General features: G+C 43.2%; 3 protein-coding genes across 5 annotated transcripts; 2 read left to right on the top strand and 1 right to left on the bottom strand.

The window, feature by feature from the left end:
- Window positions 1-49,808: 49,808 nt before the first annotated feature.
- Window positions 49,809-109,183, top strand: EGLN1 (egl-9 family hypoxia inducible factor 1). The gene is made up of 5 exons (XM_080823617.1): window positions 49,809-51,142; window positions 101,544-101,663; window positions 104,658-104,794; window positions 107,405-107,472; window positions 108,609-109,183. The coding sequence occupies exons 1-5, from the start codon at window positions 50,246-50,248 to the stop codon at window positions 108,671-108,673; spliced, it is 1,287 nt and encodes a 428-aa protein (XP_080679743.1). The 5' UTR covers window positions 49,809-50,245; the 3' UTR covers window positions 108,674-109,183.
- Window positions 109,184-120,148: 10,965 nt separating this feature from the next.
- On the bottom strand, window positions 120,149-133,073 carry SPRTN (SprT-like N-terminal domain). 3 transcript variants are annotated; one of them, XM_080823476.1, is made up of 5 exons: window positions 132,655-132,917; window positions 131,563-131,662; window positions 126,369-126,497; window positions 123,422-123,686; window positions 120,149-122,473 (listed from the first exon to the last, which is right to left on the bottom strand). In XM_080823476.1, the coding sequence occupies exons 1-5, from the start codon at window positions 132,873-132,875 to the stop codon at window positions 121,725-121,727; spliced, it is 1,464 nt and encodes a 487-aa protein (XP_080679602.1). In that variant the 5' UTR covers window positions 132,876-132,917; the 3' UTR covers window positions 120,149-121,724. The 3 variants fall into 3 exon arrangements, with proteins under 3 accessions (XP_080679602.1, XP_080679604.1, XP_080679603.1); XM_080823478.1 differs by having other exon boundaries at window positions 120,155-122,497; XM_080823477.1 differs by lacking the exon at window positions 120,149-122,473 and having other exon boundaries at window positions 123,120-123,686; window positions 132,655-133,073.
- A 425-nt stretch (window positions 133,074-133,498) lies between these two features.
- On the top strand, window positions 133,499-138,437 carry EXOC8 (exocyst complex component 8; the record flags this gene model as incomplete). Its single annotated transcript, XM_080823031.1, has 1 exon — window positions 133,499-138,437. One exon carries the CDS (start codon window positions 133,499-133,501, stop codon window positions 135,674-135,676), a length of 2,178 nt encoding a protein of 725 aa, XP_080679157.1. The 3' UTR covers window positions 135,677-138,437.
- Window positions 138,438-144,179: the final 5,742 nt, after the last annotated feature.

The following is a 144,179-nucleotide window of genomic DNA, read 5'->3' as shown; positions in this document are numbered from 1 at the left end:
TGAGCACCAGGCATCATATGTGTTGAATCACTAAATTCTACACCGGAAACTAAATCCTCACTGTATGTTAAACTTACTGGAATTTAAATAAAAACTTGGAAAGAAAAAAGTATCTTTGTCTCAATGTACTGATTTTGATCATCCTACTGTTGGTTATGGAAGAGAATGTCCTTGTTTTTAGGAAATATGCAGTTGGGATTTAGGGATTTCTGGAGTAACATGTACAACTCAGAAAAAAACCAATATGGATGGATGGATGGATGGATGGATGGAACAAATGTGGTAAAATGTTAACATTTAGGGAATTTGGGTAAAGGATATATGGGAACTTCTGTCTTATTACTGATACTTTTCTGTCAGTCTGAACGGGGTGAGAGCCATATCACAAGAGGAGTGTGGGGCCCTGATGACCATGGACATGAAAAGCTGCCTACCAGGAACGTAAGACCCTGGAGTGAACGACAAACGAGTCATAACTACAAAGCCTCAAAACTGAGATCTATCGGCAATGACCACTAACATCACTTTAACTAAATCACTGGTACGGGTCCTTGAGGATGCCTTGAGCTACAATCCTGTGCTGTTTCCAACAAAAAACTCCAGGAAAAGTTTGTGAGAAATCTGATTCACTTGGGCAATAAGATTATGGAGTAACAGGTTCCACATTGACCTCTACACTTACTTACCTGTATTCTGCACATGTATACATCATCCACCACTCCGTATATCCTGGGAGTGGGAACTGGAGGCCCCGTAGTTTGTCTAAACAGTGACTTCACCCAAGACCCTCCCACTTACATTTGGTCCTGGGTCACTGGCTCAAGCTTAACCCCTAGACTCTTGTTTCACACTATCTTTGGAACATTCTGGACAAGAACCCACGGAGAAGGTGCTTTGAGACACTCAGCTCCTGCTCTCTTGTCACCCAACCCCTACAAGCAACCACCCAGGTAATAACAGTTTGGCAATTCCAGTATAATGACGTTTCCTGAGACACGTTTATGAACCGTTCTCTACAAATCTGCTTGTTCGGATGCCATGACAGGGACCGTTTGTTAAGAAGATAAGCCTGGTCTCTGCATTTGACTCGAGAAACTATAGTGGAGAGGTTGTCCTGTTGCAGATATCTTAGATCAGTGGTTGGTATGTGAACTTAGGCAGGTTACTGAGCCCTTCTAAACTTAGTTTCCTCTTAAGTCAAATGAGGATTCAGTGTTTACTTCACCAACAAGGGCAAGAGTTGACTGTGAGCAGGACGATCTTGGGTGAAGTCACTTTTTCTCAGGCAGACTGGTGTCTAGAGTCCCACTCCCAGGATGGATACCCAGCCAATCTGTACCTAAAAATCTTCCAGGGACAGTCTATTTAAGTTAAATGTGAAAACTGGTGCTATATATACTTCATGTTTAAGTGATTCACATACATTTTTTCCAAAACCTTTTACTGTTTGTTTTTTTAAGATTTTATTTGTTTGTCAGACAAAGAGAGCACAAGCAGCAGGAGAAGCAGACTCCCCGCTGAGCGGAGCGCCTGATGATCCTAGGACCATGGGATCATGACCCAAGTCAAGGCAGACGCTTAACGGACTGAGCCACCCAGGCATCCCATGTTTTTAATGTTGGGAAGAGTATAGCATATTAGCTTAGAGAATGGACCTTTGAGTCAGTCTCATGCAGCTTCAAGTACCAAAACCAGTGTATTAAAGTAAAGTGGGTTGCCTTTACCTTATCTGAGATCAACCTTAATTTTCAATGGCTTCATGCAGTAAAAGCACCAGCATCTTTGCTAAGCCCTGCGTACACGTTAGTGCAAGAGATACATATGGCCCTTAGTCCCCAGTGGAATAATAACACTAATCTCCCGGGGCTCAGTACAAAAATAAAAATAATAGTAATAATTGTTACCAGTAATTGAGTGCTCTCAATGTTCCGACTTTAATCATTTTATGTAAATAACTCATTTAACCCGACAATAACCTTATGGGTTGGGCATTCTAATTACCTTCCTTTAGCAGATGGAGAAACTGAGGCAGAGAGTGGTTAAAGTCACTTGTACAAGATCATGCATCTAAAAAACAGGAGAGCTGGGATTTGAACACAAGAAAATTAGCTCGAGTCTGTTCTCTTAATTATGTTCAGAGTCACCTCTAGGGGCTTGGGATCTTTTCAGTCACCCTAGCCCCACACTTAGAAGCATCTTCATGGGGCGCCTGGGTGGCTCAGTGGGTTAAAGCCTCTGCCTTCAGCTCAGGTCATGATCCCAGGGTACTGGGATCTGGCTCTCTGCTCAGCAGGGAGCCTGCTTCCTCCTCTCTCTCTGCCTGCCTCTCTGCCTACTTGTCATTTCTGTCTGTCAAATAAATAAAATCTTTAGAAGCATCTTCACTTAGTTACATGTGCTGCTGCTGCCCTCTTAAAATTTTTAATAATTTTGAACAAGGGACCCTGCCTGCATTTCCATTTTGCACCGGGCTTTACGAATCCTGTAGCTGGCTCCTTACTAAGACTATCACAGCCGGAGAAGCCAGCCATTAAAAAAGTTGGAACATACCAGTCAACTCTAAAAACACAATGTAAATTGATATTTTTATTTAGTCAAACTTTTTCTAATCTACCCTGTGCCATGGACAGGAATGGGCACGGCCAGCAAAAGAGATTTACCCTTGTGTAGACCCCAGGTCAAAACGAGACTTAGCAGAGTCTCTAATTCATCTTCCATATAGCATCAGAGAGAACTCATGTAGTCTCCTTTTACAGATGACCACTTGTTTGCCCATTTGTCTATTGATGGACACGTGGGCTATTTCCATAATGTGGCTATTGTAAATAATGCTGCAATAAACATAGGGGTGCACACAGCTTTTTGAATTAATGTTTTCATATTCCTTGGGTAAATACCCAGTACTGAAATTGCTGGGATCATATGGTAATTCTATTTAATTTTTTGAGGAACCTCCATACTGCTTTCCATAGTGGCTACACCAGTGTGCATTCCCACCAACAGTGCACAAGGATTCGGGTTTTTTGCACATCCTTCCCAACACTTGTCGTTCCGTGTGTTTTTTTATTTTAGTCACTCTGACAGGTGTGAGGTGATCTCTCATTGTGGTTTTGATTTGTATTTCCCTGATGATTAATGATGCTGAGCATCTTTTCACGTGTCTATTGGCCATCTGTGTGTCTTCTCTGGAGAAATGTGTGTTCATGTCTCCTACCCACTTTTAATTAGATTATTTGTGTTTTTCAGTGTTAAGTTGTATGAGTTCTTTATTTTAGATACTAACTCCTTATTAGATATATCATTTGCAAATATCTTCTCTCATTTAATAGGTTGTCATTTTGTTTTCTTGACTATTTCTTTTGCTGCACAGTAGCCTTTTATTTTGATGCAGTCCCAGGCATTTATTTTTGCTTTTGTTTCCCTTGTCTCAGGAGACATATCTAGAAAAATGTTGCTACAGTCTATGTCAGAAAAATTGCTACCTCTACTCTCCAGGGTTTTTATGGCTTCAGGTCTCACATTTCGTCTTTAATCCACTCTGAATTTATTTCTGTGGGACACCTGGCTGTCTCAGTTACTAGATCATGTGATGCTTGATCTCAGGGTCTTGAGTTCAAGCCCCATGTTGGGCACAGAGCTTACTTAAGAAATAATAATAATAAAATAAAGTAATTAATTTCTATTTGTGTATGGTGTAAGAAAGTGGTCCAGTTTCATTTTTTTTCATGTAGCTGTCCACTTTTCCTGGCATTTGTTGAAGAGATTTTTCCCATTGCATATTCTTGCCTCCTTTGTCACATACTAATTGGCCATATAATTGTATGTATATTTCTGGGTTTTCTATTTGGCTCCATTGATGTGTGTGTGTGTCAATTTTTGTGCCCATACTATACTGTTTTGATTACTACAGCCTTGTAATATAACCTGAAGTCCGGAGTTGTGAACTTCCAGTTTTGTTCTTCTTTTTCAAGATTCCGTTGGCTACATGGGGTCTTCTGTGGTTCCATACAAATTTTAGGATTATTTGTTCTAGTTCTGTGACAAATGCTGTTGGTATTTTGATTGGGGTAGAACTAAATCTCTAGATTTCTTTGCATAATGTGGACATTTTGACATTTGTTTTCCCAATTTGGGAGCATGGAACATCTTTCATTTGGTTCTATCATTTTCAATTTCTTTTGTCAGTGCTTTAAGAGTTTTTAGAGTATACGTCTTTCACCTCCTTGGTTAAGTTTATTCCTAGGTATCTTACTCTTTTTAGTACAATTGCAGATTGGATTGTTTTCTTAACTTCTCTTTCTGGTACTTCATTATTGGTGTTTAGAAATGCAAGAGACTTCGGGACATTGATTTTGAATCCTGTGAACTTACTGAATCCATTTTATGGGTTCTAGTAGTTTTTTGGTGGAGTCTTTAGGGTTTTCCATATATAATACCATGTGATCTGAAAATAGTGAAAGTTTTACTTCTTCCTTACCAGTTTGGGTGCTTTTTATTTCTTTTTGATGTCTGATTGCTGTGGCTAGGACTTCCAGTACTATGTTGAATAAAAGTGGTGAGACAGGACATTCTTGTCTTCCTTCTGATCTTAGTGGAAAAGCTCTCAGTTTTCACCAGTATGATATGAGCTGTGGTTTTTTGCCAGTATGGTATTAGCTGTGGGTTTTTCATATAAAGCCTTTATTATGTTGAGGCATGTTCTCTCTAAACCTACTTTGTTGAGGATTTTTATCATGAATGGATGTTGTATTTTGTCAGATGGCTTTTCTGCATCTATTGAAATGAAAGGTTTTTATTCTTTCTCTCATTTTTAAAAAGATCTTATTTATTTATTTGACAGAGAGGAAGAGAGAGCACAAGCAGGGGGAGCAGGAGAGGGAGAAGCAGTCTCCCCACTGAGCAGGGAGACTGATGCGGGGTTCATCCCAGGACCCTGGGATCATGACCTGAGCTAAAGGTAGACACTCTAACTGATTGAGCCATCCAGGCACCTCTATCCTTTTATTTACATGGTGTATCATGTTGATTGATTTGCAAATATTGAACCTCCCTTGCATCCTGGGAATAAATCCCACTTGCTCGTGGTGAATGATATTTTTAATGTATTGTTGGATTTGATTTGCTAATATTTTGTTGAGGATTTTTGCGTCCATGTTCATCAGAGATATTGGCCCAAGTCTTTTTTTTTTTTTTTTGTAGTGTCTTTATCTGGTTTTGGTATCAGGGTAATAGCTAGCCTCATTGAATGAATTTGGAAGTTTCCCTTCCATTTCTCTTTTTTGGAATAGTTTTAGCAGAATAGATATTAACTCTTCTTTGAATGTTTGGTAGAATTCATCTATGAAGCCAACTGGTCCTAGACTGTTGTTTGTTGGAAGTTTTTTGATTACTGATTCAATTTAATTGCTGGTAATTGGTCTGTTCAAATTTTCTATTTCTTCCTATTTCAGTTTTGATAGGTTATATGTTTCTGGGAATTTATCCATTTTTTTCCAGGTTGTCCAATTTTTTGGCATATAATTTTTCATAATATTCTCTTATAATCCTTTGTATTTCTGTGACGGTGTATCTCCTCCTTCATTTCTAATTTTATTTGTATCCCCTTTCTCTCTCTCTTTTTTAAATTTTTTTGATGAGTCTGACCTAAGGTTCATCAATTTTGTTAATCTTTTCAAAGAAGCAGCTCCTGGTTTCATTAATCTTCTCTATTGTTTTTTAGTTTCTATTTCATTTATTTCTAATCTTCCTTTTATTTCCTTCCTTCTACTGGCTTTGAGTCGTGATCTTGATCTTTTTTTCCTAGCTCCTTTAGGTATAGAATGTTAATTGGAGATTTTTTTTTTTTTGCTTCTTAAGGTAGGCCTGTATTGCTATCAACTTCCCTCATACAACTGCTTTTGCTGTATCCCAAAGATTTTTGACCATTTTTTTTTCATTTTCATTTGTCTCCATGTATTTTTTTTAAATGTTCTCTTTGATTTCTTGGTTGACTCGTTATTGTTTAGTAGAATGTTATTTAACTTCCATGTATTTGTGCTCTTTCCAGATTTTTTTCTTGTGGTTGATTTCTATTTTCATAACATTGTGGTCAGAAAAGATGCATGCTATGACTTAAGTCTTTTTGATTTGGTTGAGACTTGTTTTGTGATCTATCCTGGAGAATGTTCCATGTGCACTTTAAAAGAATGTATTCTGCTGTTTTAGGTTGGAAGGTCCTGAATACATGTTAGATCCATCTGGTTCAATGTGACATTCAAAGCCACTGTTACCTTGTTGATTTTCTGTTTGGATGATCTATCCATTGTTGTGACTGGGGTGTTAAAATCCTCTACTATTAATGTGCTTACTATAGATTATTTCCTTTATCTTTGTTATCAACTGCTCTGTGTCTTTGGGTCCTCCTGTGTTGGGTACATAAATATTTTAAAATTGTTATATCTCCTTGTTGAATTGTTTTATGATTATGCAGTGTTCTTCTTTGTCTCCTGTTACAGGCTTCGTTTTAAAATCTATTTTGTTCCCCTGGAAAAAAAATAAATAAAATAAAATAAAATAAAATCTATTTTGTTCAATATGAGTATTGCTACCCCAGGTTTCTTTTCACTTCCATTTGAATAATAAATGTTTTGCTATCTCTTCTCTCTCCATCTGCATTTGTCTTTAGGTTTGAAATAAGTTTCTTGTAGAGAGCATGTAGATGGGTCTTGCTTTTTTATACATTCTATCACCCTATGTCTTTTGATTAGAGCATATATTTGTTTATGCTCAAAGTAGTTACAGATAAATACATACATATTACCATTTTCTTACTTTTTTATGGTTGTTTTTGTAGTTCTTCTCTGTTCCTTTCTTCTCTTGTGGTTTGCTGGTCTTCTTTAATGATATACTTGGATTTCTTTTCCTCACTTTTTGCATATCCATTACCAGTGTTTTGATTTGTGGTTGCCATTAGGTTTCTATATAACATCTTATGCATATAACAGTCTATATTAAGTTGACGGTTGCTTAAGTTAGAACCCATCCTAAAAGCACTAGATTTTTACTTTTCTCCTACCCGCCATATTTTAGGTGTATACTGTCATACTTTATATCCTTTTAGTTTGTGAATCCCTTGACTGATTTTTATAGATTTACTTAATTTTATTGCTTTTGTGCTCCATACATTTCTTACTCCTGCTTATGGCCTTTCCTTTCCACTCAAAGGATCTCCTTTAATATTTCTTATAAGACTGGTTTAGTGGTGCTGAATTCCTTTTGTGTGAGAAAATCTTATCTCTCCTTCTATTCAAAATGATACCTTATTGGATGGAGTGTTCTTGGCTGCAGGCTTTTTTCTTACGGCACTTTGAATACATCATGCCACTCCCTTCTGGCCAGCAATGATTCTACTGAAAGATTAGCTGATAGCCTTATGGGGTTTCCTTAGTATGTAACTGTTTTCTTATATCTTGAAGTTTTTAAAATTCTCTCTTTATCACTACTTTTTTGTCATTTTAATTACTGTGTTTCTTGGTGTGGACCTCCTTGGTGTGGATCTGAATTTCTGTTTCTTTCCCCAGACTAGGGGAGTTTTCAGCTATTATTTCTTTAAATAAATTTTCTGCCCCCTTTTCTCTCCCTTTTCCTGGTATCCCTATAGTGCGAATGTTGTTATGCTTGATGGTGTCTCTGAGTTCCCTTAGTCTATTCTCATTGTTTTTTCTTTCCTCTGTTCTACTTGATTGCTGCTGCTGCTGCTGCTGCTTCTTCTTTTCACTCAATGGCTTTTTATTACTCTGTCCTTCATGTCGCTGATCCATTCTTCTGCTTCATTTAGTCTTTCGTATTTATTCCCTCTAGTGTGTGTGTATGTGTGTGTGTGTGTGCGCGCTTGTGTGTGTGTTTAAAGATTTTATTTATTTATTTATTTGACAGAGAGAGAGAGAGGGAACAAGCAGGAGATCAGCAGAGGGAGGGGGGAAGCAGACTCTCTGCTGAGCAGGGAGCTCAATGAGGGGCTTGATCCCAGGACCCTGGGATCATGACTTGAGCCAAAGACAGATGCTTAACCAACTGAGCTATCCAGGCGCCCCCTCTAGTATATTTTTAATATCAGTTATTGAGTTCTTCATCTCTGATTGGTTCTTTTTTAGGCTTCCTGTTTCTTTGTTGGGGTCTTACTGAGATCCTCCACTCTTTTCTCAAGTCCAGTAAGTAACTTATGACCATTACTTTAAACTCTCTATCAGACATGTTACTTAGCTCCATTTCGTGTAGCTCTCTTGCTGTGATTTTGTCCTGTTCTTTTATTTGTGACATATTCCTCTATGTCCTCATTTTGTCTAACTCTCTGTGTCTGTTTCTATGTGTTAGGAAAGCAGCTATGTCTCCTGATCTTGAAAGTAGTGGCCAAGGAAGGAAAGAGAAAGTGAGGAGAGAGGAAGGAAGGGCCTTATGAATAGAGGTCCTGTGGTACCCTGTAATGCAGTGTTGCCTGTTCAACAGAACCTGGCACTTTGCAGATATCTCCTATGTCCATCACATGCACCCTACTGTTGTGGTTGAGCCTCATTTGCCTTCAATCCAGTTATCTGCAATAGCTCTCTTTGCCTTTTGTGGGCAGGGTTTGGTTCCTGTGTTGTTAGTAGGCCAGTCTGCGTTTGCCTTGGGCTTGAGTCAGACTAGGCACTTACCAGAGCTGCTGTAGCATCAAAATTCAGTCTCCCTGTGTCATCCCCTGAGAAGCCTTGTTGGTGGGCAGGGTTTGCAATCAGACCATATGTCTGTCCCCAACCTACTGCTTGGGGCACAGTGGAAGTGGTGTATGTGGTTATCTTCCCTTCTCTACAGGGTAGGAGTCATTTTGGGATGGTGCTGTCCCCTGTCAGGGCTGCTTGCACAATGTCAGCCTTGGGTGGATTCCTGCTAAGGACAGGTTAGAAAGGGTGGGGTGCCTCGTGGTAGCAAGCCGGGTGGAGTGAGTTGGCGCTGGTCTATATCTATCCTGGAGACCAGGGGAAGGAAATGGTGCTCCCCAGCTCTTTTGTTCTTGAAGAAATCTCCTAAAGATCTCTAACCCTCCAGCACATGTTCTGAGATTAGTAGATAAATCTTCCAGTATACCCCAGGCATTTTTCCAACTGCTGTTTCTATGCGATATCTCAGCGGGGCTGCTTGTTGTGCTGTCTCTTTAAGGGTAGGGACTTAGTATCCTACCACCCTCCACCTTTCCTAGAACCAAGCCACCGGTTTTTAAAGTTCCAGATGTTAAGTCCCACTGATTGTAAAAACTTACAGTGTTAAGCCCCTCTGGTTTTCAAAACCAAATGTTATGGGGATTTATCTTCCCAGTGCAGATCTCCTGTGCCTGGGGTGCCCTGTGTGGGGTCCACTCCTCTCTCTTCTCCCTGCTTGCAGTGTCCCTCCCACAGCCATTCTTGTAGGTCAACTTTGTTCCCATCCATGTCTCCACCCTTCCTTCTGTTTTTTTGTTTTTGTTTTTTAAGATTTTATTTATTTATTTGACAGAAAGAAAGAGAGTACAAGCAGAGGGAGCAGAAGGCAGAGGGAAAAGCAGGCTCCTGCTGAGCAGAGAGCCTGTTGTGAGGCTCGATCCCAGGACTTGAGCTAAAGGCAAATGCTTAACCAACTAAGCCACCCAGGCACCCTCTTCCTTCTGTTTTTGATGTGGCTTCCTCTCTATGTTTATCTGTGGAGAGTATGTTCTTCTGTTTTGGGATCATTTTCTGGGTTATTTACACTTATGTGGGTGTTATCTAAGTGTATCTGTGGGATGAGGTGAATTTACAATTCTCCTACTCTGCCATCTTCCCCAGAAATCCTGTGTAGGACTACCTTTAATGGAAAACCTGACATTGGTAGTTATCAGCAAGCCACTAGGTTCTGATGGGGCTTGTGGGTAGGGGAGTAGATGCTGTTAACAGCTTTCCTTACCAAAGCAATGTTGACAATATTGACAGTATTGTCAGTCCATCTTAATATATCCAAAGTCCTTATGACCACCTTCTCTAAGTTTTGAAAATAGATTCAGAATATTAGATTTTTGATGGGGCGCCTGGGTGGCTCAGTGGGTTAAAGCCTCTGCCTTCAGCTCGGGTCATGATCACAGGGTCCTGGGATCGAGCCCCATGTCGGGCTCTCTGCTCAGCGGGGAGCCTGCTTCCTCCTCTCTCTGCCTGCCTCTCTGCCTCCTTGTGATCTCTGTTAAATAAATAAATAAAATCTTTAAAAAAAAAAAAAAGAATATTAGATTTTTGTTAAATGACCACTTTTATAAGTGCAAAAATCAACCTGCTTGGAAAACACAGGGAAAATAAGGTAATAAACCTTATTCTGAAGTATTCATTTCTCTTAAAATATACTGAAAGTGGTGTATATTTATTTTCCAAAGAAACACCATAAATTTTATTGGTGGGAAAAGAATCACAGGTGGTCAACAATATGTTCAGAGCTATTGTCAAATTCATTCTCAGTAAAACATGGAAAGAACCCAGTATTCTTTTTCTGGCTGTTTGATTCATAATCCATAAGCCATGCTGAACTGAGATGGAATAAATCAATATCAAGGATATATGACTTTTCTATATCAAAATTTAAAAACTTCTAAATGATTTCTCAATAATCCTGCGGGCAATGGAGAGTTCCATCTTATATATGGTAAAAAACCCAAAAAACTCCTGTGCATCAAAGGACATAATCACCAGAGTGAAAGGCAACCTGTGGCATAGGGGAATATATTTGCAAATCATATATCTAATAAGGGGTTAATATCCAGAATATATAAAAATCTTCTATAACTCACCAATAAAAAAACAACCAACCAATTAAAAAGTAGGCAAAAAACTTGAATAGACATTTCTTCAAGGAAGATATAAAAATGGTTAATAAACACATGAAAAGATGCTTAATATCAGTAATCATTGGGGATATGCAAATCAAAACCACAGTGAGATGGGGCACCTGGGTGGCTCAGTCGGTTAAGCATCTGCCTTCAGCTTGGGTTGAGATTCCAGGGTCCTGGAATCGAGTCCCACATCAGGCTCCCTGCTCAGTGGGGAGTCTGCTTCACCCTCTGTCCCTTCCCATGCTCATTCTCTCTCTCCCTCTCATGTGCGTGCAAAAAATAAATAAATAAATCTTAAAAAAAAAAAAAACAACCCACAGTGAGATACTACTTCATACCCATTAGGATGGCTATTATCAAAATAATGGAAAACAAGTATTGGCAAGGATGTGGGGAAATTGAAACACTTGTCTACTGTTCATAGAAATGTAAAATTGTGCAGCCACTATAGAAAACAGTATGTCAGTTGCTCAAAAAAATAAAAAATATAATATACGATCCAGCAATCCCCTCCTGGGTATATGCCCAAAAGAATGAAAAGCAAGTTCTCAAAGCAATATTTGTACACCCATATCCATGACACCATTATTCACAAAAGGTGGAAACAACCCAAACATCTGTTGACTGTTGAATGGATAAAGAAAATATGTTTTATACACAAAATGGGTATCTATTCAGTCTTGAAAATGAAGGAAATTCAGACATATGCTGCAACATGGGTGAACCTTGAAGGCATCATGCTCAGTGAAATATGCCAGTCACAAAAGGGCAAATATTATATGGCTCCATTTATAAAAAGGTACCTAGAGTGGGGCTGGAAGTGGGGGTAGGGAATGGGAGAAGTCTCCCATTGGTACAGAGTTCCAGTTTTGCAAAATATAAAGCATTCTGGAGACAGTGGTGGTAATAGTTACACAACAATGGGAACGTACTTAATACCACTGAACTGTACACCGAAAATGGTTAAGATGATAAATTTTATGTCACGAGTGTATTTTACCAAAATTTTTAAAATAAAGGAATATATGACTTATTATAGCAGCTTCTTTATGCTCATTGCAATGATCTCCATATCTAATTAATCTAAACCCTTTTGAAAACAAACCTATCAATGTCTTCCTTCTCTGTATTGTGGCCTTGGGTTGAAAGTCTCAATGCTACTTAATACACTGCACAAGAGAATTAATTAAATCCCAGACATCTCAGCAACTTCAGACACAGATGACCACTCCCATCTGTTAAGACTCTCCACTCTCAACTTCCAAGGTGTGACAGTGTTTTGGTTTTCCTTCTACTTACTGACAACTATTTTTTTTTAAGATTTTATTTATTTATTTGAGAGAGAGACAGTGAGAGAGAGCATGAGCGAGGAGAAGGTCAGAGGGAGAAGCAGGCTCCCCGTGGAGCTGGGAGCCCGATGCGGGACTCGATCCTGAGACTCCAGGATCATGACCTGAGCCAAAGGCAGTTGTCCAACCAACTGAGCCACCCAGGAGTCCCCTGACAACTATTTTTTATCTTTGCTGGTCTTCCTCCCCTACTTGATCGCTAACATTTCTAGTAAATTTAGACTCCACTGTGGGCCTCTGTCCCGCTCTGTATGTACTCCCTCCCTAGGCGATTGCATCCGTTCCACAACTTTCAATTCCACTGAGAAATCCTGAGAGGGAAATGGTATGGATGTGACGTGCAAAGGGAAGAATATTTGTGGATGTTACTGGGACAGCAAGTTGGCCCCCCTCCATAGCTAGGCTCTCAGCGGGTGCTGGAAAATCTCTACTACCCTGTAGGATTCTCTACAACAAAATGCTCAGACCAAGTGTTTTCTAGCTGCCATGTAATCATTTAAAACAAAACAAACAAACAAAAAAAGCAAACAAGATTCACTGTATTTAGACTGTCTACAGCCCTTTTTTTTTTTTTAATCATTTTCCCTTCTTCCCCTCTCTGTTATCAATCCTGTTTTTATCTTTATTCCTTAACACCAATAGTCTAAAGACTGTGTCCCTCACTTGAAGTTTCTTGGAAGCCATCTATCCCCTGCTATTTCTCAAAATTGTCTGGATTGAACCTTTCTTCTGAGCTCCGTACCTATGTGGAGGTCCAAAGGAAGATCTGGTAACTTGATGTCGCGGGATGCTCGAATTATCTCTAAGGAATCTGAACTCCCAAATGCCCTCGAGCTTCTCCCTCTCTTAGTCATCCCCTCTCAATAAATGGTACAAACAGTTGGTCAAACAGAAGCCAAGGGAGTACCCTAAGTTTTTTTCCTTTCTTTCATTTATATTTAAATTCAATTAATTAACATATAATGTACTATTAGTTTCAGAGGTAGAGGTCAGTGATTTATCAGTCTTACATAATAACCAGTACTCATTACATCACATATCCTCCTTAATGTCCTTAATGTCCATCACCCCATCCCCACCCCACCCTCCAGCAACCCTCAGTTTGTTTCCTACAATTAAGAATCTCTTATGGTTTGTCTCCCTCTCTGGTTTCATCTTGTTTTATTTTTTCTTCTCTTCCCCTATGATCCTCTGTTTTGTTTCCTAAACTCCACATGAGTGAGATCATATGATAAGTGTCTTTCTCTGATTATTTCACTTAGCATACTATCCCCTAGTTCCATCCACATTGTTGCAAATGGCAAGATTCCATTTTTGATGGCTGTGTAATATTCCATTATATATATACACACCACATTGTCCTTATCTCTTCAATACCCATGGACATTTGGACATTTGGGCTCTTTCCATAGTTTGTCTATTATGGATGTTGCACAAGTTTTCTTTTCACTCCCTTATTCATTCTCCCATAACAGCAAACATTTGGCTGAACAAATGAAAGGAACTAATGAATGATTTATAGCAAAAGAACACATTTCATAGGTGGGCTTAATGGTGAAATATTTTGATAGTTTATTCATGTAAAAAATTTATTTTAACCACCTACCATGAACATAGAACTGGGAGGAGAGCCAACAGAAGAAATAAGCAATGGTACACACCCTTAAAAACACTCTAGCTAAGTAAAATAAGATGATCCATAAGGTATTAAAAAATGAAGTAGCTTAAACTTTTCACCCAAGACGATGGAATGCAGAAGAAACACTTGAAAGATGGAACAAAGGAAGAGAAGATGAGAGAAGGAGATAGGGGTAGTACAGATGTACATAAAGGGAGCCACTTGATGGATGGCTTTACTCATTAGCTGAGGCTTTTACATCTGTCCCAGAAATAGCAAAGACACATTGCATTTATCGTACATACAAGTGACTTGATATTTTAGAGTAAGTTCATTGACATTCTGATACAATTTCATTAAAAATATTCACAATGATGGTTTTCATTTATTTTTAGATGCTCTTTAGGTTTTTTCTAGCTCCAAATTCAGTAATTCTGTGGTTCTTATATGTTGAAATAATTTGTGACTATTTGTGGAGTGTTCATCCACATTCCCCAGCCTCTGAGCCTAATAATTTTGAAAGGTGCTCCCCAGATGGGCTTTTCCTTTCGGACTGATGGAGGTAGGAAGCATTTTTTGTGCTTAGGCACCTAGGTGGAAACACAAAGCCAAGAGAGGGGAGAGGGTGGTCCCGGTATTTGGGGAGGAGAGAGGTACCAGGGCTGACCCATATTCTCAAGTGCATTGCTGAAATTAACCTCCAAAAGGCAGACGAGTGGAGAGGAACTCCTAGGCTTGCCTCTGAACAGACTCAGAAATGCCTGGGGACTCAGCCTCTAGAGTAGGAGGCTAATGAATCAGCAAATGTGGATCTTAATATCATTATCATCTCAGTTAAATCCACAGGCTGGTGAGAGTGTGATATTTGAGCAAAGACCTAAAGGAGGTGAAGGAGGGAGCCATGTGGCTATCTAGGGAAGACCATTCCAGGCCGATCCTAAAGTGAAAAGGCCCTGGGAACAGAGGGCGGTAGGGTGGGGGATTGGAGTTGGGAGGGCATGCTTAGTGCATTCAAGGACCTCAAGGAGTCTGTGTGGCCCAGTGACACTAGGGAGGGTAAAAGCTTAGGAAATCCGATCCGGAGTAGGGGGTTGAGAGGTAAATCACAGTGAGCCTCAGAGATCACGATAAATTATTTAGATTTTATTTTTTTGAATGACAAGAGTTCTCGGAAGCGTTTCACGCAAAGGAGGAACCAGATCTAACAACATGTTAGAATGGATCTTTTTGGCTGCTCTAGAGAGCGTACACAATAGGGGGCGAGGGTAGAAGCAGGAAGACCAATGAGGATGCTATTGTAATGGTCTCAGCAAGAGGTCAATGCGCCATTCTCTTGGCAGTAGAGAGGAATGTTAGGGTTAAGACAGAACTCCAAAGTAAAGCTGACAGAATATACTTGCAGGTTGAGTGTGCAGTGTGACAGGCAGGTTTATTAGCCTAAGCAACTGGGAAAATGGAGTTGTGTCTTGTTTAATCGTCTATTTATTTTAAGATGGGAAAGAAGGGAGGGGCACAAGTTTGAGGGACACGGAATGAAAAGTTCTACTTTGAACCCATTCGACTTGAAGTGCCTCCTACATGGGTATCTGAGTGGAAGTGTAGAGAGGGGAACTGGATATGCGAAACTGAAGTTCAAGGGGGGAGACCAGGCTAAAGAGATCTTTCCAGAAGGTATCCTTGTATAGAGGGCATTTAAAGCTGTGGGACGAGAATAGTTCATCTGGGCAGTGAGTGCAGATAGAGGAGAGACAGGCAGCTGGCTGCTTGCTGCTGGGCTAGTACACAACTTTCTGTCATGGCCACCAACAGAAAATTGTGAATTTTGTAAATATTGTGAATTTTGTAAATATATTAAGACTTATAAATCACTTAGCCGGATCTGTCCCCAAACCTCCTGTGTCAGTTGATCTGTTTCCATCGTTACAACATTGTTGTAACATCGTTACAACATTCAAGTGAACATTAGAAGAACTAATTAATACTCATCTGAAGTAAGACCTGTTTCTTTGACCATAGGAGACTCTTAATGACAGGGAACAGACTGAGGGTGATGGAGGGAGGTGGATGGGGGATGGGCTAGATGGGGGATGGGCATTAAGGAGGGCATGTGTTGTGATGAGCACTGGGTGTTGGATATCAGTGATGACTCACTGAATTCTACTCTCAAAATCAATATTGCACTGTATGATAACTAACTAGAATTTAAATAAAACTTTGAAAAAAGAAAAGGAAAAAAAAAGACCCGTTTCCTTGTAAGTTTCGGATATACTCAACAATGGCCAATGGCTAAAAAAAAATTATTAATAAAAAAATTTAATTCTGTAGGGTTAAGTATGGGTAGGACAACTTTAAGAGACTAGGAAAAAATGAAAATCTGGATAAATTCTGTATTCAAAATGTCTCTCTTCACAGTGTTTTTTGTGTCTTGCTGCAGTTTCAAGAACTAAAACGGGAAATTAAAAAAAAGTATGCAGTTTGCGCAAGAAAGGTGACATGGAACTCCGATCAGTGGGTCTATGTTCAAAGGAAGGGCCTTGACCTTATATCACCTTAGATGGCAGCATAGCCACTGCTTTCCTGGGTGGAAGAGAAAGCTAAAAGCAAACTATTGGGAACTGTCACCGGCATTCCCCCTTCCTTACATGCCTCATTTGCAAGATAGCGAAGAACCAAATGCAGGAAATGTTATGCTGCTCCAGAAAAGCCAGCATTTTGTTACAGCGGAGGTGACTCAGGAATGTACCACGGGAGGGACAAAGCCAGATGTACAGAACTTTGCCTGGCACCGTCCTGTGCCTGAGCTGCCATCGGGGATTTGTGAGCAGCGGGGAGGGTTAAATTGCCTAAACGTGAGCATCGGGCAAGAGGCGGATCGCAGCAGCTGGGGCACACACCCATGTACGGCTGGATGTCTGTCTTCTGCTCTGGCTCGTCTCTGAGTGGTTCTTCAGTACAGTCTCATCAGAGAAAACGGATACTTCAAATTTTAGTTGATCCTCACCTCAGTTCGTCTACAATGTTTAAAATTCAGAATACTACGTTTAGTCATCACATATAAACAGTGTCTCCTAACAACTTCACTGGAAATCCCCAGGATGTTAATTTATACTCATGACTTTATGATGAAGCCCTACCATTACCTACTAAGAGCTATTTCTGGAACCAGATTTGGCAAAGCCCCAGGATCACTGCCAAACTTCTACAAAATTTCCTCGTAATGTGTTGTTGTTACAATGTTTAAATTGTGGCAAAATGTACATAACATAAAATTTACCATTTTAACCGTTTTTAAGTGCACAGCTCACTGTTAGGCAACCAATCTCCAGGATTTTTTCAGACCCACTAAATGACCACTCCCCATTCTCCCCTCCTTCCAGTCCCTGGCGACCAGTACTTTCTACTTTCTGTCTCTATGAATTTGACTCCTCTAGGCGCCCCAGATAAGTGAGATCATACGGTATTTGTCCTTTTGTGACTGGTTTACTTCATATAACATGATGTCCTTAAGGTTCCTCTGTGTATAGCATAAATCAGAACTTCCTTCCTTCCTTATTAAAGCTGAATAATATTCCTTGTATGTATAGACCACATTTTGCTTATCCATTCATCTGTCCATGGACACTTGGGTTTCCTCCACCTTTTGGTTATTACGAATAATGCTGCTGCGAACACAGGTGGGCAAATAGTTCTTTGTGTGCCTGTTTTCCATTACTTGGGGTATATACTTTATAATTTTGATGTAATTTTTATGTTTCTAATTTTTAACCTCATCTCATTATTATTTTGTACAGTTTGAATTACAGAGTTATAAGGGACTTTACAGATCTGGCCCAACTGTCTCATTTTTTCAGAAGAAGAAACTAACACCCAGCAGACTTTAGTGAATAAGGTCTCACAGAGAGTTGGCAGCAGAATTGAGACTAGAACCCAAGCCTCTGAACTCCTAATCCAGAGAATGGGCTATCATATAGACCTACCCTGGGGCCACCCGATAATAATATCCATCCCCTCTCCTGCTTGAGTTCTCCCACCTACTGTCTTGCTAGATATTTGAAAAACTGGGCAAAGGTGTACTGCCTATACCTAAATGAATAATTTTTATCTCCAGAAGAGAATTAACCAGCAACGAGCAATGTTCATGCGTCCCCCACATAGGCTTTTTAGCGTCAAAAGCAAGACTCCCAAAAGCAGATACGCTACGAGAAACACCTTTGTGACTGGTTATTTGTCATGGCAGATGCTCAAGGAGGAAAAAGGAAATTCTTTTTTCTTTTTTTTAGATTTTTTTGTTTATTTATTTGGCAGACAGAGATCACAAGTAGGCAGAGAGGCAGGCAGAGAGAGAGGAAGGGAAGCAGACTCCCTGCTGAGCAGAGAGCCCGATGCGGGGCTCGATCCCAGGACCGTGGGATCAGGATCTGAGCCGAAGGCAGAGGCTTTAACCCACTGAGCCACCCAGGTGCCCCAGGAAAAAGGAAATTATAAACTCACACTAAATGCTAGGCAAGGATATGCTGGAGCCCACTAGTGTTGTCAGAGACCATGCTCAGAGTTATGGGGAATGAGGGGAGACAGTGTTACATAACCAAGCTTCTAATTATTTTAGAGGGAGTGTGAGCAGGGGGAGGAGCAGAGGGAGAGAGAGAGAATCTCAGGCAGACTCCCTGCTGAGCACTGAGCCCGCAGAGCCAGACACGGGGCTCAACGTCATGACCCTGGAAGAGTCAGACACAGGCCACTCAGCCACCCAGGTGCCCCTCCAACACATTATCTCAAGAATAATTACCTACTGCCTTATGGCATCTATTTTATTGTCGTATTTTAAAATAGAAATTGAGTTCTTCTTATTGGATCCTCTACAGCACCTGGAAAGATGCCTTATATGTCATAAATTCTTAAATAATTATTGACTTCATGTGAAATAGAAATTCTGGTCTTGTTTAACCTTGTCCTTACCCAGTGAATGTCTATAAACCCATTAAAGATGTAATGAAGTGATTTAAACTTCCCAAATGATAGACTATTAGATCATTCTGTCTTGTTTTGACATTTCAAGGAAGATGATTTGTAATGTCTGTGGAAATACCTGATACATGTTCCTTTCTCCAAGTGAACAGCGATACTTCCGGCAGGGTGAAAAGTCTATCCTTGTTCTTACAGTGACCAGTTTGAAGTCATTGTAGCTCAGGATTTTCGCGCCTACCCTAACTTGATCCAATATCACAGACTGCCTCGTGTTTCATGAGCCCTGCACTCTGTAAGTCATGTTAAAAATGAGTTTGAGGGGCGCCTGGGTGGCTCAGTTGGTTGGGCAACTGCCTTCGGCTCAAGTCGTGATCCTGGGGTCCTGGGATCGAGTCCCGCATCGGGCTCCCTGCTCCGTGGGGAGTCAGCTTCTCCCTCTGACCTCTCCCCTCTCATTCTCTCTCTCTCTCTCAAATAAATAAATAAAATCTTTTTAAAAATGAGTTTGATTTATTTTTCAGAGTTCACTTAGTTGCTTAGAAGATGAATATGTTGTAAAACTTTGAAAATATTTCTATATATGTTTTATGAGGGGGCGGTCCATAAATTTCATTCACACTGCAACTTGCATGAACAGAAAAAAAAATGTTTATCTTTATAACTGACTTGGTCTTCCCGACAAGCCCTTATTGTTTGAGGAGTATGAAATAACATTTAATTTTTACCCTAATACGGTAATTTTTGCCTGAGGCAGTACTTTAAAGAGGGCTTTTTATAAATCTTCGTCTGTTTAAGATAAAAATCACCCGTCTCAGATTTCCTCTCTGCCCTTACCTTACTTCTCTACAAGAAAGGAAAATGTGTGGCTTACTGGAAATGTGCTTTTTTCTCTGGCCTCTACAGTGACGACAGCACCCTTCTGGTCATAGTTTGTCTTCCCAGCACCCTGGGGTGAGGTCTGCAGTCAGTGTAATTTATAGTTGGGGCTCCTGGCTTTGGGATGCTGGTGGAACTCCCTGTATAACTGGGCTTCATGGCAATGAAGATCCTTCTGCATTTTTACTTTGCCTTCCTTTATGTTTTGGCCCAGGTAACCACTGCTTAGCTAAGACTGTTTTTCACATATGACTGTTTTTCCCCCGTTGCGCCCCCGTGCAGCTACCTACCTCTCTATTAGGGGCTTATAGGAAAGCCTAGATCCTTCTCATGTTACCCAGGAACTGAGCATAGCTAAGGAAAGTTCAAGAGCTGCCTTTCATCTGCCTTGCCACACTCCTCCACCAGTGTCAATGTGATACGGTCTTGACCTGGTTTGTTGGCACAACGGGACAGCGATCAGGACCCATCCTCCTCCTCCTGGTTCAAGCTGTCTCCTCTTCTCCACAGCACTTCCAGACCTATAGCAAGCTTTCCCTCACTTCCATCTTCCCCTTCCTGTCTTTCCCTCAAGCCTGGATCAAGATATGCTGGGTTGGTGGGGGAAGGGTCACCAGGTTGGTCAGTTGGTAGAGCATGTGACTCTTGATCTGGGGGTCGTGGGTTCAAACTACGTTGGGTGTAGAGTTTACTTAAAAAAAAGAAAAATAGATACGCTAAGGGGGAAATGAAGGAATTTGAAAAATCCTCTATCTCAACAAAGCCTCTCTTGCAATATTACTGCCTTTGTGTGAAATTTCATCTGAAAATGTCACAAGCTGAATATGAACCCAACTTTCCTTTCACATTTTTCTGATGCTGTCCTAATTGACATTCCCTGATTTTCTACAGATTACTATTTTCAGCTAAGGAGAGGGACTTAAATGCAGAAATATAAGAGAAAAAAATTTTTACACGCTATTATTCCTATTAATGATTCTATTAACTTTGAGATTAAGATAGTATAAATACTATAAACAATATTGTAAAACATAAATATTTTATTGTAAAGTAAGATAGAGTTCTAAGTCAGAGAACATTCTACCTGCTAATCTGTGTACTGAGGAGTTCCACATGAAGGAATGCAACCTGGGATAAATACAATTCTAGAGAGTTAAGAGATAAAACTATGAATTCTGACAGCCCCAATGGTGTTATTATAGATTATATTATAATGGTGTTATTATAGATATATTTTTGTTTTGTTTTGTCTTTAAGTAATCTCTATACCCAACATGGGCCTCAAACTCATGACTCCAAGATCAAGAGCTAGTTTGCTCTGTTTGCTCTTCCAACCGAGCCAACCAGGCATCCCTAGATCAGTTCTTTTTAATAGTCCAAAATATGGGCTATCAGTTATTTTAAAAAAATAACTAAGGATAAAAAATGCAAAATAAGAAACTATAGAGTTCTGTAAAAAATACTGACAATGTGCAATTAATTCTCACTTTCTTCCAAGTGGGTTTTCACTTGATGGATGGTCTGAATAAAAACCCAGGGGCACTTTATTTTTTTTCACTTTCTCCCCATCCAGACTGGTCATTGGCCATGCCCTCTCATTTCTAGATTATAGTTTCCAATTTTGGACTATTGCAAGTTACACAAAGTTAAGACTATGGTTTTAGTCCTACACATAGAAAATTTAGTTTGCATGGTGGAGGAATGGGACTGGGCAGGTGTCTCAACATTTCTTTTTTTTTTTTTTTTTTTTTTTTTAGATGTCTCAGCATTTCAAAATTAAATACCAACTTTTTAATATTAGTTCATTAATTTGTCCATTCTTCACTCAAACACATTTAAACATCTGTCCTATAGTCAGCACAGTGTTAGGTCCTGGGTAAACATTCATGAATATAAAACAACTCAGTCTGGTGGGAAAGACTGATTTATAAATTAATACTTTTAGAAGGATTATTCTGGTGATATGCATGATGGACAGGAAGAGACGGGCTAAAGAGGGGAGTATTATCATAATCCAAATTAGAGTAATGTGGACTTAAACGAGATTACTGGGACTAATAAGGAAGTTAAGAATTTATTTGAGGGAACTTCCTGAAGTAGAACCAGAACTGGGTTAAACTACAGACCAGCAGGGAAGCTGTGCAGGTCCCCCATCTACAAAGAGTCGCTAAAACACCATTTCAAAAAATTAGAACTGTTTTGTCACGTCCTCTAGATTTCTACAAACTGTTCTGTACATAATTGACAAAACGTACATGAATATTCTCTTATCAAAGTAGATAATTCCTCAGAGAAAAACTTTGAACTATTTCTTGCCTCTGCCAGCATAAGCCTGGCATTATTTACCACCACTGTAATAGGTACACGCCCAACGTACAATATGACTATGGAGTCGGCTGCTATTTCCAACACCACTAACCTGATGATCACATGAATTTGGCGGTCACGATAACAAGCAGAAATTCTAGATCAACATTAACAAAAGCAACAGTAAACACATTCTTTCCAAGTGTACATGGAACAACTTCCAGAACAGGTCATACGTTAGCTCACACAACACGTCTTAATACATTTAAGAAGATTGAAATACCAAATGTCTTTTCTGACTATGGTGTTATAAAACCAGAAATAAATTACAAAAAGAAAACCAGAAAACTGCAACCATGTGGTGACGAAACAACTTGCTACTGAACAACCAACAGATCAAAGGAGAAATCAAAAACTATCTTAAGGGTGCCTGGCCCACTTGGCAGAGCATACAACTCTTGATCTCGCAGTTGCAAGTCCAAGCCCCACACTGGGTGTAGAGATTACTTTAAAAAAATCTTTTAAAAAAATCTTAAGACAAATGAACATGGGAATATACAAAACTTGTGGGATACAGCAAAAGCAGTCCTAAAAGGAAGTTCACAGCAATAAACACCTACATTAAGAAACAAGAAAGATCTCAAGTAAATGACCTAAATTGATACATCAAGGAACTATAAAAAAAGAACAAAATAAGCCCAAAGTTAGTTGAAGGCAGGAAATAACAAAGATCAGAATGGAAATAGATGAAATAGAGACTAAAAAGACAAAAGAAAATAGTGAAATTAAGAGCTGGCGTTTTGAAAAGATAGCAAAATCAACAAGCCTTTAGCTAGATACAGCAAGAAAAAAAAGAGGACTCAAATAAATAAAATAGGAATGAACCAGGAGACATTGCAACTAATACCACAGAAACACAGAGGACGGTAAGAAACTCTCTCTCTCTCTCTCTCTCTGCCCCTCCCCCAATTTGCATTTCCTCTTACTCTCTCTAAAATAAATAAACCTTAAAAAAAAAAAAAGAAATAGATTGTTCTCTTACACCCTACAGAAAACATCAACTGAAAATGGAGTAAAGACCTGAAACCATAAAATTCCTAGAAGAAACCATAGGCAATAAGCTCCCTGACATTAGTCTTAGCAATGATGTTTTGAATTTAACACCAAAAATAAGGGCAACAAAAGCAAAAATAAACAAGTGGGGCAACATCAAATTAAAAAGCTTCTGCATGACAAAGGAACCTGTCCACAAAATGAAAAGGCAGTCTATGGAATGGGAGAAAATATTTGCAGATCATGTATCTGATTAGGGGTTACTATCTAAAATATATATGAAGAACTCCTACAAGTCAAGAGCAGAAAATTGGTGAAGGTCGTAAAAAGGCACATATATCCGGTTATAAAATAAATAAATCACGGGACTGTAACATACAGCGTGGTGACTATAGTTAACAAACTATAGTTAACATACCATATGGAGGGGCACCTGGGTGGCTCAGTGGGTTGGGCCTCTGCCTTCGGCTCTGGTCGTGGTCTCGGGGTCCTGGGATCGAGCCCCACATCGGGCTCTGCTCGGCAGGGAGCCTGCTTCCCCCTCTCTCTGCCTGCTGCTCTGCTTACTTGTGATCTCTCTCTGTCAAATAAATAAATAAAATCTTTAAAAAATAAAAAAATTTAAAAAAAACAATACCATATGGTATGTTTGAAAGTTACTAAGAGAGTGGATCTTGGAACTTCCCATTATAAGAAGAAAATTTATAAATATGTGCAGCAGTAGACACCTGTGACTTTCAGTTCTAAATGTCAAGGGGAGGAGAAAAGAACTGCTCCGCTCAAGCAATCTAGGTTTGCACAGAGTGGAAAGCAACTATCATCGAAGACTGGTAGCACTACAGAAGCATAGAGATTTCGTGATGTACAGAAAGTTGGAGTTAGTTCTAGAGAACAAAGATCTCTTCAATAATCCCAAGAGCTGGCAACCAAGCTGTAAAGCAGAAAGAGATCACCCATGGTTTAAAGAACCAATAGTCCAGCTATAAAGTACAAAGCAATCTCCAGAAATTTGCCATTACTCAGACCTTATGCCCTGCAAAATGGAAAGTCCTCATTCCACCATCAAAACATTTAGAGACAACGGTGAACTAAATCCAACTAGATGCAACAAAGCCGAGACCCAGGTCAACTACAGAATAAATTGACTCAGCCCCCAACTCTAGTGGCCTGACATAAAAGGGGCATGCACTTTTCTAGAAGAAAATATTGTTTATTTCATTTTTTTAAAAGATTTTTTTAAGTAATCTCCACACCCAACATGGGGCTTGAACTCACAACTCCAAGAGTGTCATGCTCTCCTGACTGAGCCAGCCAGGTGCCCCTTTGTGATTTTTTTATACACATCATCCAATATGCAATCAGAAATTACAAGATGCATAAAGAAGCAAGAAAATGTGACCCATTGAAAAGAAAGAAGTCAATAGAAACAAACCGGAGATGGACCTGAGGTTGGAATGACCAGACAAGAACTTTAAAATAACTGTGTTACTATGTTTAAGGATTTAGTAGAAAAGGTGGACATCTGCATGCAAATGTAGAAAAATTTAGCAGAAACATGTAATCTATTATAAAAAGAGCCCCATGGAAGAGTTAGAAGTAGAGAGCATGATATCAGAAAAGAAAATTTCATTAGATAGGATTAACAGCAAACCAGACAGAACAGAAAAAAGGATCAATGAACTAGAATACAGGATGATAGAAAATGTCCAAGTTGCGAAAAAATAAGGAAAAATAAAAACACTCAGAATGCCCAATATATGTGGAACAATATCAGAGGCTTTAATATATGTGTAATTAGGCTTCAGAAGGAGAGGAGAGAGAAAGAATGCAGAAGCAATATATAATGAGATAAGACAATTTTTAAAATTTGATGGTAAAAGGTATCAACTAATAAATCTAAGAAGTTGAATAAACCCCAAAGGAAAAAAGCTAGGCACATCATAGTCAAAAATTTGAAAAACAAAGAGCAAATATTTTTTTAAAAGAGCAAATATAAAAAGCAGCTAAAGAAAAAAATGTCCCATTAAATACAAGAATGAGGGGCATCTGGGTGGCTCAGTTGGCTTAAATGCCTGACTTGGTTTTGGCGCAAGTCGTGATCTCAGGGTAATGGGATCAAGTCCTTCGTGGGGCTGTGCGCTCAGTGCGAGTCTGCTACAGATTGTCTCCCTCTGCTCTTGGCCCACTTGTGTGCTCTCTCTTTCTCTCTTTAAAATAAATAAGTAAAATACTTTTAAAAAAATCTTTAAACATAGGAAACAATAGCTAATTTTTCATCAGAACAACGTCAAATAGATGACAATAAAAGATAAAATGCTAAAAGAAAGAAACTTAATCTAGAATTCTATATTCGGTGCAATTATCCTTCAAAACCCAGGGGAAAAGAAAGACATTTTCAAATAGACCACAGTGAAGAGAATTTATCTCCAGCAGACCCGTATTATGAGTTTTTCAGGATGAAGTAGAATGATGCCAGATGAAACCCAATATATGCAGGAGAGAATAGTGAGCAGAAAAGGTAAAAATGTGGCTTAAAAAAATATTTTGTTTCAGTCTTCATCGCTTAAATATATTTTGATTTACCTTTTAAAAATTATTGATGTTTTAAAACATTAATAAAACAGTGTAGGGTTTATGATGTATGTAGAAGGAAGATATAAGAGCATAAGAATACATAGGGTGGAAGTGGGTAAATGAATTATACAAGCATAAGGTTCTTATACATAAAGTTAATATTATTTAAAGGTAGACCATGGAAACTAAAAAACACTTATTAAAATTTCTAGAGCAACCTCTAAAAATAATACAAAATGGGATATAATACTAAAAAGTGTATAGATAAGGTAAAACCCTAAAAATAATACGTGACTTATACAAAAGAAGAAAATACAAGAAGAATGGAGAAACAAAGAACACATGGAAAATAAAAACCAAATAACAAGACAGGATACTTAAACCCAACCCTATCAATAATCATATTACATGTAAATGGAAAAAATGCTTTATTCAATGGCAAAAAAGCAAGACTTTATGTTATTTACAAGAAATACACTTCAAATATAAAGTTAGAGAAGTATCAAAAAGATGCACCATACAAAATATAAATACTGCTGAAATCTAAACAAAGTCTGTCATTTAGTTAATAGTATTGTACTAATGTCAGTTTCCTGGGTTTTCATCATTGTCCTTCTTTTTATGTAACATGTTACCATTGGGGAGAGCCTGGTGAAGGGTACAGAGGAACTCTCTGTACTATTTTTGCAAGTTCTAGGTAAGTCATCTTCTCTTCTCTATAAGAAGAAATACAGAGAAGAGAAACATGCTTTACCAACAGGCTCCGTCAGTAAAGCATGCAACCCCTGATCTCACTGTCATGAGTTCAAGCCCCACATTGGACATTGAGCTACCTTGGAAGGAAGGACAGAAGGAAGGAAGGAAGGAACAGAGGGGCTGGCACTTGCAGCTGAATGGGTTTTTTCTGGTTTGGGGTTTTTGGCTTTTCAGTTGCTTCCTGGTCATGGTAGTTCAGAAGTCAAAAGGCCACCTTTTATTTTGTAATGTCTCTGTCCCTCTTAAACAAAGCTAGTATATTTCCACTAATGCAATTCTCTTACAAACTTAGTGGACTTCCTAAGAATCTTATTGGGGTTTATTATACTCAGCAAACGCCACACACAAATATCACAAAGATAAGCTCTTTCTACCTTGTGCTCCGGTTAAGATCGCCGTGGAACTACAACTTTCAGATTCTTAGAAGCCCCACTGTTTAATACAGAGGATCCCTAAGGCAAGTTTTTAAGATTTCAGAGAGACTTTTGTCTGTTTGAAAGGGTCTGTGATGCAGCACTTAAAACTTTCTGAGATCTTTTCATGTTTCTATTTTTATCTGTTTTTAAAAGTAGGCTCCATGCCCAACATAAGGCTCGAACTCACAACCCAGAGATCAAGACTCACATGCTCTACTGACTGAGCCAGCCAGGTGCCCCAAACCTTTCTGAGATCTTAACAAAAAGTTTTATAGTCACACTCTTGGTGTCATCTCTAGACCTTGTTTTCTTGACAGCGCACTTGACTTGATCTCTGCCTGAAAGTAATTTTTCCTAGTTTCAACACATTTTTCACTTGGAGAGTCTGAAAATAAGGAACAATGTACTGTTTTAACCCGTTAAGTCCTAGATCCTTCGTATTTTCTTATTGTGGTAAAATATCATAAAATTCACTCTCCCCCAAATTTCCAAGGGTACGATACTGTTGAGTCGCCTGCACAATGCTGTGTAACACCTCTCAAGGGCTCCCTGCCCATGCGGCTTGACTAACCCTCTCTCTATACACTCACTAAACAACAACTCCCTCCCTCCCTCTGCCCCAACCACCTGGCAACCACCACCCTCCTTTCTGTTTCAATGAGTTGGACTACTTCGGCTCATATAAATGGAATCATGCAGTATTTGTCCTTTCGTGACTGGCTTTTTTCACTTAGCAAAACGTTCTCAAGGTTTACCCATTTTGTAGCACATGACAAAATTTCCTTTCTTTTTAGGGCGGGAATATTCCACTGTATATAAATACCACATTTTCTATAACCATTCATCCATCAATGGACACATCTTCCTTTTTTTTTTTTTAAGATTTTATTTATTCATTTGACAGAGAGAGATCACAAGTAGGCAGAGAGGCAAGCAGAGAGAGAGAGGAGGAAGCAGGCTCCCTGCCGAGCAGAGAGCCCGATGCAGAACTCGATCCCAGGACCCTGAGATCATGACCGGAGCCAAAGGCAGAGGCTTAACCCACTGAGCCACCCAGGCGCCCCTGGCTACATTTTCTATATCCATTCATCCATCAATGGCCATGTAGATTGCTTTTACCTTTTGGCTACGGTGAATCATTTTACAGGGGGCATAGGTGTGCAGATCTTCAAGATCCTATTTTCAGTTCTTTAGGATATATACCCAGAAGTGGGGTTGCTGGGTCACATGGTAGTTTTGTGTTTAATTTTGCTCAGTCCTTACTAGTTAACAATTCTTTCCTTGGCTTATCTCTATCTGTACCTTATGACAAGCAGCTTAAAGAAACTAGATAACACTTCTGACATCTGACCGGAAATCTCCTTCACCGGATCCATTGGTTCATTAGGAACTTCGTCTCTTGTCCATGTTACCACAGGTAGCAACACTGCTAACCTTTCCACCACTACATAACAAAGGTCTCCTTTCATCCAGCTTCCAATATTTTCCTCACTTCCTTTAAGTCTTCATCAGCAGCCTCCTTGAGGGCCATTAGGATTCAGCTAACGGAATCTTTAAGGCCCTAAACAGAAAGAGCCAGATGGGAGCTGTTTTGTCTTTTGTGACTTAACTTTGAAGGTCTTATTTCTGAGGTCATCACAGAGAACCACCATTGAAGGGTAAAACACCTTCTAGCAATTAACTGGGTGAGAGGCAAGTATCTGCAAGAGTACAGAAGACTGGAAATATTTTTGCAGTTTTGCTCTTATTGTTGTTTTCGGAAAAGACATAAATCTGCCTCCAGATCTTTTGATGCGGTGGTGACTTAGTCAGTTTGGTCACAGTTATCTCCATGATCAGTAGAGGACAGGATTCTCTAATGCTCGTAGTGGGTAGGCTAAAGGGAATGTTGGGATCACTGTTCCTAAATGAAGTAGCACAAAATTGATATGAGGCAAAATTGTTATTACTTGAGGGCCAAATGAGCCCACCACATGTGTTTGTAAATACAGGTTTATGGAGCACAGCCACACCCATTCCCACTGTTGCCTGCAATGGTAGACTTGAGTAGTTGCATCAGAGACCACAGGGCCCTCAGAGCCTAGTGTTTTCTATACGGCCCTTACAGAAAAAGTTTGCTGACCGCTGAGATGGATTACTCATAGTTCATCATAAGAGCAGGTGGTAGATGTATTTTCCTGACCTCAGGATCTCAGGATCGGAAAGATTTGCCCAGTCTCTTTCAGTCAGATCTCTTTGACTAAGGTGCATGGGGGGAGGGACTTATGGGATGCTCTACCGCAAAGAGGCGGGAGGAAGGTGGACACCTTGGCCACCAACTTCATTGATGAAGCTAACAGACCATGAACCAGAGGTAGATGTTTATATAGACCTTTCTTAAGAAGACTTCAGAGTAGATGGGGTCACAGTGTTCAAATCCTTCTTGTCACATTTGTTTAACTGTGAAGAGATGACAGGGGCACCTAGGTGGCTCAGGCGCTTAAGCACCCAACTCTTGATGTCCAGTATTGATCTCAAGGTCATGAGTTCAAGCCCTGTGTTGGGCTCCACACCCATGGAGCCTACTTTAAAAAAAAAAAAAAGGGTAGATGGTAGAGTCCATGAAACTGTTTTTAATGAGGGTGGTATAGGCTGACACAGGAATGATCTCAAAAGAATCAACTCAGAAGACTTCTCCGTGGAGGGATTGGAGGATCAGGTTTTCCTGATCATTGCTTTTAGAAGCTTCGTGATTGGGGGAAAGGGTGGTTCTTTCTATCTTACGCTGATTACTTCTTTCTTTTCTCCAGAAAGGGCTTTTTCCATAGCATAAACAGGGAGTCAGTTGTCATGGGCTCTCTCTTAATAATTGCTAGTCATGGAAACTCTGTTTTCTGAAATTATCCTCCATGTCTTGAATTCTTCTGCCTGTAAATTTTTGTTTCCTCTACATTGACCATTTCAGTTCATTCCTCATACTCTTCTTAAATTAGTTTCTTTTGAAGAACGTCTGTCTGCTCACGGAGTTCTTTAAGAGCTTCTATTTTCGGCTAGAGGGCTTTGTATTTCTTTTCCAGTTGTGCTTTGGTTAACTGGCGAGGTCAGAATTCAAGGTAACAACTCTCTGTCGTTGTTCTCTCCATTCATGTGTACAGCTCACAGCCCGTCACTCATTTTGGATGGGGATTTGAACTGTAATTTGAATCTATCATTTTCAACGAATATTCATATAGTTTCTGCACATGGGACATAAATCCTCTTTTTCTGATCTTTTAGTACCGCATTCCGATGATCTACCACTTGTCAACTCATTGACACCTTTCCTTTTCTCTTTTCTTATATGGCATTTGCCGCCTGCTTCGGATGGAAGATCTGGCTATTCAGTCACACAATGCAATGATTAAAATGTTCAGTTTCATTTTCCTTGGAAACAAGAGTTCTTCTGTGTCTTTCTGAGACTTCTGAATTAATTAAGTTTGTCCTCTCAGTAAGTTCTGAATTCCAGACCGCTGCTCCCTCCTACATGCTCCTCTTCGACCTTGTATTTTCTTCTCCGGTAGGAAGGAGGACTTTCAACTTTACGTTGTCTTTATTGCCTTTACTTCATTAGGGATATTTTTATATTTTTGAAAATTTTGTGGAATTCCTTTTAATCCCTCGTAATGTGTATGGATTTCTATCTTTTCAATATTTTATCCCAGTTCTTTACACTGTATTCTTTCTTGGTTTCAAGACGACAAGCATATATTTCAGACATGTTTTGGACATCTTCATCAAGCCCAAGGACTGTATTTTTTTTTTAAGATTTATTTATTTTATTTATTTATTTATTTATTTATTTGAAAGAGAGTGTGTGGTGGGGGAGGGGCAAAAGGTGAGGGAGAGAGAGAGAGTCTCAAGCCCACTGTGCACTGAGCTTGAGCCCAACGTGGGGCTTCATCCCAGGACCCTGAGATCACGACCTGAGCTCAAACCAACAGACGCTTAACCGACCATGCCACCCAGGCGCTCCACAACTTTTTGTTTGGTTTTGGTTTTTAAGATTTCATTTATTTAATTTATTTTGGAGAGAAAGAGAGCACAAGTGAGGGGAACAGAGGGAGAGGGGAGGGAGGGGTGAAGAATCTCAAGCAGATTCTGTCCTGAGCACAGAGCCCGACACCCAGCTTGACCTCACAAGATCATGACCTGAGCCAAAACCAACAGTCAGACGCTTAACCGACTAACCCACCCAGGTGTCCCCCAAGGGTTTTATCTTTAGTACCAGTCCCTCTAGTAGAGATATCTGTATTTCTGTTTATTGGTTTCTTCAAATATTTACTCCTAATATACCATCTTTTTAAAAAAATGTTCGCCCTCCAGAATTTTAATCAAAACCTCAGACCTTGATTTTCAAATATCTGTAAGTTTCGAATTTTCCTCATTACATCAGAATGTATTTCTTTAAAGAACTGAAGTTCCTGTCCAGGTTATTTCCCATATTATTGGCTAGACATTCTTCCTGGACAAATGTAACTTTGGCTTAATGGTGTGTAGCATGACTTTAATTAGGAGGAATGTGGAGAACCAATATACTTCTTGAACTATCATATAGTCCACTTGTCAACACGAGATCTTTTTATTATAAGCAGTGGTTTCATGGGAGTACTTTTTCTTTACCCTATAGAAGCAGATCATCAGGTTATATTTAAGTTCCTTTGAGTTGATTGATTTTTCTCTATCTATGAATTTCTTCAAGTTCTCATGACATACTTAAAAGAATTCTATGTTAGGCTTCTTAGTAAGGTTGAAAATTTTTATTTCCATGGAGTTATTTTTCACTCTAGCAAAATTCCTATTTAGTTAATAAATCTGTTTCTCTTCCCTCTTCCCTATCTTTCTCCCCTCTATCGTCCAGGCAGGGGGGGAAAAAAAAAAAAAAGAAGGGAGTCCCAGGCAGAAGAATGTAACCAAACACAGACGTGAGGAAACTGCACTTATTTGTGGAAGAACTCATGTGAGCATAATGGGAGCTGTGGCAGGAGCCTGAGTGGAAAATCAGAGTGGAGCCACGGGGGGAGGGTCCAATATGGTCCAACCATATGGAGTCTAACTTATCCTGCTGAATGGACAACCATCTAAGTCTGTCTGTTTTCACACAGGAGCACCATGTAATTTCTGTGTTGAGGAAGATACTTCTGAACGAGGTTCAGAAGGTGGATTGATAGTGGGAGACAGGTGGTGGAAGGAGGGAGACCAGTCAGGAGATAGCTACAGTAATTTAGAGAGACCTGGGGTAAGGTCAGTTGTGTTCCAGCTCAAGCAGCATCTTTGAAACACTGAAGGGGAAGGCTCCATTGATCCACATACGAGAGACCCAGCCTAGAGCACCAATGGGGGGGGGGGGGGAGATCACGGGAAACAACTGGATGTAGACTGAATTCTCAGTAGCTTGACCAGTGCCCACATGTCCTGTCAGACAGTATGTAAAAAGCCTATCTGGAGGTTTCCTGTCTGCAAGACTGACGGAATGTGTCCCACCCTCTATCCTTCTGTTAGGGGCTTCCCAGAATCTCAACCTTTTACACTCACACTAAACCCTCGGTATCTCTTTGGGGCACTTCCTGGCCAACCAGTTTGTACCCCCTTCACTAGTTTACAGACTACCTTGTTTCGTTGCCAAATTTATCATCTGTCCCCAAAAGTGGTGATAAGTTAATAATGCTGCCCTGCTTGGCTCAAAGCAGTTGTTGTGAGAAACAGACCTACCTAGTTAAAACCGCTTTAACTGTTTTGCTTTGTATCATAAATAACTTCGTAAATTTTTTAATATGGGCTGATGATGATCCTTTTGAAGTCTGTCTTAAGTCACAGTGCCTTCAGCATAATATTGACCTACTGTGTTCGTGTGTGCAATGCTTTATAAGTGAAGTGGTGTGACCATAGATTTTATTTAGATTTATTTATACTCCACCTCAATAATTCAAATCTGGCTCCATGATGAACCTGTGAATTCATGGTGCCAAGATCAACATGCATCCTTTAAAGTTTATGCTGAGAGTTTATGCTCTTCTCTACATCAGTAGAGAAGAGATTATTATCAGCCCTGATGAGAAGGACACAATTGAAACTCAGTGAAGGAGCCTCCATTCCCAGAGGACAGGCAGTACCATACCAAGCCGCTGGTGTCACCTCTTTCAGAAAACCTTCCCGGGTCATTGCAAGGTGGATTGGCTGTGGCTCTTCTGAAAACTCCTAACACTGTACGCACATTTCAGCACTCCTCACCCATGCTGTGACCATTTGTGGCCACATGTGCTTGGCTCTTGTCTACGCCTTTGATCTATTTTCCACCCTTCCCCACATATTGTATACTTTCCACTTGTCACTTTAATAAACGATCCATATGTTTTATATGCTCTGAGAAGCTCAAAGACTATTAGAACCGGAAAGGGGGAAAAAAAAGAACTGGAAAGAAATCTGGGGTTTTCAACTATTTGTATCAGACATATAGCACGCACCCACCACAGCAATATATAGCACCCATTGTGTGTGTGTGTGTGTGTGTGCGTGCATGTGCATATGTGTGTATGGCTATGAGAATCTCAATTTTACATATTTGATGCATAGATATCTATGTATGTATATGTCTGCATATAAATAAAGAGAGATAGTATATGTATACAGATAGCTGTATAGTCATTACACACTGATATATGCACAGTATATAGCTATATGTATACACTATATGTGTTTATCATTCACTGCCGCAATGTTTAATGACCTCCAATGTAGGTGGAACGCAAGCAACTCCACTTTGTCTTACAGACAGCCAGAGAGGTAATAACAAAAGGTTAAGCAGTACATAGTGTATGAGGCTCTCTAACAAATGGACCATGATTAATTGTGAGGGGAAATCTTAATCACCAGCCACAACCACAACCACAGCCTCTTTGCAGTACACATTGTGGCTACCCTCAGGAGAATGACTTGCACTTTAACTCTCTCCCCCGCCTCTTCTGTCACCCTAACATTTCAAGGAAATTCACAGGTCACTCTTAGACACTCTTTTTATAAGGATTCCTTTGGCCATTCCTATCAGAAAACACTTTTTTCTCCCATCTGTCAAAAATATCCCTTGCTCCATTTCACGACTCCTTCCTTTTTTTTTTTTTCTTAAGATTTTATTTATTTGGTTGAGAGAAAGAGAGAGCGCGTACGCATGCAACAGAGGGAGAAGCAGACTCCCCGCTGAGCAGGGAGCCTGACATGGGATTCGATCCTAGGAACCTGGGAGGTCATAACCCGAAGGCAGATGCTTCACCGACTGAGCCATCCAGGCGTCCCTCCACGACCCCTTTCAATGACTGCCCTATTTCTGTCCTTTCTAGAATAAAGGTCCTATAGTCATTATCAACAGTTCTCTCCTTCCAGTCTCTCCTGAACTGGTTACAGTCGGGTGTGCACCCACTCCACTCCTACGCTGCTCACCTCGAGTCATCTATCATCTCCACTTTTCCAGAGCCACCGGTCACTTCCCAGGGCTCATCTCAGTCACCCTATTAGCAGCATTTGTCATAGCTGGCTGCTTCCTCCTCCTCACATCACCTGCATTGCTTAGCTTCCAGGACGCTCTCCTCTCCTGGTCCCTTTCCCATGCTTCTGCCTGCTCGTCCTCAGTCTTTTTTCCCCCATATTGTTCCTCATCTCTCAAACCTGGAAATGTTAGTTCCCCTACTACAGTCCTTGGCCTTCTCTTTCCTATCCATACCCACTCTCTTGGTGACCCTTTCTGAGTGTCATGGTTTTATGTATCGTCTACATGCAGGTGACTCCCAAGTGTATATCTCCAGCCTGGACCTTGCCCCCACATTCCAGACCTGTGTATCCAACTGTCTGTTTGAATCACCATTCAGACCACAAACGTACATTTCAGATTTGGCAAGTCTAAAACTGATTTTTCTTTCTTTTTTTTTTTTTTTTATCCTTCTTTAAGTAATCTCTACTCCCGACGAGGGGCTCAAACTCATGACCCTGAGAGATCAAAAGTCACATGCTCTACTGACTGAGTCAGCCAGGTGCCCCTAAAATGGATTTCTTGATAGCTGCCCTTCTCAAGGGCATCTCCATCAGTTCTCTCCATCTCAGTGAGTGGCAACTCCATTCTATGGTTGCTCAGTAAAAAAATTTGAAATGTTGGTGTCATTTGACTTGGACTCATTTCCCTCTCTCTTTCTCATCCCACAGGTGATCTGTTAGTAAATGTTGTCTGTTCTACCTTCAGAATAATGGGGCTACTTCTTACCAACTCTATTATTGTCACCATGGTCCAGGTTACTGCCACATCTTGTCCAGAAGATTATAAAAGCCTTGGAGACACCATAATGAAAGGAAAGAAGAAAGTTAAATTGAGGGTCTTGAAAAATAGGTTACACCAACACTTCTACCCTCCAACACTACCACAAACTCATTAAAAAAAAAAACGAACTGTATATTTGGGGCACCTTGGTGGCTCAGTCACTTGAGCTTCTACCTCTTGGTTTGGCTCAGATCATGGTCTCAGGACCATGAGATTGAGCCTTGTGTGGGGTTCTGTGCTTATCACGGGCTCTCCTTGAGATTCTCTCCCTCTCCCTCTTCCCTTCCCCATGCTCACATACTCTCTATCCAAAATAAATAGAAATCTTAAAAAAAAAATAGGAAAAAAAACAGTACTTCCATATCTTGGCTGAATTCCATCTCCCAAGAATAACAAAATATTAAACCAAATCTATACAAAGCAACTATAAAAACACAAATACAAAAATAAAAACCACAAAAACATTCAGGTGATGAAAATTCTCCCCCCAAAATGAACTACAAAGTAGTACACTGCAACACAAAACTCTGTACTGAATTATATATTCTCAAATAAGCATATAAAGACTATTTTTTAAGGATGGATTTATTTATTTATTTATTTATTTATTTATTTATTTGACAGAGAGAGAGAGAGAGAGAGAGAGGGCACCAATCAGGGGGAGCAGCAGGTAGAGGGAGAAACAGGCTCCCCATGGTGCAGGGAGTGCAATGTGGGGCTTGATCCCAGGACCCTGGGATCATGACCCGAGCTGAGGGCAGATGCCTAACAGACTGAGCACCCAGGCACCCCTAAAGACAATTTTTTAAAACCACTTAGAGGGGCAGGGTGGATCCTGGAGCCCTGGGATCAAGCCCCACATCAGACTCCCTGTTCAGCGGGAAGCCTGCTTCTCCCTCTCCCACTCCCCCTGCTTGTATTCCCTCTCTCAATGTCTCTTGCTCTGTAAATAAATAAATAAAATCTTTTAAAAAAATAAAACCACTTAGAATGATTAATTCCAACATTAAGAAGAGATAAAAACAAACAAATTCAGCATGAAATGCAACAAGAATTGATCAAACTCAGGAAAGTAGTTGAGGATAAAGGTGTGCCTTAAAAAATGAAGGATAGGGCGCGTGGGTGGCTCAGTGGGTTAAAGCCTCTGCCTTCGGCTCAGGTCATGATCTCAGGGTCCTGGGATCGAGCCCCACATCGGGCTCTCTGCTCAGCAGGGAGCCTGCTTCCTCCTCTCTCTCTGCCTGCCTCTCTGCCTGCTTGTGATCTCTGTCTGTCAAATACATAAATAAAATATTAAAAAAAAAATGAAGGATAAACTATAATGTACCCAAGGAAGAAGGAATTCAAATAAAAATTTAAAAGAAACATTGAATCTATTTATGCATGAATGGAATATTATTCAGTGATAAAAAATCAAAAAAATTCACTATGGATGGACCTTGAAGGCATTATGCTAAATGAATTAGTCAGACAGAAAAAGATACATATTCTATAATCTCACTTACATGTGCAATCTAAAACACACATACACACACACACACACACACACATCACCAACAACCAAACTCATACAAAAGAGATCAGATTTATGGTTAACAAAAGTGAAGGGTAGAGGAAGAGGAATTTCAGGAAGGTGGTCAAAAGGTACAAACTTCTAGTTATAAAACAAATCAGTACTAGGGCTGTAATGTACAACAGGATGACTATAGCTAGCTCTGCTATATGATACAAAGGAAATTTGTGAAGAGTACATCCTAAGGGTTCTTATCACAAAGAAAAAGAAAGAAACATTGAAGAAAGTGAGTAAAACACTACTGAATCATTGAACACTACATCAAAGACTAATGATGTACTACACTAACTGAACATAATAATAAACAACAAGAAAGTGAGTAAAACAACAAGTGAATGAAACTGAGATGAAGATATATTAAAAGAAATCAAGAGAATGTGATGGGAATGAAAAACAGACAAACACATTAAAAAATCAATGTACACATAACTGGAATTTATGAAGAAGAGAAATGAAACAACAGAATAAAACTCACGTTTAAAAAAATTTTTTTAAGCTTTTCAGAAGTAAATTTAAATATATTTCAATATTTTGAATTTGTCACTTAAGGGCCCACCACATGCTTCAGAAAAATGATCTGTTATAATGACCTCAGAGACATACCTTAGAAAAAAATCAACAAACTTTAAAGCAAAGGAAAAAGGCTTAGGGTCTTAAAGCATAAAGATAAAATTACTTATAAAGGTAAGAAAATTAGGCTGACGTCAGACTTCTCAAGAGCAACATACAGGACTTTAAAGCTTCAAAAAATTTATAAATTCATGCCAGAATAAATCTAACCCTCTTTAAGGAAAGACAACAAAATAACATTCAACGGTGAAATACTCACAACATTTAAATTGCAATTAAAAATTACTAAACATGCAAAGAACCAAGGAAATGTAATCCATAAGCAAAGAAAAATTAGTCCAATATGCAAGAGACCCAAACATCACATGTAAAGTAGCAGACACTTTTATAAATACGCTCAAGGATGTAAAGGAAAACAAGAGAATGAAGTGAGAAATGGAAGATACTGGAAGAAAAAGCCAAGTGGAAATTTCAGAGCTGAGATGATATATCCGAAATGAGGAAATTCACTGGATGAAATTATCAGAAGTTTAGATACTGCAAGAGAAAAGATCATGTACCTGAAGATAAAGTGATAGAAATGCTTTCAAATGGAAGCAGAAAGGGGGGATAAGGTTTGGGGAAAGAAAAGAATTTCACTAATCTGTGAAACACTAAGTTATCTAATAGATGTATAATTTGAATCCCAAAAAAAGTGGAGGCAGAAAAGTATTTGAAGAAGTCTGAGCCAAAATGTTTCCTAATATGATGATAATTATAAATGTACATATCCAAGAAACTCAATGAACCTTAATTAGAATTAAAACAAATAAAACAGCATCAAGTCACGTTTTCGTCAAATTGGTAAAAACTAGTGAAAAGGAGAAACTTTAAAAAGCTGTTGGGGTTTTTGTTTGTTTTTTTGAGGGCGAGTGAGAGCAAGTGCACACATGAGCATGTAAGCACATGCGCATACACGCCTCAGGGAGGGGAGGGGTAGAGGGAGGGAAAGAATCTTAAACAGGGTCTGTACGCAGCATTAGGCTTGATATCAGAACCCCGAGATCATGCCCTGAACCGGAATCAAGTGTTGGTTGCTTAACTGACCAAGTCAGCCTGATGCCCTAAAAAGCATTTGAAAACAAAACTCAATAGTAGTGGACCAAAGGCAAGAAATACCAAAGGCTATTTTCAGAAACAATGGAGCCAGAACACAATGAAATGACATCTTTATTTTGCCAGAAGAAAAACTCTCAACCTAGAATTCTATATCCAGCAAAAATATTTTTCAAAATAAAGGTAAAATAAAGACTTTCAGACAAAGCACTGAGAAAATCTCTTCCTCTCTCTCTCTCTCTCTCTCTATTTTTTTTTTGACAGCCAGACTTGTACTAAGGAGATATTTATGGAAGCTTATTATGCTTAAGGAAAATTATACCAAGAAAACATCACTCTACCAACAGAAGAAAAACAAAGAGTCAGAGGAAGTGAAGGGGCAGGGGAAGGAAAGAAAGAGAAGAAAAGAGGAGGAAAAGTTGAAGCAAGAACAGAATAAGCAGGTAGAGAAGCAAAACAACAGAAGCAGAGAGAGCCTCCTCTTTTTGTAAATGAAGAGGCCACGTGCATATTTTTATGTATTTCCTATAGATAGTTTAACACCACAAGAGCGGAGCTGAGTAGTTGTGACAGAGACTAGTTTACCATCTGGCTCTACAGGAAATGTTTGCTAAAGTCTAGTTTATACATATCATATAGAGATTATCACACTGGATGTGGAAGCAAGATCCAACCACATATATTATCTCCAAGAAACACACTTCAAACACAGAAACATAAGTAAAAGGATGAAGATTCTATACCATGCAAACATTAATCGTAAGATAAAGTGGCTATATTAGTATCAAAGTAAGCATTGGGATAGGTAAAATTAACATGAATAAAGAGTATTTTGAATAAAGAATAAAGAGAATAAAGAGGGTATTTCCTAAAGATAAAAGGATCAATTCAGGAGCACCTGGGTGGCTCAGTCAGTGAAGTGTCTGCCTTCGGTTCGGGTCATGATCTCAGGGTCCTGGGATCAAGTCCCACATAAGGCTCCTTGCTCAGTGGGGAGCCTGCTTATCCCTCTGCCTCCACTCCCCCTGCTTGTGCTTTCTCTCTGGCTCTCTCTCTCTCTCTCTGGCAAAAAAAAAAAAAAAAAGAATCAATTCACTACGAAATAACAATTTCAATTGTGTATCTAATAACAGCATCAAAATGTAAAAGCAAAAGCTCTCAGACAAAAGAGAACACAAAAACCCCACATAACTATAGCTGGAGATTTCAACACTCCTTTCTCAACAACTGATAATACACGGAAAATGAGTAAGAAAGTATAGAAGACTTGAATCCTGTCAACAAACTTGACCCAACTAAATTCTACAGAACATTCTACTCAGCAACAGTGGAAAACAGGTTTTTTTTCAAGCACACATGGACCATTCACCAGAACTGGGTCATAAAACAAGTCTCAATAAATTGAAAAACAATTGAAATAATAAAGAATATGTTCTCCATCCCAAGTGGGATTAAATTAGAAATCAACAGCAGAAAGATACCTGGAAATTCCAAACATTTAAAAATTAACACACCACACACACACAACTTTAGGAATTAAATAACCCATTTCTAAATAGTCATGGGTCAAAGAAGAAATCACAAAGGATGTTATCTCAAAACATATTTTACTGAATGAAAATGACAACACAACATACCAACATACATGGATTACAGCTAATGTAATGTTTATAGAGGAATTTATACCTTTAAGTGTTCACTTAGAAAAGAAGAAAGTCTAAACATGTTCCCAGGTTTCCACCTTAACAAACCAGAAAAAGACAGTTTAATCTGGAATGAACTGAAAAAGGAAATTACTCAGAAAGTAGCAGAAATCAGTGAATAAAAAATAAATGATAAAGAAAATCAATGAAACCAAAATTGTTTTCTTAAGACCAACAAACCTGACAATACCTTAGCTAGATGAATCAGGAAAAAAGGAAAGAAAATAAAATTATCAGTATAAGGAAACTACCTAAACATTTAAGCACAGGAGACTGGTTGAATGCAGTACAGCATATTCACATGATGGAGACCCGTGCATTTATAGCGAAAAATGAGGAAGGTCTCTGGGGAAGAAATGTCCAGTGGTTCCCAGAATATATTAAGTAAAATAAGCAAAATGCAAATCAGGACATGTAATATGCTACCTTTTACATAAGAGAAGAGGAAGTTTAAAAATATACATAAATCTGCTTATAAAGAGACTTATACATTTGTAAATTTACTTATAGATTATATTTATAGATTTCTTTATAAAAAATACAGGAGAAATTACAACTAATACCACAAAAATACAAAGGATTATGAGAGACTACAATAAATAATTATATGCCAACAGGCTGGATAAACTAGAATGAATGGATAAATTTGTAGAAATATTGTGTATACCAAGAATGAATCATGAAGAAATAGAAAATCTAAACTGACCGATAGGGGCAAGAGGGCTGAATCAGCAATCAAAAAACTTCCCAACACAGAAGGGCCTAGGACCCAATGGTTTCACTGGTGAATTCTGCCAAACAAAGAATTAATGCCAATGCTTCTCAAACTCTTCCAAAAAACTGAAGAAGTGGAACATTCCCAGATTCATTTTATGAGGATGGCCTTACCTTGATGCCAAAACCAAATAAAGATTCTGCGAGAAAAGAAAATTACAGGCCTGATGAATGTAAATTTAAAAATTCTCAACAAAATATTAGCAAACCAAATTCAACAGCACATCACAAGGATCATTTCACCTGAACATATGGGATTTATTCCTGTGATGTAAGGATGTTTCGACATCTGCATTTCAACCAGTATGATATACCATTAACAAAATCAGTGACAAAAATCATATGATCATCTCAATAAATGAAGAAAAAACAATTGACAAAATACTTTTTTTTCATGATAAAAACACTCAACAAATTGGGTTTCGAAGAAATAAATGTTCCTCAAAGGCCATATATACAACAGGCCCTCAGTGATACTCAATGGTGAAAGTTAAAATCTTTTCCTCCATGATGAAGAACAAGAGAAGAATGCCCACTTTCACCACTTTTATTCAACATACTCTTGGAAGTCCTAGCTAGAGCAAGTCACCCACATCAGAAAGGAAGAATTAGTTATATCTGCTCACAGATGATGTGGTCTTATATATAGAAACCCTAAAGACCCTACTAAAAAGTGTTAGAATTTAACAAATAAATTCAGTGAAACTGTACAATAAGAGTACAAATACAAAATCAACATATAGAAATCAGCTGCACTTCTATACACTATGAACTATGTGAAAGAGAAATTAAGAAAACAATTCCATTTAAAATAGCATGAAAAACAATACTTAGGAATAAACTGAACCAAGGAAATGAAAGGCCTGTATAGTGAAAACTACAAGACATTGATGAAAGAAATCAAAGAAGACACAAATAGATGGAAAGATATCCCATGTTCTTGCATTGGAAGAATTCATATGGTAAAAATGTCCATATTACCCAAAGCAACCTACAGATTTAAGGAATCCCCATCAAAATTCCAGGGGTGGTTATTTTCACAGAAATAGAACAAACAACTCTCAAATGTATATTTAATCACAGAAGACCCCAATTAGCCCAAGAAATCCTGAGAAAGAACAGACCTGGAGGCATTACAGAACCTGATTTCATGCTATAGTTTAAAGCTGTAGCAATCAAAAAAGTACAGTACTGGCATAAAACAGGCGCATCGATCAGTGGAACAGAATAGAGAGTCCAGAAATAAACCCCTACATATATGGTCAGCTGATTTTGGACAAGGGGTCCAACAACACAATGGGGGAAAGGACGGTCTCTTAAATAAATGATATTGGGAAAACCGGACAGCCAAAAACAGAAGAATGAAATCAGACCCCTATCTTAACACTACTCACAAAAATGTAAGACCTGAAATCACAAAGCTCCTAGAAAAAAACATAGGGAAAAAGTAATTTGCTGGATATCACACGTAAAGCACAAGCATCAAATGCAAAAATAGGAGACTACATAGGACTACATTAATCTCAAACCTCCTGTACAGCAGAAAAAACAAATAACAGAGTGAAAAGGCAACCTATGGAGCGGAAGAAAATATTTGCAAACAATATATCTGATAATGTGTTAATATCCACAATATATAAGGAACTCCTACAACTCAATAGAAAAAAAAAACAAATAATCCAATTTAAAAATGGACAAATGACTTGAATAAATATTTCTCCAAAGAAGATACATAAGTGGCCAACAGGCCAACACGAAAAGGCACTCAACATCCCTAATCATCAGGGAAATGCAAATCAAAGCCACCGTGAGCGATCACTTCACACCTGTTAGGATGACTGTCATAAAATTTTCAAAATGCAATTTCTGTTCTTTGACTCCCCCATATTAATTCACATTTATCTCTCTTATGGAACTTATCATGTTTTGCCAGGGGATTATAAATCAGATCCTTCCGTTTAAATCTTTACCCTGCCCCTTGTGATCTAGGGAACGATGGAAATTGTTAGTACTTCACTCTCCGTAGGCATAAAGCAGAGGTGATAATACTCACCCACAGGTTTACTGTGAGGTTAAATTAGATGATGCGTGGGAAGAATTTAGAACAATGTCTAGCTATATGCTATGTACTGCATGATTAAAGGAATTATTCCAAAATGGAAAAAAAATCAATCCCCTAAAAATTGAAAACAGAACTGAAAGTAAACTAACCACGTCTCAAGTTGATGGCACAGTCATATAGAGAAAATAATTAGATCAGGTGACTTTAAAACACACTGTTTTCACTATCTGTCCCTAATGGGACATATCACATAGACAAAGAATACAACAAACTCTTAGGTGGAATAAAGCCGATAAGTAGTTTTGTAAATGTCATCAGGAAAAAAGAGTTTCCTATGAGAAAATGAAACACAAATACAAAATCAAATAAATTAAGATATAACCCTATAATGTTACATTTGAACTGGAATATTAGTATGAATTCAAGATTTTTTCTTGACCATGTAATATGCTCAAGGACGTAATATGTAATATTGTAATATGTTATAATATGTAATTGTAATATGTAATAGTAGTATGAATTCAAGATTTTTTCTCTTGAAAAAAATTACCTATTTCCTAGCTCTAATCATTGAAAAGATCTAGGAGCAATAACAACCCCGTGGCAATGAGTACTACTGATGGTGGTTTCTAACTATCATTTCCTTCTAAAAGGAACCCAGGGTTTTCGAAGAAATGACTGATTTCGGGTCAGGAGCAAGAAAATGTACAGGATAAGTCTGGGCCGTCTTACACCAGAAGACAAGAAAATTATCAAGGATTAGTGTGAACACATCTAAAACACACAGGAACCAGGACCCCTGGGTGGCTCAGTCAGTTAAATGTCTGCCTTTGGCTCGGGTCATGATCCCAGGGTCCTGGGGTTGAGTCCTGCATCAGGCTTCCTGCTCCGTGGGGAGCCTGCTTCTCCCTCTCTGGCTTCCCCTTCTTGTGTTTTCTCTCTCGCTCGCTCTCTCACTCTCTCTCTCTCCTGGTCAGATAAGTAAGTAAAATCTTTAAAAATTCCTTATTAGACATGCACATTCTAGTTGGGATATGCTTCATGGTACTTCAGCCAAAAAAAGGGACAAATTTGGAGGCCACTATGAATTATATGCCAAGAAATTGGACAATCTAGAAGAAATGAATAATTTTCTAGTGACAGACCACTTACCAGGACTGAATCATGAAGAAATAGAAATTTCTGCTCCCTGATTTCAAAGTATATCACAAAGCTATAATCATCAAAATAGTATGATATTAGCATTAAAAAAATCACTAGAACAGAATTGAGAGCACAAAGATAAACCCAGGTACATATGGTCAATTAATTTACAACATAGAAGCCAAGAACATGGGGAAAGAACAACCTCTTCAATAAATGGTGTTGGGAAAATAGGACAGCCACGTGCAAAAGAATAAAATTGTACCACTATCTTACAGTACACACAAAAATTAACTTAAAATGGATTAAAGACTTGAATATAAGACCTGAAACCATAAAATACTTTGAAGAAAATAAAGGCAGTCAGCTCCTTGACATTGGTCTTGGTGATGACTTTTTAAATTTGACACCAAAAGCAAACAAAAACAAAAGTAAACAAGTGGAATTATATAAAAATAAAAAGCTTTTGCACAGCAAAGGAAATCATCAACAAAATGAATAGGTAACCTACTGAATGGCAGAAAATATTTTAAAATCATATATCTGATAAGGGATTAATATACAAGATTATAAAGAATGTATATAATGTAAGAGTACAAAAGAATCTGATTCAAAAATTGGCAGATCTGAATAGGTATTTTCTCAAGGAAGACACACAGATAGCCAACAGGTACATGAGAAGGTGTTCAACATCACTAATCGTCAGAGAAATGCAAATCAAAACTACAAGGAGATACCACCCCACACTTGTTAGAATGGCTAACTCGGAAAAGACAAGAAATAATAAGTGTTGGCAGAGTTGTGGAGAAAAGCGAACCCTTATACACTATTGGTAGAAAGGTAAATTGGTCCAGCCACTGAAGAAAACAGTGTGGAGTTTCCTCAAATAATTAAAAATAAAACTATCATATGATTCAGCAGTTCAACTTCTGGGTATTTATCCAAAGAAAACAAAATCACTAACCCAAAAAGATGTATTCATTCCACATTCACTGCAGCATTATTTACAAAGGCCAAGATACAGAAACAATCTAAGTGTCTATTGATGGATGGATGGATAAAGAAGTTGCGAGATACACATATCCATATAGTTGTGAGAGAGAGAGATATATAAAATTCGGCCTTAAAAAAGGAAATTGTGCCGTGTGTGACAATATGGATGGATCTTGACTGCATTATGGCTAGGTGCAATAACTCAGAGAAAGACAAATACTGTATGATATCACTTATATGTGGAATCTGAATTTTTAAAAACCCAGGAAGCTCATAGATGGAGAGAACAGATTGGTGGTTCCAGAGGTGGGGGTTGGGGGTGGGTGGGCAAAATGGGTAAGCTGGTCAAAAGGTATAATCTTCCAGTTAAAAGATAAATAAATCTTGTGGATTTAATGGACTGTGTGGTGATTCTAGTTAATAATACTGAGTTGTATATTTGCAAGTTGCTAAGAGAGTGGATCTTAGCAGTTCTTATCACAAGAAAAAAGATTGTAACCATGTGCGGTGATTGATATTAACTAGACTTATTGTGGTGATCATTTCACGATATATACATGTGTTAAATCCTTACATCGTACACATAAAACTAATACAAGGTTCTATGTCAATTATATCTCAGTAAAGAAATAATTTTTTAAAAAGGCAAAATGGGGGCAGGATTAGGCTGTTAAAAGGTTGATAACTGTTGAACTAATCAGGGTTGAGTTTGATTATACGATTGTCTCTATTTTTATGTATGTTTACAGTTTTTTCACATAAAACAATGTTACGCAAAAATTATTTAGCTGTCTCTGACCTGGACTGGTTTAAGTTACTTACTGGGAATATACTAAAAGTCAGTTCAACGTTAAGTAATGTTTGTTGCGGGGCGGCGGGGGGCGGGGAGCCCTCATTGTGTAATTACAGTAACGTATAACATAGTATTGGTGTTTGTGAGTAATAAAAATAATCACTAGAGTGAGAAATGGTTGAAAGTTTTAGGTTCTATTTCTTGAGATGAAATGATCAATTTTTAACTGGATTGGTAAGTTTTAAATCATAAGCTGATAAAGTCGGGTGATAGACACATTTTCCGGAATACGTAAAAAGTCTTTTGAAATATCTAATTTTCTAAAGAAACCTTAGTAGACATCAGAGCCGGCTCCACATACCTGGGGAAGCACACAGCTTATGTGTGCACCTGGCAGAACCCCCAGTACAGAGGAGACCAGGTGCTATTTCCTAACAACACCTTCTTGAGCGCGTCCCAATACTATAATTAGAAAATGGCTCAGATTTTTAGTTGCTTTCCCAGAACTCAAAGATCGTCTTCCTGTTTATCTTGGGGGGATGCCTATGTTATACTTGCGATTTTTCTGTTCTCTGTAACATATTAAAACAAGATCGTCACAGATGGGGAAACAAGAGGTCATTAGTTAACAATCAGATGTTTGATTTTTATTTCCTGAACAGCCAAGATACACTCTCTTGTGAATTTTTAACATATTTTTAAAGGAGAAATGGGGCTAGTCCCTGGAAGGTAAATTGTTCTCTGGGCTTTCCTCAAGAGTCAACACAACCATTTGTTACATTCATGTCCTCACTTAAGTCTGTCCTGCGCATTGGACTCTCAGCTTTGCCACAATCTTTGTAAGTCTCTCGTCAGTCTGTAGTGGTGATTGCTTAACAGTTTACGTTAACATTGCCAGAAAGAACAAAGGGAAGCCAGATCAGGGGTGGGTTAGCTTTGGCCCAAGCCAGTGAGGTGCGGAGATGATAGCACTTTTACTTCAATTCATCCTTCCGTTTCTAGAACAGTTGATCTGGATTAGGTTGGGGACAGGAAAAAACTCGTAATAATTCCTGGCTTTGGGAGACACAAGCCTTTGTTCTCCCCAGAGTATTAGGTAACACTCCTAATGCTACTAATCATATAATCCCGAGAATTGAGAGGGACACTCACTCATTGCCTTACTCTAGTTTCACCCTTTGTAAATGAGCATCATAATAGTACGCACCTCATAGTGTTTTCATGAGGATTAAATGAGTATTTGTAAAATGCTTAGAACAGAGACTGACATAAGCACCATAGAAGTGTTTATAAGTTCCTACATGACAATGTAAATCTCCTAACATCTGAGTAAGTGGCCACTGCTACAATGCTGGTAGAGTTCCAGAATCTTGTTGGTCACCTTCTCGTTGGCTGGCTGTTGCCTTGCCAGCAGATGGTTTGGTGAAATTCTCACTAACTTGGAATTAGTTCACAGATTATTGAGCCTGCATAAGTGAAAATTCAGAAATTGTGGATCTTTGGAAACACTTGAAATAATATTTTATATTTGCTCAGTTCATGAAAATTTTGGAAGTGTCATATTGTCAAGGTATACATGTTCAGTTTGTGATTTTGTGTACTTAGAACAAAAGGGAAGCTAACGAAGGTTTGTTTTTTTTTTAAGATTGTATTTATTTGTCAGAGAGAGAGAACACGTACAAGCAGGCGGAGAGATAGGTAGAGAGAGAAGCAATTCCCCCACTGAGCAGAGAGCCCCACATGGGGCTCGATCCCAGACCCTGGGATCATGACCGGAGCCCAAGGCAGCCTCTTAACCGAATGAGCCACCCAGGTGACCCACTACTGAAGGTTTTATATGAGTATCTGTTCTTTTAACTAGACATCAAGGAAAAGAGCATACAGGCATGTAAATACACTTGTTCGCACACCATAGACCTAAACAGTAATTTTAAACAAAATTGTTGGGCTACTTTTAGTACCTACAAATAACTAAATTTAGAAGAATCACATGTTTGTGGAATGAGTGTTCTTCAGTAAAGTTCCTGCCCTTGAAGATAGTTAAGAATCATTTATAATTACTCTAGCAAAAGGAGGCCTATGAAGTATTCACTTTCACATGTATTGGAATTATAATTCATATAATTTATGTATATCATAAGTGTTTTAAAAGTTTGCTATTTTAAGTCATTGAACAGCTTCTTTACATTTTTAAGAACTTCTTAACTAATTTGCTTGGAATCTTGCTTAGCGCAAAAGGCAGACCTAGCAATTTCTTTTTCGTTGTTCCTATCCCCTTCTATCCACACCTCTCTTACGAAACAGTCCAAATTCTAGGTTGTCTTTATCTGTTTACACGTCTGCCCCGTGCACTGGACCGTATACCTGCCGAGTGTACATAGTAGAACTAGCTCATTTGTGTGCCAAATACAGTGTGGCACGTAGCCTGCTTCTAAGGCATTTGTTGAAAAAGCCTAATTAGCAGTATCTGAAACAGTATTTTACTGCGTTTAATCAAGCTCTGGGAAAGTTGGATACACAATTGAGATGGATCCAGGTGTTGATTCTTTCCAGAAAGTTGAACTTTTAGTTTGGTTTGGAATTTGAAGCTGTGAGTATAACATTTACCTCAGTCTCCCAAAGTCCAAGCTAATTGGAATTACTGTCCTCAGTCACCAGGACAGACGACTGGATCGCCAGGGAACTGTTTAGTCATAGAGGAGAATTTAGTGACACTTCTAAGTTCTGTATAGTTGATGGGAGAGCTGTGATGTTTTTGATTCAGGCCAGTTAAAAAACAGAATTCTACAAAGTGGTTTATAATCACTCCTTATATTCTCCTGCCTTGACCTACACCTTTCAACTGCTCTGTTGTCAGTCTGAAAGGCTGTCATCTCGAGGACTGATGTTACTGTCAATCTGTTCAGATGATACGCAAGCCTAGCACAGCAGTTTCACCGTAGCAGGCGTTCAATAAAAATTGGGAAAATCTAAATTGCAGCTTTTTATTCTTAAATGGCAAAGTGGAAAGAAATCTTTGGCTTTAATTCTGATAAGATTTTTATGTCTTACAAAACAAAAATAGGTTCATCGGGGGTAGCACAGATTCTAACACGAGATTTTTTTTAAATTTAAGAAGTCGTTAATGCTCGTTGACCGCCAAAATCCAATTCTCAGGAGTAATTCCATCAGTTTGAACTTAAGTGCCTGAATGTGGATATTGGAACGACCATTGATTAACTTGAACTTGGCAGCCAAAAATTTCTTCAGAGGATCTGACGCTCGGCAACATCTCATAAGGCTTAGAAGTGGCTTTAAAAAAAAAAAAAAGTAAAATTTCGGTACCTGTAAATGTGGCTCACACGGGGCATAGGGGCTAGGATGAACGCTGCAGCGAGTCTTATTTTTTGTTTTTTAACCACTTCAGGCCTCGAAATAGAGGCGTGTTGGTGTCATGGAAAAAGCAGCCTCGGAATCTGACAGAGCCTAATTCCTGGATCCAGTCCCAGTCCTGCGTGACCTTGGGCAAGTTACTTTACTTCTCTGAATTTCCGTTTCCTCCTATGCAAGACCGGGACTGCGAGAGCCACCTTGCAGCGCAGGCTGCGGCGCGCCTAGAACCCACCGGGCGGGTCCCAAGCCGACTGCGGCCATATTCCGGGCCCCGCGCCGCGCAGCTCCCGCCGCCGCGCTCTCCCCAGCAGGTGTAGGCACCGTCCGCCGCGCAGGGCCGGGCTGCGGCCCGGCGGCCCCGCCCTTCCGCTCTCGCGGCCCTGCCCCTCGGCGTCCCCGCGCAGGCAGCGGCGGGCGGTGGCAGCGCGCCGGCCTCCGCGTCCCGGGCCCGCCCCGGGCGGAGCGCGCCGAGGGGCGGGGTGGGGGGGGGCGCGGGCTGCCGGGACCCGGCTCCCAGGCCCAGCCCCGCCGAGTGCGGGCGAGCGGAGGCGGCCCCGGCGCCGCCCGCGCCCGAGCGCGTGTGCGCGCCGCCGCCCCCTCGGCCCTCCCCTCGGCCCTCCCCTCGGCCCCCTCCGCCCTCGCGCGCCGCCCGCCCGGGTCGTGGCGGGGCCGTGGTGTACGTGCAGAGCGCGCAGAGCGAGTGGCGCCCGCACGCCCTGCGCTCCTCCACAGGCCCGGCCGGGCCACCGCGGACGTTAAGGCGGCGGCGGCGGCCAGGGCGGCCGGTCTCGCGCGCCGGGCCCCGCGTGCCCGAGCGGAGGTCGCTGTCCGCCGCGCAGGCCGCGGTGCCCCAGCTCGCGGCAGCGATGAGGCGCTGAGGCGGCCGCCGGCGCTGCGCGGCCGGACCCGAGGACGAGGAAGCGGCCGGGCCGAGGGCGCGGGGCGCCGGCCTCCCTCAGGCGGGGAGTGGCGGGTGCATGGCGCAGTGACGGCCTCTGTCGCTCCGCCCGCTCCCCGTCCCCGGGCGAGGCCCTCCGGCCGCCACCTCTCCTGCTCGGCTGCCGCCTCCGACGCCGCCGCCGCCGCCGCCGCCATGGCTAATGACAGCGGCGGGTCCGGCGGGCCGAGCCCGAGCGAGCGAGACCGGCAGTACTGCGAGCTGTGCGGGAAGATGGAGAACCTGCTGCGCTGCAGCCGCTGCCGCAGCTCCTTCTACTGCAGCAAGGAGCACCAGCGCCAGGACTGGAAGAAGCACAAGCTCGTGTGCCAGGGCGGCGAGGGCGCCCCCGGCCACGGAGCGGGCCAGCACCGGCACCCCGGCCCCGCGCCCGCCGCCTCCGCGCCGCCGCCCAGGGCCGGCGGGGCCGGGGCCAGGGAGGCCAGGAAGGCAGCGCCGCGCCGGGACAGCGCGGCCGAGAAGGCGGGCCCGCGGGCGGCCGGGGACGCGGCCATGGCAAAGGCCAAGCCCGCGGCCGACCCCGCGGCGGCCGCGTCCCCGCCTCGCGCGGCTGCCGGCGGCCAGAGCCGGGTGGCGGCGGTCGAGGCGGAGTCCGCGAAGGAGGAGGACCCGGAGAAGACGAACCTGTACCCGCCCAGCCACACGCCGGGCGAGGGGCTGAGCCACGGCGGCGGCCTGCGGCCCAACGGGCAGACGAAGCCGCTGCCGGCGCTGAAGCTGGCGCTGGAGTACATCGTGCCGTGCATGAACAAGCACGGCATCTGTGTGGTGGACGACTTCCTGGGCAAGGAGACCGGGCAGCAGATCGGCGACGAGGTGCGCGCCCTGCACGACACCGGCAAGTTCACGGACGGCCAGCTGGTCAGCCAGAAGAGCGACTCGTCCAAGGACATCCGAGGCGATAAGATCACCTGGATTGAGGGCAAGGAGCCGGGCTGCGAGACCATCGGGCTGCTCATGAGCAGCATGGACGACCTGATCCGCCACTGCAACGGGAAGCTGGGCAACTACAAAATCAATGGCCGGACGAAAGTAAGTGGGCGCTGGGGGGTGCGCTGGGCGTCCCTTAACCGCGCGGGCCGCCCCCGGCCCCGCGACCGGAGCCGTTTCGGGCGAGGAGCGTGCTTTCTCTGCAGAAAGTAATTTCCTTCTCGTGGATGTTGACCCCATCAGGAAAACGGTTCCAGTCCGGACATAGGTGCTTACATCCTTTCTCTCTTGCCCGCTGTTTTGCACTCACTGCCCCGTTTACGAACGTCTCTGTCTGATGGCATGGTTTCGTGGCTAACCTCAGGCCCTCCCTTTCACTTTGCTGTTTTTTTGCTGTTTTTGCTTTTCCAGTGCACTGTCAGTTCAAAGCTCACTGGAGTTTTAGCCTCCCATTGGGGGTAAGAGTAGTTCCCAGAGCCAGTGCTGGTTCTGCATCTGCAGACGTTTGCGTACGCCCCTAAATTCTCCCTGCGGTGCCGGAGCCGCCCGTCAGGTTCTGGTTTACAGAGTGGAGTGCTGGGTTTGGTTTAAGGACGTGCCGGCCTGACCGCGAAAAGGTAAATTTAAAATCAGTACTTGGTCAAAAGACTCCTGTATTCAGGAAGAGCTTGGCTGCTCCCCTCCCTCCTCCTGTCTCCTTCCCCTTCCCTGTCCCTGCTGTTTTGAAACCCCCACAAAACGGGGAAAGAAGTTTTTCCGTTTTTAGACCTTGCAGTGTAGGTGGGTTACATTTTTAGCACAGGTTTCCTTTATTTGCTTTGTTAATATAATCCTTCTGTTGAAACAGAAGTGTGTTGTAGCTTCCTGCGAGGAAAAAACCAAAACAAACCCCACGGAATTGGAGCAGGAGGGAGGGCTCGTTCTAAAATCTCAATTTGGTGGAATCTCTTTGTTTTCTCTTTACTCTCCTAGTTCTCCATCCCCCCCCACCCCCCCATTCTTCCACTGGTACCTAGTCTAATCCATCTTCCCTCCTCTCTATGGTAAACCCGAGACTTCCCTCCTTAATTCGCTCTCTCCCAGTTCTTTTTCATTTTGCTTCCCAGGTCTTAATCTTTTCTTTGTATCCAGCTCCTCCCCAGGCCGCCCTGCTCCACCCTCCTCCACCATCCATCTCTGTCTGATAGTTTGAGTTTTAAGAGCTTGTCTTAGGAGACCGTCACGTGTGTGTTTGTGCACACACACGGACTCTGCCCACTGGTTCTTTTGTGTGTTGTCAGGGCATCTATTTTGGCAATCATCGTGGCTGACTCTCAGGCTGCCTGAAGGCCGAGCGTAAGGCAGTGAGGAAAGTTCTAAACATGAAACTCCTGTGGGGAAAAATACAATGTGAACTCTAATTTATATATTGCTGCCTCATTACTGGATGAAGGCACATGTCTTCATATGTAGTTTCAAAAAAGTGAACAGTCGCTTAATATTAAGCTAGAAGAGGAAAAGGGAGCCTGATTGGACCTCAGTCTCAGTCTGCAATAAGAATTTCATTTATGTAAAAAACCAAAACTTTTGTCACAGATCAAATCTTAATATAGTCATGAACTCTAGAGCAGGAAGGGAACGGGCCTGCGGGAAGATCAACATAACCGTGTGCAGACCGACCAGTCATTAGTTGAGGTGTAAACTTAAGGCTAATTTACCAAGAAGTTAATGTCCTAAATCTTCCTTGATCTGCTTTCTTTGGCTAATTTAGCTTTCCGAGTTAAGTCCTCTCCTGTCCCCCCTGTTTTCGTGTGGCCTCAGGGAAGGGACAATAAGTAGTTAGCCCAGCTCTTAGAGCAGTTGCTTCTCACCGGGAGGTTGTTAGAAAATAGCCACCTCTGCATCAGGCGTCCCGGTACCTGAAGGGAACAGTAGTTGAGGTCCTAAATCACTCTAGCGTATGTATTTTATTTTTTAAGGAGATTTATTTATTTATTTATTTATTTGAGAGAAAGAGAGCTTGCACGCGGGGCGGGGGTGGGGGCAGTGGGGCGGAGCCAGGCATTGGGAGATGGGGGAGAGAATCTCACCATGACCCTGAGATCAGGACCTGAGCCGAAACCGAGAGTCAGACGCTTAACTGACTGAGCCACCCAGGCGTCCCAGAAGGGCAGATTTTAAACTCTTTAGATTGATCTTAGGCTTACATTAATTTTCAGCACACAACTTGAGAATCCATGAATGTTTTTAGGGAACCTCTTTCATTGTATTTGGTTGAGAGAGCTTTTGTTGTGTTCAATCGTGTAATTTTAGTATTCCTAAAAAAAACCCGAAGATCTTGCTTTGGGGGAATGGGAGGGCTGTCGGGTCGTTGGCCACCATATATTGAGCAACCACTGTGGGCTAGGCACGGGAGTAGGCCCAATACAGACGTGATCACCATAATCTTAATCCTCTGAAGTGTAAGTGGTAGTTTTGCTAATTTACATTTGAGGATATTTCAGGTCAGACTTGGCTAAGGACTGCCACTTGTACTAACCTCGATGAGATTCATAGTTAGGTGATTCATATATCAAGCCCCAGGCATTTTCTACTATACTGCATATAGGTGGGATAGTAGATGAGCTGTAGATGACTTAGCATACGACTGGGACTAAAATTTGCTGTATTTTATTGATGGTGATAGCATTAGCCTTGTGTGTGAATAACTACTTTATGGTTGGCCTCTATAAACTTTTTAGGAGATGACTACACAGTGTTTATTTCCGATGTATACTTCAGTATCTGAAAAGCTGCTTTATAGTTACCCATTTGAGTCATGCTCATTTCTGTGTAACTTTTAAGAGAGGCAGAATATGGGCGCTAGTGGGATTGAAGAGAGGATCTTCAGTTAAGAATTTTGTTATTCTTTACACCGCTATAGTAATTTTAAAGATTTTATTTATTTATTTATTTGTCAGAGAGAGAGTACACACAAGCAGGCAGAGAGGCAGGCAGAGGCAGCGAGAGAAGCAGGCTCCCCGCTGAGCAAGGAGCCCGATGCGGGACTCGATCCCAGGACCCCGGGATCATGACCTGAGCCGAAGGCAGCGGCTTAACCAACTGAGCCACCCAGGCGTCCCAGACCGCTGTAGTAATTTTAAAAGTTACTTGCCCCAAACGTGTACTGTTTTTCTCACTTAGATTTTCACAGCGGCACTGTAAAATAGGTAGATTGTTGATATATTTCTCCTGTTCATAGTTTAGAAAGGTGAGCCTCAGGAAATCATGTGCTTGTGGGAAATCATGCCGCATACTAAGACTTAAATTGAAGTTTTCTGACCAAGATCAAATATCCTTTTTTATTTATATTGTCTATTCTGAGTGGTCTTTGTGTGTGTGAGGGCCTAATAATCAGTGATTTATACTTGGCTGTGGCTCATTCAGTGTTAGACTTTGATTTCCCCCAAGTTTCTACTTCAGACATGCTTATCTGGCCCACTGTTTGTCCATCTCCTTTAAAAGAGGAACTGTGGGGAAGGATGAAGTAATGCCCTAGGACACATGTAACTGAGCTGCAGTTTCCACTTTCTCTGGTCCTTTTTTTTGGGATTTTCCCGTCTTTTGCCCTTAAACTGACCTTAGATCCTTTCTCCTTTCGCACACCCTTCCTTCAGCGGGCAGTGAGTTCAGTAGGAAGAAGTCATGGTCTGCTCATCTTTGAAGAGCGGTGTCGTGTGGGCGCTAAGAAATCATAGGCAGCTCCACTTGGGGAGAGGAGGAAAAGGAATGCGGATGAGCGGGGATCCTGGGAAAATGCTGAACCATTCAGTTGGAGTTTCTCAGCGACTCTGAAGGAAGATGTGCCTGTTAGAGTAGAAATGCCAGAATCATATACGTATTTTTGGAATTGATCCCAAACTTAACTCTGTTCAGTTCAAATGTACATAAAGAAAAGGAATGATAAAATGGGTTGAGACACCGAAGCAGATTATATTCCCAAGATTTTTCGTTAGTGTCGCCCTTAGTCGGCTCTGGCTGGTGATGGTTTTGTGAGCAAATAATAGGATGAGGAAAATCCTGTTGGCTTTATTCTCACTACTGTAGTAGAGATGTGGTGACAGCCCTTTTAGATGTTACAAACAAAACCAAACATAACTTCCTTCTCGGTCCACTTCTGCCACTTTCTCTGTACTCTTGGCATCCACCATGCTGGAAGGGGAGCAGCTGGTTTAATGTTTTAATAGCTCTATCAGTCTTAAAGATCAAAGTCCATTATTCCGTTTGTGAAAAGGTCGAAAACATTGCAAGTGCCGTAATAAGTTGCCCGTAGCGCTTTAGAGTTTAAGAGAGAGTTGTGCGGACTGAAACAGCCGTCTTCATAGGTTGTGACTGAACCAAGTTCAACATTGTAGGAAAACATTTTGTATAGCGAATTAGTATACGTGTAGTTCACAAATAAGGTCACTTCTTGAACTATTAAAGAATTCTATTTTAAATTAAAAGGGTTTGTGTTTTTTGGACGTTTTTAACTCTTCACCCACCTGTTACCTAGTAAGCCCCAGGAATACCCTGCAAGACCTTCGTCCTGGGAGGACGGCGTCTGAACGGAGAAGGTGGCTGGACTGGGCGCTGCTGGTCCACCTGGCGGGGGTCCTGGATCGGCCGCTGCTTCTGTGTCCCTGAGCTGACGGCTTCATATTGCTGCGTCTCAGTGACTCCGCTTGTCCACTGGTGTTAAATCATAGTCGCCTTTCCTACCTCGCAGGCTTGCTGGGAGCAGTACGTATAATTATGCGTGTAAAAGCGCTTTGTAAATTGGAAAGCCCAGTGTTAAACTGTTGTTAACTATTCCTCCACTTATCTGAAAATTCTCCTGTTTTTCTGAATCTTTCTGTAAGAATGTGCTTTTCCTGTCTTTCCCTGTTATAAGCTAGAGGGAAAAAAGACTGAGAATGATCACCCTTTTTTTTATCTGACCACTCCTCCCCAAACACATACATTTCTTTTTAAACAGAGAAAATGAGTCCTGGAGAGGTTAAGCAGCTTGTTCAGGTCATAGAGTTCCTTACTGACAAAACTGACTGATGTTTGATTCACTTGATTCTTATCAGTTCTCTGCAGCTTTATGTTGCATCTTGTGTAAAAATGACATATTCCTACTTAGCTAATTTGGGGGGGGCTTTGGGGGCCATTTTTGAGAATTGCTTGACTGTTTATAGCTTCCTTTTTCTTCTCCCTTTTACTCCTGTCATTGTACAGTATGGCTTACCTGACATTCTAGTTTAAATTTTCCTCCTTAGGGACAGGCTCCTTGCTCAGCCTGCTTCTCCCTCTGCCTACCACACCCCCTGCCTGTGTGCTGGCACACATGCTCTCTCTCTTTCTCTCTGACAAATAAGTAAATAAATAAAATCTTTAAAAAGTTCTCTTTAAATTTTCCTTCTTTAGTTATTCCTCCCTAATTTCCCTAGATGTTCTTTATTCACCTTCTTTTCTTTCCTCCAGCATTAAAGCCATTTTCCTGAATCAGCCCTTCCCTCTCTTGTTTCCTGAGTAGGAACTGTCTTTCCGCTCTGCCTCTCTGATTTACACATTCATTCTCTCTTTTCCTTTAGTTTTTTCTCCCCACTATCAGGCTGCATATCTATCTTTACTCATCTTCGCCAGTGGTTTCTGAAGCTTGTGCCTTTCTGGTATGCCTTTGGATAGATGTTATCAGCTTCGTTATTTAATTTTTTGCTTTAGGCCTTTAAAGTGACACCAAATGTTCCAGTCTTGCGTTTGACCAGATGCTTAGATGGTTTTCATAGATGCAGTTTACTGCTGTGCCTGCCTTGTTTTTACTATGCTTGCATTTACCTCCTTTCCCACTATGCCTTTGTTTCTGCACTTGAAATCTGTCTGTAACGATGGGATGGCATTCATATCAGTTATGAACTGTATTCATAGATGGTCTTTTGACTGTTATTCCAGCTAAAACGTTCCTGTTCTAATAAATAAATAAATAAATAAATAAATAAAACAAACAAACAGAAAACTGACAGATGGTTAACCAAAGCCTTCCCTTAAAATCGTTGTTACCACACTTGTATTTCCTAGTCCAAATGGGGAACTGTTCTCCCACCTTTACTGGAACGTTTTGTACTTCATTATCACATTTTCCCAGAACCAACTCACAGTTCTGTCTCCAAAGAGCTCGGATAGTATCTGTGGTCTGTGTTTGCTCATTGAGGCCACGGTGAAATTTTCATGAGTTTGGAATCCTCATTTTCCTTATTCAGTGTCCCAAACCCCATTTCTTGGCCAAAGCAAAATGTATGTGCTCTTGGTTGGCCTTGTTGTATTCTCTGAGTCCTGTTTTGATAGTCCTTTAATTCATTTGTTCATTCACCAAGTATGAAGCAAGGACTTGCCTGTTCCAGGAGCTGGGAATGTCTGAGCAACGACAACACCGAAAAGCCCTTGTTCTCATGGGGCTTAAATTCTGCTTGAGGTGGGCGAGAGGTGGGGAAAGACAGTCACTAAACAAATGCCTCAGTAAATATATAACGTGTAAGGTGGCAAATATTAAGGCAAAAAATAAATAAAGGTAGTCTCTTAGGATCGATAAAGTACTCAGATGATATTTTCAGTAGACACTGAATGAAGTAGACATCTGGGTTGTGTGGATACGTGCAAGGAGAACATTCCAAAGGAAGATATTACGTAGCAAATACTATGGCCCTGACACAGAATGTGCTAGATGGGTTTGGAAAACAGCAAGAAGGAGGCCGCTGTGGTTATAGGAGAGTGAAGGAGGGAGCAGGGTGAGAGATGTGATCCCGGAAGTGGTGGCGTAGGAAGTAAGGTCACGTGGTGTATGATTTTGCCTTATAAGCCATGGCACGAACTGGGTTTTATCCTGTAGGCAATGGGGAGTATCTGCAGACATGGTGGAAATGAGTTGGATTCTGGATATATTTTAAAAGTAGAGTCGGTGAGATTTGCTGATGGGATTTGATGTGAGGTCTGAAAGACAGGAAGGAAGGAGTCGAGAATGACTCCTGGGTTTTTGGCTCAGGCGATGGGAAGGAAATAATGATTATTTTGTCTTGCCCTAACTCTTCTGCCTTTCTTCTCTTGCCCCACTTTTTCAGTGTCCATTTATAGGGTGGTTGACACTTAACTTTGCAGCCAAAGCTACAGAGAAAAGTTCTCTGCTCTTCCTTCGCACATGCCTTCTGACTGCCTGTGCGTGCTGATGTTGTGGACCTTGCAGCCCATCCTCTTCTGCAGAGGCTACATGGCTTCTTTACACGCTGTGCTCTCACGCCCTGCCATGGATGGTGTCTAGGAATTACTACAGCATTTCTGGTGCTGTCAGCAAGTGAGGCTGTATGTCTGGCTCAGTTAAGATGGCTTATAGGTACAAATCATGTAAAAAGAATTATACAAGGCGGCGCCTGGGTGGCTCAGTGGGTTAAGCCTCTGCCTTCGGCTCAGGTCCTGGCGTCTCAGGGTCCTGGGATTGAGCCCCGCGTCGGGCTCTGTGCTCAGCAGGGAACCTGCTTCCCCTTCCTCTCTCTGCCTGCCTCTCTGCCTACCTATGATCTCTGTCTGTCAAATAAATAAATAAAATCTTAAAAAAAAAAAAGAATTACACAAATTCTGAAATTTTAGGGAAACATTGGAGAAAATGGGTTGCATGTGAGAGACAAACAGATTTAGATTAAATGTCAAAATAAAGTCCTTGGTTTAAAAATTTTAAGCACCTTGGTTTAAAAATGCTGTTGAAAATAAAACTACTGTAGAAAATTGAGAAATAGAAGAATGAATATAAAGTACCAAAAATAATCCCATTGAGGGGTACCTGGGTGGTTCAGTCGGTTAAGTCTCTGACTCTTGATCTTAGCTCAGGTTTTGATCTCAGGGTCATGAGTTGAAGCCCCACATTGGGCTCCATGTTGAGCCTGGAGCTATTTTATTTTATTTTATTTTATTTTATTTTATTTTTAAAGATTTATTTATTTATTTGATAGAGAGAGAGATCACAAGTAGGCAGAGAGGCAGGCAAAGAGAGAGAGAGAGAGAGGGAAGCAGGCCCCCTGCTGAGCAGAGAGCCCGATGCGGGACTCAATCCCAGGACCCTGAGATCATGACCTGAGCCGAAGGCAGTAGCTTAACCCACTGAGCCACCCAGGCGCCCCAGAGCCTGGAGCTATTTAAAAAAAAATAATAATAAAAATAATAAATAAAGTTTAAAAATTAAAAAAATAATCCCGTTAACATGGGACGATGTGGTAGCTTCCTATAGTAGTAAGGAAAGAGGGGATAAGTTGAAGATAGCTTTAGGCTCCATATTCAGTGATCTTAAAAAATGCCGGAGAAATAGAAGTTCTCATCCCCTTGCTCTGGATCCTGATACTGAAATTAGAACTAAAAGTACCAACTATCAAATGGAAGCTAATGGTGTTAAAATTAGAATATTGTATCCAGCACTTTGAAGGATAGGAGGCCTCACTTTTGACTCCAGATAGAAGTATAGATAAACATTAGGTTATCGTGTATGAAACGGTTTTTAAAAATTTAAACCTGAGGGGGCCTGGGTAGCCCAGTCGTTTGAGCATCTGCCTTCAGCTCGGGTCATGGTCTCAGGGTCTTGGAATCGAGCTCTGCATTGGGCTCCCTGCTCAGTGGAGAGCCTGCTTCTCCCTCTCCCTCTTCTGTTTTCCTGCTTGTGCACATGCTCTTTCTCTCTCTTTGTCAAATAAGTCTTTAAAAAGACTAAAAATAAAAATTAAAAAATTTAAACCTGAAAAGTTAAACATGAGCTATAGAATCCAGGAATCTATATTCTCAACTTAATTCAGACAACTTCAATTTAAGTTTGAATTTTGAACCTTAATTTTTTTTTAATTTTATTTATTTATTTATTTGGCAGACAGAGATCACAAGTAGGCAGAGAGGTAGGCAGAGAGAGAGAGGGAAGCAGATTCCCTGCTGAGCAGAGAGCCCGATGTGGGGCTCGATCCCAGTTCCCTGAAGTCATGACCTGAGCCAAAGACAGAGGCTTAACTTGCTGAGCCACCCAGGCACCCCTAAGACTGAATTTTGTATGGTAAAACTTAGATAGAAAATATCAAATCTAGCCAATTAATTGAAAAGGTTTGATCAGGATTTTGGAGTCTTCAGAGATTGACCATGCGTTTGGATTTTTTTCTCAGTATTGGTGCTCCACTCTGGTCTGTAAATGGTAAGTAGGAGTTCTGAGTCTGTGGTTTTGTCATATAAGTGTCCTTCATTCTAGCTCTAGGCATTTGTTACTTTCTGTTGTGTCTTCCACTGACTTCTTAGCACTATTTCTCTGAAATAGATGTTTTAAAATTGACCTCTTTCTTTCTTTCTTTCTTTCTTTCTAATTAGGCTCCATGCCCAACATGGAGCTTAACTCAAGACCCTGAGATCAAGACCTGAACAACAGTCAGATGCTTAATTGAGCCCCTTAAAAATTATTTTATATTTATGTTAAGATTTTATTTGAGGGGTGCCTCAGTCGGTGAAGCATCTGTCTTTGGCTCAGGTCATGATCCCAGAGCCCTGGGATCAAACCCCATGTTGGGTTCTGTGCTCAGCAGGGAGTCTGCTCCTCCTCTCCCTCTGCCCTATCCTCCACCCTCCCCCCCTTAGGCTCTCTCTCTCAAATAAATACAATCTAAAAAAATTTTTATTTCTTTGAGAGAGAGAGCATGCAGGTTGGGGGGAGAGGAGCAAAGAGGGAGGGGGAAAGAATCTCGAGCCGACTCCCTGCTGAGCAGGAGCCCGCACAGCTCATCTCACAACCCTGAGGTCCCGGCCTGAGCCAAAACCAGGAGTCAGATGCTTCACCGACTGAGCCACCCCAGGTTCCCCCAGAATTTTTTAATTAGAAAATTCAGTGATCTTTTCCCCTCTTAGACCAGGTCTTCTTGTTGCTTCACTAGCACGATTAACCACGCTGCCTCTAGAATCCCAGACAGCTTGCTCACTGGTCTGGGTCTTAGCCTTTCAGTTATTTTTCCTCATTATATTTTTCAGTTTTCCTTCTTTTTTTTTTTTTTTAAGATTTTATTTATTTATTTGACAGACAGAGATCACAAGTAGGCAGAGAGGCAGAGAGAGAGGGGGAAGCAGGCTCCCCGCTGAGCAGAGAGCTCGATGCGGGGCTTGATCCCAGGACCCTGAGATCATGACCTGAGCTGAAGGCAGAGGCTTAACCCACTGAGCCACCCAGGCGCCCCCTTCTTTTTTTTTTTTTTTAATTCGAATTCAGTCAGCCAACTGTAGTACATCATTAGTTTTTGACGTAGTGTTCTTTGATTCTTCAGTTGCGTATAACACCCAGTGCTCATCACATCACCTGCCCTCCTTTATGCCCATCTCCCCAGAGTTTTCCTTCTTTTCACAGCTTTTTTTTTTTTTAAGATTTTATTTATTTATTTGACAGAGAGGGAGCACAAGCAGGGGGAGCAGCAGGCAGAGGGAGAGGGAGAAGCAGCCTCCCTGCTGAGCAGAGAGCCCGATGATCCCGGGACTCTGGGATCGTGACCTAAGCCCAAGGCAGACGCTTAACGGACTGAGCCCCCCAGGAGCCTCTCTTTTCACAACTTCTAACGGTAGTTTTTTTTTTTTTTTTTGTAGCTCAGTTCTTAACTTTCTCCTCATCACTGTCAGAAGCCACAGGTAGGAAGAACTTGAAACATCTATATTTCTAGAATTTCTTCTCCACGTGTATTCCTTAGCTTTTGCTACATAACAAACTACCCCAAACTGTGGTGACTTCAAACGAAATCTGGGCACTGCTGAGCTTCATCCTCTCCTTCTCTCTGCCTTCACATGTCGGCCAGGGTCTGTGGGCTCCTCCCAAGGCTTGGATGGGGTCTGTCTGCCTCCGGGCTCTCTCTGTGGCTGTTGGCAGCGTTCGTTTTCCCGTGGGTTGTTGGACTGAGGACCTCAGTTCCTCGCCATGTGGGCCTCTCCCAGCATAGCAGCTCGCTTCATCGAAGTATGCAAGCCAGAAGCGCCCTAGCAAGACTGAGGTCCCAGGCTCCTGCAGCCTCGCCGCGGGAGAGACAGCCGTCCTGGACTGTGTTCTGTTGTTAGCAGCAAGTGCCTAGATCGACTCCACATTCGAGGGGAAGGAATCACACCGGGCTGTGAATGCCATTTCTTGAGTTGTTTCTCCCTTTGCAGTGTCTGCCCTTAAATGTCATTGGTCTTAATGGTCTGTGCTTTGTCTTCTGTCTTTGCTCTAGTCAACACTTTTCCTCCCTGGCTGATACCATGACGTGCCTGGGAAGCACAGGTTCTTAAGTTAGTTTGCCCGTGTTCAGCCCCTTGTCTGGCTGCTGAGTTGCTCTCTGATTTGAGGCAAATTTTCTAACAAAGCATCAGCTTCCTCACTGGTTTAACAGGAGTTAATAGCACAAAATTCCATAAGGTTTGTTTGAACATAGAGGGGATAATGCATGAGAAATGCTCAGCAGATCAGTTAGTGCTCATTTAACGTTAGCTGCAACTGCACTAGTAACAGGAGGAGGATGAGCGGAACAGCCGTGACTTCAGCTGTTGGGGTTTGTCGGAGCTCCTGGGTCTGTGCCTTGCCCTGCCGTCTGTAGAGGACTAAGGAGCATCTCCACCTGAATGTCCTCAAAGGACTGCAAACTCAGCATGATCGAGACTGAAGTCCTCCCAAGTTTCCTGCCGGAGGGGACGAGAGTTGGTAGGGCTGTCTGGGGGGGGGGGGAGAGGACGGAGCAGGTTCAAAACTGATCCTGTCTGTGGACTGCGTTTATTTTTTTTTTAACAGCCATTTACAGAGCGCCCAGTATAATGCCAGGACCAGTGCTGGGCACTGGTAGTTCCAGAGCGCCCAAGCCAAGGTAATTCTGTCTGCGGTTCTGGAGCGGAAGACAGCCGCTCGCCTGCATGTGTGTGGGTGTTGCTGAGATGGGCAGGAGCCCTCGAGAGCCCATCGGGGGGCCCAAGTTGGTCTGCAAGCCAGGAAGGGTCTCCTGGAGGGGTTATTTAGACTGAGACTTTCAGTCCGTTCCCAGTGGAGGAAGTCCTTTCAAAGTCTGCAAGTCTGAAGAGAGCATGATGTTCTAGAAGAACGTACCTTCTTTTATCGATATGGAAATTGTACTCCTTTAAAAATTATTCCTTATCTATCTTGTTCCTGTTTACATTTACTCTCTCTGGTTGAGACGTATCTTCTCTGTCTAGATTATTACAAAAGCCTTTTTTTTTTTTTTTTTTTGGTGTCTTTCTTTTCCAGTCCTTTCTATCCTGGTGTTATATTTCCAAAACACAGATCATACCATGGTCCTTATCATTGTTTCCCCCAAAGTCTTTGTATGCTATACAGACTTTAAAAAAAAAAAAATTGGGGGCGCCTGGGTGGCTCAGTGGCTTAAGCCTCTGCCTTTGGCTCGGGTCATGATCTCTCAGGGTCCTGGAATCAAGCCCCACGTCGGGCTCTCTGCTCGGCGGGGAGCCTGCTTCCTCCTCTCTCTCTGCCTGCCTCTCTGCCTACTTATGATCTCTGTCTGTCACATAAATAAATAAAATCTTTAAAAAAAAAATTCATTTCTCATACTTTCTCCTCCAGGCACTAGAGCTTTCTTGCAGATTCCTTGAGCCTGTATTCGCTTTCTGCCTCGGCACATTTCCCTGACACTTGCTGTGTGGAAAGGTGGTAAGGAGGTTTCTCTAAGTTGATTCTTGCCTCAGTGCCTCTAAGCAGAATTGTACTTCTAACCTGCCTGTCGCTGTGACACTTCTTATCACTGATAGAACCTTTCTCCAATGGTGGGTTTCCCCTGCAAACTGTGAGCCGCCCGAGGATAGGACCTGTCTTTCCCCTGTCGCGTGGTGCTCCTTGCATCAGGCATCCCGTATGGTACTCGCATTTCCACTGCGCTACTCTGGTTGGGATTTTGATCACTTTATACCTGGGTTCTTTCCCGGCATTACTATTTTTTTCCTTAATTCACTCTTTCCTATGTAGCACTTCTGTCCATCTTACATAAATTTACCGACTTTTATAAAAATCGTACTCAAAAACCTTCCTGAGTTGTACTTACAAGGGCACAGTTGGACTCTTGTGCACCTAATGCCCAGCAGCTGCTCGGGCCCACACCGTCCGTCCATTCTTAATTGCTCCTCCTCTTGCAAAAACAACCACTATTTCTGCCAGATTGTTTTCTTCTGTCGCTGTCCTCCTCCTCCCAGCACATCTGTGAATTCTTTGACTGGTTTATGACTCCCACACCCTTGCTCCAGCAATTTCAATCTTTAAAATAGAGCTTAAATCCCATTCCCAAACACTGCCTTGAATTCTGTACCTCCACCAGTCTCTTTTTCTCTAAAACTTCATATGTATACCCTTTGTTCCCAAGGTGTCTTCTCCAGAAAGTTAAAAGGGCAGCGGTCTCTTTTATAGTACTCTGTCTTACACAACGCTCCTTCCGTTCTGTCATGGCTTTTATTATTCACGTGTTAACACTTAGTGAATGGTACTCAGCTGCCCCACCAGGTACCTTACCCTGCTTCCCATTATTTCCATCTGATTTCGAAAACTACACTTTTTGAAAGTCTGTGAGGGTTTTTGTCCTATTGCGGTCGGCTCTCCTTTTTGTGCTTACTATGCTGTTTCTAGTCCCTATTTTCCAGATAAAAATAACCCAGGCCAATAAGGCCTAAACTATTTTTAACTGCAAGTAGGGGGAGAAAGTTCTGCTGTGAAGGTGGAGTGAAGTTTCATGCCATTGCCTCGGCCCAAAGTCAGTGGATCAGGTTGCAGACTGTGGCGGGACCTTGCACGTCCATGAACCTCCTGGGGAAGGGCCAGCATGTCCTCCCTGCCTCGCCCCCACCAGTGGCATGAGACTCCCCAGAGAACACGTGTCACTTCAAAACAAAGCAACGTAATAGGCATGATGTTGAAAGTGACCTCTTGTATCTTCTTGTGCATGACCTAAAAGAGAGAAGCTTGTGGCTAGCAAGCTGACACAGAGTTCAACACGGATTCCGCATGACTCATGTACAAAGTAAAAATTTTCAAGAACAAAATTTTAAACTTCTGAAATCACCGTGGTTTTGATTTGGTTTTAGAACTATAATTTATTCAGATTTTCAGGTAACATCAAAGGAGGTTTAAGAGTGATATTTAACAAGAGAGGGCATGGATTAAACAAGGTGAATAGTATTTCTTTATCATCAGAAGACCTTTGGCTTTAACTGCATTCAAGCATTTAATCAGCTTGGGAGAAACAGTTGATTTAACTGTTCAGAGAGGGCACTGGTAATACAGATGATAGTACCTGGACAGACAGTGTAATGGTCGTTCGAATTTGATCTTGAAATGCACTCAAACATTTGTATGCTTTAAAGGAATTGCACTTCCTAATTTTGCTGAAGTTTGGAACCTAAAATGTTTTCATTCTCTGAGTACAATTTTTGGGTTGGTAAGGAAAGTGGCCTGAGATTTCATATTTACTAAAGATAATTTATCTGCAAAAGAATGGTTAGTAAAAAAATTTACTAAAGATAATTTATCTGCAAAAGAATTACTAAAGATAATTTATCTGCAAAAGATAATTTATCTGCAAAAGCCACCACTGGGTGGCTCAGTGGATTAAGCCTCTGCCTTCGGATCAGGTCATGATCTCAGGGTCCTGGGATCGAGCCCCGCATCGGGCTCTCTGCTCAGCGGGGAGCCTGCTTCCTCCTCTCTTTCTCTGCCTGCCTCTCTGTCTGCTTGTGATCTCTGTCAAATAAATAAATAAAACATTAAAAAAAAAAAAAAGAATGGTTGTAATTTTAGGTGCATGCAACCCAGATTATTTTGTATCAGATTTTTTGAATAAAGAAAATTTGGGCTAAAAATCGTGTATGATAAGAAAATAGCATCCCTCACCAAGAGCTTAGTAGTTTTTTCCCAAGGTAATGATGTAAGCCAAAGGTCTTCTGATGATAACTTTGTTTTGCTGTGTACCTTCTCACCCTAATGAAGAACATACACATATTGTTTTGCTTTTAATAAGGCCCATCCATAGACCCTACGTTAAGAACACGTTACAAGAAGAGTTCTAAAGAATAAAAGAAAAAACATTTTTTAAGCATTTAATATCTGCTTATGGTAGAGTGAGGTTTCTTTATTTATTCAGTTGCTCTTTTTCCCCCATGTCTATAAAACTGTTTTAGATTTTTTTTCCCCCTCTGGTAGTAGTCATTTTAAGTTACAGAGACCCAGATAAAGGGATATACATTTTTAATTTACACCTGGTGGTCTGTACATACAGACTTCTGAAAGATGTTTGCCTCATACAGTCTGGTTATAAAACAAGACAAAGTTAACTAACTGGTATGTACCGAGGTCAAAACCATGACCTTAGTACCTCTCCAAGCACATCTTGCTAGGCTAAACCTTGCTTTAGAATTCTAGGTATGCAGTTCTACCACAGAAGACTGAGAACCTTTTATCACCCATGATTAACACTGGACTGTGACTCTTCCTCTTTTTTCTCTTCCCTTTGTACTGTCTTATTCGCTGCTCCCATTGTATATGTTCTTTCGTTTGGCTTCTGTTTTGGTTTTTTACGTGTGGCATCAGTAAGAATAATTTAAATTTTTTACAAAATAAAAACCTTGGGTCACCTGGGTGGCTCAGTTGGCTAAGCATCCCAGCTGTTGATTTCAGCTCAGGTCCTGGTCTCAGGGTTATGAAATCAAGGTCCAGGTCCAGCTCCTTCCTTGCTCAGTAGGGAGTCTCTCCACCTCCCTTTGCTCCTCCCCCTGTGAGCTCATGCTCTCTCTCAAAAACTCAAAAACAAAAACAAAAGCAAAAAAAACCCCACCTTAGGAACAGTTCCCCGGGAGCCCAGGAGTAGGGGTACTCTTCCAAAAATGAAACTGGAATTCATATTGGTTGGTTTTATTTATATTAAAAATAGTTCCTGTAATTGTTAGATCTGAAGGACTTCTTGATAGTTTTGGTAGGAAATATCTTTAAATGTGTAAGTAAGAATAATTTGTTCACATTGCTAGTTTTCAGGAACTGTGTTTTGATGTGGCAAATAACAGTAAGGTGTTTCTCTGATGCACTCTAAAGATTCTTGCAGGTTTTTCTTTGTCTTAGAATTGTCTCAGGAGAGGGAAGAGGAGGTGATTGTTGACAGGAGCCAGGAATGGGGATAGCCCTGCTCTGCTCCGGATTCTGGTCCTCTGGCTCTCTGAGCACTGAGCCAGTCACTCAGCATCTCTCCCAATCTCTTCATCTATGAAATGGGAATCATGTTGATCTAATTAACAGGAGAAATATTGAACAGTTGATTATTGTAAGAAGCTTTTTATTTATTTGAAAAAATTTTAAGGCTTTTTTTTTTTTTTAAGATTTTAGTTTATTTGAGAGAGAGTGAGCAAGAGAGAGAGAGCATGAGTGAGAGAAGGGGCAGAGGGAGAGGGAGAACTTGACTCCCCACTAAGCGGGGAACCCGGTACGGGGCTCCCATCTCAGGACCCAGGGATCATGACCTGAGCCAAAGGCAGATGCTTAACTGACTGAGACACCCAGGCGCCCCTTAAGATTTTAAGTAATCTCTGCACCCAGTGTCGGGCTCAGACCCCCAACTCTGAGATCAAGAGTTGCATGCTGCGCTGACTAAGCCAGCCAAGCACCCCCTTAAGAAGCTTTGTTAAAAGTGATTATACTTTGAGCTTTCAGCCGTACCTTATCAAATTGTTGGGATTTGGCTCGCTGCCCCTAACTGGAGACCTTTGTTCTCCTGGAGTTGTGTTGGTTAACATTAGCATCACAAGTTAAAGTTCAGTTTCAGAGTCAGAATTCTTGAGTTGTTTTTAATGGGATATCAGAACCTTGTTTTTATTTATTTATTTTTGTTTCAGTTTAATTTTAATTCCAGTATAGTGAACATACAGTGTTCTCTTAGTTTCAGATGTATAATATAGTGATTCAATAATTCTAAATTCTAAATTGCTAATAAATACACTCTTGAATTCCCTTCACCTATTTCACTCATCCCCCCTTATCCCTCTCAGGTGACACCAGTTTGTTCTCTACAGCTACAGTTTTTGGATTTGTCTTTTTTTTTTTTTTTTTCGTTTGTTTTGTTTCTTAAATTCCATGTCTGAGTGAAATTATATGGTATTTGTCTTCTCTGACTTATATCACTTAGCATCATTCTCTAGCTCCATCCATGTCCTGCAAATGACAAGATTTCATTCTTTTTATGGCTGAGTAATATTCCATTGTGTATATGTATACACCACATCTTTTTTACCCATTTTCTCTCGATGAACACTTGGGCTGCTTCCATAAGTTGGCTATTGTAAGTAATGTTCCAGTGAACTGAGGCTTGCATATATCTGTTTTTTTTTAATTGTATGTATGTATTTAAGAGATAGCAAGAATGAGAGAGATCACAGAGGGAGAGGGAGAAGCAGACTCCCTGCTGAACAGGGAGCCCAATTTGGTGCTCGGTCCCAGGACCCTGGGGTCATGATCTGAGCCTAAGGCAGACGCTTAACTGACTGAGCCACCCAGGTGCCCCAGGGGTGCACCCCAGTAGTGGAATTTACTGGATCATATGGTAATTCTATTTTCAGTTTTGACTACACCAGTTTGCATATCCATCAACAATGCATGAGGGTTCCTTTTTCTGTGCATCCTCACCAACACTTGTTGTTTCTTGTGTTTTTGGCTTTAGCTATTCTGACAGGCGTGAGGTGATATCTCATTATGGTTTTGATTTACATTTACTTGATGGTGAGTGATGTGGGACATCTTCTCACACGCCTGTTGGCCATTTGTATGCCTTCTTCGGAGAAGTGTCTGTTCACATCTTCTGCCAGTTTTTAATTGGATTACTTGGGGTCTTTTTGGTGTTGAGTTATATGAGTTCTTTTTATATCTTAGATACTCCCTTTATAAGATGTGTCATTTGCAAATACTGTCTCCCATTCCGCAGGCTGTCTTTTAGTTTTGTTGATTGTTTCCTTTGCTTTGCAGAAGCTTTTTATTTTGATGTAGTCCCAGTAGTTTATTTTTGCTTTGTTTCCCTTGCCTTAGGGGACACGTGTAGAAAAATGTTGCTGTTGCCAGTGTCAGAGAAATTACTCCCTGTCCTCTCTTCTGGGATTTTTATGGTTTCAGGTCTCACATTAAGATCCTTAATCCATTTTGAGGTTATTTTTGTGTATGATGTAAGAAAGTTGTCCAGTTTCATTCTTTCACAGGTAGCAGTCCGGTTTTCCGAACAACATTTGCAGAACCTTACTTTTAATCAAAACAAATATGTTGCTGATTAAGCAGTTGGCACATAGCTTTGGCACTGTGAAAAAAGAAATGGTCACTTGATAAGGGTGTCTTGCACTGAATTTCACATTGCTGTGTTACACCAGGACGTGAAATAACAGATTGGGGATACCTTGATCAAAGGATTTCTCTCTTGCCCCCTCTTCCCCACTCCCATTCTGCTTTCACCACCCCCTTCACCATCGTAATATCCCCTTAGCATAATGAAGTCAGATGGCAGTGAATATTTTATTTATTAGTAATTTAATTACTTAAGGTGCATTTTAAAAAATTGAAACTCTTAGGCGTTAATTTAGAAAGCCAGTCATGCATATAAATAAGCTAGTGCCTATAAAACAATTGGATTAGATCTCACACAAATGAGTTTATACTGACTTTATAGTTTTTATTGATGAACACATAGATTAGATAGTTCCATGATTTGTTGGTATTACTTAGTATTTCTTTTATTTACCACATAGTTTGTAATTTAATAGGAGGCTTTTAAAGTCCTAAAAGTTAATTTTTGCTTCCCTAAAATGAGGGGTAGGGTTTAGGGTTGGCTATTTTTTAGCCATGCTTTGTGGCTGAAATTTTACTTTACCTTTAATATAGGATCATCTTGTAGTTGATCATCAGTTCATAGAATTACTTTGGTATCTGTGCTGTTGAATTTGATTCATGATAATTGTGCTTATAGTGAAAAATGCATTTTAAGAAGCCTATGTTGCCCTTGATTTAGGAAATAGTAGGTTCCACACTTTTTTTCTAAAACTGATTGTTCTCCACATTGTTAACAGTGGAAACATGAAACCATTGAAATGAATTCTACATATTATAGTAGGTAGCTTTTTTTTTTTTTTTTTTAAGATTTTGTTTGTTTATTTGTCAGAGAAGGGGAATGCAAGCAGAGGGAGAAGCAGGCTCCCTGTTGAGCAAGGAGCCTGCGCGATGTGGGACTCAATCCCAGGACCCTGGGATCATGACCTGAGCTGAAGGCAGATGCTTCACCAGCTGAGCCACCCAGGCGCCCCAGTATGTAACTTGTTTCTATTGACACTGGATAAGATCATTTTAGTCATTTACAAAGAAAATAAAGCTTATTTGAAAATAAGGAATGGAAAAGCGCCTGGGTGGCTCAGTCCGTTAAGTGTCTGATTCTCGATCTCAGCTCAGGTCTTGATCTCAGGGTTGTGAGTTCAAGCCATGCATTGAGCTTCCACACTGGGCATGGAGCCTAGTTAAAAAAAAAGAAGGAAGAATGGAAGGGCAAGTGAAGTTAAACTGCATGTGTCCGTAACTTGAATTTTTCTTATAGAAATTTATCTATCTAGATAGTATATAGAAGAATGATGTCTTTGAATTATATAATAGTTTAATAATTTAATGTAGTTTAAATACTTGGTAATTTTAGTGATTGCTGTCTTTATTTGTGAGAGGGAGAGAGAGTGTGTGCTGGTGCGCATGTGAGCATGTGGGGACAGGGTGGAGGGGGGTGTCAGAGGGAGACGGAGAGAGAATCCTCATGCAGACTCCCTCCTGAGCGTGGAGCCCAGTGTGGGGCTTGATTTCATGACCCTGAGATCATGATCTGAGCCAAAATCAAGAGTCTTGACACTTAACTTATTGAGCCACCCAAGTGCCCTGATTGCTATCTTTTCAATTTGGGAATTGCATATTTATCTGAACTGTAAAAATCTTACATGTGGAAAAGCAGATGCTGCTTTGCTTCAAAATACATGAAGCAGAAACTGACAGAATAGAAACACAGTAGGGGTGCCTGGGTGGCTCATTTGGTTCAGTGACTGCCTTCAGCTCAGGTCATGATCCTGGAGTCCCGGGACTGAGTCCCACATCGGGCTCCCTGCTCAGTGGAGAGTCTACTTCTCCCTCTGACCTTACCCCCTCTCATGCACTCTCTCTCTGTCAAATAAATACATAAAATCTTTATTTAAAAAAGTAGAAAAGCAATAGACAAAAATTACAGGTGACAATTTCAATACTTCCTTCTAGTCATTGTTACAACCAAGTAGAAAATCAGTAAGGGTAAAGAAGACTTTTTTTTTTAAAAAAGATTTTATTTATTTATTTATTTATTTGAGAGAGAGAGAGAATGAGAAAGAGAGCATGAGAAGGGGAAGGTCAGAGGGAAAGGAGACCCCCCAATGATCAGGGAGCCCAATACAGAACTCAGTCCTGGGACTCCAGGTTCATGACCTGAGCTAAAGGCAGTCACTTAGCCAACTGAGCCACCCAGGCACCCAGGGTATAGAAGACTTGAACACTGTCAACCGACTTGACCTAACTGACATCTGTTGAACACTCTTCGAAATGACTAAATAAAACATATTCTTTGCAGGCACACCTGGGACATCACAGGAATCGACCATATACTTAGCCATAAAACAAGTCTCAATATACTTGAAAGGATTAAAATCATTCCGAATATATTCTTGGGCCACAATGGAATTATATTGTAGATAAATAATAGAAATCTTGCAGATCCCACATCTGTGGCAATTTAACAACACATTCCTAAGTCATCTAGGAGTCAGATAAGAAATAGATGTAGACATCGAGGTCAGTGGGCAGGATTAAGAGTCCAGAAATAGACCCATATTCGAAACATCAATTGATATTTTTGGTTGTTTTTTTAATAAAGGTACTAAGGTAATTTCAGTACAGGGTCGTTTTGTTTTATTTTAATAAACGGTGTTGGACTATGTGGATATCTATCTGGAAAAATAAACATGATCCATACCTCACTCCATATACAAATCTAAGTTCAGAATGGATCATTGACCTAAATGTAAGACCTAAAGCCATAAAAATTTTTAAAGAAAACATAGGAGAAGATCTTTGTGACCTTGAGATGGGCAGAGATTTTTAAGGACAAAACAAAAAGAACCATAAAAGAAAAAGTCTGGCAAGTTGAACTCTAAACATTAAGGTTTTTTGCTTACAGAAAAGCACCACTTAAAAAAAGATGTTATTTTACCTCCTTTGGGGACAAAATATTTACAAAACACGTATCTGACAAAAGACTTGTATCTGGAATATATAAAATTTTTTTTAGATGTAAACCTATATTATAATCTATATATATGGAGAAAAAAGGAAAGAAGTAACCACTGTTAATGTCTTGATATTCCTTTTTTCTCTCTGGGTTGTGCTGTTACGGCAAATTTTTTCTTCTTTATAATTTGCTCTTAAGTTTTTGTCACTTAGCTTCTGTTATCTTTTATTGGAAAAAAAATTTTTTTTTTTTTTAAAGATTTTATTTATTTATTGGTTAGAGAGAGAGAGAGAGCGAGCACGCACAGGCAGACAGAGTGGCAGGCAGAAACAGAGGGAGAAGCAGGCTCCCCACTGAGCAGGGAGCCGGATGTGGGACTCGATCCCAGGACGCTGGAATCATGACCTGAGCCGAAGGCAGCCGCTTAACCAACTGAGCCACCCAGGCATCCCTGGAAAAAAAATTTTTTTTTAAAGATTTTATTTTTATTTATTTGACAGATCACAAGTAGGCAGAGAGGCAGGCAGAGAGAGAGGAGGAGGCAGGCTCCCCGCTGAGCAGAGAGCCCGATGCGGGGCTCGATCCCAGGACTCTGGGATGATGACCTGAGCCGAAGGCAGAGGCTTTAACCCACTGAGCCACCCAGGTGCCCTGGAAAATATTTTTTATTTTATTTTTTTTTTAAGATTTTATTTATTTATTTGACAGACAGAGATCACAAGTAGGCAGAGAGGCAGGCAGAGAGAGAGGAGGAAGCAGGCTCCCTGCTGAGCAGAGAGAGAGCCCGATGTGGGGCTCGATCCCAGGACCCTGGGATCATGACCTGAGCCGAAAGCAGAGGCTTTAACCCACTGAGCCACCCAGGCACCCCATCCCCAGGAAAATATTTTTAAAGGGAAAGTGGTCAGGGTGATTATTGGATGTTGAAGTCATGGAGATGTGTCCGTGATGGCTCAGTTACATAGCAGCAAAGAGCTGGTGGAGAAAACTGTTTTCTGTTCTCCCATAAATGTGTCTGTCTCTCTTTTTTCCTCCTTGGTGGTAGGTAGGATCCAGTCAGTTCCTTGAAGACCGTTGGACTGAAAGCCAGAGTTCCTCACTGACTGTTAGCTGGGGACTTTCTCCTTTCCTTCACCTTTTATAGGGTAGGGAACATGACAGAATTTCACAGTGTGGCGGCTGGCTTCCCTCAGAGTGGGCGAGTAAGAGAGGGAGAGAGGTATGAATATTTCTTACAACTCAATAATAAGTGAAACAACCTAAGAGAAAAGAGGCAAAAAATTTGAACAGGTATTTCACAAAAGAATATATAGAGATGACCAACTATATGAAAAGATTCTCGGCATTATTGGTTGTTATGGATATGAAAGTTAAAAGCACAATGAGATGTCACTGTACATACACTAAAATGGCTCGATTTTAAATATTGACAATACCAGGTTTTGGCAAGGATGTAGTACAGTTGGAATCCTCATATGGATACATTCATTACTTGCGGTAATGTAAAATGGTACAGCCATTGGAAGACAGGTCGACCTTTTCTCAAAAAAATATAAACTCATCATATGGCTCTAAGTATCTAAGTATTCACTCCTCTCTATTTACCAAGAGAACGAAAAACCTGTCCACACAAAGACTTGAGGAGTATTATTCATTATAGGCAAAAATAGGAAGCAACCCAAGGTTCTGTCATCTGGTAACTAGATCGGTAAGATGTGGTGCATGATGCGCGGGATCCTGTTCAGCCACAGGATGAAATGACCTGTACTCTCTGGGGCAACAGCATGGGGAAATCTCAGAAACCTTGTGCTAAGTAAACATTGTACAGTAATTATTTAACTAGCTCTGTGATAGAAGTTGGTGTTCTTTCTGGTGTTTTGCTGTGACAAGGAATTCTGCATTAGATACCGTTGAAGGTATCTGCAGTTTCTTTAAGAGAAATTTCCAGAAGTAGACCTGCTGGGTTAGAGTAGATCTTTATCTACGTATATGGCCAACATTACCGAATGCTTATGTACCAACCACAATCAAAAGTACTCTTTCTACCTGGATTATCTCGTTTAATTTTCCCAACAACCATATTAATGTATAGGTACTTGTTTTCCTCATTTTTCGGTTGAGGAAACTGAGGCACAGAATGTTGTTTAATTTCAACATAGGCACACTCACAGTCGAGAAGAATACCAGCCATTCACTTAAAGGAACATTCTTTTGATAGTATACAAATACAGTGTACAGTTCTTTGAGTTGTTTTTTTCACGTAAATCACGTAAAGAGTATTGATCAGATAGTAAGTTCATATTAACCTCAGACACTTAACCACGCTCCTGTCTTCCAACAGGCAGTGTGGGCAGAGGGTCCTCCAGGTGACACTAGTGTCGGGGGCCCTCTGTAGAGCTTCAGAATCAGAGATTTTGATCGAGAGTGAAGACCAGATGACTTCTTAGAAGTCACGGGGAGCTTTGAATTCCCATTTGGGTCTGAGAAAACTGGTTTAGAGCGTACTCTTAATCGACAAGGGATCTTAAAAATGTGATGTCTGATATATCAGACACCCAAAGGAGATTTGTTGAATAACTATTCTAAACACCTCTTAACAGCAAAAGGTTGGCAAAGAAAAAAGATCTGTAATTAACGAAAATAGCTGGTCTACATTTTCTTGATTGATACTCTCTTCCCATAAATTGATACTCTCTCACCTTTCCCCAGGGCTTTTACAAGTAGGTGGTATCATCTGCCTTTACTTGTTCTTCAGGTATTTATTCCTTAACCTCCCTGATAAAATGACAGGTGTCTTCAAGCGCTGTTCTGAAACCAATCTTTTGAAAGCGACTATTTGCTCTTACAGGAGGACCTGTCCTTTTCCGTCTCCCATCTTTTTTCTCCTTAGTGCTCTCTAGCGCTGGACCCCCGAGGTAGTGTGGTGCATCAGTGTAGGATTCAGAGTGACAATGCCTGGATTCACAGTCTAGCTCTGCCACCGGCCGGTTGTGTGATGCCGGCGAGTTACGTGCTTTGTTCTTGCATTCGTTCTGCCGGACGCAGTGGTGCTTCCGTCGTGATCTTGGCGAGAACTAACTGAGCTGGTGTGTGTAGCACATCGTACCTGGCACACAGGGAGCTGTCAGCATTCCCGCGGCCCCCTGTGCACCCCCTTCCTTCTTTTCTCCTACCCCGGGTGACCTGATGCTGCGCTGGCCTGGCTTTCTGTCATCTCTTGAACCGTGCCTCCGCTGCCTGCCTTCTCACGAAATGTAGGTGTTTCCCTCTGATCGGGTGTCGGCATTTTTCTCTTCCCATGGAATATGGAGCTTGGCCACTGGCTTTGGTATCAGGTAGACCCAGTTTTCGGTTACACCCCTGCCGCGTATTAGCCGTGAGACCTCAGAACTTAACCTGTGAATCCTTTCCACGCTCGGGCGTCTGATCTGTAAAACTGGGCCGATTCCTTCCTACAGGGCAGGAGTGTTGGGAGGACGAGCGCGAACCCGGGGCCCAGTAGAGGCTCTGCGCCGTGGTGGCTCCTGCTGTTCCCTCCAGCTCGTCTCACCCCCTCGCTCCCACCCACTTCTCTCTTCAGGCGTCATCCCAGAACTGTGGCCCCTTGATGCTGTTCCTCTCGTTGGCTTTCCTTCTCACGCCACGAAGGTGTGCTTTCTGTCGGTTGTAGTGATACTGTAGAGTTCTGATCTCAGTACATCTTCCCTCTGAAACTGCCCTGTGTTCCATTTTAAAATGCATGTTCTTGATGTCCTCCTGTCACGGTACGACTAAGCCTTGAGTTGGTTCGTGGTGCCATTCAGTCTGGCTTTGGTTCCTGTCGGTGTAGGCTCCGTTCTCACCTACACCAGGTGCAGCCTGTTGTATTGGGCCTGCAGTTCTCACTGCCGTATTTAGACCTTCCTTGCCTTTTTTGTGAGTTTTTTCCCCAGTAGCCACGAATGTCATCTCCCCACCTCCATTATGCTTTGTCCTTCCTATCTATTTTTTACATTTTTCCCTTATCAGAGTCCTATTACTGAAGTGGGAGATCAGCAGATTTCCCCCCAAGGGGCTAAACAGATATTTCAGGCTTTGTGATTTGTATGTTCTTTGTTGCGACTGCTCAGCTCTGCTGCTCTAATGGGAAAGCAGCTGTATTTCAATAAAACTTTATTTTAGAAAACAGCTGGTTGGCGAGATTTGGCCCACAGGCCAGGGTTTGCTGACTCCTGTCCTGAATGACCGCTCAGATTATCTGTGCTTGCTTACATGACTTCAGGCATTCAGTAGCTTGAAAAACGGAGTGTGAATTCCTTAGCACAGAGTATGTAAGATCTCCTATTATGTGGCCTTGATTTTGCTTTATTTTTCTGTACACCTCATCATGCATTCTTTATTTTCTTTTATATTTTTAAAATATTTTATTTATTAGGGGCGCCTGGGTGGCTCAGTGGGTTAAGCCTCTGCCTTCAGCTCAGGCCCTGATCTCAGGGTTCTGGGATCGAGCCCTGCATCAGGCTCTCTGCTCTGTGGGGAGTCTGCTTCCTCCTCTCTCTCTGCCTGCCTCTCTGCCTACTTGTGATCTCTGTCAAATAAATAAATAAAATATTTTTTAAAAATTTTTATTTATTAATTCGAAGAGAGAGAGAGAGCATGTGTGCAGGGGTGGGGGCGGGCAGAGGGAAAAGGACAAGCAGATGCCCCACTGAGCAGGGAGTCCAATGAGGGGCTCGATCCCAGGACCCCGGGATCATGACCTGAGCCAAAGGCAGATGCTTAACCAACTGAGCCACCTATGCGCCCACATTGTTTATTTTAGCAAATGGAACTGTTTCCTATTCCTGGGAAATGCCATGCTTTTTAGGGCATCTTGTGGTTCTTTTGTTGGTTAAGGTCCTAGAGTAAGCATCCTTCCTTACCATTTTTCCCTCCAAGCCTCCCTTTCTAATGACCACTCTATACAGTATTTCTTCAAATGATTCTCTTTTTTAATATTGATTGCAAGGTAGGATAGATAGTCTTCCTAGTGCCCCACTTTCTTACCCTTCATTAAAATATTTTGGTGTTAAGCGTTTTGCTTTCCACCATTTGGAGAAGAAAAACGTGATGTGGTTGCACAGGCTCCAGAAAGACGAGTTCTCCTAGCAGCTGCTCTGAGCGATAGCTCCTAATTCTTCGACGCAACCAGACTTGCGTGTTAGTGATACGGAACTGTATGAAGTTCTTTGGGAAGGCGGCTTTAGGTCTCCTGGGCCCGTCAGTTTCTTCGGGACGTGTCATGAGCTCCGCAGGGTAGGATGCTATTTTCCCTGCCTCGTCTCAGCCTTTCCAAGTTCCCTGGGTGAGGCAGGGACACTGCTGGCCCGGTGTGTCTTCCTTGGGGCTTGGACGTATTCTACGTCAGCTTCGTGGGCACATCCCTTATGGGGCCTTGGAAATCTTCCTGGCAGTACTCTAATGCCTCAAATTAAATATTTCTTTAGTACTTTCTCTAGACCTGTGCTGGGGCATAAAGATAAGTAAAACACAGTCCTAGCTTAAGGACGGGGATCTGTAGACTTTCTCAAAGGGCGGGATAGTAAGTATTTTAGGGTTTGTGGGCTGCATAGTCTCTGTGGCATCTCTCAGCTCTGCTGTTGTACTTTGAGAAGAGCTATAGATGATACATAAATGACTGAACTTGGCTGTGTTCCTGTAAAATTTTATTTACAAAAAGAGATGAGGGGCCAGATTTGGCTTGCAGACTGTAGTTTGCCAGCCCCTGGCCCGGTGGCATTGTGCCAAAGGATATTTGAAACCACAGGTAACCAGTGTATCTTCCTTGAGTGTCAGTTTTACTCCCTTAACATATGGGAAAAGTTAAGTAGTTTTAATTGGTAAGTAATTTTAAAAGATTCTTTGAATAACATAAGTAAGCTACCCATAGACTAGAATGTAAAATCGAAAGGACTATTTGAGATGAAACTGAGCCTTGCAAGAAGTATCTTGCTTGTGGTGAGCTTCTTAGATCCGTATCTGCAAACTCTCCTGCGGTTTGTTGGAAAAGTTTGAAAAGTGCTGCTAGGCGTTGGAGCCATTGAAGGATTTAGAGGAAGTCAGTGACACCAGATTTCAATTTTAGAAAGCTAACTTGGGTGGGGCACAGAGAAAAATTTGGAGCAGGAGCTGGCCATCCCGGAGTCAGGGAGACGAGTTAGGAGGCTGTTACATGAATCCAGGCAAACGATGAGGACCTCTTTTAAGATAGAGGTAACAAAGATGGAGAGATTGAGACAGGTTGGAATCAAAGCAAGGATGTTGGGTTTGATCTGTTGTGTCAGGGAAGGAACATGGAGAGGGGAGAGGCAAGGGTTTATGAAGAAGAGCCACCTGAAGGGCAGACAGGCAAGTAAGGTGTTTGGGCATAGTGGCGCTTCCTTTGCCTGTGGGCTGTCTATACAAGGAGAAGTTGGTTTTAGAGGTCTAAGACCCCAGAGCGCCATCTGGACTGTGGCGGTTGCCATATAGATGGTAGCTAAAACCACAGGATCGAATGCAGTCCCCTGAGGGAAGCGTTTTACAGAGCAAGAGTAATGCTCATCACAGAAGCCTGAGGGGAAAACAGAACTTCATCATCGGTGGAGAAGGGTGGGGGGGGGGGCAGGTAGTATTGGCAGAAAAAGAAGAAAACCGGAAGACTGTTTTAGAAACCAAGGAAGAATAGAGGTACAAAAAGATCTCTCGTATCAGACACAACAGACAGGCTTCGTTAGGATCGGAACGGGAAGGCATGTGTTGCTTTTATTAAAAAGGCGGGGGAGGTTATAATTTGGGACTTTGCCCACGGCAGTTTCACGGGAGTTGTGAGACGTCCGTCGGAAAGCAGTGGGTTGAGTGGGAATGGTAGAAGTGAGAAGATGGCGGGCAGGGACGCTAGACCAGCCTTCTCAAGCTTTAGTGCTGTCTTAGTCGCTCGGAGGTCTTGTGGAAGTAGCCTGAGCCAGTGAGTTGGGGGGAGGTCTCCAGATTCGGCATTTCCAGCCGCCTCCCCGCCAGTGGGGATGCTGCTGTTCCGAGGACTGCCTAGACCCACGTTCCCTCATGGTGCGTTGGGCCCCCCAGGGCACTGCAGCAGACTCACCGGGGTGCCTCGGAATATTTTTAAACTTCAAGGGAAATATGGCAACATCTCTTGGATGGCGCGGTATTAAATCACTGTATTCCTTTGCTTGGTGTCATACCTTTGGAACCTAGGTTTTCAGTGCTCGTTCTGATAAATAAGTAAGTGCTGCCTAAAAAGAACAACAATGAAGGAAATGAGGCTGTTGTGTCCAATCTGATTCCAGGGTTGGAAAAGTTATGCAGGCCCCCGAGGTGCAAAATTGTTAGGACCTTCCTACCTGCCAAGTGGTTTGGCCCGTACTACTTAATGAAAAGAACGAATAAATACTTTTTCGGCTTACAAGTGTCATGAAAAAATTGCTGAGACATTAATTACTCTGTGGACCAAGATAGTTTGAGAACCACTGACATAAACTGTACTTCCTAGAGACTGTGGAGCCAAGCCGTTAAAGAGACTGGATGGCAGTTAATAAAGGAGCAGAGGAGAGTTTGTTTTACAGTAGAAGAGACGTGTATGTTACATGCTGGGGCAAGGAGCAGCTGAAGAGACAGGAATAAAGGTATTGACTTGGAGTAAACCGTCTCTGAGGAAATGAAACGGGATGGAATCTAGATCCTGCTTTTCTGAATGTTGCCTCAGACCAGCCGCCTTGTTTTGTTGGGAGAAATGCAGAATGTCAGGCCCCAGCTTCTAACCTCCTGAATGAGAGTATGTATTTTCAGTAAGATCCCCGGGTGATGTGTTTGCATGTTAACATTTCAGAATCTCTGTAGGAGGCAGGGTCAGTCCTGCACAGGGGAAAGGACACCTCTTCTGCTTATTCCATCACCACACTGTGTATCTGGTACACACCAGCCATTCCGATGAAGGGAGTGGGATGATGGGGCTTTTACATTTAGATGCATTGGGACACATGGGAGGAAGAAGCTGAGGAAGTTTCTGCCTGGTTGCCTTAAGTACCTGAGATAAATAGGGGACATTGTCATCTAGTGAGTTAAAATGTCGGCACTGAAATAACGGCTGAGACAGCCTGCAGTGGTGCTCGGTAGCTTGGGTGTAGTTGCTAAAAGGATCGGATTCATGTAAACTTGCTCGTTTTCGGGGTGAGGTGAAGGAACATGTACAGAGGGCTGGTACGGCCTCTGTCCTGGATCCGGAAAGAGAGGAAAGGAAGCCAAAAGGAGGAAGGTGAGGGTTAGGAGGGGTAAGAGGACCGGAGGTCTCCTCGAGAAGCCAGTGAGAAAGTACATCCTGGAGTGGGAGGGAGCCTGCCCTTGTTCTTATCCACCAGGAAGAGGAACTTTCTTTCCTGTCAGGCTACAGAGATTTAGCGGGACTCGGGCATGGATTGGCTAACAGGGAAGAAGGATCAGTCTCTAGAATGACTCCTAGGATCCCAGGAACACATACTTGTTAATTGGTGAAGAACTGTTCTCTAATGAGGGGTTTTTTTGGAGGGGCAAGGGGAGAGAGGGGGCAGTGTGGAGATGGGTTAAGAGGAGACTTGGCAATGTTAAATTTGAGCATAGGTGACTGTGTAGGTAACACTGGAAATACAGACATGGGACTCATGTCAGATATGAAGATTGACTTGAGATCAATGATACAGTAATAACTTCTAATTGAGTGTTATTCCCTTCAGGTGGAAGGCTGAGCAGTTTATAAAGCATTGCCACATTTATCCTCTCATCAACCCGTTTTATTTTTTTATGTTTATTTATTTATTTATTTATTTAAAGAGTTATTCATTTATTTCAGAGAGCGGGGTGGGGGGGAAAGGACAGAGGAAGAGGGAGAGAATCCTCAAGTAGACTTTCCACTGAGCGCAGAGCCCCACGCAAGGGCTTTATCCCAGGATCCTGGGATCATGCCCTGAAATGAAACCAAGAGCCAGACGCTCAGCAGACTGAGCTACCTAGGTGCCCCTATTTATTTGTTTTATTTTTAAGTAATCTCTGTATCTACCATGGGGCTTGAACCCATGACCTGGAGATTGAGAGTAGCATGCTCTTCGGACCGAGCCAGCCAGGTACCCCTCTTAATGAACCCTTTGAGGCAGGTATCAAACCCCCTCACAGTTGAGGAGGTAGGCCTAAACAGATTGCCATGGTTCACGTGTTTAGTGAGTAGTAGAACCAGGATTAGAAGCCACATGTTACTGATTTCAAATCCATGCCCTTCATGGTAGAATCCTTGATCACCAGCTTCTGGGAGGTGACTGGTACCAGATGTGTTAGATCTCAGATGCAAATGTCAAAAACAAAGTGAAAAATCCCTTAAATGAGCTTGAGCAACCAAAAATGAAATTTATTGGTACCCATAATTATAGATTCTAAGGCTCAACCTTCTGGCACAGTTGGAACCAAAGTTGCAAATCATATTATCAAAACGTGCTCTCTGCTCTTCTTTTCTGTTGGTTCTTCTCTTGCAAGCTTTCTTCATGTGACAGCAAGTTGGCCACAATAGCTTTAGCTGTATATCCTAGAGGTGTACATGGGAAGAGAGCTTCTCTTTACCAAGGGCTCCAACTGAAGTCCTGGAGTTGAATCCCATTGGTTCCAGTTGGGTTGCGTCATGTACCCGTTTCTGAACTAGTCTCTGACCAGGCTTGACGTGCTAACCCCGGAGGATAGGTAGAGAACCTCACCCAAACAGGATTGAAGACCACAGGTCAGGGTTGCCCAAGGACTAGGGGGAATGGGTACTGGGAAAAACAGAGGCAAATGTCAGCAGGTGGGTAGAGATGACCTCCTCTTGTGTCAGTGTTTGAGGAGCAAACTGGCGGTGATGCTAATAGCGCACGTATAGTGGATATTTACTGGGTATCAGGTGCAGTGGGCATTCTGTGTTTAACCTCATCATATCCCTTTGGGGTGTATACTGTTGTTACGCCCACATAGAGATAATAAGTCGTGGACCCGAGATTGAATCCAGGTTGCCCAGCTCTAAACCTTGCTATACTTGCCCATTATCCTATATGTTGGTTTATCCTGTCTGTACCACCATAACATTTGTAGTTTTCTCATTGCATTTTCACATTTTGTGCATTAAAGTTAGGGACTTATGGTGGGTGAGAGCATAGTGAATCATAGTGAATCAGACAGCTCTAGACCATCATTTGTTCTATTTAATATGCTTAATAAATAAATAAATAATTTACAATATGACTTAAATATTATTCACCATGTTATAGTAGAAATTCCTTTTTTAAAATTAAATTCTTATTTATTTATTCTATTTAATATGCTTAATAAATAAATAAATAATTTACAATATGACTTAAATAATATTTACCATGTTATAGTAGAAATTCCTTTTTTTAAAATTAAATTCTTATGTTTTTCTCTCTTGAAATGTTTTGTGTTTTATAGTTTCATGTCATAGTGACTTGTTATATTTAGCTCCAGTACTCTTTTTTTTAACACTTCATACTTTCCTTGAATATATAAAATTGTAGTTGAATTTCTGCATTTTAGTGTGTCTCCAGAGATTATGAAAATTTTTTTGTTATTCTCGGTTTGTTTAGTCTTCATAACAATAGTTTCAGATTCCTACCAGTATTTCTATAGATTTTTTTTTTTTTTTTTTTAAGAAAAGGAAGCTAGCGTACCTGGTGGCTTAGTTGGTTAAGCATCAGACTCTTGATTTAGCCCTAGGTCATGATCTCACGATTGTGGATGAACCCTACATTGGGCTTCCCGCTCAGCAGGGAGTCGGCTTGAGATTCTCTTTTTCCTCCCTCCGTCCCTCCCTACCGCCCCACTGCCCCCTGCCAACTCTTGTGCTCTCTCTCAAAGATTTTTTTAAATTTTATTTATTTATTTATTTATTTGACAGAGATTACAAGTAGGGAGGCAGGCGGTGGGGGGGGGAAGCAGGCTCCCCGCTGAGCAGAGAGCCCGATGCAGGGCTCGATCCCAGGACCCTGAGATCATGACCTGAGCCAAAGGCAGAGGCTTAACCCACTAAGCCACCCAGGCGCCCCAAAAAAAATTTTTTTAAAAGCTAATTAGGGGGGGCGCCTGGGTGGCTCAGTGGGTTAAGCCGCTGCCTTCGGCTCAGGTCATGATCTCAGGGTCCTGGGATCGAGTCCCGAGTCGGGCTCTCTGCTCAGCGGGGAGCCTGCTTCCCCCTTTCTCTCTGCCTGCCTCTCTGCCTGCTTGTGCTCTCTGTCTGTGAAATAAATAAAATCTTAAAAAAAAAAAAAAAGCTAACTAGGGGTGCCTGGGTAGCTTAGTCAGTCAAACATCTGCCTTCAGCTCAGGTCATGATCTCAGGGTCCTGGAATTGAGCCCCATATTGGGCTCCCTGTTCAATGGGGAGTCTTTTTCTCCCTCTGATCCTCCCCCTTCTCGTGCTCTGTTTCTCTCTCTCTCTCTCTCTCTCAAATAAATAAAGTCCTTAAAAACTTTTTAAAAAGGTAATTAGTGCTACTGCAAGGCTTTTATTATCAAAATAATTTATTCTGAGGTTACCTGTTTGTTTATCAGAATTGGGTATTCACAAAATTAGAAAATAATATCTTAATGTGTCTTTGAGGTGGTATTTTAAGCAATAAAACCTGGTGTTTTGTAGTGACTAATAAAATGAGTTTTTATTTATTTAGTTAGAGTTTTTAGAATATAAAATTTACTACTAGTTAACTTTGGAACCTATTATTTTTGGACTTTGTGATGCCAGTTTATTTCCTTTAATCCTGTTTGAACTGTCTACTCTGTGTCATTACGAAAGAAGCAGTGTAGGTTTGGAAACCGATTGGGAAACCCAGATTTTTGTCTTTTGGGGATTCCCGTGTCTGAAGAGTGTGGGCCAGACCCCTATGGTCTCTTTCAGTTTTGAAATTTTAGAGTCTTTAGAATGCTATGTCAGAAGTGTTTTCAGATGGGGGGCACCTGGGCGGCTCATTCAGTTAAGCATCTGCTTTCGGCTCAGGTCATGGTCCTGGAGTCCCGGGATCGAGCCCCACGTCAGGCTCTCTGCTCAGCTAGGACTCTGCTTCTCCCTCTCCCTCTGTCCCTATGCCTGCCCGTGTTCTCTCACTCACTCTCTCCCAAATAAATAAATAAAATATTTTTTAAAAGGGTAGTGTTGCCAGATGGAACCATATAGTCTTGGAACCAGACTGGAGGACTGTACAGTGCAGGTTCCTTATCTTAGAAATGAAGAAACGGGGGCGCCTGGGTGGCTCAGTGGGTTAAAGCCTCTGCCTTCGGCTCAGGTCATGATCTCAGGGTCCTGGGATCGAGCCCCACATCGGGCTCTCTGCTCAGCAGGGAGCCTGCTTCCTACTCTCTCTCTCTGCCTGCCTCTCTGCCTACTTGTGATTTCTCTCTGTCGAATAAATAAATAAAATCTTTAAAAAAAAATTAAAAAAAAAAAAAAATTGATGTTAAAAAAAAAAAAAAAAAAAAAGAAATGAAGAAACGTGGCCCAGGCGAGGCGATGCCAGATCTCCGCACACTTAGTGGCGGGCGCGTGGAGCGGGAACAGAGGCTTTACCACAGCTCCTCTTTCCTTCCAGTGCTCGTACCGGGGGAAGACAGCTAACACTCGTTTATTTGACTAAGGAACATTATCGAATAGCTTACACGTGTGAGGCATTTTACCAGCTGCGGAGATGTTTAAATGCAGGAATGTGTCTGGAAAGCCACGCAGCACAGAGGCTGTAAGCTGGGCTACAGACCTGGTCCTCAGACCTGGGTCCTGGGTCCCAGGGACCCAGGGACCAGCAGACCTGGGTCTCCTCAGTCTCGCTGACCACTTAGCTCTGCAGCCCCGTGTAAACTAGCCACCCCAAGGCCTGTTTCCTTGTCTGTAAAGTGAGGCTACTAGAAGCAGACATTTCCTATAGCTGTGGGGAGGATTAAATGAGATAATACAGGTTATGTTTAGCATAGTGCATGGTGCAGAGTAGGCTCTCAGAGATTATGATGAAGGTGTTTATGAAAGAACAAAGCCATTAAGATTTACAGAACACTCCTTTTTTGCATTATTTAATTCATAGCCCTGTGAGTAGGTAGTGATAATCCTAATTTTTCGAAAGAGGACACAGCTCTGGAGGCCTGGGGTTTATCCAGCGCCCCATAGGTGTTGGTCGTAGCTACCATTAACTATGGTGCAGGCAGCGTTTTTAAGCACTGTTTTGTATACTAGTTCGTTCGCCATGCAGGTATACCGTTGTTATTTTCCCTTTACAGACAAGGGAAGTCAGGCTCTGAAAAGTTAAATGATTTGTCCAGAGTGACACTGCCAGGAAGGGGCAGCACTGGAGTATGAGAGCAGGCAGCCGGGCTTCTCGTCCCGGTCTTCTGAGTCTCAGTGTGCTGCCTTTATTTCAGGCGGCCTTTGGGGAAAGTAAAAGCCATTTTGCAAGCTGGAAAGCACTGCGTAAAACGTGGTGCTATTTTTATGTGACTCGGGCCCTGTATTCTGGAGGTTACGGTCTACAGGGAATGGGTCTTCTCCAGGCTAAACCTGTTCACATCCTGCCCTGTTCCTTACTGGACATTGTCCTCAGCACTTTGGCCAGTTTTTAAAAAATACTCTCTGATGTATCCCCAGAAGCGGATAGGGCCTGGGAAGTACAGAGTCTGTCCTGCTATTTAATGTAGCTTAATGGGGCTGGAGCTTTTTAGCAGCAACCCAGTGGCTAGTTGAAATTTAGGATCAACCAGAACGCCTCAGTTTTTTGTTGTCTCCTTTTTTTAAGGTATCTTTTCTGCTAAACCATCTTATCCCCCTGTGTAGCTTACGCCACGTAGTGAGCATAATACCTGCTTCACAGGGATTCCGAGAATTAAGTGAAAGAACGGATGTAAAGTTCTTCGTGAGGTGACTGGCACACAGTAATACTCAGTCCTTGGTGGTGGGTTTCCCGTAAAGTGCACTTACCTAAATTTCTCCTCCTCAGAACAGTTATGCTCGTTCATTCAAAATCATTGATAGAAATGTAGCTTAGGGGCACCTGGGTGGCTCAGTGGGCCAAGCCTCTGCCTTCGGCTCAGGTCATGATCTCAGAGTCCTGGGATCGAACCCCACGTCGAGCTCCCTGCTCACTGGGGAGCCTGCTTCCCTTCCTCTCTCTCTGCCTGCTGCTCTGCCTACTTGTGATCTCTCTCTCTCTCTCTCTCTCTCTGTCAAATAAATAAATAAAATCTTTTGGAAATGTAGCTTAATTGGCCAGAGGCTACAGGGAGTAGGCTCTCCTCCCTGCTGACACAGGCCTGGATGGGGATTCAAAGAAGTGAATGGTCAGTTTGCTCAGCTCACACCTCCCCATCTTATCAATCACATACAGGAGGATTTTTCTTCAAGACTCTTTCAAATGTATCTGGTTGGTTCTTCATAATGAGTTTACTTAAAAGTCTCTCAAATTATATGCAAAAGGGGAGCCTGACCTTTAATACTTCACCCTAAGACTCGCAACATTCTCTTCAAATTCTTGTCCTTAGAGTGTCCGTCCTCAGTGACTGTCTTACCGCCGAGAGTCCCTGGGCCCCACCTAGAACAAAAACACAACTTCCTCTTCTATCAACAGCACATTTATTGCGCTGAGTGAAATCAGTCAAGCAGAGAAAGACAGTTATCTTATGGTTGCGCTCATGTGTGGAACATAAGGAGTAACGTGGAGGACCGCAGGGGAAGGGAGGGAAAACCGAATGGGAAGAAATCAGGGAGACAAAGCATGGGAGCGTCTGGGCTCCGGGAAGCAAACTGAGGGTTACAAAAGGGAGGGGGTGGAGGATGGCGTAACTGGGTGGTGGGTATTAAGGGGGGCACGTGCTGTGCTGAGCACTAGGTGTTATATGCAACTGATGAGGCACTGAGCACCACGTCGGAATTAGTAATGTACTGTATGCTGGCTAACGGAACATAAGAAGAAGAAACAGCCCGTTCAGACATAATATTGAATGACAGTCTGTGGAACTTGACCTGTAGTGGACTGACACGTAATGTCGATCAGGTGAGCAGGGTAGATGAGGTATTAAGAGGATTCAGTAAACATTGTGACGTAAAGACTAAGCCTGGGCCAGCAGAAAACTGGAGGCCCAGAGAAGCCTGTGGCTCGGAAGAGCTGCGGAGAAGCGGCGGACTGGTACGGACGCTTGTTCTGATGGGCCGTGGGGACGCGGGCTCGGGACAAACACGGGAGGTTCCCAGTTCCTGGCAAGATGTCTACAAGTCCTAGGTGTGAAGGCTTAGAGAACTTAACTTCTTACTGCTTGTTGTGGAAATCTTGTATTCTATTTAGATTCTCTTCCTCAACCATTCACTAGGTACACTTGAACATCCTTTTTTTAAGTAGGCTCTACACCCCACGTGGGGCTTGAAGGGACAGCCCTGAGATCAAGAATCACATGCTCTACTGACTGAGCCCACCACGCTCCCCGACTTGAACATTCTTTTTTTTTTTTTTAATTTGACAGAGATCACAAGTAGGCAGAGAGGCAGGCTGAGGGGGGAGGGAAGCAGGTCCCCGCTGAGCAGAGAACCTGATGTGGGGCTCGATCCCAGGACCCTGAGATCATGACCTGAGCCCGAAGGCAGAGGCCCAACCCACTGAGCCCCCCAGGCGCCCCCTACTTGAACATTCTTAAAGATAAACTGTGCCTAGCCCCAAAGTAAAGCCATGTGGTACTGAATGAAAACCAGTCTGTTGGCGTAATTTAGTAACTATGCCTCTGTGCCTATGTACACCCGCACACATGTGCATAGTGTATGTGTATTATTTTTGTCATCCTGTCAACTTTTAGCAGAAGATGGTAAAACTCAACTTGCATTTTGTATTAAAGTGCAGATGATGTCTTTTCACGATGGTCTTCGGTGCCCACCCTGGGCACTGCTGAGAAAGCCACTTGGCATAGCTGATGGCAGAAGAAAAAATAATAAATCATATTAAAGTTGTCGAAGTTACTCTCCCTTTTCCTCTCTACCGTTAATCATTAATTGATTGACTCAACAGAGATATGAGCACCTGTATTTGGCCACAGATTAATAAGATGTGCTTCGTGTTCTGTAGGAGTCCAAAATCTGATGGGGGAAACCCAGAAAATAAATATTACAAGGGTGTCTAGGTATGGCGATTTATAAGTAATTCAGCAGAAAGCAATGAACGTTAAACTTGTTCAAGTGGTAAAGGCAGAGTAGAAGTTAATGTTCTTTGGAACAGGGCCATCATTGTTTTCTGGGACCAGATCTGGTGCTTGCAGGAACTGTACGTCTGTGCAGTGGTGGGAAGGCTCAGCAGAGAGAGCGCTTCGGCACTGCCGATAGAATGGAGACGGGACTTCGCCGCATCACTCGGGGGGCGGGGGTGGCAGGACTGAAGTGAGCTGCCCCAGATGCAAGTCCTGTAAACTAAAGTCCCATAAAATAAATCCGTGCTCCTACAAGGGCTGTGGCTGGAATCTCTGTCGGTCACACCACAAACACGTTCTAGAAGTGCCTGGTTATCTGCCCACATAGGGAGTTATGCTATTATTATTATCATCGTTATCGTTATCATTATCGTTACTGTTATTATTGAAAAACTGAGTTCATTATTGGACTTACTGATTTCTTAAGGGTCCGATTTGTGTGTTTTTAATGACCAGTCTTTTCAGCTAAGAAGGAGTCCCCATTCTGTGCCCATTTAAGTCCTAAACTGAAAGAAGCTTATTAGCAATGACACTTCGAAGCACTTCATTTGAGTGCATTCATTCGTTTTGGGAAATTTTAAAAAATCCGCTCTTTATTATTGTTGCATTGATTCTGCATCAAGGATATGAAATTAAGAACAAAACACAAACATTCCTTTGGAGAGTACCCCACAAAAGGAAATAGCTGTGGTTTCCCAGCTCCAGGAAGAAAAGCAGGCTTGTGACTTCTAGCTGTGCTTCAGCAATGTGCCTCGCGGTCACCCGCTCAAGGGAATGAGAGCTTAGAGTTGATAAGTCACTTCCCTGCTCAGAACTCTTCCCTGGCTCCCTCTTACCCCTGAGATAAAGTCCAAGTTGATTATCAGGGAACACTAAACTTCCAAGGGGGTGGCCTTGGATATCATCTGTCACACTCCTTGCCGGGTGCTTCGGGCTCCCTCTTGCTTGCAGTCACACACGGAACATGCACGCGCACACCGTGCTGTCTGTTGTCTTCGTCTGTGACTTTTTCTTTTCCTGGAACAGTCTCCCTGACCTCTTTTGCCTGGCTAATTCATATTCTTCTTTCAAGGCCCATGTTTTAAGAAGCTTTCTCTGACTCCAGCTTCCCCTGCAGTGGAATGGTATCCCGTGCCTGCCTTGGTCCTTTTTACTGTTAGTTGTGTTGAAATGATGAGTTTTCCTTTCTGTCGCTCTGGAATGTAAGTTCTTTTAAAAGCAGAGACGGCCTTCCGACAACAGTGCTTTACACGTGCCCTAACGGAACATGTTCAGAGCCGAAACTCTCACCTCCCACATCCCCCCATCCTCATCTGTTTACAGTAATTACAGTTTTCCAGCTTCTCAAGCCAGAATCTTAAGAGTCAACCTCTCACAGCCCATGCCAGTCTTTCAGGAAGTCCTGCTTCTTCCTCCAGTCGCTTCTTACCACTGTGGCCCCAGCGGTCATTGTCCCTCACCCGATGTAGTGCAGTGGCCTTCTCACTAGTCTTCCACTCCTGCTCCCTTCTCTCCATTTTCTGCACCAGGGGTCAGCAAACATTTTTTTGCCAAGGGCCAAGTGGTAAACATTTTAGGAACACACAGTCTCTATCTCGGCCGCTCAGATCTGCTCTTGTAACATGACGACAGCCATACAAAATGTAAATGAAGGAGTGTTCCAATAACACGTTACTTCGAAGGACAATTGGCTGTAGTTTGCCAGTCTCTGCTCTACATGGCAGCCTGACTACTCAAAACCCGCCAGTGACTTCCCCTTCTGCTTCGTCTTTACAGTGGTCCCTAAAACCCTACGTGATTTGTGTCCCCAACCCTTGCCTCTCTGATCTCATCTCCCAGTCTCCCCTGCTTTGCTCTCCTCTCTGGCCACACTGACCTTCCTTTTCCTCGGACATGTCAGGCGCAAGGTGTGCGTGGAACGTTCACTTCCTCATCTCTTCACTTTTCTCAGATGTCAACTTCTCAATGAGGTTGACCTGACAGCCGTATTGATAATTATGCCCCAGCCTTGTATTCCCCACTCCTGTTGTTTTTTTCTCGTAGTGTTGATCTTCTCACAGACTATATTTTATACTCAATGCTGATGTAATTAGTTTGTCATTTTTCCTACTAGAATATGTATTGCCTAAAGGCAGTCACTTTTTTGTTCTGTCCATTGTTGTATCCCCAAGATCTAGAATAGTGCCTGGCATATAGTAGGTGCCTGGAAAATATTCGCTCATGGAACAAATAGTGGATATATTTTAAGTTGTGGTAGTTGCTTGTTTATTTTTTTAAGTAAACCCTACCCCCAGCATGGGGCTCAAACTCATGACTCTGAGATCAAGGGTTGCCGCTCTTGTGACCGAGCCAGCCAGATGCCCTGGTTGTTGTTGTTGTTGTTTTGTTGTTTAACGAGTTCTGGCTTCTGTCTCACCACCACCAAATCTGTCTTGCACATTTTTAACTTTGCTGCGGCTGTCCTGTCCCCAGCAGTCCCACTCCCCTGAGAGCCTGAAGCTCTCATCTCTCATCACTCACCTGCCAGTAACCCCTGATCCCATGCCATCCCATCTGTTCCCTACCAGTAGCCCAAGTGACGTTGGTAAGATAATAACCCAATTTCAATTGGGTTATTTTGCTACCGGTACTCGGTTTGGCCCTCTGCTACTCCGAATCTTTGGAGTGTTTGTTTAAAATTCCGAGATCCCAGGTCTCATCCTGGGATGAGATGAAATCATGAAATCCATGATTTCAGGTGGAGGGGTTGGGTGTCATATATCACCAAGTGATTCTTGCTGAACACATTTGGTTACACGAGCTTATGAAACAAAGCTTCCCAGCAAGTCAGTAAGAGCCTTTCTGCCCTGCCCCTGCCTGTCTTTTCTGCCCCGTCTCCAGCTGCTCTGCACTGCGTACTTCTTCTTCCAACACTGTTTACCCATTGGCATTTCTCTCGGGGTGCCATGTTTGTTCTTGCTTTTTGTAACTGTTCTGTTCCCTTTACTGGGAATCTTCCCCTACTCTGGAAAACTTGTATTTTTATCCTTCAAAATCATGATCCTCTGTCAGTCTGACCGCATAGTCTTTTCTGACACCTGTTCCCATGAGAGCATTCATCATCTTGGCTGTCTGGGTACCTTGTGTGAGTGCGACTGTTGTGTTTACCCCACTGGCCTGGATGCTTTTGCATGACTTCACCTGTTATGACCCAGCTTGCAGTTTGAGTAGTAGGTTCTTCTTGAGAGATACTACTCATGTTTGCAAGGTATAGGGAAGTGAGGATGACAGATCTACTGTCCCAAAACCTGACTTTAAAAGGCATATTACTGGCGCACATCAGGCTCCCCGCTCAGCAGGAAGCCTGCTTCTCCCTCTCCCACTCCCCTGCTTGCGTTCCCTCTCTCGCTGTGTCTCCCTCTGTGACATAAATAAAATCTTCAAAAGGCACATTACTGTGAAAGCAGAACTCAGCTGGAGCTCTGCCACACATACGAACACGTATTAGCCAGTAAGTGCAAACATAGTCTTACGAACTTTTCTTAACTGGATAAAGTCCCTCCTCCCCATTCTTTTAGGAACTCTAGCAGGTACCTTTTCTGAGAGTTTTATTCCAGACAGAAGTGCTAATCTGGTTGTAGGATTCAGTTTAACCTCGTTGGGATCAGACAACAAAATTCCCTGATAGGGAACTAATCACAGAACCAGCAAGAATTCCGAGGCCTGGGGTACATTTCAAAGTATATACACCACAGGGTTCATTAGAGTCGTATACATGTGCTCATTCGGGAGCAGCGGTCCCCTTTGTGATACCTGTAGCCAAACCACATATCCAGAACACCACTCTTTAATGGTCATTTCTGGTATCTGTTAGGCTAGCTACCATACCCTCTGGATTTGAGCAGAGAAGAGAAAACTGGGCTTATCCCACTGGAGTGAGGGTTGGTTTTTTTTTGGTTTGTTTGTTTTTTTAAGATTTTTGTTTGCTTGTTTTTCATTTGAGAGAGAGCAAGCAAGAGCATGAGCAGGGGCCGCCAGGATCATGGCTTGAGCCAAAGGCAGACACTTAACCAACTGAGCCACCCAGACACCCCTGGAGTGAGATTTTTTACCAGCAGCTTCAGCATTAACTAGTGATCGTGTATCTCCATAGGGGTTTTGCAGATGTTAACCTCCTGCTCCAGGAGGCATGTAGGAACCTCTAACCTATGCCCTCCAGTCCATTTAAAATAAGTAAATATGCATTATATTCTGTGCTGAAATAATGTATAAAGAAGAGTTTAAAATCACATCTCTCTTCTGGACTCTGGGATCGAAACAGGTGTTGAAATGCGCATCCCTGTATCCCCAGGCCCTGTGTAGTGTGCAGTGCCGGCTCAGGAGGCCGAGGGAAGTGCTGAAGCAGATGTTTGTAATGTGAAACAGCTGAGTATTTTGTTTGTTCCCTTTTTCTCTTTTAATGCTAAATTGCATACTCTGCCAGGGAGCTGTATTAATAACAGAACAGGTTTACCCTGGCTGTCTGAGTATGTGTCTTACCAGTGATACCTCCTGGCATGGGCTCGAATGAAATCACGCCACTCCCTGGGTGAGGATCAAGCTGAGGCCTGCCTGGGATCCCCAACCTCCTCCTGGGAGAGAGGTTGCTCTGTCCTCCTCCTCAAGTTTGTGGTTAGTGGGGGCGGGCGGGGGCGGGGGGCGGTGAGTGGCATAAATACAGAGCCCCGCTTAGGAGCCCGGGGAAGGATTGTGTGTAGCTGGTGAGATTGGAACCGAGGTTAGCAAATTATAGGTCTCTGTTCTGACAGCAGGGCTTAGACAGCTCAAATAGAAACAGCTTGACCAGATGGCTTCCTAATTTATAAAGTAAGTAACTACAGTTCCTAAAAGGGAGAGTTAATAAGGCATCATTATACATCTCTAGATCACACTGCCTCTTGGAAGCTTTGCCCTTAAGCAAGTTGATTTTCAAATGTATATAGAAGTTCTTTTCTCTTGGGCTAGAATGAGGGCCCAGTAAGGGAAGGTAGTGTGTGTGGTGTTAAAACAGTCCATCATTCCTGAGCCACTTGGGGAATAATTTGGAACAATGCTATTTATTATCTTTGCTTTTTTTTCCCTGCATTTTTCACATTCCTATGAATATAGTCAGAAAGTCTCTTGGACTTTTTAAAACTTCAGTTTATGTTAATAATTAATATGGTTATACCCTGCCTTCCTGCACAAATAATAACTATATTGTATTAAAATGTTCTGGAGGAGTGCAGTAAAAATGTTGAAATTGCTGTCATGTCACAGGATGGAAGGCTAGTAGCTGAGGAGCTCTTAAAAATCGGTAGAAAAAGGATGACCAGCCCAGGAGGAAAGCGAGTAAAGGATGTGAGTAAGCAGTTCATAAGAACTAAATGGCCAATAAAAATACGAAAAATGTTTGCTTTCACAAATTGAGATGTGACTAAAATAGTGATACAGATTTTTACCTATCAAATTGCACAGTTTTTAGAAGAATAAAATTCAGCCAGGATTGGCAAGTGAGCGGGAAGGATGTGTCTACTCCTGCAGAGCTGGTGGGAGTATCAGCTAATAGAACCATTCAGGAGAACATCGCGGCGATAAAAACATTAAAAGACTTAGAATTCCACTTGTAGGAATTTAATTTTAGGGAGGCCTTGAGGATGTTTACAGTGACAGATGAACAGAACTGTTGTTGATCGCAGTGTTACTTACCATGGCAAGAAGTTTCTTAAAACATTTTGCAGAGACAACCTGAATGCCCTTGTGGTCCTGTGGTTTGGTACTGCGTATTTATCATTTACGATTAGTCAGCTTTTGCCTGGTTATTAAACTGTTTTTGCCGTGATCAGGAAAGCAGAGTTTAATCCATTTTTATTCTAAATGAGTTTGTTCCTTAAGAACCTATCCTCTGTTCTCTTCTCTCCCTACGCTCTGGTCCTTGGCCGTCTCTAGCAGCCACATGGCTTCCGCTATCCCATGTGAAGATGGCTCCAAAGTGTGCGTCTCCAACCATGACCCGCGTTTCCAACCGCCCTTGAACATCTCCACCCAGAGGGTCCACCAGCCTGGCAGATGTCCAAAATGTCCAAAAAATGAACTGGCTCCCCCAGCCCATGCTCCCCGCTTTCGTTAATGGTCTCTTACTCTCAACCAGACACAGACTCTCAGAAACCATCTTCGGTTCAGCCACGTCCCCCGTCCCGACTGTGAAAGCACTTACCAAGTCCCCTCCCTTATCTCATGGCCATGACCCCTCCCCATTCCACTCAGCTCCTGCTCCCTCTTTCCGGACCATTCCCAAAGCCCCTCCTCTACATCAGACTGCTGCCTTTGTCTGTAACACTTGGGTTCTGTCTGGTCTTTTCGGAGTCTTGTTTTTTCCTGCCCCCTTTCCCAAAGCCTTCTTTCCGTCCGGCTTGTCCCTGTGTCTGACCCACAGTTCTGATCATGTCGCTCCCTTGCCACCAGATGCTGGCTTTCCTCTCCCTGTAGAATAAGAAGGCACTCAGGTGTGTGCCCAGGCTGACCCCTCTCACCTTTTCAGTTTTCTTCCCCCTTCTCGAGAACTCTGTGCTTATTAGCAAATCTGAATATTCCTCGTCACCAAATGGTTCTGTATTTTCTCGCGTTTAAAACTTGCTTTACATAATTCATTCTGTTTGAAATACCCTCTCCCCAGCTTACAGATTTCCTTTCCGCTTTCGGTCAGATACGGCTTCGTCTGTACACTTGGCTGTGATCTCACGGTACTTTCTCAGGGCCTCCTCACAGTCTTCTCTTTCTGCTTGGAATTAGTTCGTCCAGGCAGTGCTGATCTCTGAACAGGCTTCGTTGCCTCGTGTGGACTAGAGGTCTGAACTGAGAGAAACTGTCCTTGTCCTTAATGCTGAATACTGTTTATCAGTGTGAGTTTCATTTTTGTCATGACACGGGTTTGAAAAATGTACCTCCCAAAACACACAGTCTGAGGCATTTATGGTGGGATATTTATTGATAATATTAAAGTTTGGCAACTAAGTCGAGATGTAAACTTTTTAATGTACCTAGATCTCCTCCATTACCCCTCCCGTCCTAATGAACAAAGTACATGACTTTTTATGAAGTTTTTAATTGTATTTTTTTGGAAATGAGAGTTGCCTAAACGGGTATAATTGAAGTCTGCAGTTTTAAAGTTTGGTTGTTCTTACAGTAAATACCAGCCAATTCTTAGTTCGCTTCCTTTGGAGACCTCTTTTTCCTCAGATTCGAGAAAGATGTATGTAACCCAGAGGCAGCGATAGTGGTGGGTGGGCGTGCTTTCGGGATAGTTGGGGAAGAAGCTTCAAAGGTAAGGTGCAGGGCACCTGGGTGGCTCAGTGGGTTAAGCCTCTGCCTTCGGCTCAGGTCATGATCTCAGGGTCCTGGGATCGAGCCCCGCGTCGGGCTCTCTGCTCGGCGGGGAGCCTGCTTCCCTTCCTCTCTCTCTGCCTGCCTCTCTGCCTACTTGTGATCTCTCTCTCTCTGTCACGAAAGTGCATAAAATCTTAAAAAAAAAAAAAAAAAAAAGGAATCTGACCCTTCACTTAGACTGAGCCACCCAGACGCCCCTAGGAAATACATTTTAATAGGATAAATTTTCAGATGGTACACCATTTCCCCTCATTCAGGGAAAATACTACTTTGATAGCCCATAAAATTTTCGTTCTTGTAGGTTTGAATCAGGGTTTTAAAATAATTCTGTTCAAAAAGGAAAAATTTTTTTTAAGGTTTCCTGGTTCAGCTTCGTACTGAATACAAGTCTTCCAATGCCAGAAATAAATGTCTTCAGACTCCAAAGTGGTATCACAAACCTCTTCCTTCCTTTTATTCTCAGAGTGAAAAACAAATTTATGGTGTTTCTTATCTTAAGAACATCCTCAATCATGTATATTTTCATATCAAAAAGGAAAAAATAGTATTTAATTGTTTTGCTTATGTTGAAATAGGCTTTTTCCCAGTGGGAAATTGAAATATTTAAAGCTGGCATCTCAAAGAGATGGCAGATTAGGAACATACTGCAGAATTGTAAAGGAGCAATCGCATTGTTTCTTTTTCAGGCAGATGCCTAGATTCTTCGCTGTCCTCTACCCCAAACCTTATAGGAGTACAGAGTCCTTCCTCGTCCTGCTTCTCCTGAGAAAGGACAGGACAGCCCTGGGTATCACTTCAGTCCTTAATAATAAGTCTCATTTTAATTTTTCTTGATAGACGCTAGTGCCTTTCCTTAGCCTTAGAACCGGTACCTCTGACGTAAATCTGTTGGACCAGTTTTATCCTTTATAGGTGTGTCTTAGTCCATTTGGGCTGCCTTTAAAACAGCAACGAAAAAACCGCAGACTGGGTAGCTCATAAACCACAGAAGTTTATTTGTTCACGGTGCTGGAGGCTGAAAAGTCCAAGATCAAGGCCACCATGCTGGTCACCTTTGGTGAGGGCGTTCTTCCTGGTTCATGGCCATCGACTTCCCACTGTCTTCCAGGGTTAGAAGGGGCAGGGATCCCTGCAGAGCCTCTTACAAGACACTCATCCCAGTCCTGCGGGCTCCACCGTCATTCCCTTAGCACCTCCCGAAGGCCCCTCCTGTTGGCCATCGTCTTGAGGGTTAGGATTTCAGCTTGTGAATCTGGGGGGACATCCACATGCAGACCCAAGCAGTGTGCTCTATAATACCTTCCATATAAATCCGAGAATAAAGAAGCTGCCTTCTTAAAAGCGACCCCACTGTCCCTTAACGGCGCGTTTGTAATCTTCAGACACTTCGCTCTTCTTCTCTTCACCTGTATCAAATCCCATCTGTCCTTTAAAGATAACCTTGGGTCTTATATGTACCTCGAAGCCTCGTCCCCTTATTTTATTTTACCCAGCATTTTTCTGAATTCTTTTTATTATTTATACTACTCGGTTCATCGTTTGTTTTGTGTGTGCCCACTTTCCTCTTTTCTTTTGTCTTTTTCTCCTCTCTTTTCTCTCTTCCATTTAGATCCTTTCAGATAGATACTGTAACAGCCCTTGTTGTAGGGTGATATGGTAGGTATGCCATAGATAAAATTTTCCACCTTTTTAAGACTTTTTATTTAAGTTCCTGTCAATGCCGTAAGTATTTTTTAACGCTGTCCGTGACATCTAGACTAATAAGGTGTTTGAGCACACCTTATGAGTAGAGAATGAGTGGTTATCGGTTGCTTTACCAAAAAATTAATAGGAAATAAACTGAATTTACTGAAAGTATGGTGAATAAGAGTATGTTAGTTGCATATTAAAAGCAAACAATACCAGAACAGCAACATCAGAGTCTTCATCATGCAAATATATATAAAAGAGACCAGGAAAACAAAATTACCAGTTAAGAAACAGAACATGAATATATTTCAAAACTGGAAAAGCTATGTTACATTTAAGGAACTTTAAATGTTGACGATGCAGATCATAGCTAAGGATAACTGTTTAGGTACCAATACTGGTTGTCATCTTCGTAGCTGCCAGATTTCATGAGACTTAGAGAAATGCCTTTTTTTTTTTTTAAGTTTTAATTTTAGTTTCAGTTAGTTAACACATAGGGTTACCTCAGTTTCAGGTGTGCTGTATATTGGTGACTCAGCACTCCCATACGTCCCCCGGGGCTCATCACAAGTGCACTCCTTAGTCCCTGTTCCGAGAGATAGACCTGTTTATGTTTGCTACGGTCCCAATGGGGAAGAGTCTCGGTACATGCATCAGTTACTAAATGCAGTGTCACTGTGTCATTATTGGGCTGTGCAGTTGTTTGCATAAATTCATGACCCTTCCAGACCTTTGCAGGTTTCCTACAGGGCTTGTCCTTCCCCAGAACATCTATCTAGGAGTGCGGCCCCCCTGGGTCTCAGATTTTCTGTGATAGCGTGGTTTTTCTGGGTGTGCTTAGGCTCTGTCCTTCTCCTGTAGTCTCTCCTTGTACAGCTGGCTGGAGGGGCTTGTCTGTCCATGTTCTAGGACTCCTACTCCTGCCTTGCTGCCTTCTCAGCTATGTCCCAGCATGCAGGTAAATGCTGCCCTAGTTGCGGGCTGGGCAGAATCTGCTTGTTGGGTCTCCTCTTAACTTCACTGCAACCCTCCACTAGTCGCCACCCCCGGGTACCTCCCCGTACCCCAAGGGCTCCAGGGAAGGCAGGTTAGAAGTGACCGATACAGTCGGCTCCCATGTTGAGGCATAAACCCGATGTCTGCAGCTTGGTTCTGTTCTGGGGTGTCACGAGCATTGCTGGGAAACTCCTTCCTCCAGGATCCGTGTTATTAAAACCATCCTCCACTCGTATTTCCATTTCTGGAAAGCGCTAACTCCATGCGTCCCATGCCATGGGAGGGAACCTCGAAGCTGTCTTTGACGCTTCTTCCTGTCCACTTCTGATCCATTAGTGGATCCCATTGGTTTTCTGCCTTCAGAATTCACCCCACCTTGTCACCCTGGGCAGGCCTGCTTTTGGTTTCTCTCCCAGAAGCTGCAGTAGCCAGCTAACCGCCTTCTCTCTCCCTCCTGCCCACAGTCTGGAGTAGTGGCTAGCTGTGTGGGTTCCGAAGCTACGTGGCCTGCATTCCTACCTGCTCTACTGTCCTATAGACACCGAGAACGCTAATTAGCCTTTCTGGGCCTCAGTTTCCTTTTTTTTTTTTAAATTTTATTTATTTATTTGAGAGAGAGAGAGAGAGACAACACGAGGGGGCTGGGTGGGTGGGCCGAGGGAGATGGGGAAGCAGGCTCCCCACTGAGCAGGGAGCCCGATGCGGGACTGGATCCCAGGACCCTGAGATCATGACCTGAGCCAAAGGCAGACGCTTAACCGACTGAGCCACCCAGGCGCCCCCAGGACCTCAGTTTCCTTATCAGTTAAACAAAGATGGGGATGATGATACTAATTTACCTCATGTGGTTGTGCCAGATGAGGTAGTAGACACAGATTACTTAAAATAGTGTGTGGCAAATAGCATCCGAAAAATACTAGGTAGTGGGTGATAGGGAGGTCATTGCATGTGTTGGTTTTTATTCATACAGAACTGAAACTGACCTTCTTAAAACATCGATCAGACATCTCTTCCGTTGGCTTCCTGTCACTTTTAGAACAGAATCCAAAGTCCTGACCGTGGCTTGCTGAGCCCACCGTAGTTTGCCTTTGCTCCCCTAGGCCCGCTGGCCCGCTGCGGTTTTTCACTCGGCCCGGCCACGTCTGCCTTTGCTCTCCTGTTCCCTCCGCTGGAAATGCTGACCCCCAGATAGTGACACGACTTGCCACGCCCTTCATTGAAGTCTGTGCTCAGATGGGAGCCCCTCACATAGGTCTTCCTTTACTGCTGTTCTAGAAATCATCCTGTTCTCCATATCCTTCAACTTCATGAAAAGATAACTACCTAACAGTATATTACACATGTTTGTTGACTGGTTGTTTATTTCAGCACACTAGGTTCCCTAATGAATGAAAGCAAGAGACTCTGTTCTGTTCATCACTGTAGTCACCGCTCCCCTCTCCTCCCACCAGGGCCTTTCAGATACACAGCTGGTGCTCAGGAGGTGTTTGCTGTGGGATGGGTGGGGTGGCGGGGCAACGGAAGATTTTCCCCCCTTGTTCGTTGCACGAGAGACGCTGAGGTTACCAGATAGTTGGAGAGGCTTGAGTGAACTTTTTTGAGATGAGACCACTTTAGGAAAGAATTCGGCTTGGGTTTTTTGGTTTTTGTTTTTTTGTTTTTCCATCCTTTTTGTGAATAAGAATGTATCATGTAATTTACGATAATTGTCTTTATTAATCACAGGTGGGTTAATTGCACTGTTAAGCAGGTATCTTCTTATAGTTCCTATGCAGGGTCTCTTGCATGTGCTGTACCATTAGCAGCTGGTGACAGGGAAATTGTTTGAGTTTATCTTTTATTGAGTATTATTAAATCCACAAACCCATGCTCTTCTGCCTATTATTAACAACCTTAAGTCCCAAGAGAAAGCATGTAAGTCTTTTTAAGCTTTCAGTTTGAAAACGCTTCCTAGTTACCTATTCACTAATCAGTTGAATATCAGTTTTACAAATTAGCATTTGCCTTTTATGTTAAATAATGTAATTAATAATTAATATAATGTTAAATAATGTAATTTCATTACTGTTTGATAGCTTTGTACTAAATTCACTGACAATACTGATCAGTTGACTTCAATACATGAAGAAATTGGAGAAATAAAAGATTTCAGGAATAAGTGATAACCTTGGCCATCTTTGCTTTTGTTTTCTTCGTAATTCCTGAGGGTTTTTTTTATGTGTAACCGTGCTTTCTAATTTCAGTCGATTATTACGTACTGCAGTCCTGGAGCATGTGAGTTCTGGTGCTTATTTTTCCGCCGTCATGCTTAATACCTGACAGTCTTCTGAACTACATCTTGTTACAATGGGAGCAAAAAATGACTTTCTGGTTTGAAGAGGAGTTAGTCCCGTGCTGATTTGTCACTTGGCCTCTTCTTTAATCACTGACGTTAAACGAGTGACTGTTTGGAGTTGACCTTCAGAATTCCGAGACCCGAGACCGTTAGACGAGGTGTCTGGCTGTCAGACAGTCATGCGGGTGTTCTGTCTGCCGCAGCCCAGGGAGGATGGAAGTCTCCCGTGGAGCGGGACAAAGCTCACTTGCTCTTGGTCATCAGCATGAATAAAGATCCTGGAAGTGTGTCCTGCCATCCTCCTGGCCTCCGACTCCCTCTCCTGTCGGTTTTTCCCGTCAGCGTGAAGCGGACCTCACCAGGCCTTGGGTTATTTACCAGCCTACCTGTGTGTTTTTCATAAGTTTCAACATAGGCTATCTTGGCCCCTTCTTATCTATAAAATATGATCTTTATTTAGGAGAATTTAAGTGTAAGAGTAGCCAAAAATTAGAGATTTCTTTTATAAGGTGTTTTGCCTTTTTAGTCATAAATGTATAGACTTTTAAAATCCCCATCGTTATTATTACAGGCCATGGTTGCTTGTTACCCAGGCAATGGAACGGGTTATGTGCGGCATGTTGATAATCCAAATGGAGATGGAAGATGTGTGACGTGTATATATTATCTTAATCAAGACTGGGATGCCAAGGTATGCAACTTCATTTTTTTCCCCATAGCTATTAAGACTCATACTCCTCTTGGGGAGACTGTCTTTACTTTAACACATGGAATAGTTAAAATTTTCTTAGATTTGTTTTCAGTTTTGGGTATTAGGAGTGGATCTTTATAACGTGAAACATAATGTTATCTCAAAAAGTGGATTCCCTTATTTTCAGATACTGAGGCATGCATCCAGAATTTAACTTTTTTTGTTTGTTGTTGTTTTGTTTTGTTTTTTAAGTGAGCTCTACGCCCAGCGTGGGGCTCGAACTCATGACTCCGAGATCAAGAGTCACACGTTCCACCGACTGAGCCGGCCAGGTGCTCCCCAGATTTTAACTGTTACCACAGTGGATTTCATTAAAATATATACGTTTTAATGGCTTTTACAAAAAACTCCGCTGAGAATAATTGTTTTATAATGGCTTCCGAGAGAGATTATATATAAACAATTGTTGTGGATTATTTCCTACTTATTCCTCTTGCACAGATCTCATCTGGCATTGGATTACGGAGCCAAATATTGGAGGCAGGATTCCTTCTTTTTCTGACTGTGGAAAAAAACTTGAAGTTTATCAATACTGACAAATCCTTTAAAACCAATTAGAGTATACATTTAATTTTCTCTTGTTTTAAATGTTTATTTCCTTAATATTGGCCTGAGTTTCACTTGAATTTAAATGATTGAAACTTCAGAAGTATGTCTTGCTTTTTTTTATTACTTTGGGGGTTGTCTAAACTAATGTTTGGTTGATTTTTAGAAATCCTTATTTACTTCTATTGGAGCAAGAAATTCAAATAGAAAAGTGAACACAATGTATAGCTCAGTGGATTTTCACAGCATAAACATACCTAGGTAGCCAGGGCAATTTTTAAAAATCAAATAACCTTTAAAACACTCCCCTGCCGCAACTCACACAAACATATACACAGGAGTGAAAACCACCAAGTCTTAAATATGTAAAAACCTAGTCCTGTCCTCAAACGTAGGATATGCTCACAGGGCTCCAGTAATCTTTCTGTGTCATACAGATTTAAAGATTCTCCTCAGTCCGAGTTCAAAAGGGAGGTAAGTTTTACTGCTAAGTAGATTAAGTAAATTTCGAGGCATTCTGTCAACAAGCATGGTTTTTCCATTCTAGTTTTCAAAGTTTAAAATAGGAACATAGATCTGGTCATTCACCTTGAGCCCAATGGACAAAACAGATTGGTGTAACTTTGGTTAAAACTTCAAAATTTATCTTTTTTCCCCCAATTTTGTGAATATCTTGAAAGCTAAAAATGTTTGAGCAACTCCTAACTTCTGTATTTTGTTAGGTTCTTTCTAGTTTTGATCAGACCCAGCCAAGGTCATTAATACATAGTTTTTAAATTAGTGCCTGAGCTGAGAAAACTCCTCAGTATTTTTGTAGGTAGAACTGAAAACTTCCTTGCAAGATTACAGGAATGTGTGCAGTGTGCCAGATACCGTTCTGGGTGCTGGAGATAGAGCAGAAATCCAGTAGCCTTCACAGAGCCTGGGATCTAGCAGAGGGAAGCTGGCAGTAGATGAACAGTGACCGACCGATAAGTGGTTCTGCCCAGCACAGGACGGATTGCTCTGAGACCGACTGCGTGGGGGGGCTGGGGGACATCTGCTTCAGGGGTCAGAGGAAGATTGGAAGCTTTCATTATCTCCTTAAACATTTGCAGCAGATCACCTGTGATACTCCCAGTGCCTGCGGTCAGCGGTCAGGGGGAAGGAAAGAATGTGTTCTTGGTCACAGTCTAGAGATTCTCTAGATGTTTGCACGAGTGCCGTGGGAATCGGTCTGAACAGAACCTGAGGAAGGCGGGCAAGGGTACGGGTAGCTTGAATTTAACTTAAGAAGGAGCCTGATGAACAGCTTGTCCGCCTAGACATTCTAGGCTCAGCGTCCGTGGTGTCTTCAGTTCGAGCATCTACCTGCTTAGGAGTTTAGTTCTTCAAGGGTAAAGAGCTCCTCAGTTGTGGGTGGGTTGTGCCTCGCTCTCACTCCCCCCAGACTGTAATTATCAGGAGGATGACGTCTGTGTACGTTATTCCCTACTCTGTACCCGGGGTCCACCTCGGATCCCAGAACACTCAGTCGGTATTGGAATGAATAGGTGAGTCCATCTAGTCCCAGAGAGACCCGGAGCGTATTCGGGTAAATAGTAATTATCCTTTCTGGATGGAATCCCGTTCTGTACACAGGTGGCCATCAGTGTGTCAGGCCCAGGCTAGAAAGGGAGACCTGTAATCTCTGGTAATGACCACAGTGATGATGGTGGTGACAATAAGTGATGACACCTTCTGCTGATGTAGTTGAATTCCTTATTTTTTTTTAAAAAGATTTTATTTATTTATTCATGAGAGTCAGAGAGAGGGGCAGAGGGAAAAGGAGAAGCAGGCCCCCCTCCCGGAGCAGGGAGCCCGATGCGGGACTCCGTCCCGGGACCCTGGGATCGTGACCTGAGCCGAAGGCAGAGGCTTAACTGACTGAGCCAGCCAGGTGTGCACGTGTCCCTAGTTGAATTCTTTAAATAAGAGGCATTAAACTTGTTGCTGTCTTACTACTGTTGAACCCTGAAACACAATAAACTGTTGAGTTGACATCACCACTTCAAGATAATTTGAAATGGACACATTTTAAAAGAATAGGCTAATTAAGCACATCATAAGCATACCTAAATAAGAGACACGTGCTAGTTTTTAAAACTTGATTCCAGTGTCATTTTAAGCCTTTTGAATTCAGATAATACTCATCTGTTTCAGTGGTATTTACAGAAATCCCTAAAACAAGAATTGAATTTTTCCTTTTCTCAGTGAGTGTACTTGGAATCTCAGCTTCTCTTCAGACCTTTTATTTTGTGAATAATCCAGCTAAGAGTTTTGATTCCGAAATGGTCTTTTTTTCCTTCCCTGAATTTCATTTTGTAGTGTTCTTGCTCTCATACTTACATACTGGGCTCTTTTCCGTAGGTAAGTGGAGGTATACTTCGAATTTTTCCAGAAGGCAAAGCCCAGTTTGCTGACATTGAACCCAAATTTGATAGACTGCTGTTTTTCTGGTCTGACCGTCGCAACCCTCACGAAGTACAACCAGCATATTCTACAAGGTGTAGTATTCCTTTTAAGAAAAAATTGGTAAAGACTGTGGTAGGAGAGGAGGGGATGGATAGGATGTACTTGAGAGTTTTCTAGTGAGCATCTTCTGTTCTTTATTCAGCCGTGACTTTTTAAAATTGAATAATTTTATTTACTATTTATGCTCGGTTAGTGCTTAATGTTTGTGACTTTCTTTGTGTAACCACTTCCATTTGGGGTAAGAAATGGAGGTATAGGCCCTCTCCTTTCTGCACCCTGTCTCATTATTTCGTGCATCTCTACCTATAATCTGTTCTGATTCTGTGAGAGGACTCACTCGGGGGGACAGAAAGGCTCGATGGAGAAAGAAAAGGACAGCTTTTCAAAGGGAGGAAGATGAGAGGGATGGTGTTGAAAAATTAAGCAAAGCAGAAAAGAGGCACCTGGAGAGTGGAAATGAAGAGAGGAAGAGAAGGGCTGCCACGCGTGGGGGTTCGTGTGAGAACAACAACCCAGTAGCTTTCATCATGAGTATCTATGAGCCTTATTATACTTTTTGACACTTTCTACTTTGAAATGTCAAGACTCTTAAAATAGAAGAGGTTGCAGACACTGTTACAAATATTTGTAGAAAAATTGCACTATCTTGCAAATGCCCGTTTTTCATTATAGAAGGGACTTTGAATCTTGTGAGTTACTGGCCAGCAGTGGTTAGGTCTGGTGAGAGGAGGCCCAGCTGCAGTCACACCGGGAGACGAGCTGGCTTATCCTGGCGGTGTCAGGCATGCACCGGCCTAATGAGGTTCCAGTTCCAAAACCTGATCACGTTTTTGTCTTGCTGCTGCTTTTCCTTCCTTTCCTTTCCTTTCCTTTCCTTTCCCTCCCGTGTCCCTTCCCTTCCCTTTTCTTTTCTTTTTTCTTTCTCCTTCCTTCCCATCACAACCCCCAAGATGAAGAGTCGCACGCTCTACCAGCTGAGCCAGCCAGGCACTCCTTTTTAACTAGACTCCCTCTGAGCTGTGTTGCCCTAACCCTGATTCACATAGTGAGCAGCAAGCTGAGTAATTTGTGGCTGGAGATCCTAAGAAGCCATGAATGGAAGCCAGGGGGGCATCCTGTCCCACCCGTCCTAAATCCCCCATCTCTCCTGGCTTCCCAGCGCCCATCTCCGCCTGTGCTGCTGTTTAAAACCCTTTTTGACCTAGAAGCTGCTCCATGAACCTTCCCTTCTAAGGAGTCTTGGGTGCGGTCTGCCTGTATGATTCCTAAATGAAGAAATGACAAACATTTTTAAGTAGTACATGTCAGACAGTTGTGGAGGACACATACCGCAGGACTCGGCGGAAGGGAGAAAATGGTGTTCATTGGAATAGATGGTGTAGATGGCCCAGGCGTCACCGTGAAGACAGGGGCTCAGCTGGGCCCAGAATGACCAGAAGCGAGGAGAGTGACAGTGTTAGGGAAGCCCTGGGACAAAGGTCAAGGTTGTTCAAGACTCTGATTACTAAGTAACTGGAAGTTTGGGGCATGGGCGAAAGAGAGAAAATTATCTGTCTGCGCCCCTTTCCCTTCGCAAGGCCACCTGGGAGAATAGAAGAGGCTACGTGGAGGGAGCAGAATCTGGAAGTCAGGACGCCAGACTCAGACCTCAGCCTCGTCACTCAGCAGCTGAGTGGTCTGCAGGCCTCACTTTCCCCATTGGTCCCGACTCCCAGACTCTGCCTCCAGTCTGTGTTTGACTCCTTCCGTCAGATACGTTATCGGGTGCAGGTCCGTCACACGCACGGGCTCTTCATTCGATCAGTGTTGCCCCCCCCAGAGCCCCCGCCCCGGCCCTAGTTAAGATACTGTAACTGTTGTGTTCTGCTGAGCAGTCCTCACGTGTAGTGCGTTTCTACTTCCTATAGCGTGTGAACACTTGCCCCATTATTGGGACCAGGAGGTGTCACAGTGTGCTTTGTAGTATTTAATAAACCAGAGGTTCTTCCTTTATTTGGGGAATGAGCCATTCCAAACAAGTGACATTTTCGGAGGAATTAATTTTAGCTAAATAAACTTCACATGTCAAAACACAGTGTACAATTATTTTGATAAAAATCCCCAAAACTCTTAGCATAATTTGGCTCTTTCTTGATGACACCAGATTATAAAATTATCAACACCCGCTGTTAGTCTTCGCTGTCGTACGGCGGCGTCCTCGGAAGCTGCTGGAGCCGGGAGCCGTCCCTTCTGCCGCAGGGCCCCAGGCCTCGGCCCCTCTTCTGCTTCTCTTCTCTTTTTTGAGAACTTGCGCCAGGGATGCTGTGCTTTTCCTGTCGGGGCCATTCTTTCCCCTTCTTACTGTCTGTTTCTGCTCTGCTGTGGGCTCGCAATAGTCATCAAGTAGGTTAAGCAGGTAGTAAGAAGATCCCCAAAACTCAACGTCGCAACATCCATTTGAGCGACTCCCGGTTCTCCGCCGCGCTCTTGAGCGGCGAGGTTCCTGGAGAGGTGGGTCGTCGCTGAGCTCCGTGTTCCTCTGATAACATGCGGTCGAGGCATTGTTTTGGCGTTACACGTTGTCATAGACCGTTGCAAGAGCATATACCACTCTTTTTTCCCCCAGTGTGATCATTCTTACCCTATTCTAAATTTTCTTTTAGGTACGCAATAACTGTTTGGTATTTTGATGCAGATGAGAGAGCACGAGCTAAAGTAAAATATCTAACAGGTAAACGTTATTTGGGGCCAGGGTCAACCGTAAGGCGGGCCGCCCGCAGTCCCGCGCTGCTGTCCCCGAGCGCACGCGCGGTCTCTATTAACTCCACGAAGGCTTGCCCCTTGTTTTTATCAGATTCCTTAGTTCCCTCATGTAAAAGGGAGACTTCTCTCAAGTCATCTTTCTTGTTCTCTTTAACCAACACTGTCCGAAGACGAGGAAAGTTTGAGGCAAGAAACCTGAGACAGTGATTCAAGTACAAGCTGAGTTTTTCTGTGGTTACCCTTCCCGGTCACCGGCCGCCCAGCTCGTGGTAATGCCGTCTGACTTCCCTCACTCTCCCGTTAGAAGGAAGTCAGTAAATGCCCTTTCCCTGTTAAACGTACACTCTCTAGAGAATATCCGGGTCTTCCCCGTTGAATGTGGACGTGATGAAAGTGAATACAAAGGGGACGAATTGAAATGCCGAAATCAGTAAGGCCGGCAAGCACGTCGAGGCCGTCCCTGCCAGCCGCTGGTGTCCGTAGATCAACACGCTCGAACCGAATCTGAAGATCCTTCAGGATGCCAGCCCCACCCCCCCAAGCCCCCACCACCAACTGTCTCCTGAGAGCAGGGGGTCTTAGTTTCCCGTCAGATGGACCACTTCCCTCTTTCCTTTAACCCTATCTTATATCTCCAAAAGTCTGCTCCGTCCTCACATTACTGATGTGCTGTATTTTCATGAGCCATTGGTAATCCCACATCATCCTTCTGTAAGATTATAAAATCGGATGTGCGTTGCTTTTTCTGTGTATTTTTAAAGTTATTATTTGCGGCAGAACCCTAGTGGTGTGCTTTCAGTGACGCCGAACACACTGCTATTTTATAGCAATTCAAATTGCTTTTTAAGTAAGAAGGAGATAAAATTACTATCTCTGTAGAGAATGGCTTTCCCCTGTGAGGGTTTACCAGTTCAGAGTAACGCGTTCATTGTAACAGTGCTGCGGGGTAGCGAGTCTGCTAGTTTTCAGATGGTGTATGTGTGCAGAGCTGTGGTGTTGTGCGCACTGGTAGGAGCTCAGTGGGAAGCAGTAACAGAATAACAGAAGCTCTCTGGTGCTAAATGAATGAATGAATGAATGATTTTTTTTTTTTTAACCTCGCAGGTGAAAAAGGTGTGAGGGTTGAACTCAATAAGCCTTCCGATTCCATCAGTAAAGACGTCTTATAGAGCCTTCGATCCAGCAATACCCCACTCTGCCTACAAGAATTGTTGACGCTCTTTGTTAACTTGTGAATATGAATAAATGGGATAAAGAAAAAGACAACCAGTTGGCATTTTAATAAGGAAACAGAAACAACTTGGTCGTGTCGCCTCAGAAAGAAGATTGTGACTGTGACTTTGTACTGCCTGACTTTCCAAACCTGTGATTGCTCATGGGAAGGATACAAGCTACCGGCTGAAAATGGGGGTGACATCTGGACGTGAAATAAGTGCCCTAGGTAGAAGTTTTTCATTCTTATATTTTGCCAGATCTGTCATCTAGATGAGTTCATTTCATCTCTCCCTTTTTTATATAGTCAAGTTTGAATTTGAAGTAATTTTTGTATGATCAGGTACAATACATCAAAACTGAATTGAGAAAAAAGTACAGTATTACTCCCCCAAATAGCATCGATCTATTTTTGTAAACTTCTTCGTACTATTAAATTTTGCCCTAAAAAAGACCTCTTACCATGATTGTTGCCAGTGACTGATGATTCCTTTCCTTTCCTTTTTACTTACCGTAAGAAAAGGAGCACTTTAATCGCCAACTGAAAACTCAGATTGTTTTGTAGTCCTGTCTTTTACACTAATTTGAGCTCTTAAAAGATTGCTGCTGTTGTGTTTTTGACATTGTTCGTAACGAAACGTTAACAGTAAAACCATCACTGTTTACTACCAATAACTTTCAGTTCATGTTTTATACGGAAAAATACCCAGGTTTTATTCTTTTAAGTTAATATTTTTAAAAGACTAAAGTGACTGGCACTAAATGAACTTGAGTTTGTCCTCAGCATCAAGTTCCCAAGACAAAGGGCTCTCTCATGCTTTCAGGTCTATCCTGTAGACATCATAGGTGACGTCCCCTTCCTAAGACTTTTCCTTTCGTTTCCCGTCAAGTTGATCGGACTTCCAATTTTGCTGTTAACGTTTTCTTCCCACTCCTGTGACGCACGTGATCTGCAGCGGAGAACCTGGCCTCTGTCGGCTAGCATCAGGGGGAGACGGAGCACCGGGGCTGGGCGGTATTAGCGCAGACCAGATGTTAGCGAATTCTCTGCCCCGAGCCAGGGCAGGTGTTCCCCAGGCGTGACGCGATGCTCGCCTCTTTGTCAGTAGCTGGACGTTTAGCTTAAAAATACAAAAGAAGTGGAAAACCAGGTCATTTTATTACTCTGTTTTGTGACTTTTCTTTACTTTTCAGAAAAAAAAAAAAGGGACTATTACAGTAACACACAAGGCCTCCCAGACTTCTGTTTTTTAATGGATGAACTGGGATGGACTTCCAAGACTTCATCTTCCTGGGCCAATCTTTAGCAGAACCCAAAGGGTGGGATCCATATTTAACATGAATTATGGGTCTAGACCTTGCCCACTTCAGTTTTCTACGTCTACCCTTGATCTTTGCCAAAATGTGTGCACAGAAATACTTCTGTATATTTCAACTCATGACAGTTTTAGCATCTGTATAGTTTGTATTCAATTAGAGACCTTTTCTATGGAAAGCTCAGTAATTTTTATTAAAAGATTGCTATTGTTCATGTAAAACATGAAAAAAAGTTGTGTAGTGAAACTGACAGAATAGACTTAGGGTGGGATGAAAGGTGTCAGTGTTGCGGACTCACTTAGGAACGCGCGGGAGAAAATTAGAGTTTATTATTGTTTTTCCTTGCCCATGTTCGGTTTTGTTCCCCTTCCTCTCTGTGTTCCAGATAATGCCATGTGACGACATCTCTGTAGTAAGCGCCTCTGCTGGCCGGACCTGGGGGTGCGGGTTGTCTCTGCCGCCTGGTCTGTGGCGTGGCGCGCGGCACTAGGCCGCCACTCGGAAGCGCTGTCATTTTTAGGTCCAGTAGAGATTGTGTTCTGTTGAGGGGGTTCGTGTGGTTGTCAGGGTGGTCCTGCAGCAGCCTTGCCGTCTGGGAGCCCCAGGGTCGTTCGCGTGTGTACCTCTGCAGTTGTGCAAAGTGTCAGATTCTACTCTCTGTGCGTGTGCTTTCCAGGCAGGTCTTAAAATCGGTATTTTTCAGAAAATTGTATCTAATTTCTTGGAGATCATTGTGAAAGGATCAAGAAATCCAGTGTAGCCATTTCTTTAGTATCCACTTAAAAATCTGTTCATTTCATGTTAGTGGGACCGTTAACTTGTCACCAAGCAGGACTCTATTTAAAACTACTTGTGGCCTCTGTGTGTTTAATCCTGGTTAAAGATGAAGCTTCTAATGCTGTTTTTCAACACATTAACCAGCTGTAAAACACAGGCAAGGAATTTCAGGATTCATACACAGATAGATGGTGAAGTCATGTAATTTGAAAAGCAGTGTTTCATTATGAAGGAGCTCTCAAGTTGCTTGTAAAGCTAATCTAATTAAAAAGATGTATAAATGATCTTGAAAAACTATGGTGGTTATTTCCAGCTGTCTTTTTTTTTTTTTTTTAATCCTTTCTCATGCACTGACTTTCTTAATGGGCCCTTCCATCAGATAAGGTCCTTTTCTGTCACACATCTCTGGCATAGTCCAGAACGTTTGGTATTGCTTTTTATAAATGGTAACAAGGGAAAGAGAGAGAACAGTAAACATAGGAGCCTTAACAATTCTAGAAACATCCTGGGGGTAATTGGCCTGTCCACGAGCTCTTTGTTTGAATTCTCAACATTTGGATTCTTGCCCTTTGAATAGGATTTTTAAAAATTACTCCAACACCAGTGCTGTCGGGTACATCTGTGTCACCCCTCTGCAGCAAACAGGAAGGGGCATTAGGCATAGATCTGCAGTTGTCATAGGTGTCCTGTGTGTGTATACACGGATGTTTAATTCATGTGGTCGTGGTCAGAGCCTAAAATGTAAGAGCCCTTACAGTGTGAGATCAGTGTCCTTGTTCATTGATCTCTCAGCTAAAGGACTTTTGGTGTGGTGGTTTTGTTGTGTTCTAGCCTGTCGTGGGGCATGTAGGGAAAGGTACTGAAATATAGCGGGGTGGATTGAAGGCGAGGGCAGATGAGTCAGAGATGAAGACTAATGAAATGAGGTGGTGTTGTAAAGAGAGCACAGGACTGACAAATCTGTTTAGCTCTCGTCCAGGCACTTAATTAGGTGACCACCGGAGCCAGACCTAAATGAAGTACGGATGACTTCCGAGGTGTGCGTGGCCCGAGCATGAGGGCTCTGCAGTGGCCAGAGGCCGCCGTGGTAAATCTGTATACCGTATGTTTAACCATGTCCTTGTGTGCAGGTGGTTTTTAATTCACTTAACGCTCACGAGGAAATGCCCAGACTGCACTGCTTCAGGATCAGTCTTTGGACATCCAAGGCCAGGAATCCCACCCCCCCACCCCATGCTGCTGTTGATTTTAATGCAGATTCTTTTCCTCATCGCCAGTGAGTAAATTTCACCTGAAATTTGGCAAGCGCCCAAGGATGAACCACTGGACAAATGACCCGTATGAAGGGCCGGGCCTCGGGAGCTGGAAGGAGTTTTGTGAGGAGAAGACACTTCAAGACAAACCACTTCACAGGACAAGCAGAGCCTTCCCGGCTGCCGGCAGCCAAAGCTCCTTTTATCAAATGGATGATTTTTCGACTCTGAAACAAGGGCTCAGGGCTCATAAAGATCATTAGGGCATTTTTGGATCAGGTCACCTTTTTACTGAGATTAAGACATTTTCTGCCAAAATTAATGACTATTATGAGTTCTATGAAATCGCTGCACAGTTTTTCCTCAGAACCTACGGGGTAGGCGAACGTCATCTCCGTTGACAGTTACAGCCGCTGAGAGCAGTGACTCGTTCACGACCGCGTAGCCAGGACGTGGAGGAGCCAGGACTTGAGCGTGGACATCCTTTTCTTATTTAACTTTTTTAAAAGTCAAAGTTCTGCTGTATATGTAGCTAAGTCAGCTTGTTCTAGAACGGTTTTTAAGGAGATGAGCCCCTCATGTGCTTCCCCTGAGGACAAATTTTAACTCTTCAGTGATTCTTTGGATGGAATTAGTTGCCTGATTCGTTCTTAGTGACATCATCACGTTGCCGCGTGTTGGATTTCCAGGGTGAGGGCTTACCTGCTGGCCGGTTCCCCGCACGAAAGATACGACTGTAGGTCCCTGTCCGGCCCCCCAGGCCAGCCCCCGCCGACGCACGGACAGCACACTTCACATCCGCCGTCCTCCTCATATAATTCTGCTGTAACTTAGATCAGGTTGATCGTTCAGACTGTTGGTGATACTCAGAGCTGGGACGCAGAGTAAATCATGGTGACTTCTCATCCACAATTTGCTTGTATCCCCCCGCCTGATTTTCCTGCCCTTCCTGCGGCTTCTCGCCTGCAGTTGTCCGGAGCCGTTGTCCCCTCTGCCTGCCCCACAGCCGTCTTCCTGAGGTCTCCTTTCCCCATTGTTCTGGAGACCCCCTCCACCACTCTGCTGGGGCTCGGGTTTCCTGGATCCCTTATCTTCCCCTTTCTTGGTCGACTTCCTCAGTCCGGGAGGGGGAGCGTGGCCTTCACATGTCTTCCTGCGAAAGAGTAGGCGGGCGCTGAATTTTTCGCGACCCGCGTCTTTGTTTTCCCCTCACACTTCGTCGGTAACTTGCCCAAGCTTCCCACTCTCGTTCGGAAAGCGTTTTCCTTCAGCATTTGGAAGGCATCGCCTCCCTGGTTTTAGGTTCCAGCATGGATGCGGACAACTCTAACGCCACTCCCACGTGCCTGACTCTTCAGAAGGAGGCCGCTTTGCCTCTCTGGAAGCTCGTGGAATCACTCTTTGTCCCTGGAGCCCTGCGGTTAGTATAGAAGAACCAGTTCCACTTAAGAGATACAGTATCTGTGGGGCACCTGGGTGGCTCAGTAGGTTAAAGCCTCTGCTTTCGGCTCGGGTCATGATCCCAGGGTCCTGGGATCGAGCCCCACATCGGGCTCTCTGCTCGGCAGGGAGCCTGCTTCCTCCTCTCTGTCTGCCTCTCTGCCTGCTTGGGATCTCTCTTTCTGTCAAATAAATAAAATATTTTTAAAAACAGAGAGATACAGTATCTAACCTTGCTTTGTGTCCATTTTAATGTTTCTGTTTCACAGAGGTTTCGCTCACAGGTCTGGTCATTCTTGCTGGGTGTTCGTGTCTAAGGGGAGGTACTTGAGTTTCTGGTTTTCCAAGAAATATTGGCAGCCGCCTAAATCGGAATCTCTTTCTTAGTCTTCCCGACACAAACAGACAGGGAGACCCGAGCAGGTCACCTAGAGAGCACGCCTGCAGCACCACCGGGAGTGACACGCAGAAGTTCAACCTGCAGGAGAGCAGAGAAGTCGCCTCCAAGGCCAGCGTCAGGCCCCACGTGAAGGCAGAGTCAGGTGGAAACTGTACGATGAAGGGACGAGGGCAGTAGGGGCCTAGAGGTGGCAGTACGCAGTGGGGGCGGGGGGGAGGCAGGGGCCCCACCTCGAGTGAAGCAAATACAGACAGTCCCCGACTGGTGGTGGCTGACTCAAGGATTTTTCAGCTTTACGGTGGTGCGGAAGCAATGGGCTTTCAGTAGAAACTATACCCGGGGTTTTGAGTTCGGGTCTTTTCCCGGGCCAGCGGTTCGTGGTACACAGTCACTCGCGATGCTGGGTGACGGCAGTGGCTTCCGACTCCCAGGCAGCCACACCACGAGGGTCAACAACCGACACCCTTCCCGCCTCCTGTAGCCCTACGGCCATTCTGCTTGTCACTTCTGCGCAGTGTTCAGTCGCTAACACGAGCTACGCAGCACGTCGTTACTCAACAGGCCACGTGGTAGGTGACTTTGCCCCTCTGTAGGCTGACCTAAGTGCTCTTAGCACGTTCAGAGTCGGCGTGGCTGAGCTATGATGCCCGGTAGGTTAGTGTACTAAGTGCGTCTTCGGCTTACGACGGGTTCATTCCGTTGTAAGGGGAGGAAGGTCTGTGTTGATAAATCTGAGCCTGGTTCGCGAGAGCACTGGCCACTGGGTCATCAAGAGGAAGACGTTTGGACAAGTACCGTTCCTGAGAGGAGGCGTCGATGTCTCCTGGAGGTTTGATGGTCAAGTGCAAGAAGGAAGCAAGGATCTCACGGGGAGGGGCGGGGGGGTGCAGGGGGGTCTCAACGGAATCAGAAGAGAACCACCCCTCCCAGCTCAAAAATACAAGTGCTCTCTCTGGGGAACCCTGGACTCCCCTGAACCAACAGGGCGCTTGTGACTCAACCCGGTCGGCCACACCGACCCCTCCTCCGCCCGGGTGGAACCAGCTCTCTCTGCACGTCAGGAGGAGAACGCCTTCCACAACGAGCGCAACAACGAAGACGGCATCTCTCACGCTGCCATTAGCAGAAAACCAAACGAGAATCCCTGACGGCTGACGAAAGTCTCTCCTCGGCAAGAAGGCCGAAGAAGGAAAGAGCGCGCCTGAGCCAGACGTCCTCAAGCTGGACTGTTCAGAAGTTAAACTTAACACTGGAACTTAAAAATTCAAAATGTCAGGGGCGCCCGGGGTGGCTCAGTCGGTTGAGTGTCTGCCTTCAGCCCACGTCATGATCCCGGGGTCCTGGGATCGAGCCCCCTGTCGAAGCTCCCTGCTCTGCGGGGAGTCTCCTTCTCCCTCTGCCGCATGTGCACGCCCTCACGCACTCTCTCGCTCATAAAATCTTTAAAAAAGTTTTTCAAAATGGCAGAACAAAAACGAAACAAGAAAACCTGCAACAACCTATAAAAAATTGGAAAAAGGCAAAACTATCTCAAGATTAAATTATAGGGTGGCCAAGAGGAATACATTTCAGCTGAAAATACAGTGACGGGCACTGGAAAAAAGTAGAAAAGCAGCCAAGAGTACATAACAAGTTACAAGAGAGTAGAGTGGGCGCACCCAAGTGCGTGTGCAGTGAGGGCTGCCCACACAGCGACATGCTATACAGCCGCGAGTGTGGACAGTTGGCCAACACACAGCATGGAGGGCTCCCAGACGTGCTAAGATCGCCTTGTGGAGCCTGTAGATGTGGCTACTGACTATGTGGTGGTAAGAATGGAACTGAGCAGGTGTGGGGGGGTCCCTCTTCATAAATGCGGTGCTGGGGCGCCTGGGTGGCTTGGTCGGTTAAGGTCTGCCTTGGGCTCAGGTCCTGGGATGGAGCCCTGCGCCGGGCCCCGTGCAGTGGGAGTCAGCCTCTCTCTCTCTCTCTCTCTCTCTCTACCCTTCTACCCCTCTAACCCTCCCCCCCCCGACTTGTGGTCTCTCTAAGTAAAATCTTTTAAAAGATAAAAATAAATGCATTCCTGGAAACCATTTTGTACCTGTATGTATGTGTAGGTACACACGTTCATCTATTGAACTGGCTTTTTTTTTTTAATATTTTATTAATTTGACAGAGAGAGTGAGATCACAAGTAGGCAGAGAGGCAGGCAGAAAGACAGGGAGAATCAGGCTTCCTGCTGAGCAGAGAGCCTCATGTGGGGCTCGATCCCAGGACCCTGAGATCATGACCCGAGCCGAAGGCAGAGGCTTAACCCCCTGAGCCACCCAGGCGCCCCTGAACTGGCTTTTTTTTAAAAGATCTTATCCTCATATAACGTCTCTACCCAGCGTGAGGCTTGAACTCATAACCCCGAGATCGAGAGTCGCATGTTCTACTGACTCAGCCAGCCGGGTGCCCCTCTACTGAGCTATTTTAAATGTACACAAATACATAAAGGAATCATGTGAGGAATCTTCTGTAAAAACAAAAAACCCTGTTTCTTTCATACAGGTGCAGGTTTTCCTATATTTAGATTGCAAGGAACACTTATCCCCTGGAATGATCTGGGTCTTAACAGAGTGTTCTAGCTGGCAATACCCAGCCGTGGACTCTTCAGAGAGGTCCGGGGGAGAGTCGGCGGTCCTGGGAGTGTCCTCGGGAAAGCGCACAGAAACGGAACTTGACAACGCCCAGCCGTTTCGGCCCCTCCACACCCAACCATCGGAGGCTCCTCTGCGTTCTGTTCAATTCCGCTGTCGGGGCGGAGGATAGTATTGGTGTCCTGGGAAGCCCTCAGACTGCTGTAGGCGACACAGAGAAAAGTGCTCCGTCTCAGACTGTAATTTCAGAAATAGTGGGAAAGTATAGGCCTTGCCTTGTCTAGAAGGCTTCCTGTTAGGAGCCGCCCCGTTCTGCCGTGTGTGTGGGCGACGGCCTGCCTGCTTGCGGGGCGCGTCCAGTGACAGGTGGAATGAAAACAAGGCTAGGGGGTTGGGCTGCCCTGTACGTCGCTCCTTGTTTGTTGGAACAAGCACACATTCTCGGCCTGCTGTGTCTCTCCTCACAGGACTTGCGATCATAACCTGTCCTTTCCCTGCCGCGAATCAGAACTGGCAGTTATTGTTCCGGTTGTTGCTAAGTTTCTTGTCCATTTGGTTTGGCCTCTGCTTCAGGTTTTTTTTTTTTTTTGAGAACTTGAACTGCCCAAGGGCGCCCCCTGGTGCTCAGTGAGCGGGGGTAAATCTTCTGGCAGGGTTGGCTCCGGTCCGCGAGGCCGCCCACAGCCGCTTGTTTCTAGATTAACTTTAATAATGATCTGGCTGCAGAGTCCCCCAAAAAGAACAGTCTATTCATTTCAAAAGACGCATGATGATGAAGTATGTGTCCTGTAACCTTCTGGTGGAATATCAGAAAAAAGAAGCCCGCACTAACCTCCGCATGGCATCCTTTTCTCTTAACTCTCTAGGCAATTTAATCTGTGATAGTAGTTGTCGTATCAGAGTTCCACTTCAGGGGTGGATATGCTGCTAGTCAACAACTAAGACAAACTGCTAAAAAAGCAAGACAACGGAGAACAAGAAGCCAGTGGCCCTCGGTGAGAACAAACCAACCACACGGAGCTCCGCGTTGTTCTGAGGAACCTCGGGGAGAGGAGGTCGGGTACGGGTCCCAGGGTACGGGGCCCCTCCCAGGGAGGCATCAAGTTTGCAGGAAGATACAGTCACTGTTTCACTTTGACAGTGAAATGTACTTAAAAATCCTATAAGCTTTGCGGAGTGCCTGGATGGTGTAGTCGGTTGAACCGAGCCGAGCAGGGAGCCTGATGTGGGACTTGATCCCAGGACCCCAGGATCATGACCTGAGCTGAAGGCAGTTGCTTAACTGACTGAGCCACCCAAGCGCCCTGAACCTCTGACTCTTGGTTTCAGCTGAGCTCATAATCTCAGGGTCGTGCTCTGTGTCGGGGTCCGTGCTCAGCGCAGTCAACTTGAGAGTCTCTCTCCCTCTGCCCATCCCGCTCATGTTCTCTCTCTCTCTCAAATCAATCAATCTTAAAAAATATACATCCTATAGCCCTGGGTGTTAATACACAACTAATGAATCATCGAACACTACATCAAAGACTAATGATGTTCTACATGTTAGCTAACTGAGCACAGTAACAAACAGAAATCCTGTTAAGGGGCGCCTGGGGGGGGGGCTCAGTCATTAAGCGTCTGCCTCCGGCTCCGGTCATGATCCTGGGGTCCTGGGATTGAGCCCCACATCAGGCTCCCTGCTCGGCGGGAAACCTGCTTCTCACCCTGCCTGGGTTCCCTCTCTCTGTGTCTCTCTCTCTGAAATAAATAAAATCTTAAAAAAAAGATGTAAGCTTTGAAGAAAACAAGCTCAGCGCTTTAGGACAATGGGACAATATGAGTTCTTTGTTAGATACACATTTTTAGTCCATAAAGCAAGACAGAACTTTCCAAATTTAAAATTAGGTAGATAATGGATAGCTCTGACTTGAGTTCTTACACAGTCTACCTACCATCCTTCTCCCTAACCCCATCTCTCCAGAATGCACGCTGATAGCATTTAAAGGTTGACCCAGGATAACCAGCTGTTACTAGTGCAGGACGTGTACTTTAAAGGATAAAAAAAACTTGGGGGTGCCTGGGTGGCTCAGTGGGTTAAAACCTCTGCCTTCGGCTCAGGTCATGATCTCAGGTCCTGGGATCGAGCCCCGCATCGGGCGCTCTGCTCAGCAGGGAGCCTGCTTCCCCCTCTCTCTCTGCCTGCCTCTCTGCCTATGGTGATCTCTCTCTGTCAAATAGATAAAAATCTTTAAAAAAAAAAAAAGTAAAAAAAACTAAAACAACAGATCAGTATTTCTTTCATAATAATGACTCAGAGTTGAGGATAACAATTCTTTTGATGCAAGTTTTCTCAAAAGCTTTAACACAAATTGAAGTGAAGCCTGTTTAATTCCAAATTTAAAATTAACTTCCCTGTTCTTGCCACCTAACATGTTGTCATCATCCCTTAAAACTGACCAACTCACAGGGCGCCTTGGTGATTCAGTCGGTTAATCAACTTTTTTTTTTAAGATTTTATCTATTCATTTGACAGAGAGAGATCACAAGGAGGCAGAGAGGCAGGCAGAGAGAGGAGGAAGCAGGCTCCCTGCTGAGCAGAGAGCCCGATGCGGGGCTCGATCCCAGGACCCTGAGATCATGACCCGAGCTGAAGGCAGAGGCTTTAACCCACGGAGCCACCCAGGTGCCCCAATTGACTGACTCTTGATTTCTAGCTCAAGTCATGATCCTGGAGTCCTGGGATCAAGCCCCCACGTCAGGCTCTCTGATCAGTGGGGAGCCTGCTTCTCCTTCTCCTTCTGCCTCTCTTAGTGCTTGCGCTGTCAAATAAATAAAGTCTTTAAAAAAAAAAAAAGAGATTCTCTCCCTCTCTCTGCCGCCCCCCCCCAAAACTGGCCTACTCTGGATTTCACCTCCTAGCTCGTTCTCGACCCGTCCTCTCCAGCCCAGCCACTGCCCTTCTTCCTCCCATGTATGTTGCCCCCAGAGAATCCATAAAAACATTTTTCAGATGTTCTTGAACAGCTTACAAACCTTTCCAACCCCTCTCCCTGCCCCCCTCCCCAAGCACCGGACCCACCGAATCAACAGATGTGTGTTGTCAGGGACCACACAAACCAAACATAAAGTGGACACGACCCCACCCTCTAAATTCCGCCCGGCTCGGTCTGTCTGCGGTCCTTCCGCCGTTTTACCCCTCGCATCTGACTGTCCATTTGGAGTGGCTTAGAATGTTCTGGTCTAGCTCCAATGCCTTTCTCGTGCTCCTTCACTCTGCAAGGCCCCTCCCGTCCTTACCAGGCTACCCTGACTCACCCTAGAAGATCCAACTTGGAAGGTGTCTCCTCCACGAAGCTTCACCCTGACGACCCGGCTGTGCGGATCGTCCTGCAGTCCCCGCAGCTCCCAGCAGAAACCAGTCAAGAGCCCTTTCCGTGTTCAAATTAATCTGCTCTCGTCGCACTACCCAACGAGGCTGTTTTAGGAAGCCTGAGGACATGGACTATCTTGTTTACTTCTTTGCCCCAGAACCTCATGGAGGCTCAAAAACTGTTTACCCGCACGTAATTCGCTAAACTGAAGAAAAAATGATCCTCTGTGAAAGTACAAAAATTGCATATATCCGACAGAATACACACATTTTAAGTCATTTATCTATAAATATTTATTAAATACTATTTTTCAACTTCATACTTAAAAAATACCAAACTTGTAAACACTCAACTAGATGAGCTCAAATGAAAAGGCCTGATAATAGTGTGAGGACAGCGGGACAGCCGAGCTCTCCCGCATCGCCGGCAGTATTTACTCAAGCCAAACCCGCGTAGACCCTGTGCCCCGGCTCGTCCAACCCTGGGCGTACACCTAGCAGACGGGAGTTAAGAATGTTCTCAGCAGCATTATAGATCGTAGCCAGCCCCCCGACGGGGAGTGGTTAATAGAACGGTGGGATAAACTCCGGCATATTCAGACACTACAGAACAGTGAAACAGAAGGAACTTCTGCACGTGGCAACGAGGGTGGTGCTTCACGAAGTTCAAAAACGAGCTCCAGCAACACGGTGACGGGAGATGTAAACGGTGGTTCCGTCCGGAGGTTGTGGCTGGGAACCGGGAAGCCGCAGTGTTCCCTCCCTGACCAGGGCAGCAGTCGCCCAGGAGAGCGCGATGTCCAAGTTCACAAGTTCACAAGTTCTGGTGTGTGAGGGTCATGGTGCAACAAAGTTCAGAAAAAAGAAAACCTGTGAACTAAACTCTTAGGAAAATGCCAACATGCCAGAGGCAAAGCCTCCAGAAAGAAAACTGATAAAAGTGTATCTTTGTCTCTTTACTGTAAAACATGGAAAACAAAGTTTTTAAAAAGAACTGTATACTTTTTAAAATGCACAAACGTATTCCTTTTTATTTCAACGGTTACAACTTTGGTTTAAGGTTCATAATACTGTTTCCAGATAATGTTCCTCTGTTAACACCAAGTAGGCAACTCTTTGATGTTCCTTATGCGGTTACTTAAGCCCCCCACCCACTCATTCGGCTACATTTTGAGAAAACTGCTCAACTCTGGCCTACAGGACTGCAGGAGTCATAGTCTAAAATTTTTATTTCACTATATTCCTTCTGTACTTTAACCTAAAACCTGCTGCCACCTTCTAGTGATGACAGGAATAAAATTCTTTAAAATACAGAAAATGTATTTCCTGCTAAGGTTAAAAAAAGAAACCCAAAATCCCCAAAACTCTGAGTACCCTAAAACAACTTGATATACTTTGTCCTCTAGATTGTACTTTTGGTCAATATGTCTCATGTTCTGAATATTAACTACAGTTCTCGGACTGAGTTTTAATATTGATTAAGAAAAATACTCAGTTTAACCGAACACCTGCTAGGATTCTTCAGTGAGTATTTTGAGGAAGTATATAAATAAAAAGATTAACAGATCCAAATACCTTTAAGAGCAAGAAAGAACAAAAGCATCTAAAAATTATGCATGTGTACAAGCAGAATAAACTCTGGGCCACAGGATATGCGAGGCAAGAGTGAGAAATACAGCACCTTCCGACAGAATATTTTCCATTACAATCTCATACATGTGCACGTGAAACAGAACTAGATCATAACCCACAGATCTCAGCGCTCCCCAGACCTTCCTGAGTGGCTGACGCTATATTTGCGGGGTAATACAGGTGGGCGTGTGGCACCCATTTGTTTTTCAAAGCTTTTCAACTCTTGACTTTGATGCTATCACCTTCAAGGCACCGGTCCAAGTGCTCATTAATCTGAGACTCCAAAACTTCATTCTGACAAACGGGACAATCAACCATCCTGTGGTGGCTGGCCGGGCTGCTGGGACTCGGAGTCGCAACTGTAGGACGGGAACGCCACTCTGGATCGTTTCCACCGCTTTGTACTTGCTCTTTCTTGATAAAAAATTTGTCAAAAACAGTCTTGTCTTCTAGCCTGGGTCGTTTACTTGGGAATTTCTCTTCGGGCCCACTCGCGTCCTGGGGTGCAGTCACAGATGTTGATTCCGGGGCTTTTAAAGAATTCCTCAGGGATATCTTCGAAGAGGTGACCCTTCTCTGAGAACCAGAAAAGACTGAGTTTTTAGGGATGTCCCCAACTGTCAGGCTTTTCGTGGGAGAGCCGCTCACACTTCGGAAGGCCTTCTGGCTGGCAACAGAGACTGTAGGAAAGTAGCTGCTTAAGACATTTTGGTGACTGGTAGTAAGAACAGGGGATACGAGAGGAGTTTTTTTACTTGAGCCATTATGTTCAAATTTCACCTCAATTTTAGAGTTGGGTCTGAGGGCTTTTGCTGAATGGTCTTGACCTAAAAGATCTTGGGTTTTATTAATTGTATATGGAGTGACAATCTTCCCCGATGAAGGCGAGTTGCTCCTTTCTCCCAGAACATATCCTTTCCCACTGAAAGGGATTAACAGTTGGGTCTCACCTCTGTTGGGCTTATCTGCAAAAGAAGCAAAGGTTTTTCCTGACTCGAAATCAATACAGTAACAGATGTTAAGCTAATGACCTATTAATGGGAGAAGGACATTCTGCAGAGGTCAGGGAGCTTCTGGGATGGAGAGGACACAAAGGATAAAAAACATCTTCTCCTATTCAGATAAGGAGTTCCAGCATCCAAACACTACCAGCAAAGGAACTTTTACCTTGAAAATCACCTGGCATTCTAGAAGTTTAGTTCCAGAGGGAAAAGGACGCTCCCACGTTCTCACCTTTCCTCCTACTCCCACAGAATGAGGATATACAGTCTCTCCACGTAAATTCTTCTCTAGCTCCTCTCAACAGTTTGGATTCAGGAACAGTAGTTTATTATGTTTCTGGATCCAACCAACAACTTCCCAAGGGAAGAAGCCTTAACTTTAGTGACCTGGGTCCCCTGTCAAAACGCAGTTACGGTGAACTTCACAGGAAAGGAATAAATCTGGAAGATGAAGTACCGGCACATACATGTCATATCCTTTTCCCATTTTTCTCCCAATGAAAATACATACATCACCAGCAGAAGTCTCTCGGCCGGAGTCCAGCTGATAGGAAGGGGTGCAGTTAGGACTAATTCCGGGCATTGTTATTTGAATTGTTGTTTTTATTTTGACAGTCATTTTGCCTTCTGTTTCCCAATGACTCATCAAGTCAAGACAGGGAAAGGGACTTTACCCTCCAGTATTATCCGTGGAAACGATTTCTCCTTTAACTCTCATCTACATAGAGCAAAGCACATTCTTCTACCGTCGCTTCATAAACGGGAACTGTTTTTCCTAAGTCCACACTTAAAAAGATCTACACGAGAAAGAATCCTTAAGCTCATCCTAACGCCCATCCTGCAGAGGCCATCACTGGCTTTACCCGGTTGGCCGTGGTCCCAGCCAAGGGGGAAGACCAGACAGCAAGGTACCTTTATTTTCCGCGGGTGTTGGCGGCTTCCCCGGTTTTGTCTTTCCTTTGCCCTTCCTGGAGGAATTCTCCGGTTCCTTGATTTTGATGTACGTGCCGCCGCACGTCTTCTGGTGCTCGGCCCACCAGTAGTCGTGAGCAGAGGGCGCCCGGTTGGTGGCCCGTCTGACGTAGCCGTAGTAGGGCTTCCTGTGCTGGCACGGCCCATTGCAACGCCACCAGTGTCGCCGGTACTCGTCCACCTCGTCGTGGAAAGTATGGTACACCTGGGCGAGAGAGCGTGTTCAGTGTTAAGGAGGCACATTAACAAGTTTAAGAAAATGGACAAGCAGCCTTTATTGTCGAAACTTTCCAGTTTCTGCGCGCTTTCTGCAGTGACACTTTGGGGAAGACAGCGACTACATTGAGCTTCTGCGCAAAAGTTCATTTTAATGGACTAGCGGCAGCTAATACCTCAGGAACTGTCTAAAGACAGAAAAATCTGAGATTAGGAAAAAAATTGTTTTAACGCACAAAAACCCCTATCAAATGCTAAAAACTTTAGAAACCAAGTTTCAAAATTATCAAAATTTAGGGTAAAGACACAATTTTATATAAGCCATAACACGTAAGAATTGTTCCTACTGCTGAACTGAATTTTCTCCTACAAGTACCACCACCCAAGGGTTCATTTATACGGGATATAAATGCTCCCCCTACCTGCACAAGCACATTGCCGGACACGGCCTCCGCTACGCCCATGCCACATGGGCATGCCACGCGCAGCTCTTTGCTCCTGTCTTTACAATGATCCCTTACGGGGCATAATTTTTATCTGCTTAAGGGAAAGAGCACCCCAGATTTCAACTGGTTCATCTCTGTGTCCCTCGTGGCTAACACAGGCTCTGGCACAGTCAAGGTGCTCAGTCGCATCTGCCGCCTGCCTAAAGGAAAAGCTTCGTTACTGATCCAAAGAATATTCTCTGCAAATGTGCTTTTCAGTCCTTACACAGGATCCTTTAGTTTCACCCTCTAGAAGGAACCTTGCTTATGGGGAAAGTGGCCTGAAAGGAAAGTGAGCCCTCGGTGGCCCTGCGGACAGCAGGGCACCACTAAAAAATTGCTAATCCTAAATAACCCTAAATAAATCCTAAGTAACCATTACTACTGTACAGGATAAGGAGCATCCATGGATGAGGTTTTTTTTAACCAAAGACATTTAACTTTCTCATGAATTCCCCGAGGGAAATAACGTGACGCCTTCGGTCACTCTCCAGTGAGGTTCCGTCCTAGCTCTCCGTCTTAAGCAAAACCCTTGCGTGACTTGGCAAGCGCGCCCAACCGTGCGTACTACTTCGGTGCACGAGCCACCGGAGGGCGGGGGTTTGGGGACAAAGATGTACGGAACACCTGCCTCCTCCCTTCCATTGAGAATTCTGCACTTAATTCACTGGCCAAACAGCCAGGGCACTGAATCTGTTTTGCATCCAAGTCTCGTAACTCCTACAGCCTGGGGATGTGACTTCTTTAACGATGTCGTCACTAAAATAAAATTGTGCAACTGGATGCCCTGTGGAGTTGGTTATAACAGGATGTAACCTGTAAAAGCAGGGGGTGCCCCCTCGATAAAACCACTCCTTGATGAAAACACACAGATGTGCAAGACAAAAGAATATATCCTCTTCCAACTGAACAGTAGGAAGTATACCAGGACTTTGCTGACAGTGAAAACGCTGATGAGGAAACTAAAAGCCTTTTGCCCCGGCACCTCCGCAATTCTTTTGCTAGTCGCGACTTTACGTGACTGTTTTTTAATGCAAGCCCACTTTCCTGCTGTTGAAGTGACTCTATTCGATAATTAAATGAGCTCTCTAGGCTATGAAAGCCAACAGCTAGGAAAAAATATATACAGAAGGTGAGCACTTTCCATTTTCCACCACACGGGGCCTTTATGCCTTTCAAAGGCAGGAATCTCTGCGGGAGTGAATATCCTATTCGGCTCAATTCGATGCTGTACTCATCAGGCCCTCGTGGGGGCGCTGCACCACACAGCTTCGACGGAGGTGCTCGAGACCGGAAGAGCCGCCCTGTGTTCAGAGGTCGGACACTCGAACAAAATACTGCAGGTGGTCCAGGAGCTGCTGAGGACACTCAAAGGACGGAGCAGTCCTGGCCCGCCGCAAAGACGAAGAGCAGGTGACAGAGCACAGAGGAAGTGGCACAGGGGAGGGACAGCACGTGTGAGGGGCAGCACGGGGGCGGGAAAGTTCTCTCAGAACCGAGACAAGCAGGGGCTGTGGGAGGCAAGAGAAACCGAACAGGATGGTCACCTGATCAAATGAATCCGTAATAATAAAAACATCTAGTATCCACCTTGTACTCAAACTGGGCTACAATGTTTGTGTGTATTTTTTCCTTTAATCCTCAAGGACCCGGAGGTAAGTGTCCTTACGGCCCTGGCTTCCTCCTCCTATGCAGACGCCCCACCGGAGCCGGGCTGGGAACCGCAGCCTCAGACTCCTGGGTCTCCTGACCCCGGGCTCTGCTTCCTACAGGGTCTCGCAGAAATAGGAATCAAGACTTCTGGTGATGGGAACGACACATGATGCAGGAGCGATCGAAGGAGACTGTCGCATGGAAACGAAGCTGAGGGACAGTTGTGATGACCCAGAGGTAGGGCAGGCCTGCGGCCACTGTGTGTACAGTGTCGCCCTAGCTGTGCTCAGAGGCCTTGCGGGGGCTGCGGGGACACCCAGCCCAAGACGAGCCGGTCAGCTTCTCTTTGCTTGTCTTACCATTTACTGTGGAAATTCCTCAAAGATAGTATTTGTCCCGACCCAGGTGTCTATTTTTAGTTAAATCCCAAGAATTACTGAATAACTATTAAAAATCATAAACGTTATACTTACTTAGTATTTAATAAGCTGATTAAATTAATAAATGTTATATTTATTATTTAAATCATATACCGTTATATTGGCTCCTGTCAGGCGATTGATGCGATGCATGTGTTTACAAAACTCTGGCCCGTGCCCCTCCCGGTCTTTATCATTATTAGTGACAAATAAATAGGCGTGTATCATTTCATGCAAGAGGGTCTGAAACAGAAAACAAATTAATTTGTTAGGGTGCTTTTGAAAATAAAAATGCATTTTCTTACTCTACATGGGGTCTTAACTTTGCTTAGATCACAGGCTCCTTTCAAATACTGGTAAAAGTCGGGGCACCTGGGTGGCTCAGTGGGTTAAAACCTCTGCCTTCAGCTCAGGTCGTGATCCCAGTGTCCTGGGATCGAGCCCCACATCGGGCTCTCTGCTCAGCGGGGAGCCTGCTTCCCCCCACGCCTCTCTGCCTACTTGTGACCTCTGTCTGTCAAATAAATAAATAAATCTTTAAAAAAAAAAACTGGTAAAAGTCATAAACTGTCTTTCTAGAAAAATTACATACACATACATTCACAAAACTTTGCATATATTCTCCGAAGCTCTGCAGATCCCAGGTTAAGAACTCTGTGTTCCAAGAAAGGCTTTTTAACTCTTCATCGAAACCCAAAAGGAAAGATCAATGAACTCAACTATATAAGAATCTTAAAATTCTGTGTGGTTGAGAAAACACGGTGACTGAAAAGACTAATTCAGATCAATGTATGTGCAATGCATCCTCAGGCTATTAATTCTTAAACTATAAAAAGCTATTAAAGTCAACAGAAAATAGCCAATAACCCATTTTTAAGTGGGGAAAGGTCACAGATGGGTTCTCAGAGAAAGAAACATAAAGCCTCTGTCAGGGGCGCCTGGGTGCCTCAGGGGGTTAAAGCCTCTGCCTTCGGCTCAGGTCATGATCCCAGGGTCCTCGGATTGAGCCCCGCAGCAGGCTCTCTGCTCAGCGGGGAGCCTGCTTCCCTTCCTCTCTCTCTCTGCCTGCCTCTCTGCCTACTTGTGATCTCTATCAAATAAATAAATAAAATCTTAAAAAAAAAAAAAAGCCTCTGTCAACGCTGAAAGTTTTAGAAACCAAATTGTAAAATGACCAAAAATTAGGATAAACCATAAACATGAAAAAAATGGGCAACTTCATTTATAAAAAAATACAAACTAATGCTACACCAGTAGGTCACTTCTGCTTATCTACATTAGTAGAACTCCTGGAGTTTGACACCATTAGGAAAGCTAAGGGGAAACAAACATTCCCGTCTGTCTCCGATGGGACAGCAAAATGAACCAAAGCCCACGGAGGAGAATGTGGTAACATCTCACAAAACTACAAATGCACTTATCCCAGCAATCCCGAGACTAACACGAAAGGTCACGTGTACCAGGCATTTGCACTGCGGCATTGTTTATTATGTTAAGACCGGAAATAAGTGTTCAGCAACAGGGGCCCGGCTGAAGGAACTGCGGAAAAGCCACATCATGGGATTCTATACAGACTTTAAAAAGAAGGCAAAGATCTCTATGAAGTCATCTGGAGAAACCTACAGGGTATGCCTGTACAAAGAGGCCAAGTACAAAGAAGAATGTACACAGTATGTCAGGTGATCGGGACAGGGAATAAGAATGGACGTAGATATTTGCCAACAAAGACACCGGTTAAGCGTCTGACCCCTGGTTTCAGCTCAGGTCATGATCTCAGGGTTGTGAGCTCGAGCCCCGTATCTGGCTCCACACTGAGCGCAGTCTGCCCGAGGTTCTGGCTCCCTCCTCCCCACCCCCCCCAAAAGGCTCAAGCTCTCTCAAATAAATAAATCTTTTTAAAAAATGTGCAAAACAGAACAATGAAACAACAAAGAAACTAATAACAAGAGTATCTTATAGTAGTTGGGGAGTTCAGCATAGAGAGGGAAGGGGCAGGACATTTCTAGGTGTACCGCTTTCTATAGCTTTGGGATTTTTGAATCATGTGAAAATTTCAGAACAAACAATAAAATCTACTGCCCTAGTGAATACCATCTGACGGAAAATCCTGTAATTGGCCCAAATTTCATCTGAATTTACATAAATCTTGTTTGAATTAAAACAACAGCCTACTGCTCATTTCCACACCAAGGATGCCAAAGTATAGGTGCAAAATTCAGAGAAGTATTTAAGGCTGCCATTTCATAATGTATCCTAAAGAAATATGAACACATTTTTTTAAAAAAGTGAGAGTCAGTGGGGCACCTGGGTGGCTCAGTTGGTTAATCGTCTACCTTCGGCTCAGGTCATGATCTTGGGGTCCTGGGATCGAGCCCTGCATCAGGGTCTCTGCTCAGCAAGGAGTCAGCTTCTCCCTCTCCCTCACCCTTTGTACTCTCCTTCTCTCTCTCTCTCAAATAAATACATAAAATCTTTTAAAAATAGATATGCTTTTTAAAAAAGTTAAAGTCATGAAGGTCTTCAAAAGCAAACCTTGTTTGTAATGTTTTTACAAAGAATTTTTTTTTTTAAAGATTTTATTTATTTGACAGATAGAGATCACAAGTAGGCAGAGAGGCAGGCAGAGAGAGAGAGGAGGAGGCAGGCTCCCTGCTGAGCAGAGAGCCCAATGTGGGGCTCGATCCCAGGACCCTGGGATCTTGACCAGAGCGGAAGGCAGAGGCTTTAACCCACTGAGCCACCCAGGTGCCCTTTACAAAGAATTTCTATCAGAAGAACTAGATTTGCCATTACTGAACTATAGTCTTACCAAATTCTGCTGAACAGAAAAATGAGTGAATCAAACATTTTAACTTGGTCACCATGAAAACATCCCTTTTAAAATTATCAGCTCCATCTCTGAAAATGAACTTAATCTTTTTAAGTAAATGCCTCTCTTGGGACTCGAACTCAAAGAGCATTCTACATTTCAAATATTTTCCTACATTCTAAAGTAATGATCAGTAACTACTCTTATAAAGGGAAAGAAACTTAGTTCCTAGTTTTGGGTACAATTTAAATAACTTGAAAATGGAATGGCTCATGGCACCATACCGAACCATTTCTATCTTTATATATCCACCATTTTCCACATTTAGGCTAGATTCAAGGCTCTACTCAGCACGGTCCCAAAACACCTCTACTTTCCACCACTGTTCTCTCTCTGGCCAAAAGCAACTACTTCTGGTCCTCAATACGCCCTAATTTCAAGCCTCGCTTTCGTTCACTGCATGCCCATTTCTTCTGCCAAGGGTAGTTTTCCTCCGCCATATCTGCTTGTCAGAATCCAGTCTGTCCTGTAAGGCTCACCTCCATGTTCTAATTAGCAGAAGTAACAGTTATAAAGTGGTAGTAATGAGGCCAAGTGGTACAGGGGATAGGACAAGAGCTGTGGAGTCAGGGACCTAAACCAAGGATTTGTTACTTATCATGCACAAGACCCTGGAACAGTTACAACGGGCTCCTCACGCCTGAAATGAGGATGTCCTGATCTTGCAGGGCTATACACACTAGATTAACTATTGTTATTAACTAGTGTTAATCTAGTCCAAAATCTGGCCACAGTATGTGCTCAGTAGTGGGTGGGAGGAGTAGCGATGTCAGTAGTCACAAAATACTCAGGCATGAAGCTTTTCTTTTTTGTCCTCGACCACACAAAATCTTTTCCTTTTCTGAATCTTTTTCATGATAACTTAGGTCATACTCTATGTATAGACCACAGTCACACTGTTCCTCCTCGGTCCTTCTCACCCCGATTTGATATTGTTAACTTTCTGCCAACAGCAAATGCTCCCGTGATAGCATTACCACACATTTCCCATTCTCTTCTCGCCCATTACCTTTAAAAAAAAAAGTGTTCGTGTGCTTAATCATTTACATAATAAATATTCATTAAGCAACCACTGTTCTAATTAGAGCTCCTCATAAGGTTGATTTGGTTAATCATGTTCAAATTTTTTTTATGCCTACTTTTTCTGCTTATTCACTGTGTTACCAAGAGAGTGGTGTTAACACACAACTATGATTGTGGATTATTTCTCTTTTTGCTTCTACTAATTTATGTTTCACGTAGCTTAAAGTTATATTATTACTTTAAGGATCAAATTATGTGTTTTTATTTAACAGATTTTATCATTCTAAAATGTTAACCTTTTTTTCTAGTAAAACTTCTTCCCTTAAAATCTTTAGTTTGATACAACAGCTTTCTGTTATTGTTTGGATGATGTACTTTTTTCCAACCTTCTACATGTAATGTATGTGTGCCTTCACCTTAAGCCTGTCTCTTTTCATCTAGTATGTCATTCCAAGTCTTTACTGCTCAGTCCGTTTATATGTAATATAATTACTGATATTGTCTTTATGCCTCCTCTTTTTTTTTTTTTTTTGCAGGGCTTTGTTCCTTTATCTCTCCTTCCTTTTTTTAATTATTTCTGTTGTACCATTCTATACTTAGTAGCCATTTACTTTTTTTTTCTAATTGTGGTAAAAAGCACGTAACATAAAATTCACCAGCTGAACTATTTTTAAGTGTACAGTTCTGGAATGTGAAGTGTATTCACATTGTTGTGACACCCATCACCTTTTATTATCCTTAAAAACACCATCTTTTTTATTTCCGAGCGTGTTTTAACATATTTCCCATCCAATCTCTACCCCCCATCCTCTTTCATGCATACGCTTCAAGTGACGTAACTGGGGCAAGACCAGTCACACTGGGTGCATCTTAGGAAATTTCAGGCATGTTCTAGACTCAACTACCCTTAATCTGGGAGCTCCTACTCCTCCATTTTGCTAGTGATGCATGCCCTCGCTCATGCTGAGCTGGTATAACTGGCCGGTTATACCAGCTCAGCTAGATACTCTGGGAGGGCGGCACCACGGTGTCTGAACAGAGAATCAAAATCTGTGTGCCTCGGTAGGAAGATATGGGTCCTAACTTTTTCTCTGCTGCTGAGTATGCAACTTAAACCAGTTACTTACCTTCTCGGAGCTTTAACGTCCTCATTTACAAAAAAGAGGACAACACACGTTGTACATAAACAGGGCTGTTGCAAAGATCAAATCAGATAATACACCTGAAAGCCTTTAGCTGTGAAAAACTATAAAAATATAAGGTAATCGTTACCATATACTCTGCAGTTAAAGTCTGCAATGACAAAAAAGAGGTTTTGCTTTTGGTTTTACATTACAGGTTAAGTCACAGCAGTCTAAACCAGTAATAAGCATTTTCAAATTACTCAGCTAAGAATCAAGTTTATGCAAAGAATACCTCTACGAGATCCTTTCTTGGTCTCAACTTTAAAAGAGGTTCACTGAGACGGATGGAACACATGCCACCCCTCCCTTCATAGCTGCATATCCCAGCACACCTGGAAAACAACCACCACAAAAACATTATTTACCTAATATACAACAAAAGAAATAGACATGAAAAGGTAAATCCCTATATGTTCTTGGGCAGGTCACACCATGTACCTTCTTAGATAGGAGATATTTGCATTTCACCCCAGTGAGATGTGTCAACAGTAATGCGTCCCTTGCCCTCGCCAGGCTGCAGGGGCCCAAGAGAGGACAATCCTGTTCTGTGGCTCCCAGTCTCCTCCCTACAAACTGGAATTAGTTTGTGTTAACGACCTGATCTCCATCAGAACGTCTCTCAAAAACTGTAACAGAAGCCTCTGTGAAGGAGATTGGTTCTTTACACACAGTTCTGTGTCTTATCTTAATGTGTCTTACTTCAGGCTGTTTTGTAGGGCTTGGAACACAAGCACGTGGTATACATCCTAAACTTGTTAACCCCCTTAAGGTGCAGGAACAGATTATTTCAAATCGGGATTTCTCAACCTCAGTGCACATCCTTTTAGAGGCATCCCCGAAGATCCTCTGGGTGCAGAAATATGGAAACGTCAAGTCCGTTCCCCTTCTAACACCCGAGCTCGCTACTGAGTGGTGTCATCTCCAGCAGCGTGGAACAGGACAACACACGTCCTTGGGAGGCTTCCCCGCCTCCTCGGTATTCTTTCTTAGAGACTGACTCAGGATGCCTCTCCCTCCTGGGTCAGAATCGTGTTAATTTACTTTCAAACTGGGGGAGATCCAAAGACACTTCCTTTTCCCTCACTGTGTCCTTGACACATCAAACTGTTACCGGGATGGGCCACACAGTTCCCGAAAGTTGCTGGAGCGGGAGCGAGAGCAGGAAGCGAGAGATACCCCGAGAGCGGGGGCGGGCCCAAAACAAGACCCCCGCGTTTCCCGCCCCCTGGGCCCAGCCGGGCGGAGCGGGAAGGGAAGCCCTGGGCCGGGGGCTGCGGAGGGGCTGCCAGCCGTTCTCGCTCCCCCAGCGGGGCTCGGGACTCACAGGGTCATTCGCATGCTCCACTTCACCTCGACGGCCTCCAGCTGGCCCCAGAAGAACCGATCGTTGAACTGCACGAACAGGGCCTGCAAATCCGGGGTTGGGTCCACCAACTCCCAGGACGCGTCCACCAGCGACAGGGGCGCCTGCGCCCGGTCGCGCTCCGACCCCTGCAGGTCCCACTCCTCCTGAAGCCGCAGGGCCAGCACAAGATCCTCATCCATCTCTGCCGGGGGCCCAGGCGGCGTGCGCCGGCGTTAGGCGGGCTGCGCGTCTCCGAAGCTCCGAGGGCCGCGCCGAGCTCCTAGGAGATACCGGCTCTCGGGCAGCTCTCGGGTCGGCCCGCCGGTCTCGCGAGAACTCAGGAATAACTGGCTCTAGAACGAGAACTGAGGTTGCCCCAAGCCAAGATTCTGGGGCTTAAAAAAGAGAACTCGGCATGACGCCTGCTAGTGGGCTCAAAACATGGCTTTCCAGGGCTTGGACTCGAGGAGAGTTTCAGGAAACTGGTTACCGGCTTTACGCTTCGCCGCTAACTTCAAACACTTACGTCACGCTCGGCCCATGCGCAGTACCCACGTCCCTCTGCCTCGCCCTCCACTCTCTTCCGCAATAGCGCCTCCGGCGCATGAGCCGTAGGTGGCGGGCGTTCCTGCGCAGGCGCGCTCTCTGCGTCCGGCCCCTGCGCAGGCGCGGTGTCCGAAGCTCAGACCCGGGCGCAGGCGTACTCGTCTCCCTTCCATCCTGCTTCCTCAGCCCTGGAGCTCGGCGGGGCTTGGGTGGGTCTCAGCAGCGGCAGCACCGGCGGCGGCGATAGTGACAGTGACTGCGTGAGACGCGGACGGAAATGGCGATGGCGATGTCGGACACTGGGGCGACCCGCCTGCGGCGGCAGCTGGAGTCGGGGGGCTTCGAGGCGCGGCTGTACGTGAAGCAGCTCTCGCAGCAGTCGGACGGGGACCGGGACCTGCAGGAGCACCGGCAGCGCATCCAGGCGCTGGCGGAGGAGACGGCGCAGAACCTGAAGCGCAACGTCTACCAGAACTACCGGCAGTTCATCGAGACAGCCCGCGAAATCTCCTACCTGGAGAGCGAGATGTATCAGCTCAGCCATCTGCTGACCGAGCAGAAGAGCAGCCTGGAGAGCATCCCGCTCACCCTGCTGCCGGCGGCCGCCGCCGCTGGGGCTGCCGCGGCCTCCGGAGGGGAGGAAGGGGGAGGCGGCGCGGGGGGCCGAGACCACCTGCGGGGCCAGGCAGGCTTTTTCCCCACTCCCGGGGGCGCCTCCCGCGACAGTTCGGGTCCGGGCGAGGAAGGGAAGCAGCGCACTCTTACCACCCTGCTCGAGAAGGTGGAAGGCTGCAGGCACCTGCTGGAGACGCCGGGGCAGTACCTGGTGTACAACGGGGACCTGGTGGAATACGAGGCCGACCACATGGCCCAGCTGCAGCGGGTGCACGGCTTTCTCATGAACGACTGTTTGCTGGTGGCCACCTGGCTGCCCCAGCGGCGGGGGATGTATCGCTACAACGCCCTCTATCCCCTGGATGGTTTGGCCGTGGTCAACGTCAAGGACAACCCGCCCATGAAGGACATGTTCAAGCTGCTCATGTTTCCCGAGAGCCGTATTTTTCAGGCGGAAAATGCTAAAATCAAACGAGAGTGGCTGGAAGTGCTGGAGGAAACCAAGAGGGCCCTCAGTGAGAAAAGACGAAGGGAGCAGGAGGAGGCGGCGGCCCCTCGAGGACCACCCCAGGTGACTTCCAAGGCCAGTAACCCATTTGAGGACGAAGAAGACGACGAACCAGCCGTTCCTGAGGTAGAAGAGGAGAAGGTGGACCTCTCAATGGAATGGGTTCAGGAGTTACCCGAAGACCTGGATGTCTGTATTGCCCAGAGGGACTTCGAAGGAGCCGTTGACCTGCTGGATAAATTAAACCATTACCTGGAGGATAAGCCCAGTCCACCTCCTGTTAAAGAGCTAAGGGCCAAGGTGGATGAGCGTGTCCGGCAGCTCACCGAGGTGCTGGTGTTTGAACTCTCCCCAGATCGTTCCCTGAGAGGTGGTCCCAAGGCTACGCGAAGGGCAGTTTCTCAACTGATCCGGCTGGGCCAGTGCACAAAGGCCTGTGAGCTGTTTTTGAGAAACAGGGCAGCAGCTGTGCACACTGCAATACGTCAGCTTCGCATTGAGGGTGCCACCTTACTCTACATTCATAAGCTGTGCCATGTCTTCTTTACCAGCCTTCTTGAAACTGCACGGGAATTTGAGACGGATTTTGCAGGCACAGACAGTGGCTGCTACTCTGCCTTTGTGGTCTGGGCGAGATCAGCCATGGGCATGTTTGTGGATGCTTTTAGCAAGCAGGTGTTTGATAGTAAGGAGAGCCTCTCTACCGCCGCCGAGTGTGTGAAGGTGGCAAAGGAGCACTGTCAGCAGCTGGGGGACATCGGACTCGACCTCACCTTCATCATCCATGCCCTTCTGGTGAAGGACATCCAAGGGGCCTTGCACAGTTACAAAGAAATCATCATCGAAGCCACTAAACATCGCAACTCTGAGGAGATGTGGAGGAGGATGAACTTGATGACCCCAGAGGCCCTGGGCAAGCTCAAAGAGGAGATGAAGAGTTGTGGGGTCCGAAACTTTGAGCAGTACACCGGGGATGACTGCTGGGTGAACCTGAGTTACACCGTGGTTGCCTTCACCAAACAGACCATGGGCTTCTTGGAAGAAGCCCTGAAGCTCTATTTCCCAGAGCTGCACATGGTACTTTTGGAGAGCCTGGTGGAAATCATTTTGGTTGCCGTGCAGCATGTGGATTACAGCCTTCGGTGCGAGCAGGATCCAGAGAAAAAGGCTTTTATCAGACAGAATGCATCCTTTCTCTATGAGACCGTCCTCCCTGTGGTGGAGAAAAGGTTTGAAGAAGGCGTGGGGAAACCCGCCAAGCAACTCCAGGACCTGAGGAATGCATCCAGACTTATTCGTGTGAACCCCGAAAGTACAACGTCAGTGGTCTGATGCCCGTGGCTCTGTGTCTATGTATGCCTATATATTGCTTATATATTATTTATATTTATATAAGTTGTATTAGCATATTCTTTATAGTCTTAAACACAGCTCAAAAATAAAAGACGCCCTCTCAAATAGAAATGCAGAATCAGAAGGAAAAAGAAAAAAAAGTTAAACCGAAATAACAAAACATTGGAATTATTAAAATATACGCTTTCCTTTTAAATTATGCTAACTCTCTAATGAATATGTTGTCACACTACAGCATTTCAGTGTATCCTTTTGGGTCAAAACACACTTCCTTCCAGTCTATATTATGCAGCTCAGAGAAATCGTATCTATAAATACGTAGAGTTTAAGTATGTTGTGAGGTTTCCCAGTTCGCTAAAATGTTAGGTCTCTTAAAAGAGTACAGTGCCATAAAAACACCGTGCTTCACACACTAGCCCACCTTAAAATGTGACTGAACAATTTTGGGGGGGGAAAAGGAGTTGAGAGCATTGGTTTTAGCATAAATTTTGGTCAAAAAAATTCCTTCTTGAAAGTGGCCAGTTTGTGGACTCAAATACTTGGATAGCTTTCACAGGCTTTCATAAAACAGCTCAGCAAACATTTTGCCAATGTGATTTGAGTGACTAATTATTTTCGCCTACTAATTAGCAGCTTTCTAATACTTGATTCGGGAGCATTTACTTGAATCTTAAGGACTATGGTAACTTTTCTTTCAACATATTCCTGAACTGCGTGAATTTCCAGCCACAGCTTTTGTCCTTATCATACTAAAAAAATTAAAATGATTAAAAGAAAACCACCAAAACAGGACAGACTGAGGAACCTGGCAACTGCCAGTGATTTTTAGCTGCCTTCCCCCACTTTCCCTGTGACATATATAATGACTCAGACTACATGGAAATGGGAGGAAAGTTTTCATTGAAATATTTATTCAGATTTCAGGGCCTGGGTGGATGGGAAATTAGAAAAAAATCATATGCAAACCCTACAGTGTTCTCAAGTATGACTGTTTTGAGCAGAGATTTGGTTTTTGATTTTTTTGTAACAAAGTAGAGAACAAAAAGGTGAGACAATGTGCCGAAAGCCAAAGGAAGAAGAGAACTTTTGGTGACTCTTTAAACAGTCTCTCTTTTTTTTCTTTTTTTAGATTTTATCCATTTGATAGAGATCACAAGGAGGCAGAGAGGCAGGCAGACAGAGAGAGGAAGGGAAGCAGGCTCCCCGCCGAGCAGAGAGCCCGATGCGGGGCTCGATCCCAGGACCCCGAGATCATGACCCGAGCCGAAGGCAGAGGCCTAACCCACTGAGCCACCCAGGCGCCCCAAACTTTGGGTGACTCTTACTAGAATGCTACAGACTGCCTTTCTCTTGTTTTGTATTCTCTTTTGTTATGAAACGTCAATATAATGCTTACTTCAGGTTGTTTTGTAAAAGAAAAATAGCTAAGGAAATTGGAACTTCCCAGGATTTCGGAACGACTGCTTCTACTGTGCATTGATTATATAAGATTCCCCATACGTAGAGAGAAATTGTGCTAAGATCCACCATTTTTTCCCTCTTTCCAGTTGTGATTCTTGTCCAAAAGTGCCATTTCTGATGCCGAGGACTTCCAAAGGTCATGTCTTTTATCTGAATTAAAATAGTGGTATTAAGACTGGAAATTATGTAAAACCTAAAATAGCTTCCAAGAGTGGCTTAGGGTTTGTGAAGCTCCTTGACTCAGTTACTTGCTCTCAGAGGAGCCCTTTTATTTATTTTTAGCTCTGAATTTTAAAGGTTGAAAATTATCAAAGCTACAGATTTTCTTTAATTTTTTTCACATAAATTTAGAATTTTCTAGACAATAACCATAACTGGATATCTCAGCTGAGCAAAAACAGTTATAATTTGCCTTTTTTAAGATCACTGGAAACTTGAATTTGATAACAATGTAATTATTTTGTGCAACTTACGGTTTCTAAAACTATATTGTATAAAACGTGTGTAAATATCTGATGCTGGGTCCATGAAACGATACTTCTGAAATCAACACTTAAGGCATGAAGTTGTAAAAACGTAAATGTGTATACTCAGATATTTAAACGGTTGCTTCTCCATTGAACTGTCTGCTTTTTAAAACTGGAAGTACAGAATTTTCTTTGGGTAAACTGTGTGTGTTCCTTAATCAGAGTTGTAGCTGAAGGAAGTCGGCGGTGGTGATTCAGTTAGCGTGGGAAGTGGATCAGAGACCATCAGTGTCATAATGTATCTTTGTGCCAAGACAGAGCCACGGTGTACCATTCCTCAGAGTGGAGTCGGAGCTCTTCCCTCTCATTCTTGTTTCATTAGACTCCAAAACAAGTCCTAAAAATCGAATGCAGTTAGAGATTGTCCAGAAATACAGCACGTACTGTACTACACCACTGTAGACTTAATTGCCTCTTCTCGTCTGCTTCCCATATCACACTGTCACTCGAGCTTGGAATCACAGACTTGATTGAATTAATTACTGTTGAAAAAAGACACCCTGTAGAATGAAGTCTCTTTTTGATTAAAGCTTCATTTCACTTAAAGTGCTGAACACTTAAACTTTTGTTTAAAAGACTACCTGTAGTTAAATTACCGGCACTTATATTTTGCAATTCGCTTACCTAGGATTGGGAATTTGGGACTTGACATAAGGTGTAAAATCAGTATATGTACATTTTGCTTATTGATATGCTGTGATATGAGGGATTCTGAAGTGTTTATCAAAATAAAGCTTAAAGTTTTTCTTACACTGGATAAAACTGGCATTACCATTTGTATCTCCTTTAATTAGGATTCAGTGTTCTTACGTTCTTGTTACAGAAGTACCGGGCTTTTTAAAGATTTTATTTATTTATTTGACAGAGAGAGAGAGCACAAGCAGGGGGAGCGGGAGGCAGAGGAAGAGGGAGAAGCAGGCTCCCCACTGAGCAGGGAGCCCAATGTGGAACTCGATTCCAGGACCCTGGGATCATGACCTGAGCAAAAGGCAGATGCTTCATCACCTGAGCCACTTAAGTGCCCCTGAAATACTGTTTTTAAGAGCCGCGTTGGTTTTTGTTTTGTCTTTCTCTGTGGGGATGACAGGTAGGAAGCTGTTAGGTAATTTAAATATATGTTCTGTCAGAATTGTGATTAAATCAAATCTCAGTTGTTTTTAAAAAGATTTTTATTTATTTATTTGACAGATCACAAGTAGGCAGTGAGGCAGGCAGACAGAGAGAGGAGGAAGCAGGCTCCCCGCTGAGCAGAGAGCCCAATGCGGGGCTCGATCCCAGGACCCTGAGACCATGACCTGAGCCGAAGGCAGAGGCTTTAACTCCCCGACTTTTTTTTTTAATTTGGTTGGAATAAATTTATTTCATCTGTCTGTAAACAAGGTGTTTAATAGTTATGGCATTTTTTAAAGTGCATATTAAATCAGATGAGTTAGACTGTATCCCAGATGTAACAAAGTGCAGGGAAAGAAATGGACAAATCAGCAACAAGATTTGTTTTTAAATCTGTACATTATCCACAAGGCCCAAACAATAGAAGCAAATACTAGAATGTCCCTAAAGTAGTGCCATTCAAAAGAAACCTTTAGTAGGTCAGTTAAAATCCATCTCACAACAGCAACAGTTCATTTTAACAATAGTATGGCACAGAACACATATGAAAAAAATTCATCACAAGACAGCCAAGTCCACAATAATGCAACTTCATATAAAAACTCAAGCTGCAAATAAAAATTGGTCCTATGAAGAACAAACTGGACACACTCCAGATGGCTATGTTGGGATACCTAATGTCCATAATGGCAGCCTTTTACAATTTTACTAAAGGGTAGAGCTGGTGTGCAAAGAAAAAGACAGGAACACAAATCTGAGCTATTGCAATGATGGAATGTCCCTGAGGATTCAATCTGTTACGGTTACTGTAAGGTCATGGAAGGAAGTGCCTTTTGCTCTTGTTTTGCAGTTGCAAAACTCTTCACATATCCTACAGACAGAAGGCCTGTCTCTACTCAAGTGCAACATAACAATACTGAAAGCAAACTACTGCAGCTCTCAATAGCTCGTCAACAAAAGGGATTATTACTTGGTTAAATAAACCAGGCACGGCGTGGAAGATGGAAGCAAACCAAATACCTATGTGCAGAGGGAAAGGGTGGGAAAAGAGGAGCGAAGGAAAGATGCACGCGCTTTTTCCTCCCAACCATGAGCTACAAAAGGAAGACTAAATGAGCTAAGTAAATGCTCAAAGTGCTGAAAAGACGTTGATCAAATTAGAGATTGTACAACCGGCACCTTGCTTAATATTAACTTATTTTAGTTATCAATATCCCATTAATTGCTAAGACAAAGTGATGCCCAACTTGGCATGCCCGCTCCCCCCAAATTTCAAGGTATCGTGTAGATCATTCTTAGGCTGCAATTATGTTGCCAGGTAAGGGTTGGTTACATACAGTGGTTAACATACAAATGATCCATTGGGCATGAGCCACCCAGGCGCCCCACAATTTTTTTTTTTTTTAAAGACTCCTTTGAATGGGAAATTTCAGATATATAAAATGAATTTGCTCTAAAAAGTGGATTTTATGCCATCTGCACATCCCTAAATGAAGAAAATACAATGGAGGCCATATGACCTAGGAACTAGGAGCATCAATGGCAAGGGTCTGTTTTTAATACATGTAGATCCTGAGGGAACTTTTACGTATGATTTATTTAAAGGTATTTATTGAAAAATAAAAGTATTCAGTGCTATGCCTTGCATTGACTGTAATGTGGGGTGGGGAGGGCAAAATAAACTTGAGAGTGCTTGCTCTGAAATTCTTGAGAACTGGAAAAAATGGAGAATAAAAAATTGGAAAAACTAGGTTAGGGAGTCAATTAAATACACAATAGTGTGTTGCAAATTACATTAATTAGATAATCGAATGCAGACAGAGTGTTGCCAAAAAAACAACAACCCTGGGCGTTGTCGTTTTCCTACTCAGTATTTCATGGGAATACTGAGAAGGAAGAGGGCATTGTGTTTTTTGAGGAATTTGGAGAGTCTTCATGGAATTGTTGGCATTTGAGCCAAAAAAAAAAAAAAAAGAATCAGAATATTTGACATGAAAAAAATTCAAGTCTGAGAAGCAATGTGGGAACCTTCCTTTAGGGAATCATTTACCAGTGATTACTGTGTCCCAAGCAGTGTGATAAGCACCTTTATCGGGTTATTTTATCTAATCTTCACATCAGTCTATGAAGGAGTTGAAGTTTTGTGAAGTAATTTGCAGGTAATTCAACCTACAAAGAGTTCCCTAAGTGGCCCGGATGGGATTTGAACTCAGACTTTCTCTAGGGCTGGCTTCTGAGCCATTGAGCTATATGATTGGATTGTGTCTGCTGGTTGACATCTCACTAGTGCAGGTGCCCTTTATTTCAAACACTTACCCATTCACAAGTGTATTCTGCTAAAATTAAAGGTGTTATGTCATAGGATATATATTTTTTTTAAGGTTTTATTTATTTGAGAGATAAAGAGCTCAAGCAGGGGGAGAGGCAGAAGGAGAGGGAGAAGCAGGCTCCCCGCCGAGCAGGGAGCCTGACATGCAGCTCGATTCCGGCACCCTGAGATCATGACCTGAGCCCTAGGTAGACACCTAACCGACTGAGCCACCAAGGTACCCCAGGATATTTTTTTAAAAAGATTTTTCATTCATTTGAGAGAGAGAGCATGAATAGGGGAAGGAAGAGAGGGGGAGGGAGACGACAAGCAGGGAGCCTGAGTGGGGAGCCTGACGTGGGGTTCAATTCCAGAACCCCCAAATCATGACCTAAGAAGAAGGCAGATGCTTAACCAAGTGAGCCCCCCAGGTGCCCCTGTCACAGGATATTATCATTTATAACTGCCTTAAAAAAATAAAGTGCCAGACTTGACTTAATGAGATCGTTAAAACCAGATTGTTTCCATTGACACCAGTTTGGTTTTGTTGAAAACATTTCATTGAGGGGCAGGTGTCCAGCTGGCTCAGTCAGTAGAGCATGCGAGTCTTGGTCTCAGGGTTGTGAGTTCGAGCCCCACATTGGGTGTAGAAGTTACTTAAAAATAAAATCTTGAGGGACGCCTGGGTGGCTCAGTTGGTTAAGAGACTGCTTTCAGCTCAGGTCATGATCTCAGGGTCCTGGGATCGAGCCCCGCATCGGGTTCTCTGTTCAGTGGGGAGCCTGCTTCCCCTTCTCTCTCTGCCTGCCTCTCTGCCTACTTATGCTCTCTGTCTGTCAAATAAATAAATAAAATGTTTAAAATAAATAAATAAAATCTTTTAAAAAATTAAAAACATTTTTAAAAAAGTAGACAAGTTACATCTTGAAAGTTCTCATCACAAGAAGAACAATTTTTGTACCTTTATGGTGACAGATTAACTGGACTTATTGTGATTATTTTGCAATACATACAGATGTCAAATCCTTATTTTGTACACCTGAAACTAGTATAATGTGTCAGTTATAGATCAATTTGGGAGAGGAAGACGGAGGAGAAAACCAGGAAGATCCAGAATGAGGTCTCCACCCAACGTTGCTGCATTTGAAGGAGCCCGGAGCCAAGGAGGGCGGTGTCGAGTTGCTGGGAAGGGCCAGGAAAGATTCTCCCACTCAGCCTCCTGGTCCAGCTGACACCCTGATTTTAGCCCAGGAAGGTTCCTTTCAGACTTTGACCCCCTCAACGGTAAGATCATAAACTTATTGAAGCCACAGAAAATAAAACCTGCAACACCGACAACAAACATGTCATCCGAAATTCCAGAAGCGTAGAAAAGAGATCCTAAAGATTTCTGGAAAGGAAAATAGTTTGTGTTCAGGAATCAGAATGCTCTTTGGGCTCGAGAAGAATAACTTTAGAAACTAGAAGACAATGGAGAAATGATTTTCAAAATTCTCAGGGAAAATGACCTAGAATTCACCCAGCTGAGTCGTCAGACAACTATGAGAGTGGGAAAAAGACATGTTTAAACAGGTGAGGCCTAAAACATGAATCCCTCATCCAGCTGAAAGACAGGACTCCACTAGAATTGATAAACAATCAAAAAGAAAGAAATGGGACCCAAAAGAGAAGAATCTAACACAGAAAGGTGAAGGGAATTGCCAAGAGGGCAGTGATGGGAAACCCCAGGTTGAGAGCTGTGCAGCAGGCCCAGAGTGGGTTCTAGAAAAAAACGACATTTGAATCCATATTGACGGGAGATTTGTACTTCTGTCAGAGTTGGTTATTTTAATTGAGAGAAAAAAAAAAAGAAATGAACAAAGTCAAACAAGGCATCAAAATCTATTTTCTACCCCAAGTTGAACGTTTCCATTCTGTTAGTGGAAGTTGAGATGTCGGGAAACTATGTGATTCCTATCATGGCTCCGCTGAACTTGGGATGTGGCAGGTCTCTGCGTGAGGTGCTGAGCTAGGCACGGAGCATAACGCTGTTGGGCTGAGCAGCTGGGCTGAGGCAGGCCCTCAAGGTCAGGGACGCGAGCACCTCCAGCCAGAGCATCCACTGCACAGCACCTGATCTTGTCAGAGAAGCCAGCGAGGGTCCCCATCAGTCGTAGTAGTAACAGATGCCACCTACTGCCAAAGCCGGTTTCAAATATTTGACCGACATTCCTCTTTCCTTCTTTCTTTTCTACATAAGCTTTATGCCCAACATGGGGCCTGAACTCGGGACCCCGGGATCAAGAGTCGCCTGCACCAGACTGAGCCAGCCACGTGCCCCTTCGCATTCCCATTTCTCACAGCCCAGGAGGGATTAGCGTCATCCTTAGCTTATGGGTGAGGAGCCCGAGGCTTTGAGTACGAGTAGATCACACAAGAACACAGGACTAGCGCGTGGCAGAGTTGAATTTCAACCCCAGCTGGGCTCCGGACCTTGCATTTTTAGCTGCTTCATTATATTGTGTTTGGACAGGACACTTTCTTGGAAAGCCACATGCTATGGGTCTTTTTTTTTTTTTAAGATTTTATTTATTTATTTGACAGACAGAGATCACAAGTAGGCAGAGAGGCAGAGAGAGTGGGGGGGAAGCAGGCTCCCTGCTGAGCAGAGAGCCCGATGCGGGGTCCTGGGATCATGACCTGAGCCAAAGGCAGAGGCTTTAAGCCACTGAGTCACCCAGGTGCCCCGCTATGGGTCTTTTTATTTCCTTCAAAGCAGTGGCAGCTTCACAACCTGTAGACCGGCAGGAGCAGAAGAGCCGAGGGACAGCAGCGTGGCTTAGAACTATGGCTGGGTACGGGAGCGTGTGTGGGGTAGGGCCCGGGATATGTGCTTTGAAAGTACATTAGCGTGGGAAGCATGCCAGCCTCTAAGATGTGAGGTTTCCTTGAGTCGCTTGAGAGGGTCGGAAGAGACAGAGGTCCGTCTCTCACAGCAGCCAAGGCCTCCTTCGGTTTGGGCCGCACCCGTCTTCCTGCCCCCCCCCCCCCACTACCTGCTTACCTGCTGGCTCTGCCATCGGAGCTGGCCAGGAGC

This window comes from Martes martes (genome assembly GCF_963455335.1).
Source record: "Martes martes genome assembly, chromosome: 14".
In the NCBI taxonomy this organism is placed as follows: domain Eukaryota; kingdom Metazoa; phylum Chordata; class Mammalia; order Carnivora; family Mustelidae; genus Martes; species Martes martes.
Note: the sequence above shows the minus strand (reverse complement) of the source record. Positions and strands in the feature narration are given on the sequence as shown.

Bases quoted from the DNA above. Each gene is read 5' to 3' on its own strand.
- EGLN1 (XM_080823617.1), top strand. From the start codon at position 50,246: ATGGCTAATGACAGCGGCGGGTCCGGCGGGCCGAGCCCGAGCGAGCGA. The intron at 101,664-104,657 runs GTATGCAACTTC...TCTTTTCCGTAG, and splicing joins ATCAAGACTGGGATGCCAAG to GTAAGTGGAGGTATACTTCG. The intron at 107,473-108,608 runs GTAAACGTTATT...TTAACCTCGCAG, and splicing joins TAAAGTAAAATATCTAACAG to GTGAAAAAGGTGTGAGGGTT.
- SPRTN (XM_080823478.1), bottom strand. From the start codon at position 132,875: ATGGATGAGGATCTTGTGCTGGCCCTGCGGCTTCAGGAGGAGTGGGAC. The intron at 126,498-131,562 runs GTATTCTTTGCA...TTTCTGTTTCAG, and splicing joins CAAGAAAGGATCTCGTAGAG to ACCCTCTTGCATGAAATGAT. The intron at 123,687-126,368 runs GTATATGATTTA...TCTCTCGCCCAG, and splicing joins TGACAGGAGCCAATATAACG to GTGTACCATACTTTCCACGA.